The sequence below is a fragment of the Teleopsis dalmanni genome, chromosome X (genome assembly GCF_002237135.1).
Source record: "Teleopsis dalmanni isolate 2A chromosome X, ASM223713v2, whole genome shotgun sequence".
NCBI classification, from domain to species: domain Eukaryota; kingdom Metazoa; phylum Arthropoda; class Insecta; order Diptera; family Diopsidae; genus Teleopsis; species Teleopsis dalmanni.
The window spans coordinates 37,643,194-37,787,372 of NC_051848.1; the positions used below are offsets into that span (position 1 = coordinate 37,643,194).

Genomic DNA, 144,179 nt, shown 5'->3' on the forward strand with positions numbered 1-144,179 from the left:
CCAATGATATATGAAACCAAGGGGTAGAAAAATTTTTAAACTGTTATATCTCGAGGATCAAAAGATCAATTTCTAAAATTGTGTTTGAAATTTATTTTGTGGAAATTTATATTGGTCATCTTTATCTTTATCCAAAATGTTTAAAATCTTGTTTTTGTACAATGCACGAGATACCTTCTGCGCAAAAAGATTTTGTTGTTTGTTAACTACTCCTTAAGTAATAGACCTTTTCTTGACATATGGTACAAATTTGAGCGCCATCTGTCAATTAGTTTGTTTACAGCAGCTGCTAATGTGAGACTACCTCAAGTGCATTTAGCGATTCTTATTATGGAAAATTCTTGTTGTACGCGATTTTTTAACCAAACACGGCACTACTGTTATTGCTCAGGCACCATATTCACCAGATCTGGATCCGTACGACTTTTTCCTATTGCCGAAACTCAAATTGTCCCTTCGTGGTAAGCATTTTGAGTCGATTGAATCGGTAAAAGAGAATTCGTTGAAGGAACTAAAAGCCAGACCTTCACGGGCCTACCAAAAATGTGTGTGGAAGATTGGGTTAAGCGTTGGCATATGTGTATCGCTTCAGAAGGAGCATATTTTGAAGGAGATAAAATAAATTTGGAATAAAATTTAAATTTGTGTGTTTTATTTACAAAATCTGAGTACTTTTTGAGCAGAAGGTATAAGAATTTTTTTTGGATACATTTACTTTTGAATATGAAACTTAAAGAAGATAAATTCTGATATCCAGAAATAAGTTTTTGCAAAAATTTTAATTCACTCAATTGATTTATAGAGTTACTTCTATGAGTTTACTTTCTTCTACTCGTTCCTCTGCTGTAGTATCGCTAAAATTTTCTATTTTTGTTACGCAAGTAAATATTGAATATTGAAAGTGAAATAATTGTTGTCAATAATAATTTTCATACAGAAAATCTTATCTAAATTGAAATTTTCCAAAATTAATGACCGTCATTTCAAATTAAATAAAGTCGTTTCACAGCAGTTTTAATGCCTTTGACTGGAAGTCAAACACGTTGTCAAACAATTTATTGGACGTTTCAGAATCGTTGCCAGTCACTTTGATCTCAAGAATATCGGAACAAATATTTATTTTATTATTTATTTAACATTTTGTGAAAAAATTTTTATTAACTAAAATTGACTTTTCAGTTGTAGTTATAAATTAAAAAAAAAAAAAAAATAATAATTAAATTTGTGATTGTTTATTATAGCTGTCTTGCTACTATTCCGCCTTCCGGACTTGTTCCGGACTTACTACATATTCTCAATATTTCGTATTTTCATTTCGTAGGATTACTTGATGAATTTGAAAATATATTTTCTTTGTTATCTTTAATTTTTTGGGAAAAAAATTAACTGAAATTCATTTCCATCGAAATTTGTATTTATTTACTTTCCGCTTAGCTCTACACTTCCTCACTTCCTCACTTCTACACTTTCTCACAACCGAAATTAGCCGCTTTGATGTGCGGTAATTATTGATTAATTCATAAACGACAAATGCTGTATGAAATCGTCTCAATGTTGCTCAGAATTTGACTTTTATTTGAGTTACTGTGCGCTACGTGTAAAGTATTTCGATTTTGTCACACTTTTGTCACAGATACTTTTGTATCTGTGCCGATGTTGTTGTTGTCATATTAGATCATATAGCAGTATAGATATCAAAATTTTAATGTCGATGCTTAATGAGCTCTTATGTTTTTGCTTCGGTAGAAATTTTTTTGTGAAAACCTTTGTACATGTAAAAGATACAAAGTAAATAGCTTCAACGACATAATTTACAATAAAAATGTCATGTAAATGTTGTAAAAGCAATTTGTTATGTGCTGAGTATATGCGGTGGGAGCTGTGGAGGACAGCACTGAGTGTATTTAATTTAGCGCACCATAACTTAGGTGTGCTTACATATTTTTCACACATAAAATAGTTATGACAGTGCTGACATTAACAGATTCGTATGTAAGTGAAGTATTAGATATCAATTCAAATGATACCTTACTTTCTTTCTCTTACTCCCCTTTAGTAGGTGTAAGTTTCAATTACCGTAGCCTCTGAATGTTTCTTTTAGACTAAACATTTAACAAATATTCACCAAACTAATGGTTCGTTTTCACATGGAGACACTACACTCAGAAAAATATACTCTAACCAAATACTAGTTAAACTGACCTGATCATTTTGTGAGAAAAATTTTAGCTCATATGGTAAAGAAGATATAAAAAACCAACATATTGTATGATTGAACCAACATGATGTGTCGAGTAAGAATATTTTAACCTGAGATTTAGTTAAAATCAATTTAAATCAGCCAAATTATTTTTCTGAGTTGCTCATTATAATCATCTTCATAGCCTTACAGTCTATTTGGGTTGTAGCAACGATTCCAAGGGATCCATTTTGGTCATTTGTGTTACTGTATAAACGAAAAACTCAAACTCAAAACCATCTTAAATCTTTGACAAAACTTACAATGCTATTTAATGAGAGGTCTTACATTTGACTAAGCCACGCATGTGCTGGACAAGAACTAAGTAGATGAGATACATTTTTATCGTTCTTGCCACAACTGCAAGAACGAAAGCGAGATTCAAACTTCTACCATGGTTGTCTAATCCGCAATACCTTTGAGTAAAACTATCACAAAGCTAATATCTCTACGAGACATCTGAATGGCACTATTGGATTTCCTTTAAATTAAACGTGGCTAACTTACATGCTTATATCTAAATATCGTTGAGTCTTCCTAGATTTTATTAAAAAGATCAGCATAGAAACTACTCACTAACAGTTTGCATTTTCAAAGTCAAAAATCGTGGTTATCCTGTGGTGTAATAATAAATCCAAAATATATAACATAATGGATGAGAGAGTTTTTAGATCCCAGACATATGTGCAGTGGTTGCACAATTCACTGCGTCACCAAAGTTTGTTCACGTCATTCTGGTCTATGTTTGAATTCACGAACATACAATTCTTTGTCTTTACAATTATATACCTACATTAGAGGAGACTGCTTACGGCTTGATATAAAACATTGCAGTTATGTTATTAGTAAACAAAAATCGGGTAGGACTTTGCTGAATACCTGGTGATATTGAATTTGTAACAGTAATTCTGGAATTAGTAAATAATTTCGTCGTAATCAGATTAGCTATGCAATTATAAAGACTCGAACCATATCGCAATTGGAATGGTACTTTTGGTAAATGCTAGGTTAAATACCTGAATTATTTTTCAAAGAGATATTTCTATTTTTTTCCATTACGAGTACAGAAAGGAAAACTATCGTCTGTCAGTCGACATTAGAAACTAAAAGTCTACACATTCAAAACAAAAGTAATAATAGTTGATTAACTTAGTAATAACTAAATAATAACTACTTCAATTGCAAGCTACAATATACATTAGTTGAGAAATCAAATTGCTTAGGTTCCTTTATAAATAACACCAGTACTACTTACAGGACAGTGTAGACTCAACTGCCACATGAAGAATATAGGTGTGGTAGATAGTGATTGCTGTCATAACTCTGCCATGAAGAAAAAGAAACATCAGAACATGTTCTATGTTATACAACTGCCTAGCGGCGGTAAGACGCAGACTTGACTACCTTTGTAGCGGAATCTTGGTCCCAAATCAAATAAGTAAAACTAAGCCCACAGCAATATCAAGATTATAAATTTATAAACCTAGTCAGCATGACTTGATAGTGCTCGCCATTCACCGTAACGGCAGCTCCTAGCTCCTAGCTCCTTCCTCATTTCTAAAGACATAAGGATCGATCATGGCACCAGCATGTAAATCGCATAAAACAATCAATTTTAATGGTGATTCCTTAACGGCTTGAGGATTATCTTTGCTTTATATAATGCAAGTTTGCTTATTGCCGTAGCCATTTAACCAGAAATGCGCTGCCGTTAAATGGACGAAGTACTCAATGAACTTCGCTAACAGATTAATTTTTTTGAAAAGTAAAATTTTCCATTTGGAAGCGTTGTTCTAGCCTTAAACGATTTATGATGAATTAATGATAATTATCGATATCGATAGTTCTCATGGAGCTAAGAAAATACCCGATATAGAACGATATTTCGAGTTTTAATAATTATTTTGAGTTAGGTTCGACGTTTCAGAAGATAATAATTATTCTCAAGATGTATGTTATGGAAAATTTGCTGAAATTAGTTGACTCTACTATAATCCACATAATAATATAATAATAATAATGTTTTTTTCACCACATGAGAGATTAGTATGCATTTTTATATATAATGCTATAATATCTTACGACAAGTCGGGGATTTATGATGTATAATATATACTTTAGCTCATTTATAAAACAATTATAGATTCGTTAACAATAGTGTTGCTTATGTTTTTATATAGTATACTTTTAGGTTGTTAATTTTATTATTGGTTTCTGTGTTAAAAGCTTTTCTACACGTAATGGATTCTTCTCTCGAGTTAATTTAATAGGTGCAATTGTTGCTCCTTTGGGCAGCAATTACACCAGTTAAGTAATCTAAGCTTTTGACAATGTAATAATTTAAATTTCTAGAGTTATCATTAATTTTATTATAATTTTTTTTCAAATTTTCAAATAAACAAAAAAAGCTAAACGTGGAAACAATTTAATTCTGTGAAAATCTTTTGTTTGTTCGTTGAACTATTGAATTCGTAAGGACTCTATAGACTCAATACAAAGTCAAGTCACTACAGGAGTCAAAATGAGTCAAAATACAGCTACTAGCTTGTGCTATGTCAGTGTATCTGTTTATATAATTTGCATGGATGTTTGTGCGTATGTATGGTAAGCATGTTGATGAGCAATGGAACAAGTAGATTAGTTTGGAATGACCTCCCCACTAAAGTGGAGCACACATAGCGACAATAGGAACAAGTAAGTAAACAACAAAATTAATTCGCCTGATATTTAATCCAAAGCAAATTGGGATTTAATAGAGCCTCCAACTAATTATGGCGGAGTGCTTAAATTAATTGGCAACAAAAGTTTGAAACGTAATTTGCATAGGTTAAACTACTCAAATGCGGGAGTGCGGACAATTTAATATAATTTTTTTATACTATTTTGTTTTTTTTTGTTAACATTTTGTTTAACATTTTGGTAGATAAATGAGTTTTATGTCTACAAGTATATTTTGGTGACATTCAGATGCGGTACAATTAGCATTAAATATTATCTTTTCCGGTTTTCCGGATAGTAGTTGAAAAGTATTTATCAAAGAAATTTACTTTGATAAAAATAAAGAGTGGTGCATAAAATTTTTCGAACCAACAGAAAGACTAAATGCATAATCTTAAATTCTGCATTTTTTAAGATTAAAGAACATTTAGATAAACAAACAAACATACTTTAATAACAACAAGCCATACCTAATGCAAACATGGATATGAAAAGGATATTTAATACTTAGTTGCCCACTACAGACGTGATTCGTCGAGCGCCCCCAAATCGTTGGTCACCTGGTCCTTCCACCGAAGATGCGAATGTCCTCTACCGCGTTTTCCACCTGCTGGCACCGAATCAAATATCTTTCTAGCCGAAGTACTTTCTTCGATTCGCACGACATATCCAAAGCCAGCGTAGCCGCTGAATATTTATACGCTTAATTATCTCAATGTCATGGTATAGCTTATACATTTAATATAGGACATTTAATAGTTAGACAAATAATGTGTAGGACTCTGCTTAGTCACTATGACAGCACATAATTTAGATTGGATATCACTAATTATATTAAAAGCAAACATTGACGAGACACAAATTGGAGCAAATATTAGAACATTTTATTTGCGTATTGTTTTCGGAAAAGGTGTAATTCTGTTTGAAGGCAACGCAGGCATGAATGCAAATTTTAAAAATTTTAAAACTACAATGAATTGATGTAGTTTTCTTTTAAGTGTATCAGAATATAATATCTGCAAATTCTGTTGTAATATTATAAGTAACGAATAATTTATCAAAAGTTTGAAGCTTTAAAGCATGTAAGGTATTTCATTAGATTTAAATGATTTTTATGTTGAAGCTATTTAAGCCAATGCACTTGAGCACTTTTACTCTCTATTAACTGAGAGGTGTCTTCAAAATCCCTCTCTACGCCTTCATCAGACTTAGCAATAATTTACCTTTCTGACCATTCTGAGGAACCATTCTGAGTAACCATTCTGAGATTTGATTTCAGAATAATTTCAGGGCTCTATCCTTTATGTATTTTTTGATCGGATCAATCTTGAAGTCCCTGAGGATGTCATTTGTATACACAGCATGAGTTAGGCTGTGTATAACCCATATCCGCCCAACATTCGATTAATCAAACAGCAAATTTTACCATTTTTCATGGATTTTTTTATTTATATATGTCATTACTTTGAATGTATGAAGCTTTAGCTTTACAAAAACATTGGTGACTTCATTCAACACCCCCCACTCCCTTACTAATTAAGTTTTAAAAAAAACATTTCGACCAAAACCTCCAACAAAAAAAAAAACTTTGGGCTGTTATGGGTTAATAAAAATAAGTTATGCTAGCCACCGACTTGTGTTACGGCGCATTGTTTGGTTGAAAGAGGTACTTTTTTCTGCATCTGAACGTAATTCTACGTATATCCTAAAATACGGATGCCATATCCTTCACAGCTGTTTGTTGCGTTTTTGATCGCTTTGGACAATTTTCACCGGCTGATTTCCACCTGTTCACTATGCTGACTACCGATTCGTTTATGGAGTGAAATAGTAGATCAAGGTTTCGTCTATTTCGCTTTGGACGAGTTTCGCCGGCTGATATCCAGCTGTTCACGATGCTGACTACCGATTCGTTTATGGAGTGAAATAGTGGATCGAAGTTTTGTCTATTTTAATGTATCGAGCCAAAAAGTTCTTTTCATTTTCCAGCATCCTAACACTTGTAGCGCAGGGTTTTAATTCAGCAAATCATTTCGTTACTTTTGGTTTGGATGGAATAGAGTCCGGGTGGCACTAACTATACTATATATTTTGTTGTCACATTATTTTTTCTATCAAAAAGCAATGATAAATCAAAACACAATATCGCTTTGAACATACTGTTCTGAAAATATAGAAGATAGCAATATTAAAGCAGCTGTAACAGCTTTAAATGGATAATTGCTTGAATATCATAAAATTTTATTACTTAAAAGTTCCCACTTTTTTAAATTTATATCGATTCTTACATCCACCATTGAATTACACATTCTTCATTCCTTAGAAGAATCATCTAATTCAGTAATATCATGTAGTTTGGAAACATAGGATGTTAGCTAAATAAATAGAGTTTATTAGGAAAGTCTGAATTTCCTAGTATCACATTAGATATAGTATTTATGTAATTCTAATAAATGTTTACGTATACTTTACACTTACATTTGATTACTATATAACCTAATAACAAATATACGTACATAGCAGACATAAATTATTAGCAAAATTATAAGACTTTTTTATTTTTTATATTTCAGGCATGAAATTTTTTTTATTTGTTATAAAATATTCCAAAATGATCTATAAGATGGAACCCTACAAAAATGTTTAAAACAAAATTTTTTTGGATGTGCTTTGCAATTATGACGACATCGTGGCATGTGGCGGCCAAATCAACAACTGTGCAGGACGCCAAGAAAGTCCAAAACAATTTAAATGTAAGTTTCTTTAAATTTTTTGTAAGTTTAATTAAAATAATAATTATTTTATATATGAAAGAAAGTATACTATATCTAATCAATCCTTCTAATCCAAGAATAAAATTTCAACTCATATATTAGGTTAGGTTAGGTTAGGTTATACCGGTCATCCCCAGTGGATCCACTTAGGCCTATTGGCCCATTGTGATGTCGTATATAAATAGTAAAAAAAAACCTCAGGGTTTAAAACCACCTAGAACCTTTTGCGAAGCATAAAAAGCTATTTAGAGTCAGATCCTGTAACTGGTCCAGGTCTTCAAGGAAGGGAGCTCCTAAAGTACTAAGTCGCCGACGTGCATGAGCTGTGAACTCATATATTAAAATGAGATATTTTAGAACACCTTAACTTCTCCCTAAACTTTTAAGATTGTATATGTCATTTCTACAAATCATATATGTTGCACAGATGTCTGATATGTTATTCGAAGGTTTCTCATATATCCGAAGCTTAAATCCGAGATTTTATTGGTAGCTATAAGTAATCATTTGTATGATGAAAACTTTTGAACAAAATATAGTTCAGAAATATAGAAATATAGTTCCGAAATATTATAAAAGTGCTTAAGTACGGCATTTTTTTTACTACAAAATATCTATATAGCAGGTTTGTGGTAAACATGGAGTTATATACGCTTTGTATTGCATTAATATAAATATTAAATAAAACTATAGAATATAGGTTTAGTTTTAATAGTTATTGTATTGAACTTCATGATACCTATGTTATAAAATATGAATATTAATATATTCATAATAGATTTTTATCAAATTTTACAAATGAAAAAAGTGAAACAAGTACTCATATAAAATCATGAAGCGACTTTGAAGTAAATCATGCTATTTATTATAAAATCACATATTTAATTAACTCAAAAACCCAAATACCATTACAATATCATACTAGTTACGTTCCAGATGCTGTATCTCAAGATTTTATTTTAAAATCACTTTAGTACTGTGCAAACTGTTCCCGAAAAAAAGTTAAAGTACACAGAAACACTATTATCAGTTAGAGAGGAGTGTATACTTATACTTATTTGCATATTCATACTTATACTTATTTGCATTCAACATAGAATATATAACCCAGCCAATATCCACTTTTTAAGCAATTCCTAACGCGGAGAACTAAATAAAAAGAATTCTATATTTTAAACGCTTTAACAAAACATATCATAAACCTATCCAAGAGGTTTAAGAGGTTTTTAAGAGGCTTATAGGTTTATGGATCGGAACAAACTAAGCGAACTTGTTATTTTCGCTAGCGTTAAAGGTAATGAAAGCCCCTTTATGTTGCGCTATATAAACTGTAAATTTTTTTCAAATATTTATTATATCAGTTATTGCTTCTTTAAAGCACCTAAAATTGAAATTTTTTTCTTGACCAATCCTCTCCAGAACTAATTCACTTAAATAAAAAGTGTATTTACTAGAAGTATACAAGTATAAAAAATGCAATACACATTTATATTAAACAGTTATTATTTATATGAACATATGAAAATCGCGAGTAAATGAAAATTTATATATAGGTGTTAGCAATATATTTTTCTCTGCTACTTTCTGACCTACTTATACATTCTACTTATACATTGGATATAATATAAATACAAACTAGTCTTATATGGTAGTCTTATATAAGAGGACCTTACACTCAAAATATACGCTTTTAACCTAATCACTGCAGGTTACCTTGGTAAAGTTTTATTTTAATTTTGTTTAATTTCTTAATTATCAGGCAGATGCTCCTATTGACTTTGACAATGGGACTATCTGTTCTTGAACTATCAATTTTTTTAACAGAAGTAAGTGAGCTTTAAGTTGGTAACGTTGTTAAGTCAATGAAATACTGAAATCTTACAAAGCTCTCAGTCGAAAAAACTGAGCAAATACATGATCTGGAGACATCAATGATAAAGTCTGAATTGGAGAGGGAAAATGCGTTTGAAAGTCATATGCAAATATCAACCCCATAGTCTCATCATCTAATATGAGCAGGCTGAACAATCATAATTAGTGGCTATTCTAACTCCATTTGGAATATTATTTCATCACTTTTTCCTGAATTCTGAATTAGTCCTGGAAACTTTAAATCAGGTCCGTGATGTAAGAAGTACCTGTAACATTTGATTAGTAGTTATTTTAATGTTATATTATTTTTCTATATACAAATATTTAAGTAGTTTTAAGATTCAATAACTAATCATAAAAAAAGACTTTATAAACATGTTAAAAATCTTAAAAAATAAGGACTATTTTTTTAAAGCCAAAACCTTTATCTTTAAAAAAACTTAGACGTATTATTTTCATATTCCGGTTTTATTATTACCTTGATGATAGTCAAAAAATTTTGTATAGATTGGCACGATTGATAAATTGGAGATGCAATGATAGAATTATATCGGTGAATATTTAGGGTTTATCAAAGTTCTTCAGGTAAAGTAAAATATGTCTGGCCAATAAAAACACATCTCATCTTTTAATATTTTTTCGCTACTTATTTTTAGTTCTTCTTTTAACCTGAAATACTAAATGTTAGTAGAAATGCAAGTCCACCATTTGGCTTAACGCGGTAGTAGCTCTTAATAGATTATACTATTGCAATCCACATCTTTTCTCTATGCTAACAAGTCAAATTATGCTATGAAATATCAAAACCCAGACTTGATGTATTAATACTGACTATTTTTTCAATTTTCACGAATCTATTTTAAGTAATAGAGTAATATATGTGTAGCCATAAGATTAGTTTACTATGAATGAGTATATAAAATTAAAATAAGATATATATTAATAGTCAACATTTTTTATATTATAGCACGCCACTGAAGGAAGAATCTCTGGTAAGTGCTTTCAACATTTTTTAATAATAATAAAAAATAATTGTTTTTCCCATTTATAGAAATTAAGGTCAACGTATCTCTTTATGAACACAAACACCTGCAGTTCCACATAACTTGGACCGACACCTTACCGAAAGGTAATATGATTTCTGAACATCATCATTTATAGTTCATAAAAAAAAATTTATTAACTTTTTAATTCTATTACAAACATATCCCGTTTATCTTATTTTATACGTATTCGAGTTGGTGTTAGCATATTTATATTCTATTTCGTGGGCGGACCTGTTAGGGAATGTGATGGTAAGGCACATGTGAGTTTAGCTTCTAATTCGTATATTAGCCTACTTAGTATTTTTAAGGTTGTTGATGACGTTAGAAAGGTGAGATTGCATTACAAAAAAAAATTGACAGTTTGGTAATGGGTTGACTCAGTTTTGGATACTAGTAAAGAGAAAATTCGCTATTGTTATAATTTTTCTTCAATAATACCGAAAGAGCAAGCCAGGCACTTGAAAAAGAGAATTGTGTTTATGGTCCTGTAATAAATGTAGCAGCCAATCTTAAGCAATCATACGTCGGTTCCGTTTCGGTAATTTCGATGTCAAAGATGCATCTCGCTTTGGAAGGCCAATTGTCGAAAATATCGATAAAATCATGGAAATTTTTGAGTCCGACGTTACAGTCATGTAAGCACTGTTTAGATTGCTTAAGAGATTGCCTAAAAAGCCGTTTAAAACCATTTGAACAAAGCTGAATACAAAAAGAAGCTCGATGTGTGGGTGCCAAATGAGTTAGTAAGTTTCTATACATCTACCTTATAGTCCAGACCTTCCACCAAGTAATCTGTTTTACCAGTTGTTGCTATCCATGGCAAACGATGGACGAAGAAAATTCGCTTCAAGAGAAGCTTGTTAAAATTGACAATTCACAGAATATTGACACATTATCGTACAAAATGGTGTATACTTGTATTTGACCTAAATCGGATCATTCTTACTATAGTAAATAAGTCCAGAAAACGTGTCTTAAAATGCAATAAACTGACTTTATATGTCATATCAAGTAACCTTTGTGACATCAGAATTTGTCCTATTTTGTTTTTTCAGTTGTTATGAAATTTTTTTATCAGTGATCAAGCACACCTGGAGATATTTTAGATCTGTCAGTATATGAGTTTTTCAGACTGTCTTATACTCGTGTATTTTTGTATTCTTGCTTATAGACAACTTCAATGGCATTCTTAACTTTTTTCAATTTTCGGAAAATGGGAACGGACGATATTCAATTCTAATGAAACTTGTGGATATGAATTTACTTTGGTATCGAGACATTATATTAGACTTATGCCATATGGTATTTCTTGCTGACTTCTTATGTGCACAATAGTTATTTCTATTACAACTTTAAACAAAATCGCCAAGTCATCCGGGATATCCTTAACATATTTAAAAGCAATAAAACTTCTATTATTGTCGCCTTCTCTGACAAGCATAAAAACATATATCTTTGAAATATGAAAAAATATATTAAGTTATCTAAAGGGTATGGACTTTCCAATTAGTTCATAACATATCAGATTATAATATTATTTGTTTCAATAGGCATTAGTGTTCTAGCAAAAATATAGCGTTCGGCTAGAGACAATCTTCGCAATATTTACAATTTATTGTGTGAAACAATCATTAAATAAAAATTTACTACTGCACAAATAAAGTTTTGTAATATGTTTTAAATGATATTTTTTCAGATACATCATATAACATCATTGTTAATGCCGTTAATCCATCGGAATGTCCTGATCCGCCATGCAGTTATTACGGGATATCAAAGGTAACAGTCAGTATTTCAAGGCTTCATATTATTAAATAAATTATTAAACTAATATTTTTCTTAAAGCCGAAAGGGTCATTACTAATACCAGAAAATCCGGCAACTTATATTGAAGTGCAAGAGTGTAACTACATGTTTGGTTGCAATTATTCGTTAACAGTGGAAACATCGAGCACGTTTATAGCTAAATCAACCAATATTCAAGTTCCATGTGAGTGATAGTTTCATGAAAAATTTCTACTTCATAATTTTAAACAAAAAATCCGTCAATTCTTAATTAACATAAAAATTCTCCTACTTATACCTATCTTTGTGAACATATCCTTAATTAAGAATTAATGATTTACAAAGGCACAAAAAGTACTAGAAATTAATCTCATTAAAAAATGTTAGTATTAACTAACGTAAGGAAAAAACAGTAATAAAACCAATGAAAATTTCCGGTAGGAAATTTGAATAATTTAGTGAGATCAAAACTAAAAGGGGACACTGAATTTCCTAAAGAATTTAGCAAAATATATTGCTATTTCCGCTCAGAACAGCATTTTTAATACTTTTGCTACTAATATCAAATACATTATTAAGCAAGAGAGATCCCAGAGTTTAGGTTGAGTTAAATATTTTTTTTAATTCTTAGAATAGTAATATAATATTTAAGGGAGAAAAATTCTAGAGTAATCATATACGTCTTTTGACGAGTGCCAGGTAGTGACAGATCAGATACAGGAAGCAACACTTTTCTATACTTCTTCTGACCCACAGTAGTCTTCAACAGATATTTTTAAATAAACGCCGTACCGATAACAAAAGTTGTCAGTAACTTACTTCTTTTCCAACATTAATCGACCATGACATATATGTAGTTTATTAACCATGATCTTCACGCCATCTCCAGTTCACTATTTTAAAATATTTTGCACGTATAGACAATTTAACAGAGCATACATACCCCAAAGACAGCATTCGAACCAAAGGTTTAATAATCTAAATTTAAGATTTATAAAGAGTCAACATCAAAAAAAAGCAATTTAATTTCGGTCGCAGGAGGAAGTCTTTTAGATCGGTTTCTTTGATTAGAAAGATAGTCTCAAAATATTATTTATGAATAATTATATATGAAAAATAGTTGTAAGACCACTGTTGATAGGTTTCTGGCAATACTCGAAGCAATTGTACATTTCATTTAATTAGAAATTAGAAGGGAGAAAAGAAAAGAATAGAAAAGAAAAGACAACAACAAAAATTTAGTTAATTTTTTGATAATTGGCTGACTATACAACGCTGTTTTGAGTATTGTATTATAGTCAGAGTTAGAACAGTAAGAGTTAGAACAAGTTCAACGAACTGGAAGTTAATTTTTGAGGTTGCCCATTTTTATTTCAAAGCAATTTTTTTTTGCAGAGACATACGTTATGCATATTTTTTACATACTATATGTAAAGCGCCTATTTGGTGCTTATTAATTAAAAATAATTTGTTTTAAATAAATAAAAACTTTTGTTGTTGCAATTTACTACTGCTCGAAATCTCTCTATTGAAGACAATATTTTATATTAAGTAAAATAGTCACTGTTGACGCGTAACTAACGTTGAAATCAAATTTATGACTACTATAATGTATTATTGTTAAATCTTTATATAAAATTAAAATTATGTCATTTTAAAAATCTTAAAATGAATCTTTTCAATGAGTATATCCTCAATCGAGACCTAAGCTTGAAATGAATGCATATATCATAGTATAACCGTAGACTAAATCATATGTACTAAGATCATAAAGATGAAATGTAGCTATTCAACTTTAGTCTTTAACAAAAACTAATTATATATATTTATTTTGATTTAGATATGATCATATACTAAAATTGTTTAGATGATCAATTTATTTTTACTTTATTATTGCATTTTTAATTTTTCAGATTGTGTTGATGGACATTGCTCATGTCAACATTCACCTAAAATACCGAAAGTAATTACACGTACGATCATAACGGATTTGGAGTCTGTAGTTTTGGAATGGAGTATTTCATTAAACCCTTGGCACAGCGGAGACGAAAATGATAACATGGATGAATCTAAAATTTATTTAAAGTAAGATTTGATTATTATTATATCTTCATATTATTACAAAGTTCTGTTTTAAATTTTAAAAATGATTATAATACCATATACGTTGACATTATAATATACCTTGAAAATTATATAGAAGCATAGAGATAATGGCTTCTAGTGAAGTAGGGCACTGTGATCTTAAATAGTAATTCATTATACAGCAAATCCTTAACGGAACCAAAAAGCAAAAAAATTTTTTTTTTTGTTGAGAAGTGACTTCTGAGTTAACGTAAAATCAGGCAATCACACAGACTGTGGTTATCTTTTCAGATAAACTCATTTTATAGAAAAGGGGACTGTGAACTGGGTTGATCCGTTAACTGTTTTCGCTCATTTCTGTCAAGAAAACAAATTTCTTTAAATGGTCAAATACAAATTATTTAAGAGGTAACATATTGTGGGGACGTGACATATTAGTACTTTAATGACGTTTTAAACTGTTACGCAATCATCACATTTTTTGTTAGTTGTGTCTTTTTCAGATATGCTTACTTAGTTATTAAAATAATTTTAAAATTAAAATTAAAAAATTAAAATTAAAAAACAGTCAAAACTTTTAGTATATCAGGTTACATTATCAGATATTTCTCAGAGAAATAAAACAGAAGATTTCGATAACTTAGTATATTGTACAAAAACATATACCTACATTGCATATTGAAAATATTTCTGCAAAGATTTGCTGTGACAGTAACGATCAGTTTCATAGAATTCTGGTTTTCTACCTCTTGGACAAGTTATTTTGTGATAATAGTCTTAATTTACTTAGAATTATTCTAAATTTGAATGAGAATATTTAGTGAATAAGAACATATGGATTTACATGGATTGAATAGGTCGAATTATTTGAAGTATTCATCATATTCGAATAACTATTGCGGACATCGAATTGAATCAGTTAAGAACAAAGAAAATCAGTTTGTGACATTCACAATAAAGACAAACTAACATATATGGATCTACATGCATTTCAACTCTTGTATCATTATATTAGTTACGTGATATTAATTATTATCAGATATCAGTTTGGGAAACAATTGAGAATATGAGAGATTCTTTCTACACAATAAATATTTAAAATATATCCCTGTTAATAAAAGTAATATACGAAACCGGCGATGGTAGATATTACATATAATTATAATGTTTTCATAAATTAATCTCACTACTAATTTTTATAAAACTTTAATATTAGATGTATATCTCAATGAATGAAGAGGACTTGTTGTTTTATACTTGTTATTTGTACTTAGTATTTGTTGCTTTAAATAAATTGATTATTACTGTATTATTAGGCAGGTTTTTGGAATTTTGCATTGCTAATCTATAGAGCTTTCGAAACATCGTAATAGCGTATTTAAGAAATAGCCCATACAAAACTATTACAATCCCATAATATGTAAGTGATGCAAAAAAATTCACTAGTGAAATAGACACCAGAATTACGTCAGTTCGAATCATCGTCGATTATCAGTTTAAATTGCATTCTATTATAAAAATAAACAACGGTGTTGTGCCATTAAAAATTTGCATACCACTATTGTTCTGGAAGTCATAGTCAGCGCACCGAGTCGCCTAGAATTTAGTTTTACCTCAGTGCCTGCCTGTCAAGATATTTTACTTTTCGGTCTTCTGAGAATATGCCCTAAGCAGTTTATTTGAGTTTTTGAATTGCTTCTTCGTTCTTCTAAGATATTCTCTTCGGCCTTCAGGAACTCAAGATTCTTTGGCGATATAAGTTAATTAAAGTCTGAAATTTTAACTAAAATTTTAACTAATTTAACACTTCTTCTACACTTTTTAATGAATATATTATTAAGTATTATTACATTTATTGTTACATTATATATTTGTTAATATATATTAATATTTTATAAATAATATATTACAAAAAAAACAATTTCAATTAAATGCTATTTATGTATACAGATTTTAATTACACTGTAAAGAATAGTTGAAAGTCCGCTAAAGAAAATTTAACCATGAGACTTTCTTTAACAGTTTTTAATAAACGTTAGCTCTTTGACGTTCTAATAGATTTATGGGGTCATAAAAATTTGAAATATTTTTCTTTCAAAACTTTTAAGCAAAAAACTTAAAAATGAAAAAATATTTGAAAAAATTGGAAAGAACTGCATACAAGTAAAATATTACAAACTAAAACTCGGCCTAATAATGTTTTGCAGAGTTAGTGAACAAACCAATCCTTCACTATCATGGGGTGGGAAACTTTTACCAATAGCCGAGAGTATATATACCATAAAAAACATGTCGCAACTTTTGAGAACAAACGATACTCTTCAGGGCAAAATCTGCATTAAATTGCGAGAGGACAAGAAGAAATTGACACCTAAGGCCGAACTTATAATTCATACTTACGCCATCGATAAGTCAGAATGCAATGGACCACAATATATCGAAAAAATTTCAGGTAAACATAACATTTGATAACATCAATAATATATTGAGAGATTCAATTTAAATTGTATATAATTTAGTACCGTCATTTAATGACACCAAGTCAGCTGAAGAATTCAACACAAATCAGGAGCAGATGGTAAACTTTATTTAAAAGACGACAGTTCTCAATTACTATGCTTCTTCAATCACTTTTTTTTTAGAAAATAATCATGTTATTTATAATGCTTACTCTGGGTTGTGTTATTGTATCGAGTTTAGGATATTTTGTATGGTGCCGCCGTAAACCAGGAATACGTGAAGAGCTTTCACGCAACAAAGACTACGTGCCCCCATATTCTGATTTCATTGAGTAAATATCAAGAAAATTTATTAACTTTATCTTATTTTATCTTTTAAACTTATTTTCGTAGAATGCGTGATAATCTAAATTATGTGGATAAAGATGTGCAGGTAGATATTGATTGACTCTTACTTATAAACTGTTTTAATCATTTATTATGTTATATATCTTAAAAGGAAGCACTAGATGAAGGTAAATGTGACCAGTATGAAGTCCCACATCATTCACTAAGCTTCGGGCAAGCAATTGGAGAGGGCGCTTTTGGGCGTGTCTATAAAGCTACAGCTAACAATCTAAGATTCGTACGTGGATCTAGAATTGTAGCTGTTAAACAATTAAAAGGTAATTTTTGAAAAACTCGTCAAAAGCGTAAACGAATATAAACTACATGACCGTACGAAAATGAAAATGACTGTAAGTATTTGACTATCTTCGGTTAAAGCTTCATTATATTGGATGGATACCCATTGTCGTATATGCATTTGAATGTCATAATTGTAGTAGCAGTATAATACTTTAATTTATAATAAACATTTTTAATATTCTAATATTTTAGTATTTTATAACAAATTCTACATATTACACAAAACGTTAGATGTAACAACTTCAACAGGTTGAAATAGCTAACCATAGTTACTGAGAATTATAAATATAGTATAAAAAATGTTAACATTGCATTTTATATTAGTTGATTGCTTTGTTTGAGTAACTTTAGCATTAAAATAAATATATTTTATAGGGAAGAAAGTATGCGAAATTGTATATATAACCAAAATTGCAAAAGATACCTATTAATTTATTGAAGAAAACCTACCAATGTTTTTATTGTACTTCTTCAAACTTTATTTTAATCTCCATATATTTGTATATTTCTCTTCTTGTTCTTAATGGGGTCTAATTATTATTGTTATTGTGAAAAGGGGTAGTGTACTGAGACTTGAAAGATCTATTGTAGATCTATTAGTCGGATTAGGGTGTTAGAGTCTAACTTTTCTAGTTTTGAATCCTTATGATTCATGAAATACCCTCCTAGTTGTTTCTTCAGCTTGTGCGTCAGTGTCGGACACTCCCCAAGCATATGGAATGCAGTTTATTTCTCTTTTTTACGGTATCTACATTCTGAATTGGATTAAACTCCTAACTTCGTTATGTGATTATTCAATCTACAATAACTAGTCAATAATCCCGTAAAAATACTTAGGTTATTCTTTGATTGTTTTATAGAAGTTTTGAATCGTAAGTTCGTTAAAGCAGTTTAGATTGTGATATTCTTGGTAGGCTTTCCCAATAGAGTTGGCTTTCTTCTTCCTCTGCACTGTTCATAAGAATGGATAGAGTTCCATTGCTTAAACCACAGAAAGATTCTGTGCCTATCATTATTGAAGTTGCGCCTTTTCTTGCAAACTTGCCTGCCATTTTATTGCCTTGGATACTAGTATGCCCCGGAATTCATATTAAGTGCACCTTATTGTTCCAACTGAGTAACTTCAGCTTGTCAATGCACTTCTATATCAGTTTGGATATTACCTGTTAGGATGTGAGTGCCATTATAGCTGCCTGGTTGTTAGTCAGTATTGCAGTTTTACGACGCATCTATCCATCGTCTATCATCTAGAGCTTTCCAGTATCTTTCACGTGGTTCATATAAACCAGCCTCAGCGACAAAATAAATTTTGAATATTCGCTTAACACACTAATAAAACACATTAAATAATTCCGGATGCTTTTCATACGGAATGTGTAGATAGCTATATAGATATAGATATATATATATATAGATATATCTATATAGATATAAGTAATTTGTTTAAGAAAATATTAAACAAATGTAAATATTCAAATCTTTAAAAAAATTTTTTTTTGTTTGTGTTGATATTAACAGAGGATTCTACACAAGATGAAGTCAATGAATTTTTAGCTGAAATAAAGACATTGAAAGAAGTGGGCCATCATAGGAACATTGTTTCTTTTTTCGGCTGCTGCAGTATTAAACACCCATATTTGATGATTATGGAGTATGTAGGACGAGGGGACTTGGTATATATCTAAATATATAACTAATTTGAAATATAAAATAAAAATAAAATATTTTTGCTATTGCAGTTATCTTATTTGCGTATTGTAAGAATAGAAGCTTCTAAAGTTAAAGTACGTGATGCAAATCATACGGAACCCAGACCAGAAACATCGGGGCAAGCTATTAGATACATTGATGTAAGAAGTTCAAGTCCAAGTTTATTAAGTACAAGTGACAGTGACAGTGATAGCGATGGTGATGGTGATCGTAAAGAAGCACGTGCGAGACAGCCAAAGCAATCAGTTGCAGAAAGTAAGTACTTTAATCTTAATATCAGTTATTGAGCATGAGGTCATAGCTATACTAAATAGGTGTTATAATAGGGAAAGAGGAGCTATTCTTAGTTTTTTTATAAAAACTTAGTTAACTAAGCACAAAAGTTTGATTAAATAGTGATTCTTGAAGCTATAATCTATATATAAGAGACTACATTGTTCATAAAAAAATATAACATAAGATAATGATCAATAAGCATGTTACCGGTAGACGACTGTATTAGTCATTGCCGTAATTTCATAATTAATATTAATGTGAAATATAACTGATATATATATCACTTAATGAAAAGAACTTTTACTACAAAATAAGTAAACAACAATGTTCTTATGCCAAATACTCAACCTCCATATATATAATGTACTCATTTTGATGATCTTTTTGCGCGTGGGCAATGATGGCTCCTCTTGGATCCGTCTCCCTACATTATTGATATGAATAACTACTAACATTAAATATTTTCTTTTTCTGTTTTCAAAATATTATAGCTGAATATACCACAGTTGGCGATGAATGTGAAAAAAATGTTATCTTTGAATACAAGTGCGACCATGAAGAATTGCATAATTTTGCTTTACAAATTGCCAATGGAATGCGTTATTTAGCACAAAAGAGTGTGACACATAGGTAAATTACTATATAATTTCACCTAAACTTAAATTTAATATCTATATATATATATAACTCTCTATTAACAGGGATCTGGCAGCTCGTAATGTATTAATAGATGAACGTAAGGTGTTGAAAATTTCAGATTTTGGGTTATCGCGTCATGGGGTGTACTCAAACACCAAGCCTAGAAAGGTACATAAAGAATCTTCATTAAAAGAAATGTGTAATACATTGTGACCGAAAAGTTTCCTTTGCGTTTTAAATAAAACGCAAAATTCTTAATCTTCATCAATATTTATTTTATCTCCTTCAAAATATGCTCCATTAGAAGCGATACACAAATGCCAACGTTTCTTCCAATCATCAAAACATTTTTTATAGGCGCTTTCCGGTATGGCTTTGAGTTCCCTCTGCGAATTCTGTTTTACGTCTTCTTTGGATTCAAAACGCGTTCCTCTGAGTGGTAATTTGAGTTTGGGAAACAGGAAAAAGTCACACGGTGCAAGATCAGGTGAATACGGTGGCTGTTCGATGGTATTTATTGAATGTTTGGCCTTAAAATCGTTGATAATGTTGGAACAAATTGAGGTGAATCGGAACAAGCCGAGCGTTGACACGTCGCATACACAAATTTTCCACCAAAATCAAACGAGCCATCTCACGACCGATGCCTAGCTCTCGTGCTATCTCTCTAACACTCACATGAGGATTTTGGAACACGATTTCCTTTGCCTTTTCAATGTTTTCGTCGGGGGTAGAGGTCGAAGGTCGTCCAGAACGCGGCATGTCTTCGACGGTCGTACGACCGTCCTGAAAGGCTTTGTACCACTCATAAACTTGAGTTTTCGATAAAACTGATTCCCCATAAGCCTTTTGTAGCATTCGCAAAGATTCTGCACACGAAATTTCGTTCGAAACACAAAATTTGATGCAAACTCTTTGTTCAATATTTTTTTCCATTGTTTTTTTCGCAACGCACTACTGAGGTGAACTGGTTTAAACAGCTGCCGTAAACGAACTGTCTGACAGATCGCGCTCATTTTTGGCATAGTAATTGTCCTTAATTGCTGCCAAACTACATAAACTTAAAATATCGAAAAATATACAGCGCGCGAATTTTAAATGAGAATTTCCGAAAACTTTTCGGTCACAATGTATATGAAGATATGACAATTTCTGAAATTGCTGAATTTTATAATGTATTATATGTAATCTATATATATGTTATATATATATATATGTACAAAGTATAATATATGATATATATATGTTATATATATATATATGTATAAAGTATAATATATGAAAATATGACAATTTCTGAAATTTATTACGTCAATCAGTCTTTTAGCTAAAATAAATTCTGAGGTGTTATTAAAAAATTATCAAAATTATAATGCATAGAATCAGGAATGTAGTAAATTTTGAAATATGTTTTTATATATGTGTTCTTGCGAACATGTCTAAAGCAGTTGGGCTTCACAAGTTAGGAAGTTGGAATAGAACCTTAAGTACTTCACAAATGATGATATACTGATTGGTTTAGCTCAATGCAGCATCGCTAGGGATCTATAGGTATATGTATGGCTTATAACCAGTCATATTATCTCTCTAACAAATTCGAGTTTTAATTGTACGTTTTTTCTGTAACTACTTGTTTTATAAACTAAGTTATATACGCTAAAGTCACAGAAACTTGCAATGATTTTTTTTTTAAATTTCTTACATCTAACCATTAAGTTTACAAACTAAGGAACCATGCTAGAAGATAGAGTCTCTCTTTCAATCAAAACTGTCACAGCTGTGGGGAAGACAATTAGAGTGCCTCTCATCTATTATTTTTCTGCCCAGCTCACGCACCGCGGCAACCAATTACAATACCTGACACTCAATAACATTTAAAGCTTCACCAAAAGTTCTAGGCAGTTTTACACCCTAAGTTGTTCCTATATACGGTAACACAATGTTCCAATAGGCCAATGTGAATCCTCTAGGGATCATCGGTATAACCTTACCTAACCTAACCATTCAATTCATCCGATTCGGGCAGAATTCATTATTCGATTTGAAAATATTAATTTTCAACTTAAAAACAGGAGAATAAAATATATTGAAATAAATTTCACATGAATTTTATAAATATTGAAATAATAATATGTTAAAAATGTTATATACTAAATTCCAAATATTGAATATTAAAAATTTTCTTCTATTATATTTATTGATAGCTTCCAATACGCTGGCTCTCAATTGAAGCGATACGTCACAATATTTATTCAACAAAAAGTGATGTCTGGGCTTACGGGGTCGTACTTTGGGAAATTGGAACACTTGGCGCATCACCTTACTTCGATGTGGATAATTGTGATCTTGTACGATATTTAATGGCAGGAAATCGCTTGGAAAAGCCTGAGATTTGCACAGATCTGGTCTATAATTTAATGTTGCGATGTTGGCATGAAAATCCTGTTGAACGTCCATCCTTTCAAGAGATTTATACGACTCTATCACCAAAATCCGCTTATGTTGACATACAAAGCATAAGCGATGATTATGTTTTTCCACCCATTGCTGAGAAAATTGAATCCGACATTCATAACTTGAATGAGGAAGAAGCTGAGTTGTAATTAAACTTATAAAAAAAAAACAAAAGTTAATTTTTAAATGAAATTTAGAGAGAATAACTCAAAGAAAAAAAAAAAAATTCCAAATCAATGGTATTACTAGTAAATAATACTTCAATGTAGAAATTTAGCAGAATGAAAAAATATGCAAGCATTAAAAGGACTTTAATTATAGTTTTATATAAAATTCATTTACTGACAGATTTAGGTTAATTATTTTTATATTTTTATACAAATATTGGCTTTATTGCCGGGACTATGCTTTTATAAAGCGTAGTATAAACTTGGCCTTTATGCAAATATCGCCAAACAAATTCATGCACCCGCTTTATTGACTACTTCTATTTATTTATATTTTTATTAATAAAATATAATTATTTCATTGATTTTTATTTTAAATTTTGTTATATTACATTTATTTTTTTTTATATTTATTTTTTTTTTTTTTGATTTTTTATATCATAAGTTCATATTCAGTACTGAAAGCAAATATATATACCAAATTGTAATCCTCTGTGACAAAAACATACAAAAATTTTATATTTAAGTTTGTTGTAAGAATATTCTAATTATTAGTTATATATTTATATATAATTGTTAAGTTTTTTATTTTAGGTAATGAAAAGTAAATACGTAATTGTAAGTTTTATGAATGTTATAAATGTTTGTATAAAAATTAGCATTGAACTGCAGAGCACCAATGCATTAAAGAGTTTCTTTTTCAATTAAACAAAAAAAATATTATTAATAATATTTTAATGCATATATCATAAACACAAATTTAGAGAAATTCATTTTATTTTCGAATAGCACATATTTTGACAACGTATTACCATAGTCCTCTAATAAAAAAAAACGCTCTTCAAAGAGTCGCCAAGTTAAGAAAAGACATAATTCTTTTATTGACAATGCATTATTTATTACAAAGAATTGTCAATGATTTAACAACTACTACAAACAAAAAAAAATGAAAAGAAGTCTCTGGATGACACAGTAATTTTGGAATATACAAGGCTTCTATACAATAGACTACAAAGGCTAATACACATTATACGAAAATCATGACCTTACAAGATTAGCAAGAGTAAGCGTTTGAAAAATTTTAAATAATTAAATAATAAACAAAAGATATGAGAGTTTTAAAAAAAATAATTTTAAATAATAATAATTGTATTACTCTAAACTATATTTCATTATTTAACGTATACACTCAATTCAGAGAATGACCTTGCAAAATACCTTTCTTTTAAGTTGGATGACTACTGCTTAAGTTTTGAAAGTCCCAATGTTCATTTACGAAATATTTCCTTATAAAAATATTGCAAAAATAATAACAATTCAGAAAGTAAATACACATATATATATATATGTATCATGGCATTTTCGCATACTATGTAGCATAGTTGAGTACCGACCTAACGTACATGAACTCCATGTACGAAGCGAAAGAGCTTCATATAGGTTCGGTGCGATACCTTGCCTGTACTAGAGAATCATGCGATAATATTCAAACGCATAATTGCTGCCAAACGGGACATCAACTTGTTTTTCTGAAGAAGTCCCGTTTGGATTTGGTAGCTCTCAACTTTACAAAAGTGTGCTCGTTCACTTTTACTTTGGCTATCGTGGTAAGAACACGCAATTCTTAATTATTATTAAATTTTATTATTAACTTATAATATAATTATTTGAGTTTATGTCGAAGGTACCAATGTATACAGTATTTCGTACCGAAAATCTCTTTGCTCTGGTTTTCTTGTTAGTTCTTTAAAACTATAGATATCGGTTCAATTTCAGTAAATAAAATTTCACAACTGAAGAAGAATGTGTGTGAATAAACAGGTACGATGTAGTGCGATGCTGAACAGAGGCAAACGTCTCATTTTTGTAGTTCAGTTCCGGTATTCTATTCCATTCTAGTTTAAAGTTCTAATTTTATATGAAATCGTAATAAATAGATAGCCAAATGTGACAGCAGGTACACCTATGTATCATCCACCTATCTATCATTGTTGAAAACTAGCAAAAAATCGAATTCTTATAGTACAATTTAAAAATACGATTAAATGCTGAAGCATTATCTTTGTTTTTGTTTTCGCAGGGTTATTATATCCACAGTCCCGTGTAAGAATTAATAAGTGTCTGTCTGCATTATTAAGAGCGTACTATATCAACATTTTAAAAATAGAATTTAAATTAAATAAACTTAAACTAAAATTTATAAAATATATAAAAAATATAAAAAGAAATAAACTCTATTTCAAAGAATTGTATGTAATTGATGTGATGTGTTAATAGTTCCAATAAAAGTTTAAAAACTTAAGAAAATTTGTTTGAAATTATACTTATTATACTTCTTCATATTATTGTAGTGTACACTTTAAAGTCCAGATTAAGACTGGTTTTTAATTATTTGATTATAATTTAAAAACTTACAAGCTTACTCAACACACACTATTACTCAAATAATATTCTCTTATATTCTATATTCTCTTCTATTTATATAAAAACTTGAAGTCTAAAGCCCTTCTCCTAAGATGCTAACCATGCATCTATATAAATATACGCAGTAACCTCCTTGTCACTGTTTTCTCCAAGTTGACATACACCATTCACGTGGCCCTTCTGGATAGCTACAATCATCCGTGCGTATGGAACCAATGTGTGCACCGAAATCCTCCATTTAAAAACAATTTTCAGTGAAAACGAAGATAAGGCTCGGATAAGAAAACCGTTTACTGTTGACGACACATGCAGACATTATAAGTAGCACGATTTAAAAATATGCGCCTGGAATATCCGAACACTATACGGAGAAGGTGTGTCTTTACAGCTGGTTACTGTGCCCAAGAAATATAAGGCTGACATTATCGCCCTTCAGGAAATGCGATGGACGGGACGGCTCACGCATGTAATGTCCAACTAAGTAAGTAAGTGAGTTAAGTGAGTTTTTATCAACCCCGTCTTTGACTAAGGGTGATTTCAGTAAATCGAATTGCTATTTCATATTTTTACCTAACCTAAGTTTAGCTAAAGAGTCTCCTGTTGTACAATGTTTCATAGTATGATAATCAAAAAGAAATGTTTTAAGCACTATGTCTAAACTTACTCTTTCACCGGAACTCAAACTTTCTTTAAAGTTTGTTCATTCGTAGCTGGAAACCTTGGGTGTGTAAGAATGTGTTCAATGTCATTTTCTTTTAAAAACCATTGGAATTCCCTGCTGTGAATAGTGTTTTATTGTCGTTTACTATGGTATCCACTAAACCGTACCTACAAAATAGCTATTCTAATTCCTCAATCGTGAACGTTCTTATTATATGTATGATTTTAAAAATTTCTACTAATTTCGAGTATGCATCGACTGCAACTCAAAAGTAAACCTTCCTCACTGGTCCGGCAAAATCAATGTAAATGCCCTATCATATTGAACTAGGCATTTCCCACGGAATCAACAGACTTTTTTTTGGACTATAGGCTATACGTTTATGCACGTAACACAACCGTGTTTAAGCTCTACTATATATTAATCTATATTAAGCCACCAAACATAGGACCTAACCAACGTTCTTTTCTTTACAACGCCTAAATAAGACGAATGTAATTCTTTTAAAATTTGGTGGAAACAGTTTAGTCCAAGCTAAAAACTGTTCTTTGCATGAATTTATTAGATTAGAGGACGTAACTAAACGCCCATCAATTTTCAAATAATAATAAAATGAAGACTATTACAAATAGTCACTCAACGTAAACGTGAACGTGAAGATGAAAAGGTCATTTACAGCATATAATACATATTAAAATAAGCATCTAAAGGTATGCTTTCAAGAGACACTTACTAAAATATCTAACCATACTCGCTGAGAATTATATTCATAATTATTTTTTTTTATAATAATTAAATATAATTCCAAAACTATATTTTTAATTCTCAGCAAGTATGGTTAGCTATTTCAGTTAGTGTCTGTTGAAAACAACGAATTCGATGTCTACTTTAATATATGTATATTATTTCTTGTGAATGTCTATACAGTTTTTGAAGGTATAGAATGGCTTCGTTTAATACATAGTATTTATTTAAAATGTCATAATTTCATCTTTATCTCCATCCTCCGTTGAATGACCCAAAATGAAAAACAAAGTAATTAATATTTGTCATAAAATGTTTTTTGTCATATATAATAAATGTGTAAGGGCGGAAATTTACTCTGAAAGAAAAAGTTACCAAAATCTCAATCACATTTTACTTAAATTTAAGGTTGGGACTGCAGATTTCAAAACTTTTCCACAAAAATAGATTTTCTCAAAATAATATCCACAAATGAAGTCGTTGACATTAGTATGTCATATATTATTGTCTATATTATTGCACCAGTTTTGCGAAAAAAGTTCCGTTTTTGAAAACCGAAAATGTTTAAAGTCCTTTTCGTTCTCATATATGTAGTAAGTTTGGACAACATTTCACAAAAAAATTAACGATTTGATAAATTCATTAAAAACTAGATGACGCCGCGAACTTCGTGCCGCGTATCAGTCAATGAATGTTATATTAATTGTTAAGTAGTAAAAAAAAAAAGAGGTTAAATTAATCTGAACAATATATAGCACACAAATATCAAATACTTATATGATATTTCACCAATTAATTTTATGTTGGATATTAATTTATACGACTAATGATATTTAATTTTTATAGGCGTTGGTTCCAGTACCATTGGGCTAAACATGATTGCAGTCTATGTCGATTAGTGAATAACTTTATTTCGTCTTAACAGATGGATAGAGATGAGCACTTGTAGACAGACTAAACTTATGATTCTTAACTATTCACGGTGCGCCCTATGCTGCCTAATTTCATTGATTACTGGGCATGGAAACCTTAAGTATCACCACAAATATATAACTCTTGTTGAGGAAGACACTTGCAGACTATGCCTAGAAGAAAAGGAGACAGCGATGCATATATTGTGCCAATGTCCAGCACTTGCTGAGGTGCGGAGGATGACTGTCTTGGGTCAACATCGGGTTGGTGATGACTTGGCAGGCAACTTTAAGTCAAATGAGCTGCTTGCAATAACTAATGTAGTTATATGAACGGAAGCCACTCTGGCTTTAACTCAATAACGACATTCGATTCGTTTCGTGGTCTACTGCGGCTAATCATTTATTTCAGTAGGGCCACTTGTTGAGCGGTGCGCAGTCCCAACGACCCATAATATATGTTGTACTTATATTCAGGATAACCTTCACTAAGCATTTCAAAAATCGTGTTTAATACAAGTTTTTAAATAAAGCTTAAATAAAAACTCTTATTTTCGCTCGTTCAAGTGCCATTACTTCTTAAAAAGAACACATTATTTACAAATTAAAGTATCACAATGTTTGAAAATATGCATTCGTTTGATTTCCTTATTATAATAAACAAAATTTATCTTATTGGTTTTGTTATTTTTAACTTTATTTAATATAAAACCAATTCGGTCTGACACAATACAATTATTTTTAACTCAAATAACATATCTCTACATCATTATCTCTTAATACGGGGTTTACATTACGAACTTTAGTCAAAGAACTTTACTGAAGTTGATTTAGCGTTTACATTATCATTGCGGGTTTTCATTTTGACAACTGTTATAATTTTTAATATATTGATGAACAGTCAGCTGGAAACGTTATTATGGAAACCTGAGTTGTTATTTATAATTAAGTATTGAAAAAATTTATTATTTTTCAAAAAAAATTAAATAAACTGAACAAAAATTCACATTATTTACAGAATTTTGAAAAGTCTTTCGTTTGGTATATAAACATCAGATCTCCGATGGGTGTTTTTCAAATCGCTCGAAAAAAAAATGAACATATATTGATTTTTTTAAAAGTTTAGTTTTGAAAAAATTTAGAAACGATACCAATTTGCACGGAAATACTCCTAATACAGAATTAATTAAGGCAATAAAGAACACAAAACTGAAGTAAATTAAGTAAATTTAAATTTTTATACAGAATTTCAACTTCCATAGTATAAATAATATGCTCTAGAAATAGAATAAATAAATAACATTTCAATATTTTAACTCAAACATTAAATATCTCTGAAAAAGTTCAACAAATAAACCATTTTTTAAAATTTATTCGTAAGTGGCAACCCAGCTTCCATTGCAACGTTGCTAATTTGGCAGTAGCTATAGGTCTGTTCCACGAGCTACTTGTAGTAAAACTCAAGTAAAACACAAGTAAAGTACAAACTGAGAACGTAAAGTGGCCTTTAGACATCAACGCGCGTTGACAAACACACGAAGTCTTCTCTCTCCATTACACATTAAATTTACCAACAATTTTTTAAACACGCCTCCAGCAAAGAATGCAAAATTTGTTCACTCATCAGTATTAAAGCAATCGCTGAAGTGTCGACAGCGGCTGCTATGCGTAATTTCCTTGCGAAAAATGATGTTTTACATTTAATTTATAATTTTAATTTATATATTTATATTTATTTTTATGATTTCAATTTATATATTTATTTTTATTTATATTATATTTTATATAATTTAATTTTTTTTTTTGGTATTTTTTAGTATTTTTTGTATTTTTATTTTATTTTAAATTTTCCGTAGGTGTACAATGCAATTAATATTTAAAACAAAATTTTTATTGTAATTTAATGTTTGGTTATTTTTTTTAGCCCAAGGTTATTAATATTTTAATTCTTCTTAATAAAATGTTTTGGAAATTAAAAATTTTTACCTAGGTAGAAAATACAAATATTTAAAATTAAATTCATTCATATTTGCAAAGCATCGCATGCTAAAGACAAATCATGCGTGCATTTAAACGATGTTTACGCTTCCATTTCTCAAAATAAATAAAATTTTGCATGCCGACCAAATCCGACTGTATATGCAAAAACACGAGCATGTTTGAAGAAATATCAAAATTTTTTGATTTTCGTCAACACATTTCTTAAAATTTCAAATGTTACTATTACACAAACAAATTTCGCATTTCACAAAGTAGGAGAAAAGTAGGAGAAAAAAATTCTCATGTGAGAGCGATTTTTTAGTATATTTGTTGTTTTATCTGGGGCGTGTTTAAAAAATTTTTTAAAAATTGTTTGTGTAATGGCAAGCGCGCGTTGACAACGAACGTTGCTGTCTAATGGGCCCTTGCAATTTTTACAGTTCACACACAATAAACAATATTATTGAACGTCCCAAACACTAAAGCCTACAAAAGTACAATAAGTCTCTTAAAATTATATTTATTTAATATAATTTTTTGATTATACTTAATTATTTTATATAAAGCAAAGTAATCACAAAGTAACGTAAAGAAGAAGATTCCTTTCACATACATGTAATTTTTACAGACCCCACTAAGGTCTTATGATCGAGCAACACTCCAACGTGCGATTTTTGGCGAAATGTAATTGAATTCTAACAAAAAAAAAATATCTTAATAATTAAAAAAAAAAAAATTAAATTAACTAAAAACGACAAGTTTGATTTATAATAATTTTAGCAGTCTTTCGTAAAAAGTTAAAACTTAAAATAGATTAGATTAATAACAAAGGTTAAAAATAGTTCTTTCGAATGAATTCGCGCGTTTATTACTAACCACCAATCGCAGTAGTTAAAATGTTTATTAAAAAAATAAATAAATAAAAATTTGGCATAGGAATATTTTTAACCGGTATATTTACTTTTTGCTTAATAATGAGTTTCGACAAGAAATTGTCAAAGTAATAATGAGTTTGATTGTTGTTGTAGCTCATAACAGATGATCTGTGGGAAAGAGAATCGTGTTTGACTTACAGACAGCAAACGGGGTGGGATGGAACAGATTGTTTAATATGAGGTCATGTGGTAGGTAAGAAGAGTTATAGATCGGAGAGTTAGGTATATTGAAATTAACCTATTTGAAGCACGATCAGTTCTAGACTGATTAACCAAGTGTTATTTACTCTTTTCAATAGAGACCGTAGATCTTTCTTCTGGGGAAAATTCGACCAAAACCTTTTTTCAAAAACTACTGGTGATGAATATTTGACGATAACCGATAAAGCTACCAAGAATTCGCTTGATTAAAACTAAATTATGGATTTGAAAATTTGAAACAATTTTAAGTCGTCTATTTATGTAATAAACCCAATTAAAGGTTTTACAATCGCACAAAATCAGCCTTGAGGCAGAGTTATTTGGCCCCGTGAATCGATGGTAGTCCTAATATACAATTTGCTACTGTAATTCTTGGAGTATTGGGTCAAGAGGTAGCTTATATAAATTGTATTCTAATTTATGGAGCGTGTTTTCAAGAGGGCAAAATAAATTCTGATTGATTTGTAATAGTTTTCACGTGTATTATTTAGTAATTACATGTACTTTTAAACTAGAATACACTGACTTTTAATTGCTTAGCTTAAATCTATTATTCGTTTTTCCCCTGAATCTCCAGCATTAACGGATCGGGAACTCTGGTAATAACGAGTTAAAGTTTATGAATTAGGGTTTGAAAGTGTTAAAAAAATTATTCAGTGCATTTACTATGAATAAATAGATTAAAATTTTTTCTTTACTCACTATTCCCCAAATTTATCTCGTTTCTTGTCGAATATAGAGATATTTTAAGTATATCTTAAAACGATTTTCCTTCTCCGTAAATTGGTTTAAACAAAAACTCTTCCTAAAATCCTATTTACTCATTGGGATCAAGTTAGTGAACGCACGAAATTTGTATCTTTTTAAATACAAATGGTTTATTAATGCTTTAAAACCCCAATTTATGATGTTTCACCCATAATTGCCAATGACTAAGCTGTTTAGGAGAAAAATGGGTTGTAAGTTTATGCTCAGCTGATCCAAATTAAAGTAAATTAAAGTAAAAAATTGAATAAAATAAAAAATTTATTTTTATCGCACAGCAACAGTGGTCACTAGAATAAGCCTATAATCTTTCGGCAAGCTTCTGTACAGTGTCTTCTCAATACGGAATTTGTAGACGACACTGAGGTGTTAGTAGGACTAATCAGTTCTTTGCTCCTCTTTTTTGAATGCAGGAGGGTACATCAATGATATAGATGTGGTTTAATATGTATGCACTTCATAGCTGTTAAGATATATATAAATTTTTGATTAGCACATTGAAGCAAATCAGTCTAACCAATTTAATTTTTTTGATTAAATATGTAATCATACATATTCTAATGGAAATTTGAGAATTATTTTGAATATCCATTCTATATATTTAATAAAACAAGTTCATTCCGTCCCCTTTTGTAATGTTCAAAAACCAAAATTTTTATAAAGGAACTTATATCTACTTAGACAGTACCTGAATTGATGTTATTATTCTTTGGGTATTAAACTTAATCAATTTTTATAAAACAAATTTTTCTAAAATTTTCTACAGAAAGAATAATATAAAAGGTGCCAATAAATCTCATATATATGCTCTTTATTTCATTTTTTTCTAACTATAAACTATATAATAGTGACAACTTAAGTATAAGCAGTTGTAAAACTATTTTATTAATATACTTATTCGTGTAACTGGGCCAAATGATTGGACAGTTTGGGAAACACCATCTATATCCTATAATATATTTTATGGTCAATAATATGATTTTTGATTAAAGACTAATTGTAATTAAAATATATGTGAACATACATACATATGTATGGTCTATAATATTATTTTTAGTTAAAGTGCTAATTGTAATTAAAATATACATATATATATTTGTATCTATATGTGTGAAATTCCGGATACTTTTTATACATAACATATAATCATGTATTATACTATTAGTCGAAGTTGAATTTAAAAACAAAATTTTTATAATTTTTTGATATAAGAAAAACTGTACAAAGCCAATTTTATAATAAGATTAAATGTGATAGTTAAGTCCATATGTAAATCAAATATTGTTATAGATTATTCAAAAAGTACTGGAAATTTTTTAGAAATCATCATTACACGTTTTTTAGTACAAAATGTTGTAAAATTACTTTAAAATGTTTATAAAGACATTTCTGAGACAAAGGCTTTTCGGTTTTCTCTGAAAAAATTTTAAAAGAGATAATTTCTTTTTGATGTTATTTAAATTCTATAAAAGATGTTAAAATATGGAAAAAAGAATATGGAAAATGCTGTTTTTTCAACTTAGAAAAAATGGATCCAACATTTAAAAATCTGCTTTTTTTTAATTAAACAGTTATGCTGTCTTAATAATGACTACCTCTTTGAAGATAGTCTCTCAATTTGTATTTGGAGTGTTCAGCCCATCAAGCAATGCGCTTATATCGCAAGTCTGTTTATTAGAATTTGTTAGATATTTTGATTATAAAATACAACGCAATATGGATTGTTTCAAATATGTAATATGTTCTTTAAGAACAATATAATGTTTGTTTATTTTTTAACTCAATTAATTCTTCTAAGACCTTGATTTTTAAACTTAAATCTGTTATTGCCAGAGACCCACATGCCTAGAAGAATAATATTGTTATAAAATTAAAAAAAAAACAGAAACAAATACTTTATGTTTTGTCAGACAATAGTAACTGACAATACAATGTTAAGACTTAATGCCAAGATTCATGTCAACCATGAATACTTCAAAATTTTCCAACCCAGGTTTCTTAAATTATACTAATCCACCAAAATTTTGAATGGTTTTTTTCACTCATGATTAATTAATTACATCAAGTACATGACATCATCTTCAGTATGGATGAATATCTGTTTTGTCATTGTATGTAGTGGTCCTTGTTTTTCAACCATGATCGTGATCGTACAAGTTCAACAAAAGTTCTAAGTTCTGAGTGAACAGAATCTTTTATTATTGTCGGAAATACTTGTATTTGTCGCAGGGTTATGAACCACATAAATTAAAAATTCGACGAGACTTTTCAACATTGCCTGGGTTCGCCGTTTCTTAAAGCCGAATCGTTTTATGCTTCGACTCAACTGTACTCAAAAAATCGAAGATCTAGTTTAAAACAGATAAGGCGTAGAACGAGTTCATAGCTTTATCATATTAACATTTTAAAATAGACATGGAACAGCTTTGTGTAAAATCACTGTTGTGAGAACACCAGTGCGCGGCGCATATAAACAATGCAAAAATTTAAATTCAAACTAAAACAGCTGAATCAGCTCTTCAAAACAAATTGAAAGCATTCTCAGAAAATATCTTTTATTGTGGTGTCTTTCTTCATTTCCACTATATTTTTTACATTATACACATTGTCAGTTCCCTGAAGACGATTATTGAAGATAGTTGAAATATTTGATTATCACTTAATAGAGAAGTTTTGACGAGTAGTGAACTAAAACAACAAAAATTTGGGTTTAATATTCTGGTTTTAATATTACTTTACTTTGAATTTTTGGCTGACCATACAGCTGTATCGAGTATTGCCAAATACCCATCATCAGTGGTCTTCGGATTATTTGTTGTATTTAATTATATGTAAATAATTTTTTTGTTAAGACTGCAATTACTCAAGGTTGAACTCGTACCCTGCCAAATTTGAAGCGCAGAGTCAGCGTTCATTAGCCAACAGATCCAAAACCGTACTAGACTTGTGTGTACGCATTTTTTTCTGAGGTTTTTGTTAATTTACTGTGAAAGTTTTTATTAACAAATTCACTTGCTGTGTTTATTTTTTATTTTGAATTATTAAATTTCAATACTATTCTGTTTGAAATATAATATATAATTAAGAAAGAGCAATTTGTATTCTCTATGCACACATATCCTTCAAATAATTGGAGGATTAAATCTTTTAGCGCCAAAATTATTCACAAAAATCAAAACAAAACTTTGTAAACAAACACAGCTGATATGATTGATGCGTTGCCAATCACTTTTACATGTGTGATGCGCTGCGTATCGTTTCAGCAAAGAAGATCCAGATCAGAGAATATTTTCTATGATCCAGATCAACGTTTGCTGAAACGCAGTTATTTTTAATTTGTCTATGATGTATTCTATGGCCAAGTTTTAGAATTATCAAAGCAGTACTGACAACTTTTCATTCGAAAAATACAAATATTACCAATCGTTGTGGCGGCTTTTTCTTATTCGCACACCAAACTGAAAGTCGGGTGCTGCAGATTGTATAGTTTGAGTGTAGTTGGAATTTGTAAAATTTGCAAGATACAATAGTTATTTTATTCTATTATAGCAATAATATAAAAAATTTTATACAACATAACTGAAGTTGGTACATGGTGCGTTTAGAGATGCATCCACACCAAAGCGAAGGCTTACGAACGAACGAATATTCGCCGGTAATCGTACCTGCAAAAGTCTTTCCATTCGCAAGCGTTCGCTTTGGTGTGGATGCACTTATAACGCCGTCAGTCTACTTTATAACAATATTTCGATTATTTCTAGTGAAATGTACGATACATCAACAGAAAAAAGGCAGGATTTTGATGTCGATGAATATCTTTTAACTAAGCAGGTTGACGTTGGCGACCATTCAGCGTTACGTGAAAATAATAGGAGCTTCTTAAAGGATTTATCTAAATCGAATACAAATGCTAATATTACTTTCTCAGAAATGGAAGACAGCTTTAATGATTTAATATACGCTCGGGATGTAAGTAATGGAGATGCGTCGCCTTTAATTTTAAATTATACGCTTTCAGAGCGTCATCAAAACGGTTTTTCAGCCCATTATAATATAATTACGGACGATGATAAAATTTATATAAATAAAGCTAAGAAACGTAAGGCAGTTAAAAGAAATAAAAGCTTGACAGGTGTTGCGCAAAAGGTAAAATCCAACTTTTATTTTATTTTCTTAATAATTAAATATCCAAAAATATGTTAAACCATTCATTTTTTTTTAGAAAATATCGAAAGACAGTCCAAAATATAAAAGTAAGAGCAATATTTCAGGATTAATGTTAAGAGAGCGCATTGCACAAACTCTACAGACTGACGATGATTTATTTTCTAAAGAAGAAGACAAACGTAAAGTCCGGCAATTACCAGATCTTTTACCTTGTCGCGAAGGAAGCTGGAACAGCAGTGAAGCAAGTTCCTATAGCAACAGAAGTAATATGAATCGATATTTTCCGGCAGACAATCATGAGTATAAATACGGTAAAAATCATCAAATGGGTGTTGATATTGTTGATAAACTTAAGAAGCTTTTCGGTATCAGCTTGAGCAATAATAATGAGCCGGATACATCACGTAATCCTAGGTAAGTATTTTTAAGAAATATTGAATCATTGAAGTTATATAAAGTGTATATATAGTTATAAAATAGTATACGAATCATTACAGAACATAAATGTCAACTTTTTATAAATCTAATGGCATTTTCGATTGGTAAATCTGAATTCAATCAAGATTTACTTTCGATCTGTTAAATTTTGTTACCAAATCGAACATTTTTAGAGTAATCTAACATATCTGTAGTAGTATTCTTCTTCTTCTTAGTTGGCCATTACAGAAGTGTGTCGTCCTTAGCCGCGTCGACACTTTACCTTGTATGTTCAATCCCCTCCCCCCTCTGTAGTAGTATTAGTTGAGATTTATATTTTCATAAATACATATATCGAACCAAATCACACTTTCTGTTAAATCATATAAAACAGCTGTTAATTTCAGGCTAATCTTGTTACTTTAGCAAAATATCTAGAGTGTTATAAATGTATCTCAAATGTTATACATTTTGCTTTAGACAATTTAGTAATTGAAAATGAAAATACACTAAAAGTGCATTAAAAGACTATCCCGATTTAAAAAATAACCGCAGATTTAAAATATATTTGGCTATATTTAATTTCCGGTAGCAAAAAAATTTATTAAATGTAGAGATGAAATTGTTTATGAGATAATGTGGCTATTCAATTTATAATCACATAATGATCGGATACTGCTGTTAATTAATTAATTAACAAACAAAATAATGACCGTAAAAATTTTCACGATCACAGTTTCGATTTTTTTTTAGAAATATTTATTATTTAAACCTTAGATATTTTGATATAATAATATAGTTTAGTGATTCTCTTTTCAGAGCAGACATTCCAGTCACAGGTGGTAGTCTCAAAAGATATGGGAAGGTTTATAAACCCAAGTTTGTCAATCATACATTTGACGGTGAATAGCATTTATAAATTGTAACAATAATCTATTATTTAATTTCTCATGTTATCGCAGCTGATATTGAATTGCAATCTAATAGAAGCATGAAAGATTTTAAAACTTTTCAAAAGCCGTCCTGTAGTCGTCGCAATGAAATGGGCCAGCTATTGCAAACATTTGGTATGTTGATAAAAAAGATGTCTGTAACAAATGAAAATAAATATTTTACTTATAGAAAAACCTAGATTAGAAAAGTCATACTTTACTCCTCAGCCTCTGCCTCATAAAATTGTCAATAATTGTGGGAATGTTGATGATGAGTTCTCAGACGATGAACCTGAAATAGTTAATGGAATTGATATAGGTAATATAAGACAATCATTGCCAAGCTTAAGTGAAGAAGGACGAAAATGTTTGCCAAAACAGTCTTCGTCATTATTTGGAATGACTCCATTAAGATTACCGGAACTAAATACCATTCAAAGACCCATTTATTCTCAAACACCAATTTATAATGTTCTGAATACATGCAAACGTTTGGACCATGATAGTTCTTTGAATCAGGTTTTTGGAAAACATGGTAATTCTACATGTATTTAAAAAAAAAATGACTGTATTTAAAACACTGTACAATATTTCTCCTACTAGCAGGCATTAGGCAACGTTTATCAACAAAGGCTAAAACGGTGTCTTCCCTGCCCACATTGAATTACCATGACAAATACATCGAATTTCTGCAAACGTTAGCATTTAATTCCGATACTTCATGCTCCGATACTTCCGATGTGTCATCGACATCAAAGCAATTAAGTTCCTGTTCCGAGAGAGTCAACTCTACAGCAAATTGCAACGTTCCATTTTCACATTGTTCAATTGATCTTGATGAAGGCAGTGATGAAAATCCAACAAAAAGTCGTCAGATAAAACACTTTTCAACTACAACCGTCGCGGATGACGACTCAATAGAGGTGCTAGAATTAACAAAGTCTAAACAAGCGATTATATCACAATGCAGTAAAGTTAAGGACAATGATATAACTTCATGGTATGATAATAACTTTGCAGTTGAAATGGAATTGTAAGAAGATATTAACATATCATTTCACATAAATTTTCATAATTGTTCTATTGTAGGCCAGAGGTTACACCAGTCAATCCGCTGAAGGAGCGTTTTGAGCTTTCGCCGTACAACAAGAAAGACTGGTTAAAAGATTCCAAAATGAAAGATAGAAAACAACAAGAAGAACTGATTAAAGTAACAACCATGTATGTGTTTTTTGTCATTTTTTGGATTAGTTTGAAAATAGTTAAATTTTTTTTAATTTAGGACTGATAAACGATCTGCTGAGCGAGAGCTTTTGTCAAATGTGGCGGAGATTACAATAAGAATTATGATGATTGATGAATTTCCGAAGCCTGAAGTAGACAAAGACCAATTAGTGGAATTAACAGAACAGCACAGCGCAGTAATTCATCGAGTTTTGCATTCACCACTAGATCAGGTATATTCAATAAATTTATTTGGCTTTACATCATTTCAACACTGAAATTTTAGGTGCATATTAATAAATTCAATCTTAGCCTTACAACTAAAGACTTGCACACCTTGATTGGCGAACGGTGGCTGAATGATAACGTAATTAATTTCTATATGAGTTTATTGACGGCGCGAAGTGAAAAAAAGAACAAGACGCACGGTCTTCCAACAGTCTATGAAATGAATACGTTTTTCATTCCCAACTTACTTACTCACGGGTTTAATGCTGTAAAACGATGGACCCGTAAAGTGGACATTTTTAAAAAAGATATAATATTAATTCCCGTTTTTGTAAACGGAGTGCATTGGTCCCTTGCAATAATTCATCTTAAGAATAAGTCTATAAAGTACTATGATTCAAAAGGGTTACCTAATTCAAAAGTGTTAAATGCATTGGAGGAGTACCTTAAGGAAGAGTCGCTTGATAAACAAAAAAAAAAGATGGATACCTCCGGATTCGTTATTGAATCAGAAGAAGATGCACCGCTACAGATAAATGACAATGACTGCGGTGTTTTCACCTGCATGTTCGCCGAGTTTATTACGCGTGATAAGGCAATCACTTTCAGCCAAGAACATATAGAATATTTCCGTCATAAAATGATTGTTGAAATTGTACAAGGGGAACTCTTGCAGTAAATTTAATTTGATAATTTCAAAAATATAGATTTACATATTTTCCATATATATACAATTTCAACCTAAGAATATAAGAAACTGCTAGAAATAATTAAGTATATTTATTTATTTAATTATTTTTTTTTAATTACTTTATTATTATTTAATTTTTACTTCAACATCTATATATGTCAGATGTATTTGGTATTTTTTATATAATTAAATAAAATTCAACATATGTATTTACATTGTATGAAATGCAATACAATGTACACTGTACTTCTGACATGTTTAGTTATAAAGTGTATAAAGTTAAAGAACACACTAAATAGTTCATTATTGAGTTGAGTGTTTAAATTTTTAATTACTAATTTTAAATACTTACAAATAAATTTTATAAATTTTATATGATTAATTTATTTTAAATTTCGTTAACAATATAATTTTATATAATTAATAATAATAAGAACTTGAACAGGTATTTAATAATTTTTATATTAAAATATAAAACAGAATTAGATATTAAACAATATGGTGTTTATTAATATACTTCATGATATCATTGCTAATATAGCTCATAGTACTGTCTTCACTACCGAATATATTAATACCGTATGCACTAACAACAACTATGGTTGGGCTACTGTTGGTGTTTACTCACCTCATATATTTGTTTGAGATCAGTATAAAATTTAATTCGAAATCAAATTTATAATAATTTGGAAGAACTTGTATATTGCATGTACACAAAGTCAATCATATATTTTACGAAAAATGTATACAAACGACTCTTCTTCGTGTCTGACTACCATTGAACACCCTTACCTCTCTATTTCCTCATTATCTAAAAAGAAACTAAATTTTGTACATATAAAAACGAAAAAATGCACTTCACTGATTGCTCTTTCGTCTCGATGCGGCAAAACGCATGAAGTAAATCAAAGACAATTCAGAAAATCGTCGCAATATAACTATCTCACTGTTTGAGATAGTACAAACACCATCTCATACGCACATTCAATAGCACTTTTGTATGTTTCGAGCACTTAAGATCATTGCGTTATACGCAGCTTTTGTGTGCATTAATTGTTCTACAATCGAAAGCTCATTGTGCTTTTAGTTGGCTACTCGAGCTGGCTACTATAAAATCAAAAGAAGTCATTTTTTGTTCTGCATTCGTAATCTGTTTATAATTTGTCTATGCCCATAGGTAGATCATTTTTCATTGGCTTTAAAGATAAAATGTTAAAGGGCACGAAATTAAAGCAAGGTCTTCTCCAGGGCAGCGCTCTCTAACCGATTCACCAGACCCTTCGAGGGAGTCAGAGTCATAATGTATGCAGATAGATGCACAATTCTAACTACGGGCCAGGACTCTTTTATATTGTGCAACAAGTTATATAACTGCGTATAAATATCGGTAAATTCAGGATCCCCACCACCTAAGTTCGTCTATACCTAATGTGTGCCTAAACTGCAGCTCTACTTAAACTCACCCAATCAGAACCTTATCCTCATTCTCTCTACATCACCCCCTACCACTACCCATCCACTTCCCCACCCATCTAATCGTCTTGTATATCCTTTCATGTTATCTGCTAAGAGGTCCCAGCGAGTTACAACAACAACAACTGAAAGTACATGTACGTGTGGCATGTTAGGAACTTATCGAAGCGAAACACTTCCATTGATTAAGAAAGTTGAATAGCATTTGTTTATTTAATCAGCAGGAACCAAGGAAACTTAAGGGAACTCTAAATTCATATTGAAAAAATTCATTTCGTACGCAATTGGACACAATATTATATTTTTTTTATTGATCTTTCATTGATTGTAATTAAAACTGTAAAAACACAAATTTAATTATAATGCAATATGAATTATAAGATTTGCACACTGAAAATAATGCTTTATGATCATCATCCGTTCAAGATGAGGAAGTATTATACGATATCAATTTGGAAGATGTATTTACATAGAAATTCTTCTTTTTAAATTTTTGATAATGTAATGTACTGTAAATAAATTAAATATTCTTAATTATGTTCTTATTTGGTATTTAAAACATCATAAAGTTTTATTTATTTTTAGCATTTATTTAGCGTTTTTTAGCATTTTTTTTAAAGCCGAAATAGTATTATATTTCTCAAGGATGTGGTCACACTGGGCTCAAGCTTAAATTTAAGTAAAATGTATTTAGGTATCTTTTTCTTCATATATTCAAATATAGATCACCGAATTGTTTATTTTACAACTTTTAAATTGTCTTTGAAACTACGTTACACTAAGTGTTGTGTTGGAAGCAGTTTAGTCCAAATTAGGAACTGTTTCTTGTATTAATGTATAAGATTAGAGGGCGTGATCAAACACCCAACAACTTCCAAATAATAAAAATGAAGACTATTAAAAGTAGCACTTCAACACAAATAACGATAGCAAAAATGTAAAAGTCATTAACAGCAAATACTACATATTAAAGTAAGCAATCAAAGGTATGCTTTCCAGAGACACTTAGTGAAATATCTAACCATACTCGTTGAGAATTATAAACTCGTTGAGAATTTAAACTCTGTTTTAAAAAATTTCATGTAGCTCTAAATGTATATTTATAATTCTCAGCAAGTGTAAATATATAAAATAAAAATCAATTAAAAAATTATTGCAGTTTCAACTGCAGTGTTTACATCAATTTTATATTTTCTTCTGACTCCATCTTAACTGAAAAACTGAATTTTACTGCCTGATTGGGTTACTTGCACTTGGTTGAAATGTATTTGAAACACTATTTCTCAAAAGATTTCTCAAAAGAAAAAAACTTCTTCATATATTGAAATTTATATATGAATTGAAGTATGCTTTAAATAATTTATAATTTAATGAAATAATTTATTCTAGAAAGGTATGAGATTTTATTTTTTTATTAAATTGTCAGCATTTTATTAAATGAATGAAGAAGCATGTAAATCGGAACTATCAATACACTCAAGTACACTCAATTTTAAAGCCAAAACAAAAAAAAAAAACAAACGATTGAGACGTACTTCACATATGTATCTGTATCTCATATGCACTCAAAAGACGGCTTAATCCATTTAGATTTGCAATGGGTGGTATAACATAGCAAAACAAATGGGTCAATGGGTCTTGTGGTAAATGAGAACAAAACAAAGTACTTTCTGTCGAAAAACAAATCTCCTGAGCGTCTTGGGAACCACGTCACTGATGACAATTATAAGTTCGATGTTGTGAAAGATTTTGTTTATTTAGGAACCAGCTTAAACAGCAAAAATGACGTCACGCTGGAGAATTACTTTTGTCAAAGAATCACTTTTGTCAACATTTGTTACTTCGGGCTAAGTAAGCTTTTGAGAAATAAAGCCCTCTCTTGACAAACAAAAATCACGCTCTACAAATCTCTTATCATGCCTATCCTGCTGTATGGTGTAGAAGCTTGGACAACTACCAACAGTAATGAGAAAACGTTAGAAGCATACGAGAGAAAAATTCTTCTGAAGATCTAGAGTTTAGCGACGAGCATCGAATTAGACATATAGTTAAGCGTATAAAAATTCAGCGGCTTCGCTTGTTTGGTCATGTTGTGTGAATGGAAGAAAATGCTCCGGCAAAAAAGATATTTATTTCGGTACTTGCAGTTGGAAAACGCGATAGAGGATATCCGCATCTTCGGTGAAAGAATCAGGTGATCAACGATATGTGGGCTGACTAGCGGAGGCTACCCGACGCGGGCATGGACGGGTCACGTCTGTAATGGTCAACTAACTAATTAAGGTATAACATATAGAATTTCTTCGTTTCTTGATTCTTGCAGCTTGATTTTAGTCACCCATTAAGCTTAACTTTCTTCTGTTTTTATAAGCAAATAGATTCAAACATCTTTTTTGTTTAATATGTTGTGTTAAGATGCACTTATCAGTAACGTTTCCGTGCTATAAATTGAATATAGAGAAGAGAAATGTGTTTTATAGTCAATAAAATATTACTGAACACATGAAGGTTGTATTCTCTTGCCGTCCACATAAAATATTTTATTAAAAAAAATTTTGTTAAAAAAAAAATATCGTTAGAAAAATAATAAATTTTAATTGGGTTGTGTGCAATATTTATTTTTGCTTCAATTAAGTCGCAGATATATACTGGGTCGGTCATACGTTTTCGAATGTATAAAATTTATTTGAGAGTTTCAAATTGATTTCAGGAAATTGCTGTTGCTGCCTGTATTAAATAAATGTGCTACATATTTTTTTTTATTAAATTACATACAACGTTAAGAATTCAGTTTTCAGTCAAAATTTTAGATACAACACGACGTTAGATAAGCGGGATTCAAGTATTTTTTTTGGTCTCTTGTCGTTGATGCTGCGAAATCTACGTACAATCCACAAATGCTGCTGACAATTGAGATAAGTAAAGGTGGTTGAATCATAGCTTTGAAGCAATTTTAGTGTATCTTATCAGTGCAGAGCTGAAACCAGTACAGAATCACGATCAGCTTAAGTAAATATCAATACTAAAATTGAGCAACGCAGCACAGTGACACCGCATTGAGATTTCATAAAGGTTTTCAAAATGTTACTAATTTAAGATTAAAATATTTATTTCTGTTCAAAAAAAATTCGCTTAAACAAACTGAATCTTTATCTTATCGTAGTAAAAAAAACAGAACAAAGATAAAACTACTTTAATTTTACTGCAGAAAAACAAGCAGCATCTCTATTGGTGTTTTCAGTCACAAACGAATTTTATAGTGCATAATGTAATTATTGAGAATCCGGTATCCGGTAACAAAATAGTTCATAAAAATCAGTTAATAATTAAAATATACGAAGGTGCGGAAAGGTTTTGCAAAGCTTGAATAAAACCATTTAAAGCAAAATGTGTATACCGAAAGTCGTAGAAGGAGTTTTTATACAACGTCTGGCGACAGTTTTCGGTAATTTATTTACGATTTCAATACGAATTTGTTGACCCAACACAATTATATATCTCTCATAGTTCTTTTTTTTTGTAAATCTTTTTGATATTTAGGTAGTTTGCTGTGCTTGAATTTTGGTGTCACATTTGGCATAACGCCAACACACACCCAACTCTACAGAAGCATTGAGACGCCACTTAATAGACCAATAAGTTACTCACAAGGTGCCTGGATTACCGGACATCTCTTCTTAACTGCTGCTTGTGGAGCGCTTATATCTGGATTTGCTGCACGTAAAATTGGCGCAAAAGCAGTGTTGCTCATTGCTGGTCTTCTACAGATTGTAAGTTTTTTGATTTAGCTATGACTCGTTCGCTATCCAGGTCATTTATCCATACAAAATTTTTTCGCAGACCGGCTGGTTTTGCATACATTTTGGCTATGATATCTTGCACATATATTCATCGCGCATGTTTGCCGGAGTGGCAGCTGGTGCGTCTTTTACTGTATTGCCCATATACATAAATGAAATATCGGAACCTGTAAATCGCGGACAATTAATGGTTACAATGGATGTTTTACGTGCGGTGGGCATTATTTTAGGCTTCCTATTCGGCATGTATATACCTTATGACTTCGTGAATATTGTGGGTTTAGGCATTTCATTTGCATTTGCTCTTGCATTCCCCTTTATGCAGGAGAGTCCATACTATTATCAACGTAATAATAATGTGTCTAATATGGAAAAATCGTTACGTTGGTTCCGTGGTATTAGGGATTTTGATATGCGTGAGAAGCCAGAATATTTACAAGAATTGGCCATTTTTAAAGGAGTAATACAGAACAAGAGAATCGCCGAGATGACTATGCCACGTGCTTACGTCCTTAAACTTTTCTTGTACGCTATTGTTCTTGCGATCGGTACGAATTTGAATGGTGCACTTCTCTTTCTCACTTACGCACCGGATATACTAGAAAAGACCGAAATACCACTCGATCACAATATATTAATATTAATTTTGGCTGCTATGCAAATTGTTGGTGCACTTCTAACGTATTTGATTGGCGAGAAAATTAATCGTAAGGTAAGTTAATGAAACTATGTTTGTTAAAGAAAAAGTATGATGATATATATCTTTGCTGGGCTATACAACATTTATGTAACTAAAAGCCTATAAATAGTCTGAAAAACTCAATATATAGAAATACTTGAACAATAACTTTATTATGCTAAATAAAAAAGCATTGTTTAAAAACTTAATAGTTTCATGAAGGACATTCCTTACAGTCCAGATCTCCTACTCTGACTTTCTTTATATACTGCATATGTCTTTTAAGATATTTTTGTAAAAGAAATTAATCATCCTTGTATTAAAGAATTATTTGAATTTATAACTCCATCTACAATTTTATAGTGTTGCTCGAAAAGTGATTTCTTCTCTTATTATCTTGGTGAAGTACTATATTATATATACTTATAAATTCTTACTTTTTTTATTTATGTAAATAATTTGATTTGTTTGGTCCGTGACAGCAAACTTTCAAATTTACCATTGAATTATTATATAGTAACATAAGAAACAACAACTCTCTCGACTTTCTCAACAAAAAGACATCCTATTTTTCTGACAAATATCGACCGATTATCGAAATATATAGATTCGGTTCATGTTTTTGTGCAATAATCTGCTGCTTTATACTTAGTTGTAGTGACAATTCGCCTCAAAAAAGCTAAAAACCAGAAGTCTGGAAAAACATTTTAAACAAGGCAGTGATAGAAAAAAAATTAACTTTAACGCAGTTAAATAAATCTATAAGATAATACACGAACCCAGACTTCATCTCCAATCTGGAGATTTTTTGAGTTTGCAGATAGCGCAGATGATTTTTAATTCCCCTCAGTTACATTAATTTTCTAGACCTATTTAAGGTGATGATTGTAGATATATAACCTACTGAGATAGTTTAAGTTGGACATTATCTGATTTTGGCAGGGCTTATTTAGATTAATCGCTTGTCTTTACTTCATTTAAGAATAATGTCAATGAATGATTCATTTTTTCCATAAAAGGAGTAAAGTAGAAACTAGAGATAATATTTACGACTTCAATGTACTGTGTTACTACGTTGCTGCTTGAAACTTTTAATCCAGTAACAAACCAGTGTCTATGAAGTTTCATAGTAAGGGGAACAAAATCGCTTTTTAGGAGATACTGGTTTCTTAAGATTGTGTTATTTTTTTTAATGAAACGTTACCAATTATTGTAATCCTCATCCGTAGAGTTAAGGATTAGGATGATCTGGATAAAATAATTTAAATTAAATTCACATTTTTTAAAGATGGTTCAATGTTATTCTAACCCTCAAATGTGAATAGTCTATCGATATTAAGAAGATACATGCTCTTCTTGGGTTTAAATATCGATATAACGAAATAATAATAATAATAATAAATAATTATTTAGCATTAATTACCGGAAGTGTGTTTAATTTTAATTATTAAAATGTTTATTTCTTTTAGATTTTACTTTGCATTACAGCATTTTTAAGTGGTTGTTGCTTGGTATCGGTGGCTGTGTTCCTCATATATGGCGATAATTGGCAAATAAACCCAATATATGCTCCTTGGCTACCATTTGGCTTGTTGGCTGCATTTATGGTATTCACAAATATGGGACTTTATCCGGTGACAACTACAATGACAATTGAACTTCTACCAGAGAGGGTAAGTTAGCAAAAGCAGATTAATAATTCCATACTAATTTCATTATTTCTATAGTTAAATTCAAAAATTTTAAGCATATCATCATCGATTTCCTGGTTTTTACTCTTTGGTGCGATTGAGGTACGTAATTTAAAAAAATCTAATGAATTTTATCTGCCTGAGATGTCACTGTCTTTTTTTTTTATTTAAATAATCTGCAGGCTTTTTATCCTATTACCAAACTATTTGGTTTCACAACTTGGATTTGGTTTTTCGTCGGGATCAGTTCTCTACTTGTACTGTTTTCGTTGTTTATACTACCGGAGACCCGTGGCAGGACAGCAGAAGAAATTCAACAGCAAATGGGTTATGTGAATAGTGGAAATGTAGCCAGAATCACAACGATTACGCATGGTCATGTCAGTCATGGTTATATTTAATTATGTTCATCCTATTGCATTTGTCATAAAATACTAGCGTCATTTTAAAGAGTTTGTTTGTAGAAGATATTTGTAAATTGACAATAAAACTTTAAAAAAAATAAGTTAACTTTGGCTTTGCCAAAGCCCAAAAAACCCTTCGCATAGAAATTGGAAGTGTTCAAAGTAAATTTTTTACTATTAATTTTATCTAATATATATATATATATATATTTTTTTTTAGAATATACTTTATAGAATATGTGTATTTTATAAATGACTTAAAATGCTTCATATGTAGTAATAGGTGGCATTATTTTAATCCATCTATCTCTGTTTACCTCTGTTTATTAGATAAGTTTTATCAAGCAGTAGTTTAATAATGGATTTTTTTAACAACTGACACTCTTTCCTAAAACCTGCTTACATCTAAAATTAGATTCCAAATGTAATTAGCACTCGATATTCTCAAAACAATGGTTCAAAGTAAGAAATTGATTAAATAAATAAAAAAAAATACAATTTTAAAGCAAAAAAATGGGTAAAAGATTTCACATAGGAATCTGTCCCAAGACATTCAATCATCCTTTTTTAGTACCCTGGACTTAAATGTGATCGCACATACTGTTACTCCGAAAAACATTAGGATTACATAAAATTCCTTCGAATCCCCATTGTTAAAAAGTATCATGTTTAAATATTTACAAAAATCTATATATAATCTATATAATATTATACATAAATATTTGATCATAAATCATAATGCCAAATACAGATTAGGTGCCCTGTTTATCCATACGCGGACTTTCATCATGAAATATGTATATATAATCGTAACACGGCTCCATGACAAACGGTAATATCCAAAGCACTCGACGTCAAATTAGGAAAATAATAGTACTATATCTTCTACAAAATTCACTGAATCTGCGGACGACAGAAACTGTTACCAAATTATATGCATTACACTCCGAATTGCTCCACACCTTCCGTACTCAGCAGTTATGAATCGGAGCGAAAACTAACTATAGATTTGAAAAACCTTTATGAAATGTAAAAAAATGTTTAGTGTTAAAAAAGTTACATAGCAGTTGCAAAAGTTTATATAGATAAATAAAACCAAATATTCTTCAAAAAACTTGAATTATACAAGTCCTGAATAATACACACTCCGATGTGAACAATTACAATGTTCTCTTAGAGCCCAGCTACTATCTTCAGCAGTTAACGGGTGCTGGGCTTTTCTCAATGGTTGGCTTAGGTTGCCACCGAGCAACTGGGAAGCATACGAGAATAAATGCTGCACTGGGAAATTCACTTATCAGGGCCTGGTGCAACCTGGGTAAATAAAGATTCTTGGCAGCTCACAAGATTTACTTATACCAAACTAGTAAATCAATCAGCTGCTTGGATGAAATACAATGATAATTGTGCTAAAAGTTGATTGCATATTAGGAAAATATACAATCATATTTGGCCTCAGCAAAGAAGAAGGCCACTGTACATCGTCTTAAGAATTAATATTCTTAGGGACACTTCTAAGTGACTAATCAGTTTGATTAGCTCTCACAATTTCCAGTTGTGATTTTTCAAACAGATTTCTCTCGTACGGTAGTTTCGTTAGTCTTCTACTTTTGATGGTAGTCGTTCAGATCATTCCGTAATAATGCAACGGAAAATTATATAAACTTTAGTTTCCTTTCTTATTGCATATATAGAAGTTGACCTATTGCGTCTAATCACAATAGTCGAATTACTAATAGTAATAAAATTTGAGAATAAATTATCTCACTCATTTGAATCTGGACTGTTCCAAATCATCTAATAAGAATTTGCGGCACTGTACATTTACAGTTTGAAATTTCATTTGCGATTATAACCACTCTCCGCATCCACTTGTCTGTGCTACGGACGTTATCACTACGATTATTTCTAGTTGTCGCTTTTTTCTCAATAGCTATTATAAGGATGCCATGACTTCTAGTAAATAATCAATTTTTATTATTTTATAGTTTTAATAGAAAATTATTAATTTAAATTCAGTGGAAACTATCTTCTGGTGACTTCTTGTAATATTCAGCCTTTAATGACTTTACTATATATTTTGAATGATATAATAGTACCATTATTTTTAAATCATTCTATGAGTATCAAATCAGAAAAGTTTTATCTCAAAGTTTGCTCTGCAAACTTACTATTCTGACATAAATTGCAAAGTATTATGTCGACCTGGTAGTAGGTGTTAATATGGAGTCATGCTAATAACAACGTCTTAGAGCCAATTCCTCTCCAATTCCTGATATCCTTTAAAAAATGATATCCATTAAAATATGCTCACATTTAGCACATTATAGTTTATGCTTTGGTCTGTACTTTATTTAGTAATTTAACTACTCATTGAAATGAACAAAGGGGTTATCATCAGAATCAACATTGAAAGATTTCAAAATTCATCTTAAAATGAAAAAAAAAAAACTTTTAAAAATTTATCAAGCCCAATCATATAATTTTGAATCAAGTAAAGTTTTGTCGACCATACAGTTATTTCTAATATCGTCAATTATTGATCATCGATGGTGCTTGGGGACATATGTATATTCAATTAGTTGTCTATACATAATTTCTGGAGTGCAAATGTCAGGAAGGTAGGCATTGGTGTTAACATACAAAACTAATATGTAGGTAAACTTATTACCATCACTATTTTTATTTTTTAAATTATTTAATTTAAAATCAAGGAAATAAATTATATCTAATATACTCGTACATATAAGGGGGAATTTTTTAATCCAAAAATAATTACTGCTGATCGGAAAATTATTCCATGTGACTTGAAAGAGGAAGCTCTTTCATTGTTAAATAAACACAATGTTATCATTAAAGACAGATAATATATATATACCATATATACATATATACATTTGATATATATTGTACATTATTATATAGTAAACTCCACAGAAAACAACAAACCAATAGTAAGGATTTTTAAATGTTTAATAATGTATTATAATATATATAATATATTATATATTATAATATATATGATATATTATATTTTATAATATATATAATATATTGTATAATATAATATATATTTCATGAATTTTATGATATTTTATAAAGTTGTGATGTCAATTGACAAAATCTAACTGTAACTGTAAATTATTTTAAGGAGTTCCATACATTATCTTCTGTTTCGAAACATAGCAAATTAGATTTCTATTGGAACCTATTACTTTCTCTGACAATCACAATAGTTTTAGGCAGAATTTGTAAAGTCATATAGTTTGGTTAGTCTTAGAAGTGAGTCACTTACACTTAGAAGTTGAAAAGGTTGGTTTAACATTGATTTGGTTTAGAACCGGTTCACATAAAAATAACATACAGACTAATATTAGTGTCTTATATTATTAAAAATGGTGCCTAGTTTTCTTTCATTTTAAAGCGTATTTTATTTTTAGTTCTTATTAATTTTTGATTCGATATGGCAAAGTTATTAGAAAATTTTATAATATATTGACTAGTCACAAGATCATTTAGCGGAATTCACAAGCTTATTTAAATATGTCTTTAGCAAAGGAGAGATTTTAGTATGAATCTATACTTCTTCATATTTCCTTGTTTATAAATTGTACTTGTGAGTATCTCTGTAAATATACCTCAGATTATAATTAACATAGCACAATTTAAATTTAACATTTAGATAATAATGAATTACTTAACTTTTATCTAATCCACTTATCTAAATCTGATGGCACTAAAGTTTTGGGAGAGGTACATTTTCAGAAGCATGAAAAATAATTTTGAGAAAGTTAGTTGAGTTTACAGTGTTACTTAAACGTGATTAAATTGATTTACAATAGGTAAAGATAAATTCTTTCTGATTACATATATAAACAATGCACAATATAGTTAATTGCTGACTTAATTATATACATTATATACAATCTAAGTCCCGAAGTAACAGGTGAAGAGATAAAGAGGCGTGAAGGCATAACAACGGCTATGCGCAGAATGCTTTGCATGGAGATTCAAACAAGATAACTATATCAAAAATTAAATACTATAACATCATATATATTGTTTTAATACTATTTTTTTAATGTTAAAGTAAATTATTTTAAAAACATTAAATATTTTTTAATCTTGTACGCATTTCAAAGTCAGTCGAGAATTCAATGCAAATAGTTCGTTCGAGAAGGAGAAAATATTGCAATAAATTTCAGATAGTTTTAATAATTGATATGAGAAAAATAAAGTGCAGAAAAATATAAAATTTAAATTTTAAAAATTGCAACGGAAATTTAAAGATACAAACGATTTTTTTTTAAAAGCCGCGCGAAGATATCAGTGAAAAAATGGGCGTTGATGGAGATACAAAATATCAATACTTAGCGGGCCTGTGTGGTTAGTGCGACATGAGTGATTTAAATTTTATCTGATTTTTTTTTAATTTTTTATAATTACATAATTTCTAACTTGAAGACATAAGCTAATTACACCTGCGATACACTTTGAGGTTAGATCTATTTACGATAATACATATATATGCGGATTTTTGAATGATTTGTAGATTTATCAAGAAAGCTTTCCCATATATATTGTTTCAAAAGTATATTTAAAAATATTTAACTCGAGGGTTAATACTTAATATAATATTTAAAAAAATTTATTAATTTTTTTTTTTTTTGCTTACAACAAATAGTATAAAGATATATCCTTTGATACATACAACGAAAGTTCAAAGAAGAAACTTTCTAAAAAGAAAGAATATAAGAAAAGTTTAGTCGACCCCAACAGACTTAATCAAAAAAATTAATTTAAGAAACCTATTTTTATTATCTGTATAAATAGTGTTTTGTTATATACAAGGCAACCGGCTTCAAAAAATTACAGCATATAAATGTCGGTGCTTAATAAATATACATACATACACTAAATCAAACAAATATTTGAAAAAGTTGCCTTATTTAATTTATCTCATTTTTTTTGATCATATCCATAGAAGTAAATATTATCGATACTAACGAGACACTGGTCTATATGACGATATAAAGTCAGTTGTCAGTCAGTATCTTCTTTTATATTTGTCTACCGGCGCGGAGAAGGAGAAAGTGGAACTTATGCAGAACTAGGCTTAAATTTCTGGGCATATGTATTGGTTTATTACTTACATTTAGCAATAATCAAAGAGGAATATGGAATCAAAGTGGCTTTCTTTGAAAATTGAGAAAAATTTGATCCCGTCTTTACTTAACCTACCAACCTACCGTGTTATATATATTCAACCGTATTATAATAAAACAATGTGAATATTTTGTATCCGGACCTTAACTTGTTTTAAAACCTGATTCACTTAAATACCTAAAAATTAATTGGCTTTAGACTTAAAAAATTTGTTTACAATCAATTAATTAAGCAAGCAGATGATCATAGAGAGGCAAGTACACATCATTTTTTTCCTTAATTAATTGGAATATTAAAAATAATAAAAATAATAATAATAACATAATAAAAGCCAATAATGATAGAATACAGAATTATATGAACCATATTATTTATAGTATATATAGTATATATTGCCTTTAACGGTATTATATTTTGTCAAAATGAATTTTTCCATTAGTAGGATTTTTTTCGATTAGAAAATGCTTTTTTATATATTATTATTAATTTCTTTGACTTTAAATTAAATAATTGATAAAAATGCTTTACGTACTTATTAGTTTTTTGTGTTAACAGCGCTTCCCGGTTCAGATTTGGCAGGGTTTAATTCCTGACATGTACAGTCCAAAACCTATGTATAGACAATAAATTGAATGAATGTTTCCAAATTCCACTGATGAATAATTGACGGTATTTGAAATAGATGTATGGTAAACAAGTTTACCTGATTAAAAATCAAATTCTTGGATCTATTAAATTTTTAAAAGATTCTATTTTAAGACGAATTTTAAAATCTTTCACTGTTGATTCTGATGACAGACCCGCTGATTATTTTAAAGAGTAATTCACTTACTGTGTTTAGGTACATACCACTGAGTAAACTATAGTGTGCTTAATGATTATCAATTTTAATGAATATCATGTTTTTGATGTAATCATTCTGTATTAGCTTTATTTTCCTGTTTTCCATAACACGACTTAGTCATTATATAATTACTTTATACATTAGCATAATAATCTATAAATAGTGTGTAATGTATTATCCTAGGCTTTCTTAAAGTCTATATGCCCCACGCTCAAATTTTTCCTTTTACGTTTTGTCTGTTCTATTATAGATGCCATATATATAACATCGGCATTTGTTGGTTTATCTTCACATACCAATATCCACAGTAATAATAAGAAGCTGTTTTTAGAAATAAATCTCGTTATACATCTATTTAAATTAGAAAAACCACACCATTCTATTGTGTGGTTCTATAGAACCACTATTGTTCTATTAACCACACCATATTGTGTTTTTTTTGGTTGACAAAAAAACTTTTCCTTGCCATATCCCTGATCTAGTAAATAAAAAAGAAATCGTTGAAGCTTAATGAGTGTTCATTATAAATTATGACTTTAGCGTGTAGGTTGTACCGGCGATCCCTAGGGATCCACTTAGACTTATAGGCCCACTGTGCTACGGTATTATTAAAAAACCCAAAGGTTATACAGGTATTTAAATAAATTCATATGCAGTGCAATTTTATACACACAATTATTTCTATATATATATATATATATATATATATATATATATATATATATATTATATTATATATATATATTATATAAATTATTTACTTATTAATGCTATAACTATTTGTTTTTTACAGTCAATATTATAGCAATAGCGAATGGTGCTTTTTGTGGTTGGCCATCAGCATCATTTCTGGAATTGCAAGCAGCGGACAGTCCCTTAGAAACAGGTCCCATGACAAATAATGAAGCTGGTTGGGTAGGTGCCATGTTTTGTGTGGGTGGGCTGTTAGGTACAGTCATATTTGCTTGGGCTGCGGATAAAGTAGGACGTAAACGTTCTTTGTTGTTAACAGCGGTACCCTCTTTGGTAAATTTAAGATATTGTTAACTTGTAATTACAACTACAACTACTTCTTTCCAACTTTTTCACAGATTGGTTGGGTTATAATACCCTTCGCAGTAAATCCTACACATTTAGCTATATCCAGGCTTTTTGGTGGTTTAACAAGTGGTGGAATATTTGCTGTCATTCCCATTTACATCACAGAACTGGCGGAGGATAAGTAAGTCTATTATAAGTCACATATATTTTAGAAAAAATTTGACTTTTCCAATCAAAAATGATGTGTTTTTAGAATTCGCGGTATTTTGGGTACTTTCCTAGTCTTTAGTTGCAATGCTGGAGTCTTGATTGCTTTTGTAGTTGGATATTATTTGAACTACATACAAACTGCTTGGTCAATGTCAATCTTAACTGTATTATTTCTTATATCTTTTGTCTTTTTCCCAGAGACACCAGCGTATCTTATGAATCTAAGTAAAGTAGAGGTAAGCACCAAGTATGTAAAATGAAACCCATAATAAAAGTAATTATTCTCTATTTCAATAAAAAAAATTTAGAAAGCAGAACAGTCATTACGATATTTTCGAAATCTTCGTAGTGCCAATGCAGACACAAAGGAGGAACTGAAATTTGAATTGGAAAAACTGCATAAAATCGAAAAACCAGAGAAGGAAGAAAGTGAGGCTATCACATGGCATGATTTTAGTAGGTCTTTTTTCAATAGAAAAAAAAAAAATTTAATTGAAATTTATTTATATTGTATATATATAATTTAGCTAATCATACCGCGCGCAAAGCATTTTTGATAGGTTTTGCTTTAATGGCTCTTAATCAGTTATGTGGTTGCTTTGCTATGATCAACTATACGGCCAGCATATTCAAACAGGCTGGTTCCAATTTAACACCAAAATTCTCTGCAATCGTTGTTGGAGTCATACAACTTTTTGGTTCTTATATGTCAACGGTGCTAGTAGAACGAGCAGGGCGTAAGGTAAAGTTTACTTAACTTAGCTATCCTAAACACATTCATTTAATATACTTTATATTTTTCTAGTTATTATTGATCATATCAGCTGTGGGCACAGGCTTGGGCCACGTTTGTTTAGGTAGTTACAGTTATCTAAATATGTTGGGTTATGATACACAGGCCTACAATTGGATACCAGTAGCTAGTTTTTCTTTCATTATCTTTATTGCATGTTGGGGTGTACTAACATTGCCATTTTTGGTGGTCTCTGAAATATTGCCTCCTAAAATACGTAACATGGGCAATATGATATGTATGGTGGTATTGTGGATTATATGTTTCTTCATTTTAAAGGTAAGTTTTATTATGAGAATATAATCAATTGTATTTGAAATATTTTTAATTATATATATAGTACTTACCAACAATGAGCGAAGTAATGGGAATGCATGGTATGATGCTGTTCTTTGGTAGTAGCTGTTTTATCGGTGCTGCTTTCATAATAATATATGTACCAGAAACCAAAGGAAAAAGCATCGAAACAATTCTATCAATGTTGTAATACCATGATTTAATCAAATGGTGGTATTTTATTCTCAGACTTTTATAAAGATTTTCATATGATTTTTAATAATATAAGGATATTCAAATTAAAAATAATAATTAATAAAAATTAACTTTGGCTTTGCCGAAGTTGAAGTACACATAAAATCCACGTTCAGAATGTTTTTATAATGTGTAAAATTAAAAATTTAAAATTTATTCCTAATCTTTAGAAACCGTTCAATCTAATTTCTTTCTTCTTCCAGTAGTGTAAGGCAGTTATCAAAAGAATTAGACGATAACACTGTAACGACACGGATTTTTCGGTTCGTTATAATTTTTGCTGAGGTAAAGACTGAGGTCTTTGTTAAGAGTCATTGCAATAAATTTGTATTCGCACAAACCAGACTTCTCAAATAAAAAAAAATAAGTTATGTTCAATTTTACAGAATTATTTAAAATTTCATTAAAATATTATATATATAAGAAAAAAAAAATTAATTAGAGAAAATCGAAATGAACGGGAAATTGTTTCTTTGGTTCTGATGACATGCTGGCAGTGAAGGTTGATTCTTTAAAATTCTCGATTGTCTTTAATCTGGTCTTATAGTTTGGACGTGGTCTTATATTAAGTGAACAAATAACACTCGGTAAAATAAATTCGACTCCACTATTTATTAAAAAAAATTGATAATATTTGAGTACACCTCTAACATACTAAATTTATTAAGGGAATACAATACTTATCTTACAAGTCACAAATTGAAACATTTTAACAATAAATTGCTTTAGAGTGCAATATAAAGATATAATTGTTATATTATAATTATTATTAAATTTAATTATCGATTTTGTTGTGTTTTATTATGAGAATACCAAGCCCTACGTACAACTTTGTTGAGTCGAAGCTTTGTTGTGCAGTTTTAATGCAGTCAGCGTAAAGCTCAGACCTTGCACTATCTGACTACCATTTATTTTTCGACCCGTGAGCCGCTTGACCAATCACTTGACCAAGTTTTTTTGTCGATAAACTACAGAAGTTCTACACTGATTGAATCATGAAGGTCATTAATACTACAAACCCTTATAAATTATATCACAATTAAATCTGAATAAAGAAAACGGTGAATACTTTTTATACCGCCTAATATATAATTCGTGAGTATGTGAGATAAATCAGTACTCTTATGGCTTTTTGGTTAAAAAAATAAAACAAATATTCGATTGTTAATTATATATAATGTATTTCTTTTTTGACAAAGCTATAAATAGACCACTTAAGGGACTGAAAGACTATGGAGTGCACAGTTTGTCACAAAGAGTAATTAAAAATTTTCCCAATATAAAAAAATATTAATATATAAAACGAATAAATATATAACATACATAAAATTTTGAGATATATAAGATTTCAAAAAAAAATATATATTTTTTTTAAAAGATCCTTTGATATTATTATCATTTCCTAGTTCATTTAGGCTGATACGATCTTTAAGTCATTTAGACGAGGTATTTTTGAGATTTTTAATTGAATTTTGTTTAGCTGGTCATTTTTTTTTATATCTCGTATCTTGGTGAATATTGAAAATAATTTTACAAAACCTCTGGGTGTTGAATTTCGTTTAGAAAACATGTTTTGCATAGGGCTAGCATATATATTATAGCCAGAAAAACTCACAGTCATTGTTATGTTAACTGTTATACTCGTATCCAGTTGGATGAAGATTTCAGTTTATAGGGTTTTATATATATTACTATCGCACTATTTGTGGAAAGAATATAAGAAATCGTTAACAATTGAATTATTTTGATTCTCGGCGCGATACTTATTACTTCAATAATATAATAAAAATATTAAAAAATTAAATAATTATTATATCTACATTTATACATATATTTGTTTTAATATAAATTCAAACACTATAAACAATACACAATAAATAAAGGATAGAGCCCTGAAATTATTTGCGAAATCTGACAGACTTACCAACACTGCGTTATCAAATCTCAGAATGGTTACAGGATCCTCGGGGAGGTGTGCAGATCTGAGATCAATTATTGCTTAGTCTGATGAAGTGATAAACAATAATCTAGTCAAGGGGCAAAGAGGGGTTTTGAAGAATCTCGCAGTTAATAAAGAGAAAAAGTGCTCAGGTGCACTGACTCAACTAGCCTCAACATAATAATACTTTCTTTCAAAATATAATAAAAATACTAAATAAATATTAAAAACATTAATTAATTAAATGATTATACATACATTTATACATATATTTGTTTTTATATACGTTTAACAAAGTGGAGTCCACTTGAAAAATTACACGTAATTCTTCCAAGCTCTCATTCGGTTAATGTCAATCTAATCTGCTTTGCTGACGACTATATAATTTTTATGAGTTCTTTCAATTACAATAATTTATCTCCTATCAGAGGGCCCTTTTTTGGTTTTACTTCACGTGGAAAATTAAGCACAATTCCTCTAAGATCTCTGCCATTGCTCTTACTATTCGATTGGTTACCTTTTGCTCAAAAAGTATTTGTTGTTTGTTAACTACTCCTTAAGTAATAGATCTTTTTCAAAAATTTTTTTTCTTATGTTGGTACAGCCTTTCTTGACATATGGTACAAATTTGAGCGTCATCTGTCAATTAGTTTGTTTACAGCAGCTGGTAATGTGAAACTACCTCAATTGCATTTAGCGATTTTTACTATTGAAAATTCTTGTTGTACGCGATTTTTTGATTAAACACGGAACCAATGTCATCGCTCAGGCTCCATTTTCGCCAGATCTGGATTCGTGCGACTTTTTCCTGTTCTCGAAACTCAAATTGCCCCTTCGTGGTAAGCGTTTTGAGTCAATTGAATCGGTAAAAGAGAATTCGTTGAAGGAACTAAAAGCCATACCTGCACGGGCCTACGAAAAGTGTATGGAAGATTGGGTTAAGCCTTGGCATATGTGTATCGCTTCAGAAGGAGCATATTTTAAAGGAGATAAAATAAATTTGGAATAAAATTTAAATTTGTGTGTTTTATTTACAAAATCTGAGTACTTTTTGAGCAGAAACTACATTAGGAGTTGCATTTTTATAAAAGATATAAACAACATTTGGTATATAAAAATTTTTGTCATAGAAGACAGATTTTTGTATCTTTGGTTAATAGTTGAAATAGATTTGTAGTATAGTGTACTTGCTTGACACTCTATCATCAACAAGAATATATGTTAAGATCTATTGAAATGCTAAACTCAATAGGTTGGATTTAGTTAACCTATATGCTCACTAATTGTAAGAAACGGAAATATATCTGCTGATCAGTCACTACAACCAATCAACCAACTAAAATATTTAAACAAAATCATATGAATTTATGTAACTTTGTCTTTTGAAAACTATTTAATTATGAGAATTTTAATACAATTTATCGGGAGTTGTCTGTATTTCTATATTTTATTTACACACTAAATTAAAAGAAAAATTCTAGAAAATATTTATGTAAAAATGTTAAGTTAAATGAAACAAAATGATTTGAAAAAAAACAACGTACTCGTAACTTATATATCCATAAATGTAAATATGTAAATATATATATATATGTATATAGCATGAAATTTGATTTATATAGAATTGCAAGTTGTGTTATCGTGAAAATGTTTGGTGTGAACAAAAATTTCGAAACAATATCGGAATTAAAACAAAAAAAATTAATTTTGTATAGAAATTACAAATTATATTAAACTGAGAATGCAAGCCGAGCTCTTTTTGTTGCTCTTTTATATAAAATTATTTAACAAATAATTTATATTTCTGTTATATTTTCATTTCATTTTCAGTTTTTGTTTTATATATAATTTTTTAAATTTTGCATTAAATCATTACTGCAATAATTTTCTTCGCTTTAGTTTCCCGCATGCCGCCAGAGGCATGAGAAGTTATTTAGCCACTAAAATTAATTTAAACATTTTGATGAAGTAATTATAGTAAATGAAGTGAAAAAATATAAATATTTAATTTTACATACAATAGTTAATTTAACAGACATTATAATGGTTCAAAAATTCAACTTATGGACAGCTATCGGCAACAGCAACACAATTTTAAACAGAAAATTCCAAATTCAACTCCTTGTAACAATAGCAGGTGACTCTATTGAAACTGCCAATAAGAAAAATCATATATATATCACAGGGTCCTTGATTATTTCTAATGGAACTTTATCATTTTTATAGTGAACATTATAACTTTCTCGCATGGCGTGGGTGTAGGTTGGCTTTCGCCGACACTGGTAAAGCTGCAGTCCAATGATTCGCCACTGGATTTTGATATCAACATTGAAGAAGCATCATGGATGGGTTCACTTATTGGACCAGGCGGCCTATTGGGCAATTTAATATTTGGTGCAATAATAGATAAAGTTGGACGCAAAATTTGTATTTATATGATTGCAGTACCACACATAGTAAGTATGTTGTAAAAAAATATCAATTTTGTGGATTCGATTTTCATGGACCATTTAATAGACGTATATCAAGCTTAACTATCGTCTAAGACATTGTATATTTAGTTCATGGTGTTTCATTAAATAAATAAAATCTCATAAATAAAATTATGAGAATTAATATTTAAAATGGTGATCATATAGTAGATACACTTCGTAACGAATTTTCTTTATAGTTGAGACTAATTTTTTAATTACTGGAAATGCTAACTTACAAAATTATCACCTCGGGCAGTGAAGTAGTGAAAATTTACAAGCAATTGTCGAAAGAGCAATGCATTCATAAAAAGCCACAATATATTGTGATATTTGTTTTGGAGTTGTGATGGACCCATATTTCATCGAAAATGATTGAACTATGACACAAACCATTGATTCTCATTGCTATAAACACATGATTATCTATAGATAGACTACATCTAGACTACAAAACATACACCATTTTGGTACTGTTTTACGAGAAATCCGCGGATATAAACTTTCATGATTTTCTTAATATGAATTGGACCCTCATCCCATTTTTCATAACTGGAATTATTTTGTAGAGTTTTACAAAAGAACGTGTTAATGCGGATAATCCTCAAATTCTCGATATAAACTGATATCTAAGCTATTGCCAGCTATGTACTGCTGAGTCGACAAATAATCTAAAATTATGTACAAAGATAAAGTGTTAAGTTCTGTGAAAAATATTTGAATATTTAATAATTTACTAAAACAAAATTTCATGGACATCTCAAGTATTAATTTGTCTTACCTTTCGCTACTGGCGCAACACTTTAGCTTATCGTTAGGTCAAAAAAACTGATACATCCGTTTAACTACGTTAGGGTGCCTCTCTTCAATACAATGATATTGGCGTTGTTGACACGTTATTGTGTGTATATGAAGAATAAAATGACGTCACTGCGGATAAGACCTTTTGTCAAAGGTCTTATTCTCTAAAGTTCTCTGAAGTTCCTACCCTCATCTGAAATTAAAATGCGCTCAATAGCATAAATGTTGACATTCATTGCAAAATCGGATTGTGTTTTCTTCATGTAGTATCGATAAGTAATACAAACGATCAATCATGGTCGTTCTGTTCCGCTTCCTGAGAGCCTGTATCCCATTTATATTCGTCCCTTCTATTTTCTACCTTCCATTTACTTTTGAGATATATATTTTCATAAATTTTTTTTTTAATTAAACTAAATAGTTTTAAAATTAATTATTTTTTTTTTATGCAAATTGCAGTTTCTTTGGATTTTTATTTACTTTGCTAAGAGTGTGGAATATCTTTACGTGGCACGTTTTCTGGGTGGATTTACAGGTGGCTCAGCTTATGTCGTCCTACCAATATTTATAAGTGAAATTGCTGACCCCAGGTAAACAATAATGAAAGTCAATTAAAATATCTATATATTGATACAGAGTATGAGTGAGATTAAAAGAATTCACCAAAAGTAAAAGAATTTATTTTAGATTCTATGGACAATAGATCCATATAAGCTATACATCTGAGAAAATTTATTAACTGGTATGTATTTCAAAATAATAGGTCAATTATTCGACTAGCTATTAAGAAGTGTCATTTTAACTAAAGAAGTTAGTTACTGTCTTTTCGAAGTCTAAATAGTCATATTCGATATCTAAAATTTTTCGGCTTTGAATTATACATTATAAAATCACTAAATTTTAATTTAATCTAATTGGTAAAATTTTGACAGTACTTCATAAACTCAGTTAAACAGATCTTTGTATGTATATATATAAAGAAATTAATATATTTAGTTTTGTTAGAGCATGTATCTCAAGTACAGTCTATCTGGCAACTATGTTACGTTAATCCAATGCAACAGTGCTTAGTGTGATAATAAGTATTTAAGTACTTCATTTATAAATCAACACTAAATGCCTATAACTAATGTAGAAATTCTAAATAATTCATGCAATACAAAATATGTATAAAAACGCGGTGGAGGGCGTTTTTTTGGAGAAAGCGTCTATTAGACAGACTTGTATCGAAATTTGGAAAGATTTTTACTTCAGATGGAATAATTTCAAATCTATTAGTTCAAACCCATAAAATATAAACAACACGTGAAAAGTTTATAGCAACATACAAGTCAAGCCTCTATATAGATGAATTCTTTTACAATACTTAGGGTTGCATCCTGTTAAAAGCAGTTTCAATAACATTCTAACAATATAATTACATTTTATTATATATTATTAATTTATACCACATTTCTTCACTCTCGAAAAAATCAAAATGCAAAGATGGAAATTTAACTTGTTCAGGTTAGCTTGGAAGATCTTCGGTACTATTGTCTCTTCTTATAATTATAATATATAGTTGGCCTCACGTTTCTCTTTAGTACAAGTTTTTAACCGAGCTGGTTATTTAAGTGATGACGTTATTTAATAGCTCCGATAAATCCATATTACGTACTTCACTCATAACTTCCTTTTCCCCGGTGAATTATGCCATGAATTTTTATATTCAATTGCCTTCAAATTTTCGCTACTCAAAATATATATTAATAGCACAGAAATATATATACTCGTATATCAAAGATGTGCCTACAAAACTAATGCAAAAAAATCTCCAACCATATGAAGAAATACGTGAAAATATGTGACTTTTGTGTGATTATCGTAGATGCAGTTTACTAATCATATAATATGTGTCATTTAGTAATATAATTCATCATTTATGTATAGTTGTGCACAATATTTTTTATTCATAATATTTATATATAACACATGGTATATACGTATTATATTATATACTCGTGTTTTGTACGTAAGCATGCATGACAAAATTGAAATGTTATTTTAAATAATAATGGAACAGCTGCAGTACTAATTAAAAATATTTAAGAGATATAGAAAGAAAGCAAAACTTTCTACTAATTTTTAAATAATATGTGTTTGTACTATATATCATATCAAATCGTAAACATATTTATGTAAAAAAATCCACAAATGACGTCCGTTTGTTGCAATAATCTGGTTAAAGTCAGGAATTATCAACATAATTAATTAATTATCACTAATTATTATTTATTAAAATAATATATATCGATAAACTACTTCTTAATAATTTAAATTGATTATTATATTTAATATATACTTATATATATATAAGTACATATTTACCCAGCACCCGGTTTAAACCATTCTACCTGTATCTACCTGGATATTTACGTTCCAACCACAGCCAGCATGATACTCCCATTAAATGGGTCAACCTCAATTGATCAGATCAACCTAAGCTGTTAGCTCTGACTCCGTAGTACTAGATTTATACCTCTGAACGAGTGCAACACACTTCCATTTCTATTCCAAATAATATCGAATGGTACGTACTCGATTTAAGTCACCTCTTACGACAGGCATGCCTTACAGACAGAAGAAAATGAAACATTATTTAATTTTGTGGAATTAAAATCAACCAACTTCTGAGGTTCCCATAGTTCGTATCAAATCGTTCTGGCCACACACAAACAACAGACAATCAGTTGGTCATCAGGACATGGCAATAAAACATTATTCTCCATTAACTATAATACAATAATTTCAATGCTATTTCAATGCCTTTTTGCGAAAGTTCAGAAATAGATCTTTGTTCCTGGATCACTCTTTGAGGTTTCTTTGAGGTTTGCAATAATTTCAGACAGTTTTGAGGTCATTCAAAATTTGTATAATTTATAGTACGGAATCTTTTCATTGTAGAAGATCACATTTATTTTTCATCATTTACAGTCATTTTATATATTGTTTAGGAGCTTGTCTTTTATTCAAGTAATACATAACATGATACTTATGAGTTTTAATAATATGAGTTTCTGATCACATAACATATTACTTAAAGGTGGTAAACTCCAGTGAAAAAAAAATAAGTACCCATTAATAAACGTATTAATTATTTATTAATGGAGGCAATAACTAGAAAATTTCTTACAAATTTTAAAAACCAATGTGAACTTCACTAACAATATATATGTATATGATATTAAATCTACATGGTTTATAATATTTATTATAATTTCAAATATTTTACCATACTTCTCCAGCTTCAAAAACAATTTAATTCAAGCAGTTTTTTAACCATATATTCAGTTTAGTTGCTTTTCTCGACCATCTTAGGCCTTTTTTCGGCTAGAATCATTATATCTTTATTGTAAGATTTTTTGGGATCAGTCCATTTTTGGGATCAGTTTTATACCAACAAGACTTCTTGCATGAATCGGAACAAAAGTTATTCTGGGGGCGTACTTAAACATTTACCAACTGATCCGTTAATTTTGGCCGAGTCGCTACAGATATATATGTGGTCTCTTATTGCTCTGATGAATTAAACTATCCAGCTTCTCTTTTTCAATTCGTTGCTTTAGCTAAATTGACTACTGCCAGTGGATGTCACTGTATTACTTCAATGATATATAAGTTAATAATAAAATTTGATGTGTTAAAAATTGTGTGTTCTTAGCACGATAGCGAAAGTAAAAGTAATCGAGCACATTTTTGTGAATTTGAGAGCTACCAAATCCAAACGGAACTTTTCCAGAAAAACAAGTTGATGTCCCGTTTGGCAACAATCATGCGTTCCAATAATATCGCATGATTCTGCCCTTAATGAAGCGCAGGGGCCAGATGCAAGAGGCTGCGGGTCTTAATTTATATGCTTCAATACAATTCTGTCTACGCCCCTGATTTGTGTTTGTATCGATCATATTTTAACTGCTCGAACATCGTTGTGATCGGACATTTTGACTCATTTGTTATTGATATGAAAATTTGGTTTTTCTTAAGCATATAGCAATTTACAGAAATAAACAATAAAAGAATGTAATAATAATATAATTAAAAATGTCACTTTAAAAATTATTTTTTACTTCTAGCATTCGAGGTACATTAGCTTCTATGTTAATGTTATCGCTTAATTTCGGTGTATTACTTGGATTTATCTTATCAACCCATCTAGCATATCATCTAATTCCGTTCATAGTAATTTTTTTACCATTGGTTTATCTAGTGACAGCAATATTTTTTCCTGAAACTCCACAGCATTTACTAAGAAAATCTAATTATATAGCGGCAGAGAAATCGTTTAATTTCTATAAACATTATGGTAAGAGGGATGAGACCAATGTAGAATGCCAAAAGCAGTTAAATGAATTCAATGATTTGAAAACCATAGTGATTAACAAAAAATCAGATACAAAATTAACTTTTAAGGATTTCAGTAAGTACTTCATAATAATATAAATTTCCCTCATTTTATTCCTTAACTTCCTATACTTAGTTACAAAATCTGCTCTAAAATCTTTTTGCACCGCGGCGGTCTTATTGATTGCAACTCAAGGAAGTGGTTCCTTTGCATTTATAAATTATATGACACACATTTTCGCTGCATCTGGTACAAATTTGTCCCCGAATACATCAACTATAATTATGGGTGTAGTGCAAATATTTGGTGTTTATGCGGCAATACTCTTTGTGGATCGTTGCGGTCGTAAGGTACTTCTGCTGATATCAACAGGCGGCATGTCTATTGGCTTAACTATATTTGGACTATTCACATATTTTAAACCGATAGATAATGATTGGATACCAGTTGCAGTAATGGGTTTCGTTATATTTATAGCGAATATTGGAGTTGTGACAATGACTTTTGTCATGTTAGTAGAGTTAATGCCTCTTAAGGTAATAGCTTAAGAAATTCTAATTTACTATAATATAATTTTAAAAACTTTTTACAGATACGTTCGATTGCTACTTCCTTTTGCATGGCTGTACTTAGTGTGTTAGTATTTATTGCACTCAAAGCATTTCCGGTTTTAATGAATATTTGGGGCATTTCCATTGTTATGTGGTCCTGTGCTGCAGTCAGTTTTGTTTGTCTTATCTATTTAAGTATACTCTTGCCTGAAACCAAAGGTAAACCCATGGATGCTGAGTAAACACATATTAAATTTAAGTGATATATAATTAATTTTATTTAATTTATTTAATTGTTAAAGTGTTCTTGTGATATTTTATCAAAGATTTCAAATAAAAATATATTCGTGTAATGGGAATACCAAAAAATTTTGGTAAAAGTAGTAAACTGTTTAAAATATATTATAATATATCTTATAATAGATTACTATTTATATATATAATAAAATACATATGTTTATCTGTATAAATAAACAGTAAATAAGGTGTGTAAAGAATCCTCTATTACTCGAAGCCACAATCATTAGCCCTTGTCTCATGCCATTCTGTAAAACAAAATTATGCATTATTCTAATAATTAATTAACAATTAATAATTAATTAATAATTATTAATTTCTACTAAAATACTTCATATCACTTCACTTACTTCCATTTGATAAACAATTCTCCATTTCGAAAACGCAACTGTTACCGAAAATTTGATTTATCCTACCATCAGTGGCACATATCGGTTCATATATGAAAAGACAGGCACGTAAACATTTCTGAGTTATGAAAGGCTCAACATCAGGCAGACAAAAAGACATTTGCGTCGGGCTCCAAACTGAAATTTTATTTTACATATTATAAAAATTGGATTAAGTACATTAAACCACTTATACCTGTACCCGACTGGCAGACTTCATAATTCATCAGGCATTCGTTGTGAAAATATTTATAGCTCTGTTCAGTTCCATTCATGGCACATATTGGATCAAAAATCTTAGGACATGCACTTTGACATGGTTGCTCTGTTACTGTTGCTCCATTAGTGTATGTCAGCAATACGAAGACTCCAACCACGACTTTTATTATTAAACCCATATCGTTTAATGTTTCTCTTCAGGTACTATAAATATGACTGCATTGCATTTCTTTCCGCATATAATTTATACCTTCCAATTATCTCTTGATTTTTATCTTAAGTCGAAAACTTTTTTACTTCCGTTTTTTCATTTACAACTCTCTCTTTAGCTTCTATTAAAAAATTTCTTTATGTTTATAATCTTTTATTTGCGTAGATCTCATCTGATAAGTGGTTTCGATATTTTAGAGATATCGAAAAATCGATAGGTATTGTATATATTATAGCGTCGTATGTTTTTCGTTGCTCATATTTTACGTTGTTTAAACTAATTTAATAAATATCATTACTTTAATTATAAGATTACGCAATTGTTGATAAATCAATATTTACCAACTTTTAAATATTTAACCATCTCTTGACCTTAACTTTAATATATTTCTTATAGCCTCTCAAAACATAAATAAAGATAAATATGAAATAGAGATAAATATACCATATAAATCTTCTTTAACTGATAGGTTTTTTTTTTATTTTGAAAGGCATAAAATTAATATGAACATATAAAATATAGAGGTTTTTCGAACAGTAGTGAAATACAACAGCAAAAATTTTTATTTTTTATATTATTTTAATTAATTGAGTTTTTGGCTGACCATACAGCTGTTTCGAGTATTGCCAAATACCAATCATCAGTGGTCTTGGAAATAATTCTTGTATTTAATTATTCGTAAATAATTATTTTTGAGACTGCAAATACCAGGAATCGAACTCGGGTCCTGCCAAATGTGAAGCTCAGAATCAGCGCACCTTAACCAACTGATACAAAGCCGTACACAAGCGCAAGTTATAGCTTCTAATTTAGTAGACAGATAATTCTAATCCTATTACTTGTAGCCCCACATTTATATGCACAGCGAACACTGATGGATAATAATATGTAATTTTCTAGTAATTCTATCGATTGCTTTTTAGCTGCTTCATCTGTAAAGTACTTCTGATTAAAAGTTTAAGCTATTTGTAATTATCCACTAAGTTTTAAACTTCAGATTTATTGCATTATTATTTTTTTTTTGTTTGTAATATTGTACTATTTTGGATTAATTGTATCTTAATCTTATATTAAATTCATTGTTTTGTTGCCATATTAAAAAAGAACAGTGGAGCATTCCCCGCCTTTATGGGTTCTCCGGATAATTCTAAATAAACTTTCCTCATTATCTCTAGAACGTGTATAACACATGTTTTTGGCATGGATTGCTTTTATCAATTTGATCTTAATATTTCTACGCGATTAACCGACCACGAATTAATCACAAATTTTTACAAGCAGTTTTCTTCAGGAATCAGCCTCTCGTTTGATAGATATGTCAACAATCAAAATTGTTGAGCCAGAAGCTTGACAGGTGAAAGTCTACTAGCAACTGTATCTATTGTATCTACAGAAATTCACCACATGGTGTAATATTGGGACAGGAAGTGTAATAGAACTATACTTTGCGGAAAATGGCAAAGTTCTAGCAGAAATCGAAAAAAATATAATAGCTATAACCGCATGACTATCAATTTTAATTATTTCCATAGCTATGTAAAATAAGCTGTGGATGTTTAGAATATTTGGTTAGATTATGACTGTGCCACAAACCACACAACATGACCTATTTTTCATGTTGTATAAAAAATGAAAATTCTTGGGATACATTTGGAAAAAATTTTTTTTTTGGAATTTAACGGTTAATATTAATACTTAAATATAAACTATCGTGATTATTTAAACCATTGCCAAAAAGTTAATCAATTATCTTTAAAACGCAATATATTTCAAATTTCTATCATTTATATAGCCTGAGATGTGGCCATTTGAAAATGTGTCTACGCTGCCAATTCTCAAAATCCCATGGGTCCATATCTTCTAGAAAAAAAATTACAAAATATTTTCCCGAGACACAGGTTTTCTTATATTATGAAAGATGTTCATGATGAGGTCTAAAAAGGTTCCGATTTGTAAAGAATGACCCATAACGTCAAAATGAGACAAAATAAACTGATTTGACTGATTATCAAGAGTACATAATTCCTTTATGATTTCTTACAACCATTATAAATGAATGTAAATAATAATCAAAATAAGTCTGGAACAAGCCTTAAAGAAAATGATGTTAATGTTCGGTTATTGTATCAGGATAGTTTTAAAAATATATATTTATATGATCAAAGACATGTGACTAAAGGGGTTTAGAGTGAGCGAAAGTCCGGCACACTGAATCTAAGAACTTTGTGTATGTATACACAAGTTAATATATTCATTATAAATGCATCATGACATGACTGTAAGGTAAATAAAATTATAGTCGATTTAGTATTGGCTTTGAGCCTGTATATGACACCTATGTTTTCTCTCTCAATAATAATAACTATATAATAATAACTATAATAATAATGTAATAATATTTACGTCAACACAACTAAAAAATTCTACTTAATTCTACCTTATGCATGTTCAATTAAATGGGAACTCGTTTAATAAACATATATTAAATTAGTCAATCACACATTAGAACGTGTAGTCTTTATATAGTAAAATAACTAGATTTCGCAAAAGGTGCTGTAATGGAACACTTTCGATTAACTGAGTTTTGACATTAAAATCAAGCAATTTGATATACTTAAAAGAATGAATAATGAACCATTTAGTATAAAGTTTTGTCTTGTATTTAAAAAATTATAATTCTAATTATTTATGTTAAGAATAAATTTAATTTTTATAATTATACTTATAATTAGCCATAATTAATGTATTATTTAATTAAATATCATTTAATTTCTTAGACTATAAGTAACACGATACGAACTTATATTCTGTCAAAATTGGAATCAGGAAGCATTTCTATCGTTTATGCAGAATATATGCCTTTCAAAATATATTTCATCTTAAAACTAATTTCTTTTGAATTAAAAATCTTTTATATATTGACTTTTTTTATTAAATACAATAAAGCGACCTTTATGCCTTTTTCTGGACTTATTTCTATTGTATATAAATTCAAATCGCGCATGAGTAGCTGAAGTGGATTCCATAGTATCTTAAACAAATAGCAAGTCATATTTTCTACCGTTTCAAGGAACCCATATAAGTTTGGCATTGATATACCTAGCTCTTTAAAGGATGTCCTGCCTTCTCGAATAATGACAGATATGGCTGTAATGCCCATCAGGGATTTAATGGCAGCTTAACTGTCGACGGAGATTGCGAAAGGGCATTAGTTTAGGTTTGTTAGATACATTAGATATCTTAACTTTACCAAGAGTTCATAACATATTAAAGCAAACATCGTTGACCCCATAAAATATACATATTCTTGAAACTAACTTCTTTACTTTTTATTAGATATTTTTATGGAGTTATGGCAGTTGTACAAATCTGCTACTATAAACTCATATCTGAGTAAGATTAACAGAGGCAAAACTTGCTCTGAAGCTTTACATTTAATTTTTTAATTAAAAACGACTATATATTAACATATTTACAAATATTTTATTTACAAAAATGATCACAACCATACAGAACGTATTGATTTATTAATTTATAATTAATTAATTTAATTTATTAATTTATAATATTAAATTTCAAAATTTATTTTATTTAAAAATTAAAAAATACAACGTTAATAGTACTTATGGAAATGACAAAAAAGGGATGTTCTCTTTGAAGACTTTCATATTTGCAGTATTAGCGGCAGTTGTTCTTACCCCACCAAAATCCCTATCATCGTCAAACACAGCAAGAAATGCTTTGTGTACTTCACATGCGAAGATTTTTTTCTGTCTATCATTAAATTCAGCTACATATTGCTTAAACGGTTGGAAAAATGTTTCTTCAATAGAAGTATCTGTAGCTTGGACAGAAGCATTCACTAGGCTAGGTGCAGAGTTCTTACTATTTGTAGTAACGTTTTCCTGCATTTCGCTATTTATGCCATCTTCATTTTCAGAACTTCTAATCTTCTCTTCTTCTGATGATGCTAATTTTATGTTTCTTGGTCGATCTCTTTCGATTAGTTTACTTTTTACTCCTTCTGATGGGACTATTTTTATTTTCCTTGGTCGACCTCTTTTACGTTTAATATGATCTGTTACAAGTTGGACAGAAGCATTCACTAGGCTAGGCGCAGAATTCTTACTATTTGTAGTATAATTTTTCTGCATTTCGCCAACTGGGCCATCTTCACTTTTAGAACTTCTAATCTTCTCTTCTTCTGATGGTACTAATTTTATGTTTCTTGGTCGACCTCTTTTTCGTTTAATAGGTTCTGCTTTCAAAATTAAGTTGTCCTTATTCACATCCATGTCAACTGTATGTATTATATCTAACAAGAAAAACCATTAATTCAGTAATAAACATTAAATAAAATATATTTAATTTTAATCCTTAAAGTAAATTACGACAAGAGAAGCTATTATCATAATAAAAAAAGCTTTGAAAAGCAGTGAACGGTAAAATGCAATTTGAATTTATACATCTTTAAATGTTTGCCATCTCGGAAAAATGAATTGGTGAAAGAAGACCTATGCCTAGAATAACTGTTATGGTGCGATGCAATGTCTCTGGAACAGAGAAATTGAAACTGCTCATTATTTTGCTTTAAAGAACTGACAACACTTCCAGTAAACTATAAAAGTAATAAAAAAGCTTGGATAAAAATGACAACTTCATTACAGCACTTTCAAGGAAGAATTTTGAAGAAAATTTTAAATTTCATTACTGGATCCAGTAAAAGCTGAAATAATTATAAACTGTTTCAAAACACCAGTTTTTGTAAAAGGTATTCTACCGAGCTGCAGTCTCCTAATGATGAAATCAATATACCTTAAGCCAAGTTTGCGAAGGATGATGTTTTCACAGGAGATTACGTATGTCTAAAAGAACTATGGTCGAAATGCACCATTGATATAATCGGTGTATCTTTGGATGATTTTACAAATGTCAACAAAGATACAATCACCATACTACATACCCATATTACAAATGAAAATATCTTGCAAATCGTTCGTAAAAATTATTACGGAGTCGAAGATAAATAAAACTTAAAAATTCAATAGAATAATTTTATAATTAAAAGGTAGATTCAAATTAAGGAGACCGAGATCATGAACAAAATTATGATATTGGTTAATTCCCATTGTGTATAGGCACGCGTAATGCGCTACAAATAGTAAGTATATATGCGGGATCACGTAGCGATGTCTCCGAAAAAATTGTTGAGTCTATGAATTTATTTAATAAGTGTGGTTTGACAAGGAAAAAGTTGACTTTTCAAGTTAAATAAAGTAATAACAATTTAAATTATAAATAATAATAAATTATATAATAATTAATAAAAATAATTTTTCTAAACACAAACCAATATATAATATAATAAATGTTTTTAATGTTATGTATGTTTATATGAATAAACATAAATTAAAAATATTTTCAAAAAAAAAATGCTTAATATTATATATAATCTCCATATATACACATAATACATATATAATTTACAGTAAAATGTAAAAAGGTCAAGCAAAAAAAATTTGTTTAACCTCTCTATAACAAAATTTTTACAGGCACCAACGACTTCGTAATGGAGAGATTTGACTCTATTTTATTTGTGACTATAATTCGAGACATTTCGGCTCGCTGTGATCTATTGTACATAAGAAGTACATTAAATGTTTGTGGTGTTACAAATTCGAATTTACAATAAGCAAAACCGTTTACTATAAAGCTAAATTCTTTCAAATTGATTGATAATAAAAACATATTGGTGTTTTTTACAAAATATAACTGTTGTTTTACAAAAAAATGGTCCAATCGCAAAATTTTATTTTCTGCAAAGTTAACTTTTCTGGCATCACCGAAATTATTTTTGCGCGCATCTACGAATAAGAAGCCGAGAGGCAGAGAAGGAAAATTGCGCCTTTTTGGGGAAATTCTTGTTTTTTTCTTGTGCCCTTGCGTTCTGTTTGTTTCAATAAAATTTAAACAAATGGAATTTTTATGGAATTTTTACAGATTTAAAATAAAGTTGCAGAAAATCACTAATTGCACCTTTAAACTCTGTGAAAACACATTAAAAAATCACAAATAAAATATTTTCATATGAAATTTAATTGCCCATTTATTTTGCGATGCATTTAGGATTCAGCAAAACGTTCTGTTTTCCCAGCAGATATTTCAATTCAAATTATTATTAAAAACTAACTAATTATATATCCAATACACACATCAATTTTTCATAATTACAAGATAAGATATATTAACACAAATACCTGCAACCGAAAAAATCACTGATAACAAATTGCACTGAATCCTTGCCCGACTGTATCAATCACAAGTGTATATGTACATCAAACAAATAACAAAACACCGCAAATCGTACCTGCGCAATACACAATAATGACAATATACCTATTGTGCCCTGTGCCCAACAGAGGGAAGTGCAGTTTAATGACGTCACAAATGACAGAACCTGATTGCCAAATACTTTTGAATAGATATTGCAAATTTTATAAATTATTTCACACAATTTTATGGGCCCATACCATATTAGAGAGAAATTGAAAATCAGATCTAATTTTTATAACAGTTTTCGCACAGTAACATTTAGCGGATTGAAATTTTATTCATTCTTTGACTCCTTTGAAAAGACACTGAAACCAATAAACCCATAATATTTTTCTGCTGTGATTTTTGATATATTCTCATATACACTTCAATATTGTTCAATGTTGAATAATGTTAAATATTATAATAATGAAAACTTAAAATATAAGACATAATTAATGATTAAAATATGAATAAATGGTGCTTATTAAGATACTTCATAATGTCGTTGCTACTATAATGCACAACAATGTCTCTACCACCAAACATTGTAGTAACATTTACTCTAACAACAACTACGGTTGCACCACTGCTAGTGCTTTACGACCATATTATAGGCGAACCTCATAGATATACAAATGTATGTACATATGTATTTGTATGAGACCGATATTATATTCCATAAAATATCAAAATTAAAATAATTCAGAAGAACTTGTACACAAAACTATTCTTACTATATATATAATTATAACTTTTTTAAAAAATATGAAGATGTATTTGTATATGCATATATACATCTAACATCATATATACATCTATTTTTTCAAGAATATTCAAACAGTGAGTATAATTTTTCTGAAGACATTTATATATAGCTCTTTATTAATTCAAAGTAATAATATTTTAAATTTTCTTCTATGGTTTACTTTGTTTACATTTTCTACGCAAGAATGCAATCAGCTGTTTGCAATATTTTATACATACATATGTAAGTACTTACGAATGTACTTAGCGATGGGGCAGGCTAAATTTAGTTTATTTTTAAATTAACTTTATTTAATTTATTAATCGAATTCTCTAATTTATTATTAATCGAGCTTCTTGTATTTTTTTCTATGCGTATGCAGTCATCACGCATGTCATTATATATAGCAATTCAATTTTCAAATAGAATTAATAAAATGAAGAAAATATTCTCATATATATATGTACATAATTGCACAGTGTAATCTGTTTCAAATATAATTTAATAATATGTGACGGGAAGTAGTATATGAATATAAATTGTTTATATTAATTACCTATGTCATATAAACATTTTATATATATCATTATATATTTGTGATTTTTAATTTAAAATTATTATAATAATAATAATTTTAAATGATAATATACAAAATTAATATAAAATCTAAAAATATATTCTAAGTTGCATTGTACATATATATGTATGTATTTATATAAGCGATAAAATATATTTCTATATATGCCATCCTTAAAAATGTTTTTCATATATTGGCATATCACAGCTCTGTCTACCTTTGCACATGATCGGACTTTCTTTTTACCTGTTAGTTGTAAGAATTTGCGAAAGGGATTAACAAAAGACATTAACACAAAAACAAAAATGTGTGTACTAAAGAGTTGTGTGCCGTGAACAGCTGCTTAAGGGTGGGTTTGTGTGCTTATATCTGGCTGTGCAGTGCAAGTGACTTAAGTTTGATATACTATTTTGGAACAAATGAAGTAATAAAATAATAATAATATTTAATATTAATGAAAATTATAAATTTCAATACTATAAAATTTTTTTATATTATAAAAACATCCATCTATATGACATACATATGTAGATATCAGTATCTTTTCAAAAGAGTCAAAGAATGAATAAAATTTCAATTCGCTGAATGTTACTGTGCGAAAACTGTTATAAAAATTAGATCTGATTTTCAATTTGTATCAAATATGGTATGGGCCCATAAAATTGTGTGAAATAATTTATAAAATTTGCAATATCTATTCAAAAGTATTTGGCAATCAGGTTCTGTCATTTGTGACGTCATTAAACTGCACTTCCCTCTGTTGGGCACAGGGCACAATAGGTATATTGTCATTATTGTGTATTGCGCAGGTACGATTTGCGGTGTTTTGTTATTTGTTTGATGTACATATACACTTGTGATTGATACAGTCGGGCAAGGATTCAGTGCAATTTGTTATCAGTGATTTTTTCGGTTGCAGGTATTTGTGTTAATATATCTTATCTTGTAATTAAGAAAAATTGATGTGTGTATTGGATATATAATTAGTTAGTTTTTAATAATAATTTGAATTGAAATATCTGCTGGGAAAACAGAACGTTTTGCTGAATCCTAAATGCATCGCAAAATAAATGGGCAATTAAATTTCATATGAAAATATTTTATTTGTGATTTTTTAATGTGTTTTCACAAAGTTTAAAGGTGCAATTAGTGATTCCATTTGTTTAAATTTTATTGAAACAAACAGAACGCAAGGGCACAAGAAAAAAACAAGAATTTCCCCAAAAAGGCGCAATTTTCCTTCTCTGCCTCTCGGCTTCTTATTCGTAGATGCGCGCAAAAATAATTTCGGTGATGCCAGAAAAGTTAACTTTGCAGAAAATAAAATTTTGCGATTGGACCATTTTTTTGTAAAACAACAGTTATATTTTGTAAAAAACACCAATATGTTTTTATTATCAATCAATTTGAAAGAATTTAGCTTTATAGTAAACGGTTTTGCTTATTGTAAATTCGAATTTGTAACACCACAAACATTTAATGTACTTCTTATGTACAATAGATCACAGCGAGCCGAAATGTCTCGAATTATAGTCACAAATAAAATAGAGTCAAATCTCTCCATTACGAAGTCGTTGGTGCCTGTAAAAATTTTGTTATAGAGAGGTTAAACAAATTTTTTTTGCTTGACCTTTTTACATTTTACTGTAAATTATATATGTATTATGTGTATATATGGAAATTATATATAATATTAAGCATTTATTTTTTGAAAATATTTTTAATTTATGTTTATTCATATAAACATACATAACATTAAAAACATTTATCATATTATATATTGGTTTGTGTTTAGAAAAATTATTTTTATTAATTATTATATAATTTATTATTATTTATAATTAAAATTGTTACTTTATTTAACTCGAAAAGTCAACTTTTTCCTTGTCAAACCACACTTCCAATAAATTCATAGACTCAACAATTTTTTCGAAGACATCGCTACGTGATCCCGCATATATACTTACTATTTGTAGCGCACTACGCGTGCCTATAAACAATGGGAATTAACCAATATCATAATTTTGTTCATGATCTCGGTCTCTTCATTTGAATCTACCTTTTAATTATAAAATTATTCTATTGAAATTTTAAGTTTTATTTATCTTCGACTCCGTAATAATTTTTAAGAACAATTTGCAAGATATTTTCATTTGTAATATGGGTATGTAGTATGGTGATTGTATCTTTGTTGACATTTGTAAAATCATCCAAAGATACACCGATTATATCAATGGTGCATTTCGACCATAGTTCTTTTAGACATACGTAATCTCCTGTGAAAACATCATCCTTCGCAAACTTGGCTTAAGGTATATTGATTTCATCATTAGGAGACTGCAGCTCGTTAGAATACCTTTTACAAAAACTGCTTTTTTGAAAGAGTTTATAATTATTTCAGCTTTTACTGGATCCAGTAATGAAATTTAAAATTTTCTTCAAAATTCTTCCTCGAAAGTGCTGTAATGTTGTCATTTTTATCCAAGCTTTTTTATTACTTTAATAGTTTACTGGAAGTGTTGTCAGTTCTTTAAAGCAAAATAATTAGCACTTTCAATTTCTCTGTTCCAGAGACATTGCATCGCACCATAACAGTTATTCTGGGCTTAGGTCTTCTTTTCACCGATTCATTTTTCCGAGATGGCAAACATTTAAAGAAGAAAGAAGTTTTATCGGTATTAAATATGTCTTTACGATTATAGTGTGTAATTAAGTCTGGAAAAATATTTTTGACCCAATTGTCTGATGTCTCTAAGTTCACGTTGCCTCCTTCACCGTTTCTCATAAGTTAAATCGTGTAAATTGAGTGTTTAACCTGCATTTGAATAAATTCGTTATATTGGTTTTTTTTTGTATAACTTGCATACAAAAAAATCTGCGAATCTGAGAAAGCTTCGTTGTAGAGAAGAATTCAAATTGTATTTTACCGTTCACTGCTTTTCAAAACTTTTTTTATTATGACAATATCTACTCTTGTCATAATTTACTTTAAAGATTAAAATTAAATATATTTTATTTAATGTTTATTACTGAATTAATGGTTTTTCTTGTTAGATATAATACATACAGTTGACATGGATGTGAATAAGGACAACTTAATTTTGAAAGCAGAACCTATTAAACGAAAAAGAGGTCGACCAAGAAACATAAAATTAGTACCATCAGAAGAAGAGAAGATTAGAAGTTCTAAAAGTGAAGATGGCCCAGTTGGCGAAATGCAGAAAAATTATACTACAAATAGTAAGAATTCTGCGCCTAGCCTAGTGAATGCTTCTGTCCAACTTGTAACAGATCATATTAAACGTAAAAGAGGTCGACCAAGGAAAATAAAAATAGTCCCATTAGAAGAAGTAAAAAGTAAACTAATCGAAAGAGATCGACCAAGAAACATAAAATTAGCATCATCAGAAGAAGAGAAGATTAGAAGTTTTGAAAGTGAAGATGGCATAAATAGCGAAATGCAGGAAAACGTTACTACAAATAGTAAGAACTCTGCACCTAGCCTAGTGAATGCTTCTGTCCAAGTTACAGATACTTCGATTGAAGAAACATTTTTCCAACCGTTTAAGCAATATGTAGCTGAATTTAATGATAGACAGAAAAAAATCTTCGCATGTGAAGTACACAAAGCATTTCTTGCTGTGTTTGACGATGATAGGGATTTTGGTGGGGTAAGAACAACTGCCGCTAATACTGCAAATATGAAAGTCTTCAAAGAGAACATCCCTTTTTTGTCATTTCCATAAGTACTATTAACGTTGTATTTTTTAATTTTTAAATAAAATAAATTTTGAAATTTAATATTATAAATTAATAAATTAAATTAATTAATTATAAATTAATAAATCAATACGTTCTGTATGGTTGTGATCATTTTTGTAAATAAAATATTTGTAAATATGTTAATATATAGTCGTTTTTAATTAAAAAATTAAATGTAAAGCTTCAGAGCAAGTTTTGCCTCTGTTAATCTTACTCAGATATGAGTTTATAGTAGCAGATTTGTACAACTGCCATAACTCCATAAAAATATCTAATAAAAAGTAAAGAAGTTAGTTTCAAGAATATGTATATTTTATGGGGTCAACGATGTTTGCTTTAATATGTTATGAACTCTTGGTAAAGTTAAGATATCTAATGTATCTAACAAACCTAAACTAATGCCCTTTCGCAATCTCCGTCGACAGTTAAGCTGCCATTAAATCCCTGATGGGCATTACAGCCATATCTGTCATTATTCGAGAAGGCAGGACATCCTTTAAAGAGCTCGCTAGGTATATCAATGCCAAACTTATATGGGTTCCTTGAACCAGTGACATATCGAGCAACTGTAGTGCGGAAGAGCTTGCCAAAGCAGGCGTTCTGCTCCCTAACATTCACTTCTTAGATATTGATGTCCCACCTGCAACAGTAAAACTGGCAACAAAACAAAAATATTTGAGCATTGTCAAGAAAATTGAGCAGACGTATTCTGGTGTGAGATCTCTAGAATAACCTGTTCCAAATTGGACATAAAATGACCTGTGGTACTACAACGCGCCATTACTTCAGTTAAAGTGGGGTTTGGGTACAAGGCGGCCGCTCCAATCCAATGTGGCCTAATATACGCTTGTGTGTGAAAAATGAGAATACTTTTGTAATATAAATCCAATCCAGTCGATTTACAACATTTATCGTAAATAATGTGAAAATAAGAAATTTATAATATTAATATCAAAATGTCTTAAATCGGAATATTATAACAAAAATTTTTTGTTAAGTCTACTTGAAGCAATTATCACTTTCTTTTCCAGAATAGTTACGATCTTTGTAAAAAAGTCTTATCGGTTTTTTCTTAAAGAATCCTCCGTTTTAGTGTGTAAAGCGAAGACAATGTTTATCTTCAAGTGCTCAGCAAACTGCATTTCATAAAACAATATTTACATACGCTGTAAGTAGAATTACGGTCTCTTATTAGTCCACCTAATTCTCACGATCTGATTCGCACATCGAGATCAGACCATTCGCGTAGTTAAAATTAACTGTGTCATACAAGTTTGAGTGCAGAAGGTACAATTAAAGAATTGATTATTTATAGTATTCTCATTCTAAGGACGGTTTTACAAAAGTGTGTAACTGGGATAAATCAGGGTATGAAACTGGCGCATCGATGCTTTCAGATGTTAGCTAACATCTGCAACTGCAATTTATGGTAGTCTCTGATATATTTCTTGATATCATATTATCTTATATTTATTATTCCACACCATAGATGTTTACACGATCGATTTTATATTAAGTTACCATTAAATGTAGGCTGATTTTTTTGACACAAAAGCTATTACTAAAAATAATCAAGTTAGTACGTCAATTCTTTCAATTCTTTGCTCTTTGCTAGTTAATGACATTTCGACGGAATGACTAAGAAAAAGAAGATTATAAATGTCAAAGGTCAGCGGAAGTAGTTCCTCAAAATAGTTGACTGCATTAAAACTCGTTGTCAAATGTCCCTAATTAGAAAAGCTAGGAATATATAGCAATTGTAATGGAGATCATGCCATCGTTTCTTGAATTTTCTTCTTTCATTTACTAAAAGGTAACTTAGAATAGAAAATATGATTTAATGAATTTTGAAAAATAATTTTTTTCTAGATAGCTGTTTGGCTTTAACCGTTTATTACATTATAATTTACAGAAATTTAAGGGTAACATTTTCATAGTATAATTTCGTGATGGTTCAATACTGGTAACCAATGAGTCGCAACGTAAGACATGTAAACGTGAACAACGTTTTCAGTCCGTGTAATCATTGGTTTTCTAAAACTACCCTGGGAAACTAGCCAGATTATGTGGTCCATCTCCCGCAGCACCACTTTCAGTCCACATGGCAAGATCGAACAGTTCCTCCATTTGATTATAGTAATGAACATCTTCCAAATAGGGATTATTGATGTAATTTAAAATATTGTTCTGCATGTTCAATAGTTCATCCTCATCCATATTCTGAGAAGCGGCTTCAGGGAAAATAACTAGAAGAGGAAGTGGCCATCCTAGTACATATTTTGTTACAATTGTAGTTACAAAAGTAAATAGACAGACAATCACATATATATGCATGTTTTTTTTTTTTATAGAATGAAAGCGATGAAACGAAGAAACACAATTTTGAATTTAAGTTTTACTATAGATTAAATAGATTTTATCTAATTTTTTTCACAAGTGACCCTCCAGTTATGGCGTTAAAATACAATAAAACCACAAATAAGAAAGGAAACTAAATTTCGTTTATATTACTGTCAACTATAATTTTTATATTTTACTAATTTAAATTAATGTTGACAATTTGACAGATTGACAGAAAATTCTATGAGTTATTTTATCATTGATTATTATCATACAGAGCTCTAAAATTATTCACTAAAGTTGATACGCTACTTAACCCCGCCCTAACAATCCTCAAGTCCACTTCTGGAGTCTCAGGAAGATATGCTGATTTAAGGTCCGTCATCAACTAAAAGACAAATAAATGATATGATTTTTTTAGCCTAGTTAAAGCCAAGTGTGGGGTAGAGATAAGCCCCTCAGCCATTATAGAGTAAAAGTGCGTAATAGCACTAACTCAAGAAGAAGAATCAAGAAACAAGAATCATTGATTATTCATAAATGTATGAAGTTTTATTAATTTTCTATCTTTTAGCTGTCAGCTAATTCAACTACTAAAAACAAAAGATATCTAATGTTTTTAACCCATAAATCTGCTTTGTCATATTTTATATTCTTCAATTTAAGAAATCAATAAGAAACTTAAAGTTTTTTTATTCAAATGTTTTTAATATATTGCCGATACAGGATGTTTGCTCTATGTTTTGCTCCTTACACACCACCACGTGATAATTAGTCAAGCCATAAACTTGACTCACCAATTGAATCATTTCGGTGAAACTCTCCCCAAGTTTTAAACCAAACTTTCTATATTTAATAGATACAGATTCTATATTTGATGTATGGATAACATATACTGTCGTTTCAAATGTATACTCTCCTATTTGTGCTATTGAGGTATGCAATTCCTAATAAACGCTCACAAGAGATCTAAGAATCGACTCAGTGAAAAAATATATTAAGGACAGAGCCCTAAAATTATTCACAAAAGTCGATAAGTTGCTCAACCCTATCCTAACAAACCTTAAGTCCACCTCAGGATGCACAGGAAGATGTGATGATCTACGGTCCGTCATAAGTTAAATGATAAATAAATGCTAATAATTTTAGTATAGTTAAAACTTAGTGTGAGTCAGGGATAAGCACCCCAACCATAAAAATGTAAAAGTGCACCATAGCTCTAACTCAAATCACAACAACAACAAGACAGATGCCAATTTTTAAAAGGACTTTTTTGTACTTGAAAGCTCCTGATTAATAATAGTATATTTTATAAAATAATTTTGATTAATACGAGTATAATTATTTCTTTAACTACAAGACTGCAACTTTCTCGAGTTCATCCAATAAAAAGAATAATCAATATAATTTTTTAAGATATATTGAATGATATATAAACTCATTTTGTTTGTCATTAGTTCAAGCAATTACTTACTGCTTCTAATAATGAGCTGGCGTGTAGCCAGGGAGTTTTCAGAGGCTGGAGCCCTCCACTAAAATGAATCGGAGGATTGTATTCTGGCATATATAAATGCATCATTAGTTTAATTTCATATTGATAGGAATTAGTTTTAAATTACTGAAATTATCTGAAAGCATCAGAACTACTGAAGTAAATTTCTGGTTATGAACTTGGACATAGGTTCTGGCTACGAATCAGAATCTGTGGTTGTATAACAAAAATTTCCTACTTGACTAAATAAATTGTTGTTTCCCAATGAACGGATGCCTACGTTTATAACTATGCTCCTGTGGTTTCACAAAATTATTGAGGAGTTGATCTCTCACCAAATATTTTTTATTTTTCAAATTCTAGAATATAGTTTGATGAAAACAGATTTGGCAGTGAATCATATCAGACTCTTATTTAAGAAATAACGAAGAACCTATTGATTAAAAAAGGATTAAAATAATTCTGGTTTATATTTGTTGAAATTTAAATAAAATCCAGTAAAGGTAATATCTTTATAAATAATTCAAAAAACCGGCTCCTATTGTTCAGTTCACATAATAGGTATTGACTTGATTGTGACCATTGCAATAATTCGTAAATATTATTCTAGAGTATGTTTTAAAAATTCCATTAATATGTCTTTAAAAATATGAGATTAGTCTACAATAAAATCAGAGCACACTCTAAAGATAGGGTGAAAAGATTAAATGAGTACTTGTTGTATTTGAAGTATCTAACTCGCAGCCACAATCTTTTTCCTGATGTTGTGCATACTCAGGCACTCCCCACTGAGCGTCTTTAAACCCTTACATATAGATGAAACATTGTTTTTCTATTTAAAAGAAATGGATTATTCCCTCCTCACAATAGGTATTGTTATTTTATCGCGGATATATGTTAACAATACTTTCCGTAGAGTCTTCTCTTAAAGATTTAGTTATAGAGTGAAAAAATTAAGCTCTACACATTTGTATATTTCCATTAAAATTTACAACGTGTTTCGAGCGATTTGAAAATGTCATGCTAACAAACGCTTCGTCTGCATACGAGAAAAATGCTTGAGTGTAGCATTTTAATTGCATGTGAATGACATATTATCTATAAAATGATATATCTTTTGAAATATGTCGTTTGAAATGAATTATAATATTAATATATTTGAGAAGTTAAAAAGAAAAATTACTTGTCCACTTCTTTCCCAAATTTTACTGAAATAATTATTTGCAGTATATGTGGACGTTAAGTTATCTCGAAATAGTTTTTGTTAATAAATTATAGCACTATTTTTTTTACATTAATCAATGAACGGACATGAATACAATATGGTACATTCCTTTATATGAATATAAGAACATTTTGTACAAAATTTTATTTGTACGTCTTTATGAAAAACGGGGAAAGCTCATATCCAATTTTTCAGTTTATATGTTGCTATAGGATATAGCAGTTTGATTTAGGCTATTGCGAGATATATTCAAAATCCGCTTCCGAAAAGCATATTTGCATAGCTTTATTCGAATAGCTCTATCTCTGAGGGGCTACTTTAGAATGAAACAGACACAGACTGTGCTAAATTCGTCGAACGGATTAATATATAACCATGAAGAGTTATCTAAATTGTAGGTAATAGTACTGACATAGATTTGGGGCTTCTGCAAAAAGAGTTTGCGAATATGAGGTTTCTAATTTTTAAAAAGTGAAGTGAAACTTGATATTGCCTCTAATTATTTTAGAGGCGGGACTTTTTGTGGAACTGTTAGATAAAAATATTTTTTAAAACGTAACAAATAAAATTAAGAAGGGTGAGAGAGATTGACTTAAAAAAGAGATTTATAATGTCTGGATTTATTTTAGATAAGTGGAGATTGTATGGAGTGGAGCGATTTGTATTAAATTCTGTTGAAATTTCCAAAATACAAGAAATATAGTAAAAGGAGAGTTGATATTATCTGGAAATATTTTAGAGTTGTGGCGATGTGTTGGAAAAGGAAGGTCAGTAGTGCGATTTTTTAAACTGAAGAAATAAGGTGAAAAATGATTTAAATATTATTTAAATGTTTAAAGAGAAATATTAATATTAGAATTTTTTAAAACGCATGAAATAAGATAAAAAAGGAGCGGATTTATTTATAACAGTGATCTGGTTGATTTATAGAAGAATCGGTGATATTAGAATTCTTTAAAACGGAATAAACAAAATGAAAAAGAGTTTGATATTATCATAACGGAAATTTATTAAAGAGTAGCGGGAATTATTTGAAGAATAGAGTTTATTGAGAGAATTTTTAAAACGGAAGAAATAAGGTGAATGGGTTTTGACATTATCTGAATTTGTTTCATAGTAATGTGGATGATTTAAATAAGGAAGGAGCTTGATATTTTGGTTTTCTGGTCTGGTTTTATTTTACAGTAGCGTGAAAAGGTTTTTTTGAGCAGCGAATTTGTTGATAGAAATAAATTAAAGCAGGACATTTCTGTTTTTCATGAGTTAATAATTAAAGTAACATTGTCTTAAAGGCATCTTTGGTGATTTTGTCACTCTTCTTGTTACCTGCGATAATATTTATATGGTTACTGTTAATATAGTAGTATTAGTAACCAGGGATTCATATGAGGAAGTTAAAAAATAACTTTAACCTAAAGGTCTATAAAGAGATTATTCAATCATGTTGCCGCCTTAATCTTTAATAAAAGATTAAAGATCAATAATTAATCTTTATGCATAGTCTCAAGTGTTAAATAAAAAGATTTTCGTTTTACATTTTAAATTTTTATTTGTTCACAGTATTCAATATATATAAGCAAAATTTTGTATTATATTTATATTTTTATTTATGTATTTGATTTGCATCTGTTTTTATTTTACACATATATAATGAAAGATTTTATTTATTTTCTGTATGTTCGATTCTTTATAATTTTCACTGGATATGTACTTCCTTTATGTAAAACTATGCATCTGACCAAAAAATTTGATTTAAGCATTTAGCTCGGTACTTTTGTTTATATATATATTACTATTAATATATTATGTTTATAACAACTTTCATAACAAAAAGTAAACAAAAACTTATTTCATAAAACAAATTATTTTTTTTATGAATATTTTTTTATCATTTTAATTTAACAGACATAAAGTTTGTAAACATATTTAGTTTAGATTTGCTACTTTGATTTTAATTATAACATATTTAGATGTTTCATATTTAAAAATAACACTTCAATTTACATAAAATATATAATTTTATTGTATCAAATTGTTGCGCTTTTTTTTTGTTTTTGTTAAATTAATTTATAGATAAAATAATAAAATAAAAATTTAGTAATTTTTAAATTTCTTTAAAGGTATGTCATTTTTTTTTTGTGCTTTGTTATTTAAATAAAATCCATAATATTTATGGATCACATTTTAACATTACGTATTAATTAAGTATACATATTTAAAAATGAAAATAAAGCAATACTTTATCGGATGTCAAGAAATAAGATATTGAAATTTGTAAATATATATAGATGATAAATTTAAAAAGATATACATACATACACACAAACATTTTCATATATGTATAAGTAAACAGTTTTACATATATTATATATACTAGTAAACAGCTATAAATATTTGGAACATAATATATATGCTTATACATATATATGTATTTATATTTATCTACATTTATATATATATATACACATATAAATACGTATATATATCTATATCTACTCATAAGAGTGCATATAAATATATTTTACATATATAAAATATATCTATATATATATATATATTATATATATATATAATATAATATATAATATATATAAATATATTATATTTATATAAATTATATAAATATAATTATAATATATATATATATATATATATATATATATATATATTACATATTTTAATAAAATAAACATATATATGTATATGTATAGGCATATATTATTTAACTATGATTTTATAATTTCTTACAATTTTTTTTTATGTTATGATTGTGTTTGTGTGTTTCTTTATATGTAAGTGTATATATTCTTTTGTTGTTTATATCAAATTTAAGTTTCTTTTTATTTTAATTTAAGATAGCAAAACATATTTAGTCGCTATCAGATTCAATCCACTTAGCGCTAGCCCAATTTGGTAATTCAGTTTCATACTCCCAACCAGGACCCTGTTAAATGCATATAAAATAGTAATAAAATATGAAAACCATATAGAAGAAATTTAATGATTATTCACCTTATATTTCCATGCATGCAAATACATAACCAAATCCTTTGGTTTTGGATCACGATAACGTACTTTACACTCATAACAATGTTTGTCTGATGTCATTTTATCGGTATTGAATGCCATGTCAGGTGACTCATGACCAGTTTGAGTAGCAACAGTGACCTATTTTCAATAATATTTAATGTAGCAATAATAGGAACAACATCGGTGAGTGAAATATGAAAAACGAAAAAAAAATTATAATTAGTCAACAAATTTCAAAATAAAATATTGCATGCTACACCCACTTCTACCTTGACATGAGGCTTCATATTAGCACGAATGCCCGTTGCTGCTAAACCAGTGCCATTGATGATAAGTGTTTCTGCACCAACAGTCATATTGCCACCAACACCAATGCTACTATTGCCAGTAGTACATGTGCCTGTACTGGCATCGACCATTGTTGTACCACACTCAGCAGAGTTGGTTTCAATGGGGCTTTCATTGCTCATTGATGGTGTGACATTTGGTCTTGGACTTTCTGAACATGGTGATGCCTCACGCGAAATAGACTCTTCATCACTAAGTAGATTGCCTAGAAATGCATTAAAAAATGTTTATTAAAATTTTTTAATTTATTTATAAAATTTTTCATTTACCACTCTTTGGTCCACTGCTAACGCTCATGCTCTCTGCATCGCAGTCTGATTTAATTGATTTGAAAAGTGACATCTCTGAGTCACCGTCAATTCCCAACCAATTTTCTGCATTATGTATGTTTATCAAATCACGTACCAATTCCTCATCGGTTTTACCACCAATGTCGCCACCGCGTCCTTTCAACGGTCCGAACACCTCATGATTGTAAAGGGGATCATTTACCACAGGATAACCTAGTTTGAGAGAAAATTAGATGTGTTATTTAAATTACATTCGTATTCATAAGCTTATGTAGTTAAATCACGAACTTACCCAAATATTGCAAGTGAACGCGAATCTGATGCATACGTCCAGTGCGTGGCTTGCAGAGAACCACACTGGTCTTACCATTATGTGCAATTTTTTGAAATGTTGTTGTGCAATCTTTGCCCTTGGCTGATACTTTACAAACACCGATTTTATAACTGACAACTTCAATCGGTTCCTTGCATTCAATAATTCCTCTGAAAAAAAAAATTGTAAAAACATTATATAAAATAGAAAACTAAAAAATTATTGATGGTTTTGATATCGAAAACCTGACGAGAATAAGATTCTTTATAAAGGAATAGGAACTTTCATAAAAGAATAGAATTCTTCATAAAAGAATAAAAACTTTCATAAAAGCATAAGATTTTTCAAAAAAGAATAAGATTCTTCATAAAAGAGCAAGATTTTTCATAAAAGAATAGGACTCTACATAAAAGTATAGAATTCTTCATAAAATAATAAGATTCTTTATAAAGGAATAGGAACTTTCATAAAAGAATAAGATTTTTCATAAAAGAATAGGATTCATCAGAAAAGAATACGTTTCCTCATAAAAGAATAGAATTCTTCATAAAATTCTTTTATCAATTTAATAGATGATATTATATTATAAATTGATAAAATAATAGAACTCTTTAACAAATTTAATAATCAATAAAGATTATGAAATTCATAAAAGTGTGGAATTATAGGATTGGTTTCGAACTAATAAAGCGAATTATAGTCTTTGCGTTATGGAAATAATATGTTATATCATTTTAAAGATCAAAATGTAATTATAGTGAATACTAACTCTGGGAAATCGCCTTCAACACGGCATATGTACTCTTTTTGCACTTGTCTGTTGCGTATTTGATGTTCCATTTGTCTGGCTTTCTTTGGACTACGTCCGAATAACAACAAACCAGACGTTAATCTATCCAAGCGATGTATGGTGCGCAAATTCTTTAAATTATATTCCTTGGCAAGTATAAAGACGACAGTGTTGTGACGATATCTTCCACATGGATGAACCTTAAGAATAGAGTTTATAAAAAAAAAAACAATGATTTATTAATTGATATATTAAAAAAAATCAAAATTATAGTTAAATTTTATAAAAATGAAAACTTAGAATACACAAAAAAAAACAATTAAAATAAAGTATATAAAAATAATTAAAAATTAGTTACAACAAAGTAATGTCAAAAATATAAAACAACAACAATTGTAGTTTTAGTCATGTAAGAAAGAAGAGAACTATTTCATTTGATAGTAAAGAAAAATTATTTAAGTAGAAAGATATAGTAAAAAATAATTGTTAAAGTTAGATATAGAATAGAAACATAAGACACAAAATAATTTGTAGAGATATAAGCTGTAAGCTAAGGAAAGATTAATATAATAATATAAAATTTATTGGCACAATTATTGTGAACGGATATTAATCATATAATGTATGATTTATAATATCTTAATAAAAACAAAAATTAATTTCGAAAAATTAGTAACAACCCTAGTTTGGTCGATGTAACCAATTTGACCCTGAGGTATAGCCTGAACAATGCTGGGCTAGACCTAGCCTAAGACTTGCAGTCGATATGTTTTATACGGACAATTAAAACCATAACAGTTTACAAAGACCGCTGAAAGACGACTGATTATGAATAATGAATATATGGCAATATTCTGTTTCGGATATTGTATAATCGGACAAAAAATTAATTTACTTAAAAACTTAATTAAGATTTAATTTTTGCAATTAATTATCACAGAGAAGTGTGTTCTGTGAATTTTAAGTTAAAAAAGAACCTCAGTATCTTAAAACTACTTTTATCCAAAAAGCTACGTTCATATTAAATTACTATATATTAAAAATTTAAATTAATTAAAAATTCTTTAATTTAATAATTAATATAAACATTAACATGAATGGGTTCATAAACGGTGGTGGTTCCAAACGAATTTTCTTTTTTAATGTTTACTTATTATTTATTGTTTATTTTTCATTACCCTATATTAAAAATTTATTAATTTTTTAAAGTAATTTTTGTCTATCACGTATTATTTGTTTGTAATCGACCTCTGAGGCGCTCTACCTACCCACTATTTCTAAGAATAAAAACACCTTATTTGTGATTATATATATTAAAATTAATGAAAAAAATAAACAATGAACTTCATATGGTTGTCCTTCAATCAAATAAGTGCTGAAGATTTTAACACAGATATTTTATTATATTTAACTGTTACCTTAATATGTACAGGGTCGTTTAAAAGATGTTCTGGTATGTTCTTATGTTTTTATCTATAGTATATAATAAGCACAAAATGATCACAATTCAATAAAAATTTTCTATTTAGTAGACAAAAACCCAGGATTGAGCTTATATTTTGTTGAGGTAATGAAGCAATAGAACGCTATAGAGTTATAATGGTTTCAACCATGTATTTCTCTCTGATATCGTCAACGATCTTGAGATCTATACCTGGCATTTTGATACACTCTAGTTTATCCCATCTGTTATTGATTTTTTTCAAGCTATTTCTATGGATTTTTTTTGTCTTATATTGCACGCTTTTTTTGTTCTGTCTTATTTTTAGATCCGGATTTTTTTTTTACATTCAAATGGGGTGATATATCCTGTTTTTAAATAATCAATAAATTTTAAATAGTTATTGGAATGGAGTATAGTTGTTTGTTCGCTCATTTACATACAAGCTAATCTAAGAAATGATAAAACAAAATATCAAAGCCCTGCTCTATCAGAATATGCCGATTTAAAAATTGCAGCTTGATGCTACCAATTAAATATACGCCCTGAATAAAGTAATATTAGCATGACTTTCTCCGTAGCCATACATTAAAATTTGATCAATATCGTACGGGCAGATCTATAGGTAGACTTTAATGGGTTAAATAAGTGAAAATAAATTATAAAGTAAATATGATTAGAATGGACTATTAAACGGTACTAAAAATAAGTCAAAAATTCGTTTCTAAAAAAAATTTAATAATGGAAGCTGATCCATTATTAGACTATCTACATAGTCTAACATTTATTCTTCAGGTATAAGACAACAAAATTTTTAGGTTCTGTTATATGATTGTTCATTTTAATAGTAATAGTAATATATTGAGTTAAATTATGCTTACAACACCACAGCGGAGAGAAGGCATTGCGTGTGAAAATGGGTTTTTGTAATTATTCTCAATACTTATTGTCATTGTATAAATAATATTAAATTTTTGGTCTCTCAACAATCAAGGAATCACTTAAAGGCACTTATAAAATTCTTGAACTCTACCTAAACTTTAATAACGTAAAAGAAGGTTAACTTGAGTTTTAATTACTCTGCTTTTTCAACGAAAAACTTTTCCACTCCACCATAAAAACTTAAGCACTCAAAAATCACAGCTGATTCAGTTGTTGTATATTTTTTGGGGAACAATCCAGTACGAGTATCTTAAGACCTTAAAGTGAGGTGTGTACTGGGTGAGGATAACATCAGTAATATTAAAAATATAAAACCAGTTGAGCCATTTTGTTCTCACATCGTGTGCTAAAGGACGAAGGTGTCATGCCAAGCAGCTAAAAGACTTAAGCACATAAATAATGAAGATACTTGGCTGGGGCTTATTAAGTAAAATGTAATTATAGCGATAAGATGGAAGTTATGTGGTACTTATACGGCTGTGGCTGTTGTTGGTATTTTTATATTAAAATTCCTGTTGCCCTCGTCGTATATGTCGTATACGTCGTAACCAACGGAAGTGTGAATTGTCAATTTGGCTACGCCTACTTAAATACAAGGAGTAACGTATGTGGTTTGGCTATTTGCTATCAAAGTGAAACACACGCAAGAGGTCCTGCAGCCTTTGAGGAGTATGGACGCTGTAGTACTCTCTCTCTACAATGTCATAAATTTAATATTATCCCAGCGGATACAAAATAATGGAGACACCTTTAAAAAAACAGAAAAGAAATAAATAAAAAAATAAATAAAAAATACTTCAGTTTTAAAGAGAATGAGTGCATCTATTTAAAAGTAAAAAGTTTATGCCTGCTTGAAGATTTGTTGGTCGTTGTTTGGTCGGTTGATTGGTTTAGTTGTGGCAAGTGTTGTCATAATGTCGACGACATATTGTTGACTGGTGCACTACAAAGCAGCAGGAGTTCATGGAAAGATAACAATGATAACAACAAGTGGAAAGGCTACGAATGTCAACAGCTTAAAACAGTGGCAGTGGTAGCGAGTTTGAAATTGCTTGAACGTTGTTGACATTTATAGTGATAACAAACAGCATTTTTTTTTCTACTGCAAAGAAAAATAATTTATTTTCCCAACTATGTACTTTATAAATGGTATACATACTATCGTATCTCGTATAATTGTATACCTATATAGAAATTATTAAAAAAAGAAAAAATTTTAATACCAAAGTAAAACTTTAGCTAATTTGCATATTTTTAAATAAATTTTTAATGAAGCTTAACGCTACTTGCTTTTGGCTTTTGAGTAGCAGATGCTTTTTATTGTATGAGTACAAGGGTAGCGAGAATTCTTAGAAAGGACAAAATCACAAAATCACTTCTACATTATTCCCTTTTAGCTTCTCTTCCCTTTATTCCCTTTGAAAATTGAAAATCTTTCCATGATAATTTTTTTTTTTTTGTTTTTTGTTGTGTGGTGAGTTGGTGAGTATAGCAACATTCGATTTTAATCTGCTCACTTTCGACTTTTCTTTCCAATTTAGCACGTCGTCATTCAACAATACAAATACACATAAATATATTTCGCAAACATTTATGTACTAATTAACAATCCAAAGAACCCCACACATATAGCCTTTTTTGGTGGTGCTCTAATATCACTTCACTTTACTTTAAGCAACTATTTCAAAAGAAAGTTTTATTTCATTTCATTTCACTTTACTTTACTTTACTTTCTTTACTTTGTTCCACCAAAAGTACACTTAATTACAAGCTCTTTTAGGGTCAATTAAGCCTGTTCTTGCTACAAGGTTGCGAGGGAGCAACAAGAGTCTTTACAACAATGTGGACAAAAAAAAAAAAAAGAACAGAAAAGAACAACAATCTAACTATGTCAGCAAGAGTTTAGTTGATTTTTATGGCTTTCACAAAACAAACATGAAACTTCGGCATAAAAATGTCCTTTCCACTGTAAAAACATTAGACAGCAAACAGTGGAACAAATGAACTATTTAAAGCATAAAAATGTAAATTAAAATTGAAGAGTAGTTGCTTGGTGTATGCAATAGAGCGTGGTATACAATTATAAGATAGTATCGTAAAAAATTAGTAAATGAGTTTATACTGTGCTATCCTTATGTTACTGATAAAGATGATAAATATTAACTGGATAAAAGTCTATGAATTTCAAGAGTTTATAGAGTTCAGACCTTTATATATGAAGGTAGTTAGTCAGCACTAACAAAATTAATTCGTTCAATGTGCAGTAATAGGTGTCATTATTCATTTAAAACTCATATAAAAATTTGATAATAAAGTTCAATAGTACTAGTAAATTTCGATGGTACTATAAAAACTATTGGTGCAGCGTCATCTATGAGTAAACGAAGATAGGTGAATGGCGCATAAAATGCCTACTTAGTGTCAATGTATGACCGATTCTACTTGAGACTTCGTTTTAATTTAACATTTTATGTAATGTCACTTTGTGTTCATTGGTCAAAAGAACAACATAAAACAAAGAGCGAATATTTATTTAAAATATTAATATTAAAACATATTATTATATTATATATATTATTATATTAATATAATAATAGTAAGTGTTAACTCATATAAAAAAAAATAATTTGTTTTTAACTTAGAACACAAATGGACAATTAAGCCATTACATATTTTCAAAGACCACTGATAATGAATATTAGTTAAAATTTTTCTTCACTTTAAAACCATTTTTTTGTTTCCAAGAATATATATAAGAATTAAAAATAACTATAACTAATTAATTTAAGCATTCTACAGCTAGTTTATGATTTCGTTCCAATATAATTTAGCAAGTGAGTTTCTTAATGAACTTTTACAGCAAATTAACAAAAAAAAAAAATACCAAGTTAGAACATATAAGTCAATTACAACTTTAGGTTCATTGGCTAACGAACACTGACTCTGAGCTTTAAATTTGGCAGGGTTCGAACTCTACTCTTCGACTCAAAAAATTATTTACGAATAATTAAATTGAAGGAATATTTCTTAAAAAGACTATTGATAAGGAGTATTTAATAATACTAGAAAGACTTTAGCCAAAAATTCAAATAATTAATAGAATAATAAAATTTTGTTGTTGTAATTCGCTACTGTTTAGAATATTATTCTATAAAAAAGTTTCTATTAAAAAACATGGTTTTTTTTTTTGTCAAAATAGACTTTAAAAATCAAATTTAAATATGCAATCCTTATCACTAAAAAAAAGTTTTTCGGTAATTTAGGTTTTCTGAAAAAAAATAAAGGAACGGTTTGAAAAAAAATAACATTGTATCAAAATATTTTCCAAACATATTTAAACCCAAAAAAAAAAAAAATTATAGTCATAAAATTATTTCATTATTATATAAAATTATTATCACATTATATATTAGTCCTTTGTTCCTCATAGGATCTACGGGAACTTATATATACTACATAAAATTATAATGTATTTTTAATTAGCTAAAAAATTGGTATATAATTTATATTATATGTAAACTGTGGAATTTAAAATTAATTTAAGCAGTTATCGAGATTAAGGTTTAAATCTAGTTCTTACCATACAAAAGTTTAATCTCTTTATAAACAAGTTTAAAGTGATATTTAGTTCCAATGAAGAGGATACCAATGGATAATTTGAGTGAAAAGTTTCCATAATTTGTGTAATAAATTTGTTATTAATAAAAGATATTTTTTTATGAGAAGAACTTATTAAATATTTTTGTAAAGCAAAGTAATGATATTTATAAGAATCAAAAATTCATATAATTTATTTTATATATCAAAAATAATGCCACAAAACAAAAAAACATTCCTTGGAGTGAGTTTCAAAAAAGCTGAAGAGTATAAGATAATATATAATGGCAAAATAAATTGGAGAACAACTTAATGAACATTTTGAAATTTAAATAATTCGAATAGCAATAAGACTAAATATTGACAAGACAGTGTATTTGAATCGGATAATTTGAAAGAGGAGAACACTTTTATAGGGAATTCCAGAATAATGATGATGAGTTTATAATAAAGGATATCTTTATTATGGATATTCTGTTATTTTAAGAAAAAATAATACAACTGAAAACGTACAGCTCATTTAGAGTATATATATATGAAACAACGTACAGCTCGTTTAGAGTATATGTGAATTAAGCGATGGAGAATAATATAAAAATTGAAGTTCTGAAGAAATTATATATTGAGCGAAAATTTATTATTTCAGTGGAATTATTTTTTATGTTTCTACTGTTATTTTGGTCAGTATGAAATATACTAATAATTACATTTCCAATATATGCAAAATTCTATATATTCCAAATATGTATATATTGTAATATATACATTTTTTGAATAATATTTGTAAGAGGTTTATCCTGAAATAATATTTAATACCTCAGATACATATACTTATATCTTATGCCACTCGTTGATTATTTCAAAACAATTTTGATTAGTTATTACGGAACGTAGTCCACTGTAAGTATTGAAAAAAACAAAATGTTAAATAGCGAACCAGAACAAACCACAGCACATGTAGAAGCAATAACAGGCTTCATGGCATACATGGTACTTTTATGATGTTTTTAAGACCGACCTTATCACAGCTAATAAACGTTAACTGATATTCATGCCCGGTTTATGGTCCTTGCTGTTTGGCATGCCTATTTAATTATCGAGCAATGCATTTTTATATAACTTAAATATACATAAAAAATCAAATAGAGATAAATAATCTATATATTATATATTTGTTTTCTCTTACATATTAAAGCTATGTAAGTTATAGTTTTAAATTTATGCTAAAATGCGAATATACTACAAATTAATAAATATTATTTTGACACATTATTATATACTTGTGATATATGTTCTAATATATATCATTAATATTATGAGTTATACATTACAATTAATCATAATGGTTTGATAATATGTTCTAAAGGTTCGATTTTTTCTGTTACAATCGTGTATATAATAGGTAAACGAATCTAACACTGTTTTGGATCTAACACTGTTTTGATATTCATTTAAAAGTATGTGCCAATTTTTATAAGATATATATATAAGATATGAGATATTATATGTATATAAGGTATTATAAGGTATATATCAAAATTTAATGCCAATTGGTTTTGAACACCAAGTCGACTGATTTCGTTGCTCATAGAAAACTGTTACTCTGGAAAACATCAACAAAATCTATGAAATTGCTTTGCATGAAAAACAAGCCTAGATTATGTTAGAATAGATTAGATTTTGAAATCTAAGATTAAGATCTAAGATAAATCCTTTTAAGATTATTGTGGCATATCCCATTATGTTCTTTGAAGATATGTTGTAATCTTTGAAAGCGAAAATTATTGTAAATTTGAAAGCAGAGCCTACTACTAAAATAATGTGCATTGTCATAAGTCGAAGATATATACTATGAATTGAATTTTTTATATACAATTTTGCAATCAAATTAATGCCTCAGAAATCTTGTTATTGGGATGGATCGGGAAACTGACAATGTTGTAAAGTCAAACCGTTCAGCGCAAGTTTGTCAGAATTCTGACTCCGGTGGTATGGTCATGTGATGAAAACATCAAAGGTCCAACGCTGTGAGGAAAAATTTTGCAGATGAAGATAGACATGTAGGTAACTATCCGAGAAAATATCATGAAAATCGACAATCGAAGACCATAGACGAAGAGACACTTAAGACAGCGCTTAAGACGGTGGAGTTACGTCACAATGCGGAGAATCGATGCGAAATAGGATGTATAGGCTACTCGAGAAAATATCTTAAAAATCGACATTCGAAAGAAGACCATAGACGAAGAGACACTTAAGACTGTGGGACTTGGAGATACGTCATCATGTGGAGAATCGATGCGAAATAGGATGTAAGAAAAATAAGGTACGCAAAGTTTTAATAGAATGAACATAATTGATATTTATATTTCTCAAGCAAAAGTGATTGCTTTATTGAAATATCTAATAACAAAATGAAACACCCTGTTTGTTTGTTTTATAAACTAAAAAACAAAAAGTGATGAATAAAAGAAAAAGTGCATTCATTATTCGTGTTCGAGTCTGTAAAACTTTTCAGACAAAATAATTGATTTCAAATATCAAAACAAAGAAAGAACGTTTAATTTTGATATGAATTTTTGTTATTAGATAAAAATCATTTGGCATTGTTTGCAGTGAAAGCAAAAATTTTAAACAAAAGAAAATATGGAAAATTTATACGTTTTTTTTTATGAGAATTTCATTTTGAGATGGTTTTTTTTTGGGAATATTGAATGGTGAGTGAAGTTCAAAGAAAAGAATTATTTGAAATTATTTAAAGTAAATAAAAAAACTAGTCAATCAAATAAATAGTCGAATAAAGTGAATTTAATTTAAATAAAAAAATTATTTTTCAAATAAGTAAAGGTCAGAATAGAAAAATTAAACACTGTTGTGACGACTATAAATAAATATAATCACAATCGTCACTTAAGTCCGAATATTCACTTTACTTATGCTTAAGTCATAAACTTCGATAACTTAAGTCATAAACTTCGATAACTTAAGTCATAAATTTCGATAACTTAAGTAATAAACTTCAATAACTTAAGTCATAAACTTCGATAACTTAAGTCATATTTAAGCAAGTACTGGGACTTAAGTTATGACTGCGTTATGTCTCAGTATTAACAAGAAATTCTTACATAGTTAAGAGACAAGCATATAGTAAGAAAATATATTTAGATACTTGTATATAAATAAAATAAATATAAATAGTCGAACAAAGTTACGTATGAATGAGAAATTAAGATAATGGTAAAATCCTAACCTCATACAAACAAATAAAAGAAGAAAATACAGAAAACGTTTTAATTAATCTGATTTATAACACAAACCTGAGTATACTGCCATTAACAACTGTCAGTAAATTATTTATGATCGATCACTAATAATAATTATCTTTATTATCTTTCAAGAAGACAGTGCCGTAGCTTCTGTGGAGGTTAGGGCTCTATGAAGTCCTGGGTACCATTCACAGAAAAGATCACTGCAAAATTTCGTTTATAATATTTTTGAGGACTACCTGGGGTGTATTTGTCATACAAAAATGTGTACGATTCAGGAGTTATTTCAGAGTATCCACTATATGGACTAAAGGAATAAATTTGATAATGAAAGGTTTGTTTTTGCATATTGTTGTTGTGAACTTTTGTTCACGTTTCAAAGATTAGCACTTTTGAAATTCGGAAAGGTGAATTTGTTACATTATTACATTTTAAGTACATTTTCATAATTAGATATCCATAATATTCGAAGCTTCACGGTTCCATAATATCATAGGCCAAAAACAAACCCCTTAATTTAAAGATAACCGAACTTTTATAATTGTGTTTAATGATCTCTTTTAAGACAGATAGAAGGATTGTAGTATTTCGGATCATGCTTCGTAATTTTCTTTAGAGGTGATTTCGTCGAGAGCGTTTTTGATAGTATAGCCTTCTGTTCTGAAACTAGCGCACATAGTGCTAGTGTTTCAATTAGAACCTTCTGTGTATGGCATAATTGATTTATTTAATTTGTAATACTCGATCTACTGGTTGAAGGGACTATAAAATATTATGCTATTCATGGATATTATGTTGTAGGAGAAACATTTAGGGTAACTGATATTTGGTACTATTTTTAAGACTAGACCATTTTGATGATTAGTTGGTACCTACATTCTTTTTTAATGATAATTGTTTGCTACTTTTGTGGTTTAAACTAATAGATTCAATAGTAATAGATTCAAAATTCTTATAAAACTTATATTTTATATAAAGATATTAAAATATATAATATTGAGAAAATTAGAGTTTGAAATAGAATCGCAATGAAGCAATGAAAAATTTATCTAAAATATATATAGCAGACATTTTAGTCTTATAGATATAATATACATAATAATTAAAACATAAAAAAAATGATCAGAAGAAATATATATTTGCTTGATTTTTTTTTTAATATTGCAAATTTAATTAATTTAATTTATATATTTATGATTAATTATTTATATAAATTTAAAATGGCTGTTAGTTATTTCCACATTCAATCAAAAGAAATATAGAATACAAGTTTTATTTAATGTTTAATTTAAGTCAATCCATTCTCAGTTGTATGATTTTAATAAAATTATATATTATATATAATATATTATTATAGAGAAAAATTTAAATTTTAAATAATGGTTTGCTTATAAGATTAATTCAGTTGTTATATATACATAAAATGGAAAAGAAAGAGACAAACATGTTAATAAAAATGTATATATTAAATTGTTATATATGAAACGCAATGTTGAACGAGATAGATAAATACACAAATAAAGATAATAAAAGATATATATATAAAACAAAAACAAACAAAGAAAAATAAAATGGCGGTCATTAAAGCCACTTACTGGTATTGATGCCGGTTTATTTACAACCACAATGTCATCGTCCATGTGCACTATTGTGATTGGTTGACTTGTGACTGGAACTTCATGTCTGCAAATACATGTGATACTCATGTAGGTAGTCCATTCTCAATTTTAATTATAGTTATATTATTATTTTTTTTTTTTTTTGTTTAAATTTATATGTATATTCAAAAAGGCAATAAACAAACATAATACATAATATAGTAATTTTTTTTTTATTTATTACTTGCACTGGGTTTGCACATAAAATTGTTTGAAGGAGACAATACATAGCAAACAAAATTTATGGGTGTAAGGATATGTGTGTAGCATAAAAATGGTTCAAAAAACAATTCAAATAAATTTACAAAAATTATGACGTCAGTCACAATTTCTTATTCTACTCTAAATTTAATTATTTTGAAACTGTAATTAGCATTACACAATTGCGATCGTACAAGAGTTTGGAATGAGTGACGTTTTTTATTTTTTTTTGTTAGGCGAGTTAAAAGTATCGAACTCGTATAAAATAATTTTTATTATAAACAACTATTTATATAAATTTATTTTATAATACACGGCTTGTTAAATTGTTGTTATATGCACTACAGTTAAAAATTGAAACTGCAATTGTTTCAAATCTATACTATATTATCATAACAGACGCATGCATAAGGTTTTTCCGGTTTAACTAAGATATGGCGCCAGAACACAGTGCTGTTTAGCGTGAGTTCCTTTCAGTTATAGCTTAAAACCACGTTGCTTTGAAAAACACAAGTTCAAGATAATGTGCCGATAGATGCCCCATTAAAAATTCCAAGGAATTTCCGCAGGCATCAATTGAAGTTATGTGTTTGGCGTAACTTACCCTCTTGGTAATGAGCGGAGCCTACTAACACCGCTGCTGATCTTTAGGTTATAGCATCTGGTATAAATACGCAGTTCCACGCCGAATAAAAGTAGAATGTAATCATTCTTTTCACGTAAGTTTGGGTATTAACCACAGACACCACGACACTGCCAACTTTAGTGCGAGTACCACACTGAGTGCATCCGACACCCGTGGTACTATATATATACCTGCAGTCGGGTGTCTCAATTGAATCTCACTAACAACCGCTCACACTTCAAACAGTGTCGGAATAGCGTCGGGATTTTAGTTGCCTCTCACGAAAGGCATGCTCTACCTCGGGAATATTCTAACCCATTACTCACAAGGAGAAAGAAATGGTGCCAGTGAAAAGTATACAGCTTATTATTTTCACACTTATAACATTTTTGTTATCTGACATTAAAATATTATTTAAAAATAGGCTATTTGTGCACCCCGACCTAAAAGATCTATTGTGCGCCTATCTGACATTAAACCACAAACATATATATGTTAACTTGAGTTCGCTAAAAACTAGCGACGTTGTCTTATCGTTAAGTGATCATGTCAAATTTTGTGTTTAAAAGTGAACATTTGCAGCACATATTGCTTATTGTATTTACTGAAAAGATAAAAGCAGTTGAAAGTCATCGATTGCTGATAGAAACATATAGTAAATATGTTCTATTGAGCATAGAATATATGAGACATAGTTTCGACGATATAAGAGTGATGATTTTAATGTAAAAGAGAGTGAGGGGTTCTGGTAAATCATACATGATGACCCAATTCAAACTCAGCATTAATTGGCAAAATCATTAAATGCTACAAAAAGCAAACAGCGGGTGTTTTCGAGCACCAGGGTAGACAAAATAAACTGAGTAAATGCGGTTTGAATGAACATCAAATGGAATACAACGCAAATACATCATTGAATTGTGATATTTGATGAAAAATGAATTGATTTTTAAAACCCGAAGCTAAAAAAATGGTGTCGTTTATCGGACGCAACCTTCAACACCAAACCCTAAACGCTTTCGCTAAAACAACCATGCTTTGTGTCTGTAGAACCAGAGTGGTATAATGTGTCATGAACTCTTGAAGTGGGGCGAAAACGTTAATGCACAACGATATCGCCAACAAATAAGTAATTTAAATCACGCATTGATTAAAATACGAACGGAATGGACCAGAAGACATGGTAAACTGATTTTGTTACACGACAAAGACCCGTCGTCTCACATATTAAAATTAGTGAACGACACCTTGAAACTACTTAGAACATTATTCAACATTCGCCATAATCCCCAGACTTGGCACGATCCGACTATTACTTTTTTATATAAATTTTAGGGAAGTTTGAAATGGATCGAGATGAATGGTTTGTAACAAAACCAGTTTTTTTGGCATGGAATTCATGTATTACCAAAGTTGTAAGCTGGTGTAGCAGTGTGTAGAAGTTAATGGTCAATATTTTGAGTGAAAAGAAATACATTTCCCTCGAAAATTATATGTTTTCTTTACAAAAAACAGGAACCGGAAGAAACTTAGGCTTAATAATAATAATAAATAGTTTCATATTTAAGAACAGTATCCATTTTAGATTATAAATTATTTCAAGATTTTTTGCCATTATAAATTTGACTTTTAAGTATTACTTAACGTAGACTTAAACATAAACCGATTTAATTATTTTTCATTTAATATAATATAGTGCACATAACAACAAAAGTATTTATAGTAATTATAATTATTTATTTATTCATTTCTACATTATTGTGATGTATTATAATATAATTGTTTGGACGATGTCTCTGATGAATGTTAAATCGGAGATGATATAAGGAAGTATGTTCAAAGTATATAAAGTAATATACACGATATACATAAATTTGATTTTTTTATAATTCATGGTGTTACTTTTGTTTGCTAAATTATTATAAATTAAATTAAAATTGTTTAGTGTTTTAATTTTAATTAATCACGTTTCTTATACTAATTATTTTTGTTATTATCAATTATTTACGTGAACCTAATATTTAAAAATAAAACTGTACTTTTGTGTTTAGAATTTAAATAAAGAATAAATCATGAAAACAATTTTATGAAGTACTCATATATATAAATTGTTATAATATATACATATGTATATAGCATAATCACGTATTAAATATTACTCTATACTTTATGTTTGCATGTAGTTTTTTTTTATTATTTATTGAAATTTTTCTACTAATTTATTTAATGTAGTTTGAAATCAAAATTAGAAAAAAAAACCTAAAAAACTAAATAAGTTTTCAAAGATTTTAGGAGATTGTCTTTGAAGTATTTTAATACTTAATACTTTCTTATATTTAAAATAGATACCATATTTATATAATTTCTTTTTTAGTTTTACATATTTGTTTTAATAAAATTTACTTTATTTTGTAGATACCGACGAAGTATAAAATTTTACAAATTACATAAATAATTTAGGCACTTCATGTAGGACGTCATAATTACACTACATCACACCAGACCATATATATTATATTAAAACAATATATCCCATAGAATTGCGCCTTACAAACCTGTATGTACAAAAAACAAAAGGCACTTACCTGTGCACAATATTGGCTAACAAGTCGTTGTGCTTCAACCTATAATCGATTGGCACCTTCTCATAATTAACGGTTAGCGTCCCGGCCCTAATGCAGCGTTCATACTCCTCAGCCGGATGTGCACGAAACTCACGTGCAAAAACGTCGAGAATTTTTTCGCCAACCCAACGTCCTTTGGTGAACGTAGTAAAAGTGAAATAATATGGGTATACTTTTCGTAGCCCTATAAAATAGAGCGGCGTTCGTTTATAAAGTAGAAGAGAAAAAAAAAGAATAGAAGAAAAAAATATTAATACATTTTGTTATTTATTATAAATTTTTATTTGTATGACATTTTTGTCGTTGTAAAAATTTTCGTGCTAAATCTGCTAATGGAAACAAGGAAAAAATAAATATTAAAATGTAAAAAAGGACGAACAAACAATCATAGTAGCCAGTAAAATATAAATAAATAATGAAACGGTTATTAATGACTATGACTTTGTACTACATTTATCAAATTTTTACTCTTTGAAGTTCTACGAATGGTCAAATATAGAAGAAAATGGAAAAGTGCTCAAAAAATGTTTCACATAATTCTTTTTTTTTGTTTTTGTAAAGAAAAACTTACTGCTTTTATTTTTTCTTTTTAAAATTAATAAAATTTTTAAAAATACGAAAGAAAAAAATTGTGGCATTAACTTTGCCGGAAATGTAACTCCCCAATTTCGTAAGAATAATAACTCACTTTATTTCATTTTTTTTTTTTGCACTGTTCAATTAATTTTTAGTTAAAATTTTTTACATCTTCAGAACACTTTTCTCCTTTTGCTGGTTCATTATTTGTCTGAGCAACAATATTTCCGAAGTATATATCGCAATCTTTCCGGTCAGCCAAATTGCTATTTAATCTTTAGTAAATAAATATCTGGCTATAATTATAACCTCAATAATTCAAGAATGTTTTTTTTGAGCGAGTTGACTACGCTTGTCACTATCCAACTTATATCTCTCCTGCGGGTAAGGGGTTAGAATATGTCCGAGGTAAAGCATGCCTGTAGTGAGAGGTGACTTAAATTTCGGCACCATTCCGACACTAGTTGGAGTGTAAATAGTACCACCCGACCGAAGGTGATCCTCCAGTACTATGAGGGTCACGGCCCCGCAGTTTCGGCTGTCCTAACCAATTGAGGTTGGCAATGGCTGTCGTGGTTTTGGTTAAACCCAAACTAACGCGGAAAGAATGATTGTATTTAACTTTCATTCAACGTGGAGTTGCGTATTCATACCTGGTGCTGTGACCCAAAGATCAGCAGAGTTAGGTTAGGCCTCGCTCCTTACCAAGAGCTAAGTTATGTCAAACACATAACTTTAATTGGTATGGGCGGAAATTTTTTGAAATTGTCAATGTTTATTGTCGCATTATCTTTACACGTGAACTTCTTGATCTGGATTCTAGATTTTGTTTAACTCATTATGGGAATCTGGACACAAAGTCAGCCCAGGTAACTGAAGGGTTAGTCGCCTTGGCTCTTTAACTTTCACATTTCGGTAATTGTGTTAAATGGGCTACTTAATGTAAATACTTAGCGTTAGCATGGCTAGATGAAGATTCTTGTTAAACTGCAAGATTAATTTGACCCAAAGACCCAAATTATATATTAGTTACTTTAAATAAAGCTGAACTTAGTCAGTTTATTGTGTTTTAGACAGAAATATAATCCTATAACGGTCCATTCTATAATCACTTCTGTCGTTTTTTTGTTTCTGCAGATAACCATCTTTGACCAGTGAGATTGATTCATTGTACTTTAATGTAAAAACGTGTCAGAATTTAATATTATCTTGGCATATAAGCAACGTTTATTTCTGGTATCACAATCAACCAATATTTATGTTCAAAGTTGGTGCATTTGGTCAAGGCCTTCATTCTAACTTGATCTAGCATAATGTTTAATCGTCAAATTAATTCAATCTATAAATCAGTGTCCATTGTGCAAAATAAAATATTCTTAATGTGTAGACAGTAATGTGTAATCCCTTATGTGTAGACAGTTTCTTTAAAACAACGTATCCATTCCAGAAAGTTTTTACCATATATCTAAACCCTCTAACCCTCTTATTTTTCTGAAATATCTTGGCACATTAAAAATGAAAACATACCTGAAAGTCTTCAAATATTAATTATAAAATAATAATTCGTTTGCTAAGCAATAAGTGTTTAAGACTAGGTTATCCAATCTTATAGTAATAGACAATTTGCCCTGAAGTGAGTAGGGGAAGTATATAATTATAAGCGATTTGTTTATAATCATATTTATACTTATAGTTATCTAACTGAATATTATTTAAGCAATTCAGATCTGCTATTATTAGATTTGAACGTGTTTCTAAATCTGTTGAAATCATGTGAACAAATATCCGAAAGGACATCTTTGTTACATATGTAGTACGCAGATTTATATAAAACAATTAATAGTGTTTTTCTAAATAACTATTATACAACTTAAAAATATTTCTTCTTTATACCTTCTAACACTTAAGCCACAACTTAGTTTATTTCCAAGAGTTTGGGTAATAGAATAAATATCTGTTATATTAATCTGTTATATTGTTATAGGTGTAGCGTGCTAGGCCTAGAGCTTTGCAACCGATATGGTTAATGGTTAATTGGGATTGCCATTTATGCAACCAGTGCTAAAGAGAACCTTTATTGATTTAAATGGATTCGAATTAAGGACAGTTGAGGTATGACAGTAGCGTCAATAGGTGTTATACGGTACACATTTTTCTAGCTTTATTAAAATTAACAGTGTGCTTTAAGTGATTTGTAAATGTCATTCTAATTCACGTTTCGTCTTCACACCAGAAAAAACGTGCTTGAATGTAGCATTTTTTTTGCTATTTACTAATAAATTTTTTTATAATGAATGAAATATTAACTTTTACAGGTAACACGTTTCGAAATACGTAGATGAGTACAGATTATAATGTTAATATATTTGTGAGAATTCAGAAGCATTTTTTCTTGTATCTTTGTAGAGCCTTCATTGTTTTCTTTTGAAGAAATTTATTTTAAATAATATGATATAAGCATTAAATAGGCTTATAACTATAAAAATTAATTGTAATATATGAGAACAATTAGGAGTAATGTAGGCAGTTTTAGCTTCGATAACAAAATAAAAAAAAACTGGGTTGATGATTAATTTTATCATCGAATATGGTTTTTAATATTTTAGCCAAAAACTCTGAAACAGAAATGAATTTTTATTATAATGTATGCCATCGCATAACACACAAGAGTATAATTGGAAAAACACTTCACGCAAAGAGACTAGACAACAGATTTCTCTCGAATTTCGCGTGCTTATAGGTATAGTACAGTGATATCCATTGACAGAGAAAAAAATTCTAGCGATATTTGTATGGACATTTTTTAAATTATAAATTTTGGATATAGAAAATTTTTTTATATAGAATATTTGTACGCACAAAAATATATATTTTTAAGTATATACATTGTTTAGTTTTTTTGTATATGAACGTACATATTAATATATATTTATTTTGTCAACATACATGTAATAGTTATATCTATATCATAATATTTTGGAAAGTTGATAATTCCTTTAAAGTTTATTATTTTGATTATATATATGTAAACATTTATCTACATGGGAACATAAAAGCATAATACATGTGAAAGTTTATATTAAACAGTATATATGCTCCTCTATGTTGTTTTTTTTTTATAATTTATAAGGGCTTTCAACTTCAAAGATCACTTACTACTGTTATGGGGAAATTTTGGTGCCGACCATTTCAAAAAATAAATATTCTCACTATTGGACAATTATTGTTCTGATTTATTTTTTTTGACTACCCTTCTGATTTTTTTAACTACCCAATTATATTCAAACTAAAAATTATGCTGATAAATAAGGAAAAAAAACTGATAATAGATATAAATAAAAGAAAGACTTTAAATAAAAAAAATGTTATACAAAAAAAAGAATTTTACCATTTTCAATATAATAAGATGTCTCGTGATAACGTTCATCCGTGAAGCCTGGTCGTTTGGCTTTTAACGCCTTCGTCTCTAGTTTTGCCTGCAAAGAGAAGACGCAGACATTGAAAGTTCTTTGTTTTAAATCAAACGGAAAGCATATTATACTAAAATTGATTTAAAAAATTTCCTTTCCTCATAAAGGTCCAACTACTTTTATGTATATTGAATTCTCTTTGTTTATTGATAGAACTGAAAATGTATCGAAATATGTAAGTCGATATATTAGAAGACTAATTTTAACTCGGATGGACAAAAGTAAACAAAATATATATACAATATATATATATACATATATATATACATATAAAACTTATGCGGATCGGCTGTTTCACCCTTGTAGTTAATGACCTTTAATTCTTTTCTATTTGTATTTCTTTCACTTCCTATTTATACAGTAAAAATAAAAGTTAAAAATAAATTATTTATTTCCAATAATATGAGTACATATTTAATTATCGTGATTTTTAAAATTTTTAATTTTTCATAACCAATTAATTAATTAAAAAATTGATAAGAAACTCATATTTTGAGAAGAGTTTAAAACGAATTGATATTCTATACATAAATTGAATTTTTAACAAATATTGATGTATAGTAAGTGCATCCACCAATGAAACATTTTATTTCTAAGCTAGAGATTTGTGTCTTGCTCTTCTTACAAAGCGTGAAGTACGCAGTCAAAAAAGAGACACATTGAGAAATTATTGTCTCAAGCTACAATATATGTTCATTTGGTAAATAATAGATTCGGTATATATCAATTCGTTGTTATATATATGAATTATTAATATTTCTTAAGGAATTGCCTACCTTTTTCAAATCCTTAATTTGATCGGAATCCTCGGCTTTTCGCTTTTCAGGATTTGCTCTTAACTTGTCTTTTTCAGATGGTGACATCAACTGTAAATAAACATTCATAATATTTTCAATACTGTCTACAACTTACATAAAATATGATTAATTAATATATACAATTTAATTAAGCGTATTACAGAATTAATACCAATAACACAAGATAATACTTATATCGTTAGTAATTAACTAAATATATAGAAATATATATATATTAGGTGTAGTAAAAAGAAATCCATTATTTTTCAAATAGTTGCCTTTAGTTATCTGTATCCCGCATTGTATTCCGCCCAATCGGGTTACGTTAAATCGCGTTATACTCCCTATAGTCCAGACCTGGATCTTTTGTACCATCTGTTCGTATTCATAGTGAACGATGGACGATTTTTCTGATGAAAAATTAGCTTTAAAAGAGGCTTGTGAAAATCGACTGTCTCCATTTTTTGCCAATAGGGACGAGGACTTCTATGAACGAAGATATAATGAAATCATCTTCAAAATAGCAACAAATTATTAAAAAAATGGCGCAAATTTGACCTAAATGAGATCATTCTAACTATGGTAAATGTATAGCTCAGCCTTGATTTAGGCTAGGAGGGGGTCACTGGGTCAAGAACTACTCACTCCTTCTGAAATTAGGATGTTCTCAACGGCTAATATTGTGGCTTTAATTCGAAAGGCGGAATGTCTTCTGTTCGGTTAGGGTCTGTTGTAACACAAAAGATCAACTATGGTCACAGTGTTCCGCTTAGTTGGGAGCTTGTACCCTGTTTATTTCTATTCTATTCAAACTTTGGTAAATAAGCTTTCAATTTCATGCAAAAATATTTGATTTCATTTTACTATACCTATTTTTATATAAAGACACATTTAAGGTCCACCTAATACTATTCAGTCAAAAATAAAATAAAACAGATTAAACAAAACAGATATTTTTTATATATTTGTTTTGTTTTATTATTTGAAGGGATAATGGTATATGAAAATCTATTGTGTTCTTTCTGATAAGTGTATTCTAAACTAATCCGAAGAAAGTAAGGTTTTTGACAACCTTAAAAGTATTTATACGTCATTCCATTTCCTCTAATTGCCATTTTTACTCTTCACATTTTACTACTTTTCTCTGCCAAGTATTTAACGCTTCATTTAAAAAGAAATCTTCAGGTGTCAGAGTAATTATATAGTGATGTGCAAAAACATTGTTAATTAAACTCTCCAGGCAAGCTAATTTAATGTAGAAATTTAGACACTTCAGTGAGGTTTTTTTAATTCCCTTTGGGTTGTTTTCTTATACTTTACTTGACTTTCGAAAGAATTGTTTTTCTTGGCATTAAAACATTGTGTGTTGCCTCTTCGTTCTTTAATATGCATTTGACTTAGAACCAGTGGAACATTAAGAGGGTCGTTTAGTATACGAATCAATGAATCCTTTCCTTTCAACACATTCGTTTACTTAGGCGCACTTAACCCTCATCCAAACTATTCTGCACTTCGTTTTTCATGCATTTATGATTATTTGTCATTTTGAAAAATATTTGAAAAATTCCTTTAAAGGAAAACCAAAGGAAAACCAAAGGAAAAACTGTGCTGCTGTTTGCTTTTCATTTGGTTCATTTCGTAAAAAGGCATAGAATTATCGTCACTTGCCTAAAAGCAAGAAGCAAAAAGCAAAAAAAAAAAAAAAAAAAAAAAAAAAACAAATACCGACGAAAAAAAAAGTAATAGCGGCATTGGGGCAATCAGGCAACTATGGGTAATTTTTTTTAACCCGTTGGGTATATTCCTCTAAATGCTTCCACATTTCGCTCGACTGCTTGCTGCTGTTGGCCTTTTTTTTTTTTCTTTTTTTTTTTGCATTCATCTATGTATTTCATTGTTGTGGGTTTTTTGGTTTCTCACAGAGGTGGGTGTATGGTACAAAAAAAAAAAAAAAATTAAGAAAAAAAAAACTGAAAGTATAAGAAAAGTACAGTACAAAAAAAGTGCACAATAAAAGCGCCGGGTAATCAAAAAATAAAAAATGAAAAAACCAATAATTGTGGCAACTTAAACGGCTATAGGAAAAATATGGAGGCACTTTTATGTGAAGTTAATTTCGTAACTTTTTAATAGCAGTTTTATTTTATTATATTTTATTTGTTATTTCTTGTTTTCAGTTGCCAGTTGCGAGTTGCGAGTTGCGAGTTGAGAGTTGGGAGCTTCGAGTTATATTTTATATTTATTAGAAAAACTGCACATGGGGTGGTTTAACTCTTATGCTCGAAGTGGCTTAATTTTCAAAACAAATAAAAATCTGCTAAAAAGCATTTGCTTACTTTAGCAAAAATATATATTTTGAACAAATGCAAATTTTGCAAAAAAAAAAAAAAAAAAAAAAAAAAAAAAAAAAAAAAAAAAAAAAAACTAAAACAATAAAAACAGCAAAAAAGGGAATATAAGAGAAAATTATTATTAATAAAAAAAAAAAAATTGTTGAAATGAATTGAATTTAAAATATTTCTTAGATGTAGAATAAACATAATTGCTGGGTATTTTGTTGGCATTGCGGTTTCGAAATACTTTGTCTGCGTACTTTTCAAACCTCTTAACTGGATAGGCTATTACTTCCCCCAGTTGAAAATAACTTTCCAAGTGTGCCTATGATTGCCTACGCTTATGATGTACAACGTTTTCATTAGAACGTTAAAACCAGCACATGTTTTCCACCAAACAAAGTGTAAAAACAAAAATAAAATAAAGAAAAACAAAAAAAAAAAAAGAGAAAATTATATAAAATAAAATTTTATATAAAATCTACAATGCGAAAATTGTAGTAAAAAAAAACTAGGCACAAACTTTTATGCTGTATACGCAAAAGTTTCCTTTATACTCACTCATAAGTATTTATTTATATGCAGTAACGTTTCATTAAATGACAGCCTGGTAGCAGATAAACGAGCTCATAGCTCATGGCTCACGGCTCACAGCTCACAGCTCATGGCTCATGGCTTATGGCTTACATTACTTATAAAGGCATTCCATATTTATGTGGTGTTTGTGGCTATGACGTCAGACGTTTTATATAGCCCAATTTCTCATATATGTAACATATATAATGAATTTTATTTATATATGAAAAATGCATTACAAACCTCTTACTCAAAATTCGTAGAGAATTTAAAATTTTATTATTCTAACAAAGGATAAAAACAAAAAAAAAAAAAAAAAAAAAAAAAAAAAAAAAAAAAAAAAAAAAAAAAAAAAAAATAATAGTAATAAAAAATAAACAACAACAAAAAAAACAATAAAGGAAAGCACTTTGTGGTTGCAACATGCAAATTTGTCATTTGTAATTTTTTTTCATTGCAGAATCAAAGGCATAAAAAGTTTATGGCTAATAATCTATACCGCATGGTAAACAAACTTAATGATGTTATTATGAAAAGCAACTTTTAAAAGCATATCAAATAAGTTTTTGCTATATTTTGATAAATAACATAATAAAATTATTACTCATACGCTGTGTGTCCCTACAATATTAGTTCATAAATGAAAACCTCAAGAACAATGTGGATGTGCACTTAATTCGATATGTCTTCATATACAGAAATATTAATTTCTAATTATGTTTACAAGTATATGAGCAAAATAGAGCTCGAGACTGTACTTTAAAATACACAAACTTAATAATAATGCTATACATACTATGTAAGTATGTTTTTTTCGGCTTTTTTTTCTTGTTAGAGAACACAAGTAATTTTCCAGAGAAATTCTTTTTTATTATTCAATTATTTTATTTAATATATTGACCATCGACTTCCACATATCTCACATACATTTCCGATAATTACTAAATTCCTCGAAATTACTAAAGTGCTACTCTAAAAGAGTGTGCCCTATTGATGTGAAGAGTGGATAGTTAGTTGACGCTAAGTTAATGTCCAATATAAGCGATCTTAACACGTCTTTCACTTGCCTTTTAGTTTGCGATATAATCGATCTTAAGGTGTCTTTCACTTGATGATGTCGCCAGGTCGGAGTTCAATATAAGCGATGTTAAAGTGTCTTTCGCTTGTCTTTCAGTTTGCGATATAAGGTGGATCTTAAGGTGGGTTTCACTTGTCTTTCACTCTTTCAGATCGTATTTTAAACAATACATAAGTTCATATTTTATATATATATATATTTAATCCTATATCTGGTTCCACATGGGTCAGGTGCTCGCAGCTTCGGCTCTCCTGACCAACTAAGATTGGTAGTGTAGTGGTGACCATGGTGATTATGAGAAAAATGACTTGCGTACAACATAGGTATTGGTAGCGGAAGTTACGTCAAATACATAACATTAATTGATACTGGTGGAAATTTCTGAGAATTTTTTAAAAATAACACATATCGGTACATTATCTTGCACGTGTGTTTTTCTTTGAGCACTGTGGTCTTAAGCCATAACTGACAAGTACCCATGTTAAACAACTCAGTGTTCTCGCGCCATCTCTTATTTAAATCGGCAAAAAACTTATGCGTATACCTAGTATTTAAAAAATCGCTTATTTCCAACCGTACTTATGACGATAAAAGAAAATCAAACAAAATTATGGATGAGATGAAAACTAAACGTCAAGGTGTAGAATGAAAGCCATCAGAAGGTACTACGTTCTAGAAAGAGTGAAAGTAAGATATTTTGCTGACCGTTTTTGGCGGTTCACAGTGTATGTTTCATAGTGGAATAGAATTCTTACAATAGGTGTATTTTATTATTAATTCAGGAGTTCAAAATTAGTCTCTATGAAGACTATTAAAAATATAATAATAATAATAATAATAATAATATTAAAAATATTTATTATTTTTACTTATTTCAGGCTAATCAGTGCAGTAAAAATTTGCTGACCAGAGAGAGTTCTTTCATTCCTATTGGCATGTAATCCAATTATACCGTATGAATACTCATAATTGTGGGAATGGAATACAAAATGTAGAATTTATTGTGAAAATCCTTTAGAAAAAAAGGAAATTCATTTTAATTTAAATCAAAACTGTGTAAATCTATATAAAGGACTCAAAAGGTTACATTCTATATTTCATTGCAAATTTGCGCAATATTTTTTTGGTTGTGTTTAATCAACACAATATCACATGCAAGTTTAATAAAAGCCTTTAAGCATTTATATTATTATTATTATAACTATTTTTTTTTTTTAAATTTTTTTTTTTATGCAGAAAAGTCAAATTGTATTCACATTGTCATTTATTTTATGAGTTCGTTTATATTTTTATTTTTATTTATTTAGTATTTCATATAAATGTTTTTATGAATTTTAAATGTGGTAAAAATATTCGTTTGTGGTCGCTTTAGTACTGCTTTTAAAATCGCTTTTCCCAACCCCCCCTCGTCCCCTCTTGTTGTTGTTGTTGTTGTTGTTGTTGTACTTTTAAAAGTATTAAATCCCCTTAGTGGGATTTGGATTTACTTGTTGTGTTACATGAAAATGAATAAAACCGAATTGGTATTGGAGTTGGAGTTGATGTCGGCGTTGGCGTTGGCGGTGTCGGCGGCGTTGGCGTTGGCTCTTGGAGGAGTTGAGTTGAATTAAGTGGTAGGTAGTTGCAGGTAGGATATAGGAGAAACTTTGGATAAAGCATTAATTTAATTAAAATTACTAAAAAGACCAAAATGCCTAACAAAGATTTAACCAACACGAAAAGAGTTTTACTTTTGATTTTCGAAATGTGTTCATATAATTTTTTGGTGTGAGTTTGTATGTATGTAAGTATATCCACAGCAGTAGCCATTATATTTACATAAGAAATAATAGAGACTTAACTTTTTGCCTTAACCACTAAACAAATACTTTATGGTTAAATGTGCCCCCGAATAGATTTTGATATTAAAAAGCCTGTTAATGGCAAATTTATTTGTATAAAATGCACGAAAGAAAAATCCTTTGTGCTTAATAGAGCCTTTTAATGAATTCGACGAGGGCGAATGGAAATTTTATATTGCAAGTTTAATGAGTATTGCGCGCAAAGGATTGAGGCGTTTATGCCTACACAAAGTAAGGTAAGAAAATTCATTTCATTTTCCTTTTTCTTGCCAATTTATGATTGCATATTAAAAAAATATGATGTACCTTAAAGGAACTAAGTAAATTGAAATTGAATTTATTTTTATTATTTATTTTTAAAAATTAATTGCTGTATTTACTCAAAGTGAGTTATGGTTTTAATCTAAATGTTCACTTCTTTCTCAAAGGCAGTTGTATGTTCATTAGTCGTATTTTTATTTTTTTATTTAATGTAAATTTCTATATTATTTACTTCATTACACTTTACAGTTCAATTACAAAGTAAATTTAACTTAAGATCAAAGCTTATTTCTATTCAGAAAAATTAAACTTATCCCTAAGCTAATTTTTAAATAATTTGTAAAGGCTTTAAAGAGTATATGAATTTGACTCAGCAAGACGGAGTTCTTATCTTATTCTTAACTCGTATCTTTGATCTAACTCGTATCTAATCTACATAATTAAACTTACTACGAACAACATACTTTTTTTATTTTGTATTTTACAGCGTAATATACATAAACTCTAACACTGCTTTGAGTCCTGTTCTATTAAAAGCTGTATAACTGACACCACTCTATTTATAGTCGTATATTATTAGCCGTATACCATTAGGAACATAGACTTATAACATAGAATCTCCAACTATTTCTATCTTTAGCAATACAACCTAATTCATTTAAAGATTTGTCGCTTTCATTTGTTATCGTACTTCCCCAAATGTCATATGGTTTTTCTCTTTGGCTATTGTCACGGGAGTTCCATTGAAATGTTGCGTGGCATATTTCGTCTCCAACATTTCTATCTGCATTTCTATCTAACGTAATTCATTTAAAGATTTGTCACATGAATATCCATTTCTATCTGCATGGTGTTGCGTGACATATTGTATCATATGGCTCTTTGATAGAGTGTGGCCAAGTCAATTATATCTCCGACGCTTCACTAGTTTGTTGATATCTTCTTGATTTGTTTGTTGAAGTAGTTTCATATCCTACGTGGCAAATAAAGTCTCAAAACATCACGTAAGTAACTGTTGGTAAAGCTTTGAAATTTTCATTGTATTTCATCGTGCACCAATCAAGTTTTTGATCTATACAATAGGATAGATATTACATAGGCGTTGTAAAGATGGATTTTTGTTTGAGGAGATATTTCATTTGAATTCCATACACTACGAAGATTACTGAATGCTATTATGGCTTTTGATATTCTGCTATCTACATCTCGTGCTAACACATGCCTATAGTTGTGTGCTATATGAGTATAAAATATTTAGATCAAATATAAAATTTGCTTATATGACAGAACCAAAATTATAGTGCTGACAGGATAATTTATCTGCTGATAAAAAAATACATATTCTTTAGCAATTAAACTAATTTATTTCCGATACTGTTTCATATAAGCCTATAAACGAATTGTTACATTTAATGCATTATTTAGATTATTTCTTTACAGGACACTATAAACTAGGGAACCATGCTAGAAGACTAGGTCTTCCTTTCAACCAAATCTGTCGTGGCTGTGGGGAGGACGATGAGAGCGCATCTCATCTTTTGTGTTTTTGTCCAGCTCATGCACGTCGGCGATTTAGTACTCTAGGAGCCCCCTTCCTTGAGGACCTGGACCAGTTACAGGACCGGGCTTTAAATAGCATTTTATGCTTCGCAAAAGGTTCTAGGTGGTTTTAAACCCTGAGGTTTTTATTATTTATATACGGCATCACAATGGGCCAATAGGCCTAAGTGGATCCACTAGGGATCACCAGTATAACCTAACCTAACCTAACCTAGACCTTTTCTTGATTTACATATCGAATATTTGTCCAATTGATATAGATGGGCTTGCAGCCTATATTTTGGTTTGAAAACTTAGTTGGTCTTATTGTATTGAAACTGCTATATGATATTACTAAATCAACTGGGGATTAAGCAGGTTTTCGATGGTACATTTACCTATTCTTACACAAACAACTGTGCAAATAATGTAAATATTGCATATACCAAATGACACTAGATGGCGTATGTAGTTTTGGTTAGTGTAATCAATGTTAAGACTTAACAATTTTTATAGCGTGGGAATATAGCGGAATGGAAAAAGTTGCTGAAAATAACGAAATTTACTTAAATTCGTTATCAAATTGGCGTTATTTTTCAGTTCAGTTATTTTTAACACTGTCAGGAGAGTAGTGTTATTTTTAAGCCATAATACGAGTATATCATATAATAAATATAGTTGGCGTCAAAAATACTACTTTGGACCATATCAGCGTCAATGGTCACATTTGCGTCACGTGGGGATTATATAGAAATAGAATATTTTTTTTTTGGCAGTATTATTACAGTGTATTAATCGAAGATTATTTTTTGGTAAAAGAAGGCGAAGCGTATACGTAAATGGTAAAAAAAGAACAAAGTGTCTCGGTACGATTATCGTTGAAAGATGGATATGGACATAGATTGGTAGTGTTTTAATTCTGATATTATGAAGGAAAAAAATGTATTATGAATAATACAGTTCAAAAATCAGAGGTGAGATTATTTTTGTCGTACTGAAATCTCTGTTAATCGCCTTATTACCTTTTTATTAATTATCCTTCGACAACTAAAAGCAACCTATTAATTCTCTTGACTATTGTTCAATGCACTGTAACAAATTTATGATTATACATTAATGTAATTAATTAAGCTTTTAATTTAATATCAAAGTATGTATAAAAATTTTAGCTATTTTATTGCTTATTAGCGATTAAATGAAAGTTCTTTGAGGGGATGTACCATAATTTCCAGAAAGGAAACACAATGTCACACATACATTATTTATAATGAAATTCATTTATCAAATGAACAAAAATGTATTGGAGGCGTGAAAGCCTAAACACATAAAACGATAAAAAAATATTAAAAAAAAATATAAAAAATAATATATACAAACACATATACTTATAAATGACAATAAATAGTAACATAAACGTAATGTTTTTAAAATTGCCTTTAAATAAAAATAATAATCAAATAAAAAAAAAATGCTAAACGATAGTTTGCGAGTCAAATAAAATTTATTGATTTATTTTTAAATGAATTTACAAAAGCACAAAGATATTTGCCTAAGCCTGGTAGTTAGTTCAGCTATTAAGGGAGGGAGACCTGGGTATGGCAGCACGCAACTACAGATATGCGGACATAAACCTAAATTGTTATTGAAAGTATGCCAATAATGTACGAAAAATGTTTTTTTTTTCACTCTGACGTCATATGCTAGTGAAACATTAATAACGAAGGAACGAGGCTAAAATGTACTACTTTAGCAAAGAAAAACACAGCAGTTTAGTTATCACTTTGCTGACTTCATATGCACGATAACACTCATATAGATACATTTAAATATTAGAAATATATTGAAAGTTGATATACAGTTATCACATTCTTTGATGAACAAAGGATAATGAAATATCTTTTGTTTTTATTATGAAATAATATAGAAAAACACACTAATAATAACTTAGTGTGCCACAAAAGCCATTTTAAAAGAAAAGCCATGAATATTAATGGAATACTATAACCAAGAGAAGAGCAGCAAGTCAACTGGATGAGTTTAGTTTTGATAGACGTGAAATAGTAACACTTAAAAAAAGTAACAACACAGAGCCGTGTATGGATTTTGGTCTTATAGACTAAGAAGGGACGATACCGCATGTATATATAGCGAAAATCTGAAAGGAATGGCTTCTTATATTCTATCATCCTGAAGCAAACAACATTTATTAAATATGAAATCCAAGGCATGTTAATATTTTAATTAGTTGTAAAGTTAATAAGTTTCCACTATACTTGTGGAAAACACAAAATTGCCAGAAAGATATATATATCTATATCATATTTTAGACATATCCAGACAAATTTAATAAAAGAACAATCGTCTTTTAAGTCGGCAAAAAATCTTGCACAAAAGAATAGTAATTCTTCTTAGTTTCAGACAGATAAGTGTGACAGAAGATAGTCACTGCGTTCAGGACATCCATTACAAATCACTGCTATATACATATGCACTACGCTGATTCTTATTTTTCAAAAATTGAGTTTCTTTATTAAAGTTCTCTTAAAATTCATCCCGTAAGTAAGTACGGCACACTTTTTATTTTTCATTTAATGTATTGAAAAATCAAATAAAAAGTAATAGTTCAGAAAGTACTAGAACTAGTGAACTAGAAAAGTAATAGTTCAGGGTGATTAAAAGTTTCTTTGATTCACATTATTTATTAAAAATATAACTTTCTTTCATATATCACAAATGCCTATGTCGGTATATGAGCATAGTCCACCTGAAAAAGCTCATTTTTTTTTTTTTTGATAAAATCACTTGTCGGTCATTCTGACAGTGTTACGTAAGCTCGGAGAGAGTTAACATCTATGATTAATGCATATTATTTTTTTATAACACAACTTTTTCTAATACATTGCTAAACACTCTCTTGAATAATAAGTGATCATATATCTAAACTTCTTGTTAATTGAATTCTTGAAAACGTGCTACAAATGATTGGAATAATAACTACTTCTAGGTACGGGTAGATAGGTTGGAGTGGCGGTCTTATATCCAAATAATGGCTCATTTTGGTACCACAGAAAAAGCGTTGGTATGTACATAGACTAAAAGGTCAGTATACGACCAACACCGAAAACCATAATAACTCCTTCATAAGATAAAAGTAAACCAAGCTGAGAGTTTTATGAATTTGGATAAGTCCCTAATATTACAGGATGACAGCTCGGTCAGATCGGTAAGAATAGGGACCGGAAGATTTTTGATGTTTTCCTAGCTAAAGAAGGCCACTGACACATAAGATGGCGCACGGTCTCCTCGTCACTCAAGTCTGAAACATATATATAGTACTTATAAGAGATAACTAAATAATAGCGAGATCATTTTTACCAATATGGATTGTAGCGCCAGTGCTCTAAATCAAAATAAATTATAATATAATTATAAATTTGTTGTAATTATAATTATTATATTTATAATATACCTATAGTTACCTCAATTAAGATTACATTAGCGATACAATGACATCGAACTAGACAACATGAAATAAATTCTAATAAGAAATTCTACTTTGTAGTATGTTAACTGTTTCGACTGAACCCATAATATACACATCACAAGTCTAGCATTTATTTATTATAATTTTTGAATAATTCTTCCTTCGAAATAAATTGTAAATATCATGTCACCTCCTCATTTTTTCCTTGACAAAACTGAAATAATTACATACCAACTGCATTAATATCTCAGAAAGATGCGTAGCTGTGTTAATAGTCTTCCTGCTTCTTGGATAATGCGTGTGCGTAACGAACTGTAGTGATATGACAATAAGCCATCACAGGAATATAGCCAACTTTTCTAATAACTTAACTGGGCGTATTCAAATAAAAATAAAAATTAACAACAAAAAAATTGCTTATATATATTAATGCATTTGGTTCTCAACTGAAGAAAAATTATTTAAATATAGCGAAGAGCTAACAGCCAACATGCAGCGCACACTTCCTACGTTGCAATCGAAAATGCCAGTCACATCGGTGACGTTATGACAGGCAAGTCTGAAAAATTATTTAGTTACTTTAGAGTTTTTTTTTTATTTTTTTAACCTCATCAAATTTACATAAAAAAAATGTGAATATAATATTTTTTAATATTAAAAAATGAGGTAAAGTAGAAGTAAAAGATGTGTTAAGGATCTAGTCAATGCATTCTCAGTTATACTACTGAGCCGTGTTAAAAATTTAAAGAACAGTACATTTTTACTAAATTTCTTTAAAAATATAAACGTTTCAGTTATTTAACAGTTATTTAGGATTATTAAAATTAAATCAATTATAAGAAACACATAAAATAGTGTGGTCACATTATAGCACTTACTCTATTATATGCATACTCTTGTCTATCAAAACATTTATAATACCATGCATGATAGTGGAAGTTAGTCTAAACTGTAGATATTATTTGATATAGCCAGACAACTAAATATACGTCAACAATCTACTTGCTCACATTCTGCGCTTTATTTGGCTTTCGAAATGGTCTAATAATTAAGTAAGATTTTCTGATATATATATATCTCTTCAACTGTCGAATAAATCTTTCGCCTCTTACTATATGTATATACCTAGATAAATATGTATGGATCAATATATATGCAGTGCTTACTATAATACTGAGACATTAGACAATCTCTTGATGAGTGTTAACGCTTTTTAGAATTTCAAAATGGTTCTATAATTGAGTAGCACATAAGGTTCTCTCTTGAGTAGTTGTTTTAAAATAGACCAAAGGGTCTTAGTGAATTGGGCAAGTATTTTGAGTTCCATAGTAAGCTTACCTAATTGTTTACTTACGAAGTTAAACAAGAAAACTCTGGCGTAGAGATATTTTGTGAATGAAGTCATGTAACCTGGCAGTATTCTTACACATAGTTCCATCGACTTTTTTGATTACATTTAGAAAAATAATTTGGTTGATTTAAACAAATTTTAACTAAATCTTAGTAAGAAAATATTCTTACTTGACCCATTATATTGGTTCAACCATACCACATGTTGGTTTTCATATTTTCTTTATAAATAAATTTTAATAATTTTATAAATTTAATAATAATTTTATATATTTGAATGAGTGTTATTTGTACAATTATTAAAAAAAAAAAACAACTTACTATAATCAATAAAAAAAAATCTATTAGACGTTCTACTTTTCACTATGAGTAGACAATATTTAGCTGTGGATATACGAAGATTATCTATACTTCAGCGCAGTTCTTGTCAATCAAACTGACAATCTACTAAGTTAAGGATTAAATGCCAAGTAAAAACCTTTAGAAAATTTTGAATAAAAACTATTTTAATGCAATTTCATTGATTGCAAAGCAGTAATCATCAGCATTCTATACCTTCTACAGAACTTTTTCAATTTTTCCTAATTTTTGCTACCATTTCCATTTTTCCTTAATAAAATAATTTATTGATCTAATGTAGTAGAAAAACTTTTTATACAAATTTAAAAATCATTCGTGCAAAAAAAAAAAAAAAAATTAATAAAATAAAAATCCAAATACTTTTTCAATTGAATTATAACAAAAAAACAAAAAAAAAATTTTAATAAAAATTGTACGTTTGATTTCAATTTTTGTACGTTGAAATTTTTAGTTCAAGCTATAGTACGAGGCACGTGCTGTAAGTAAGTTAAGTGATTGTGTTCATTCATTTATTAAAACACAAGTAATTCCTGCACAAAAAATAAAAAAACGTAATGTAATAAAATTGAGTAAAAAAAACTTTAGTATAAAAAAACAAATAAGTAAATAAAATGATAGTAGTAAAATGGCATAAGATATAAAAAAAAAATAAATAAATAAAAATTTGAAATATAATTGCAATTTTGTTATTCCCACTTACTTGGTTTCATTTCATAAGGAAACTTCTATTTAAAGGTTTTGGTAAACTTTAGGTAAAACTCAGTAAAAAAACAAAAAAATGAAAAACATGGCCTTAAACAAATTAATTTTTTATACCCTCCGCAATTGTCAACTCTACCAAAAACTAACTTAAATTGCCTTTACTTTTCCGCATTTCTGCCAACTATTTTTTATGGGCTTCAGGTTGAGTATGAATCAACCTCACAGGCCTTCCATGAGCCAAGGAACAGCAGACCGAAGTACTCGAATGAAGTTGCATGATGAATTTGCATGAAGTCGAAATTTGTGGTCGAAAGCAGTTGTAAAAGTTAATAGTCCCTCCATTACGATCTCGAAATTTTCGGTTGTTGAATGCTGGCGTGTCATTTTTAAGGCGTGCGAAATTTGTTATTAATAACTACGGAATTTTATTCATGTTTTATTTATTGTTGTAACCACAAACAAACAAACAAAAACAAAAAAAAAATTTAATCTATTTTCACTATAATTTAATTTCTGGAATTTTTTAATCTTATTCACAATATTTCAATTAATATTTCAGTTTAAAGTTAGATGAATATTATGCGAATGAGATAACCTTCAAGGTTTTATAATTAAATAATTTTATTAAGAGTGAAATATATATCAGAAATAATTTAATATTTCACGTCAAAGACTTCTCTAGGTCCTCTGTCATAACTAAAATCTGGTTAAATCTGTATTAAACACAATCTATATGGCATAGTCTATGGCAAAACGTGGTAAATATGTCCTTAAAAACCATTTCGACCATATCAAATTATAATATGGTAAAGTTGTTTATCTCTATCTCATAGCTTTTTAGTAACTAAAACAGATAAGTTTCAAAAGGTTTATTTATTAAAACTATTATCATGAAATCACCCATAGATTTTTAGTACCTAAAGAAGATAAGTACCCAAAGGTTTATTTATTAAAACTATTGTCGCGAAATGGCAAAATAGCCGGTAAGTTGACACAGTAATTTTATTATTTAAATAATCGAACTATCTTTTGCTGACCATAGATAGTGTATATCTTTTTTATCAAATAGTTCATTGTATAAAATAATATTATTTGAGGTCTTGAAATCAATTCTGATCATAAAACTATTGTCGCGAAATGGCACAATAGCCGGTGCTGTGGCCAGAAGTGATGCTTCTACCAAAAATCCAAAGTTTACTATATAAAACAATTAAAAAAGCTATATATACTATATATATATATATTACTCGGGTTTGTATTAATTTGTCGAATAAGTCTTTCACTTTTTACTATATAAACTTAGATTAATATGTCTGGATAAATATATGTGCAGTGCTTGTTATATTACCCAGACTGCTATTAGACAGTCCCTTCATGAATGTTAATATCACTTGTTAGTCATTCTTTTTAAATTTTTTATTCTTATCAAAATTATTTCATGCGCTTTACGAAAAGCACCTACTACTACTATGTTACCTACTAGCCACCTTTTAACGCTTGGTTTTTCTGGTAACTAAAAACACCAAACACTACGTCCTAGCTAAACATTGTGTGCTGCTTTTAATGATCTTTAAATGATCACTTCTGGTGTACACACTTTCTGCGTAGTGCAATGAAAGTGGAGTAATGACAAAGCGCTTCAAATGATCACTAAAAAATCCCATTTTTTGTGCAATGAAAATAACGATTTAAAGCAAAATTAAAGAACACAGCGAATAACGAGAAAGCACATTTAATGCACCTCAAAATGTGATCACTATCACATTCCTAGTTTTGTGCAATGAAAATAATGATTTGAAGTGTAATTAAAGAGTTTCGCGAATAACGAGAATGAGCTTTAAATGCGCTTCAAATGATCACTAATAGATCTCCTGTTTTGTGCACTGAAAGTGATGATGATCTGAAGTGTATTTCAAACGTTCTAAACATAGTATGCTCGAAACAGTTGTTTCCAATGACAAGACAATGTAAAAAAATGCGTTATCTTCAAGGAGAATAATGTGCTTAACTGATTTTTCAATCTTTAAGTAATAATCGTGGTCTTAAAGTGTTCTGTGGATTATTGGGTTGCGCCACGTTGATAACAATTTATGCTGACAATAGTCTATTTTGAATAATTAATTTCAATGAATGTACTATACAATAGGAAGTTTACAAAAGCTATAGTAAAGGAAAAGGTAAAGAAGTGTCCTAAAGACGTTTCCTTAAAAAACTCCAGCAGCAATTTCATACTCACTGGCAATAAATGAGTTAAGCTTAACCTTAAAGCTACACTCAAAAAAATAATTTGGTTGATTTAACTAGATTTTAACTAAATCTAAATGTGGTATGCTTGATTATGGTTAAAGCATATTATTCTGAGTGTACAGTTAGTCAAGTAAGTTCTTAGAAGTTTACGTACGTTTATCGAGAAGTATTTTTGGATCTTGTGTAAAAGGTCTTCATGAGACTTTGCAAAGGCTATGGCAAGAAAACACCTTCACATTATTTCTTGTCTTGAAAAGCGTTCATAATTTCTTTTGCTCTGTTGTGCCAATATCCTTTTCTCATACCGAATTGATGTTTCAATATGATGTGTACCGGCTTTCTATGAAGTTGATAGATAATCTTTACGATAACTATCAATGGTTTTATATATAACTATAATTAAAACCGAAATAGTAACTTCATCTAATATACTCAAAGAATATATAATTAAACATAGAAGAAGAAATAATTTAAATTAATTGGTACAAAAACTAAAAAATCTAAATTAAATGAATACATCGATTAAGTGTTAATTGATTTAATTGTATCTTTTACGTTTTTGATTACCAGAATCACGGCTGCTGACGTATGCTATAAAAGCTCAAGCCAACATAAAAAACCACTGTTGTCAAACACAAAATCCACAGAAGAAGGAAAAATGTCAATAGATGTGTACATTGCGCTTTTTGTGGCTAGTTTTGGATGAGCGTTAGAGGGCTTGGCGGTCGGACCTGAAGCTGACTTTTGTGTAATTTTATCGTGACAGTTGCAATTATCAGAAATTAAATTAAATTCAACATAGCAACCACAAAATGCGGTTGAGTATTCCACCGGCACTTATATTCCAAGTGGTGTGTGTACACACTTTGAGGTGAAATTTAAAAATTAAATATTTATGCACGTTAATTAAACGAAACTTAATTAAATCGCGCTTTGCTCTCATGCTTCACTTTTTGTCCTCTGTTATTCTAGAATTTTTTGAATAGGTTTCTGTAATTTGTATTTTGACACGTAAGTACACAAATTGTGTGCAATCATCTTAAATTATTAACAAAATTGCTCAAAAGCAATTCAAGTATTTACTTTAGTGCGGAAAATGCCTTAATCAATTAAAACCGTACATACTTTAAAGGTGAAATGTTAATGTAAAAAGTTCAAGTAGACAAAAGTTTCTGAAAATTATTAGAAAATAATTATTCAAAATAAAACAATACAAATTTATACGTTCATATATCACTTTAAGAATAATTATGTCCTTCAATTATGTAGTGGAGAAAGAAGTCAGCTATTGAAACTAAGCAATCAAATCTATCAAAGAGCGAGAATGTTGACAAGTTAATGTCAAACAGAAGACTATACCATTATACCAGACTATACCTATAACATGATTTCAACATTGCAATCGAAGCAATGATCTATAAGTACTGCCGCAATATAAACTGCAGGATATATCATATCAAGAGATATAACAATATGCACAGACAGAACATAAGCAACGGGACAATAATGTAGATATAGTTATGTAGACCCCATATAGTCGAATGATAAGTAGACAATTTATTTGTGGTTTGGATTTGATAGCATAGCTAAGGTATGTGAACTATAAAATCGATATGCTAAAAAGCACTTTTAAGGAGCAATCAACACTATGTTTAATACATACTATAAAATCTATATATATGACGTTTTCAATATAACATTGTGTGAAATTCACTACTATAGTTTAATATAAGAATTAGATATTTTGTACTCTCAAAAACACGTATGAGTCAGCAGAGCCTTATCAGACACAGATTGTATTTAGATTACTTAATATAAATACAGTAAAAATCAATTTTGTATAATAAACTGAAGTAATTTTCTAAATAATGAAATAGATACGTGTTACTGTTCAACAAAAAATGTATCTCATTTTATAGAATAGGTGGCAATGCTAACAAGTGAATGTATGATTTTATGCTTATAGAAATAATAGAAAAATTCCTACGTTATATAGGGTAATAGGTATAGTATCCATACTAGAGTTTATTATCCTTTTGTTTATGTGCTTGGGTGAAGTTAGCGCATAGAGCTATGTTCACAAATCTTAATAATTCTAATATGTACAATGTCTAACGTATATATGTTATATAAATATATATGTTCTATATATATATGTATTCATAAGTAAAGAACTCGGTTATTACTTCAAATGTTAATTATATATATACATAACTATTATCGAAGGTATTACATACAACCCAATACCATCATCGTGTATGGTGTATGTTTTAAATATGCTCTAATCACATACTAGTTAAGTTGAACTGATCATTTTGTTAGAGATATTTTAGCTCCTATGATAAAGAAAATATGAAAACTAACATGTGGTATGGTTGAACCAACATGAAGCGTCGAGTAAGAATATTTTGACCTAATACTCGTATTTAGTTAAAATCTAGTTAAATCAAGTAAATTATTTGTCTTAGTGCAGGTTTAAAGCATATGTCAATTGTATATTTCTTCTTGAGATGTTTGTGGTATATACTGTAAAAGTTTGTATACTGATTGGTTGTGTTGTTGTTAAAATATATATTATAACAATAAAATATTTACACATTAAAAACTATCTTTCATTTTAAATAAAATATAACGAAAAACTTAAAATAAGCACATACGTAGTCTAAATTGTCAATGGTCTATAATAAAATGATTATAATTTATAACAATGCAAAGTAACCTTGTATACGAGTAAGAAATATTCGACTAGAATATTATTATTTTATTGTAAAGTCTATTGGTGAGGTTATTAGACCTCTAAAACAGATACATAAACTCTTGGACGAGCATATAATAAAAAGAGAAAAGGAAATCACATGTAAAATAGTGTACACATATATAAGGAAAACTACAACAAAGACGTTATATCGTTTAGCCCAAGGAACTGTAGAACATTAATTGGTGTATTGACAGGTCATTGTCTGATCACATCACATGCACACAAAGTAAAAGTAACTCGTAGCGATACTTGTAAGAAATGCAATAAGCCGGATGCAAAAGAAAATCTGAAGCATTTGTTGTGTAACTACCCGACTCTCTCTCACTTGGGCTGCCAGTTTTATAGGACTGGAGCACATGCCTAAGATTGCTGTTGAACTCTTAATATAATACGCTAATAACACGCATATCTTGAGTGATGCATACTATCGCTAGAAATAAGACTCTGATTCGGTATCGCAATGGATCTTTATTGTCAATGCGTGACCTTTTTGGCCTGCCAGCATAACCTAATATATCGGTTTTTCATAGTTTTATATCAATGTCAATATAACACGATATGTCCAAAGTATTCTATGATTTCTTTTTAACATTATTTATTTCATAGAACATGGCAACTTTAAGTATCACCTCAAAAAGATAACTCTTGCTGAGGAAGACACTTGCAGACTATGCCTACAAGAAAAGGAGACAGCGGTGCATATATTGTGCCAATGTCCAGCACTGGCAAGTAGGAGGAAGACTGTCTTGGGATACCATTGGATTGGTGACGACTTGGCAGGAAACCTCAAGCTAAATGAACTGCTTGCATTAACAAGAGATGTAGTTATGCGAACGGAAGCCACTCCAGCTTTAACTCAATAACAACATCCGACAATCGAAGGACGAAAAAGGACCCAAGTCGTTTCGTGGTCTACTTCGACTAATCCTTCACTTCAGTGTGGCCACTTGTTGGACAGTGCGCTGTCCCAACGTCCCACCATATATATATTCATAGAAAGGTTTAAAATAGTAGTGAATTGCTTCTACTTCCTATGCTTCACTTAGAAGAGAAGGACACCAGTAAATAAGTACGTCAGTCAATTGCAACAACAAAATTTTTATTATTATTAATAACTTGCATTTTTAGTTGTCTTAACAGCTATTTCGAGTATTACAAAATGTCACTGTCGTTATAACTGACGTTAAAATCAAATTTAATATTAATTATTTCATTCATTAAAATATATATCAAATATATATAGCACGAAGTAATGTGTTTTGATGTAAAAATAAATATTACTATAAGATAAGAATATCACTTTTTTATTTATTTTATTTTAAATTCACTTTCAAGATTTACCGGAAATATTTTTATTAGTGATCAAAGTACAATACCTAATCGATATATTCCATTAGTTTAATTGTTTTATAATCAACCATTCATTCTTAGAAAAATACATGAATAATTTCAAAAATATATATTTAAATTGAATTATGATGATATGTATTTATGTATATCAGCTAAAAAGCTTGCTTATTAATTTAACTCATATTTTTTTGTAGAATTAAAAATTTTTAATTACATTTCTAATGACCCATATCATTTAATAACTCACACCCACAAGTTTAATATCTCTGCAGATGTCGGTATTTATAGTCTCGTTTCGTACATTCGGTAAAATATTGAAATTCAAATAAAATTATTAAAATTGCTCTGCAGATAAAAATACTCGCAGACTGCATAACCAATTTACCAGTACAAATTATTTCATTATAAATTAATTCAATCGCATTAATATTTCGCTTGAATTTCGGCATGAATTAGTTAGCTTTTAATGAGATACGGAAAATGTCATTTTCAGTGTTGAAAAATTTGTTCATTCATTATTGTTGCATTTAGTTTTTCTTTTTTTTTTCGATTTAATGTGGTCTTTGAGGCCTTAGAGGTCAGGCCGTTAATGCAATTAATTCATTCTCACCGCCTTCATCCATTGGACAGATTGTGTTGTCAATGAGCAAAAAAAAAAAAAATAAATAAATTTCATTTAAATAACGAAAATCGATGAAATGAAAAATATTTAAACAGAAAAACTATCGAAAGATTGGGGAGAATAATTTCCCGATAAATAAATATGAACAATTTCCGATGAACGTGTTAAGCTTAAGGCTTTAATTCTAAGCAAATTATTTTATTTCGTGGTCCCTACACGCAATTAAGTGTACAAATGGAAAATTGTGAAAATTGTGAAAACCAACTGGAGACAGCTACTGGCAATGAGCCAACAACATGAAAATCCTTTTATTCATTTTTCTAATTGCACAAAATATACACCAATTATTAATGAACTTTTAAAAACATGTTCTGAATAAGTAAATTTTTTTTTGCAATTTCAAAAATTTATTTAATGAGAATTATTGAATTAATATAATATTTCATCTAATCTCACTTAAACGGCATGTATGGATCATATAATATATATCTGAAACTCTAATAGAAACATTGATAGAAGAAAGTGCAGAAGATTCGATTTCATCAACCATCAAGAGCTCAATAGAAAGTTTTAAAAAAACTACAGCAACAAACATAGGTTATATAAAATTTATATATAATATAACATATGCGAATTATTTTTAAATCCTATCCACAAAACTTTTAGAAGTTCCAGTTAAAAGTACTTAGCAATGATTTGCTTAACTATTATTCAATAATTTCAATAATATGTGAAGAAATCAGTTCTATCAAATACAGTTATCACAATCGACTGTACTATCCACAAAAGCTTGCTTACTGAACTTACCATATCTTCAAGTTTACTGTACAAATAAAATCATTCCGGCATACAAAAGAAATGCTTTTTGTGTTTTTGTATGAGTGGGAATTGAAAAGTGCAATTAAAAATTTACCTTCTCAATCTTTCCTAAAAGAAAGCATTGTGCAAACAAAAAAATCAGGAAAAAATTATACAGCACAAAAATACTACATTCAAGCACTTTTCTTGTATGTAGTCGGGGCATCTGCTAGAATGATCACTTCAAGTTATTGTAAATTTTGATAGAAATAGAAAAATGTGTAAAGTTCTACTTTTTTTTTATTAATTGACATAAACAGATCAGATTATATATTGCATAAATCAATATACAATGTAATTAAACATAATTAAATATGATTACAAACTACCATATTTTACTACGTAAATATTAATCCACATTAATATGAAAAAATTTTTCAAGACCTTTATTAACCTATAAGGTACTAGAAACATATATATCGCTTTAAATACCCATCAATACGATTTCAAAAATTCGGAATTTTTTGAAAGATTTAAGAACTATAACAAATATAGAAATACTTCTATTAAATAAAAAAAAGACGTAGGCTAAGAATTTATTTGTAGTTGGCTGTTTAGAGAAATAATTCTTTTAGAGATAGGTATTGAACGTAGAAAAGCAGGTATTAAGCATAGAAATGTAGAAATACTTCTATTAAATAAAAAAAAAGACGTAGTCTAAGAATTATTTTGTAGTTGTCCTTTTAGAGATAGGTATTAAGCAAAGGTATACTGACTTTAAGTCTGTTATAGTCAAACAAGTTGGATTTGAATATCAGTTAAGTTAGATAGTACCCTTTGAAATGGTTACAGATCAATAGGTTTAAGTGTGCCTTATTGCCAGCTAAAGCATTTTAGCCGTTGCTGAAAAAAAGGCTTACCACAGATTAGATATTAATTACTCTGTGATATTATAACATGTATATAATATCGTTTCGCTGAAACCACAATATGAGACTTTTTTAAAAAGTTTATGTTTATCGGAATAACAATATTTTGAGATAGGCTTCCAGGTAACATAAAAGAAGAAGAAATTCGGTAAGTATTTAATAGAACAACTTATTTGTTCAAGAGGTATACATTATTGTTCTAAAGATATGTAAAAAAAAGAGAGTGGGAGATAGAAAGTGGGGGAGGAGGAAAGACAGATAGAACTTTACAATGAGTTGAACCTATTAGAAACTTAAAAGATATGTAAAGATTTGATGAAAATGATATAACATTGAACAGTCAGCACAGAAAAAAATTTAAACATCGTTTAGATAAATAATATATTAATAAATATGTCATACAATGTGTAATTAAAATTAATTTTCTGAGTTATCTTATATTAAAATATATTTCTGAGTTTTTTTCATATAACCCAATATTGTAGTTGCAACTCACTATGGATGAGTGAGCAGAACAGCCTTGGTACTTGCAATCTCAAAAAATTATTTACGACTAATTAAATATAAGAATTAATTTTAAGAGCACTGATAATGGGTATTTAGCAATATTCGAAACCGCAGTGTGCTCAATCAAAATTTCGATTAATTAAAAATAATAAAAAATGTTTGTTGTTACAATTCACTAATATTCGATAAAAAACCTCTCCACTGGAACAAATCATTTTAATAATGAATTGAAACCAATAAATATTTCCAAAGACCATTGATAATAGATATTTGACAATATTTGAAAGAAATAATTTTTTCAAATCCTCAGTTCAAAAAATTCATTTAACCAAAATTTAATTTTAATAATTAATAATAAATTATGACGGATTTTGGGAAATGTCTAAAATAGTTGTATAGTCAAAATAGTTGTATAGTCAGTCTATTATGCTTATGGCATTAGTAATTGATATTCGTGAGTTTATTTCTTCATCATAAAATCCTTTCTAATCGCAATATATATTGTGTCTTGGGCATTAAATTTATGATCATAATTAATTTATGAAGCGGACATTATGTGTACATTTGAACAATGTACAGTAGCAATAGTAAATTAAATTAAATATAATTATGTCAGATATTCATATCAATAAATAAATATATATTTACATATGAATAGTCCAAAATTTCGCTTTGCTAAAAAGCAAATATGAACCGAATTCAATGAAAAATAGATCTCTTTAGTGATAATCTCATGACAAGTCCAGTCACTTCAATGAGTGCTGCAGTTTACATTTACTTTCATTTGGCATATTTATCTCATTTTAAATCATTTAATGAACTCTGCCTGTCCATAAGTTCTCTCAATAGCTGCCGATGCTTTTTATGTCAAGGTACGCACGTGCTTAAAATTTTTTAATAAAAAAAATTTATTTTTACTACATTTTGTCGCCAACGCGATTGTTACGAGAAGTTGTCTAATGTAAATTTAGATTAAAATTTTTATGGGAAAAACATTTGGAAATGTGTGAAATTCTTTATAAACGAAATATTTTTATGGTTAATGGAAAATGCGTTGAAAAAGATATTTAAAAGAAAATTAATATTTACTTGTCGTTTTTTACATCAGTTAGAATTCTTCATAGAAATAATTTCCGAAAAGAAAATTTTTAAATCAATAGACTTAAATCGATTTGGAATAGATAGATTTCTGTAGTTTCCTGACGCATTAACGAAGAAAATTACTTTTAGCATAGAAACATAAAAGGCTTTAAAAATAACTAAAATTATATTATACTTTATATAGTACTTTAATGAAAAATTCTCAAAACATATTGCTTCTCTCTATATTAATATATACACAATTTTTTTCAATGAGTAATTTTTAGTAGCTACTGTAGAATTACTGATTATTGACTCTTCAAATAGGAAAAATATGTATGTCTTATATTGAGATTTTTCCGAGTTAGTGCAACTGGGCACTTTTACTCTTCTCTTTGACTAATGTATTTCTCACAAGCTTCGCTGATTATTTGATGTCTGATCTAAGGTCAGCATACCGCCCCGTACGGCTAGTGACTGCTCTGAGATTAGATAGTGTTATGCAGGGCAACCCATCAGTTTTCGTTTATAGCTCCATGGCTCTGTCACTTATGTATTATTTGACCGGATCTATTCTGAAGTCTCTTAGCTTGTCATTCGTGCAGATGTACCATGACGCTTTGAAGAGTCTTCGAAAAACCGGACTTTGCGCAACTTATAGCTTCTGGTTAGTAAAGTAGGCAGCTTCACCGGTCTGATTATTTGGCTGTAGAACAAGATTCTGTTCTTAGCGCTAAGTTTATTGTGTGATTGTAAGCACTGCATTTTTTTCGCATAACTACTTGTTTTTTCTTAAGTATGCTTATGCCAAGTGAACCGCTTATCAAACGTGATTCCCATGTATTTGATGCTGTTACATATATTAAGCGGCTTCGTTGGGTTGGTAATGTCGTGCAAATGAAAAAAAGTATTTCGTCAAGGATTAATTCGGTATTGCTTTGTTGAGAAATACGGTAGAAAGCGTTCGTATCGTTGATGGAAAGATCAGGTAACCAACTATATCAAGCCATTCGGTGCTACCAACTGACGACAGCAAGTCAGTTGGATCGACCGTCGTCGATTGGGTTGACCGACGGTGCTTACTGCATACGCCCAAGTATGACTCACGTCTGCAATGATCAGACCAACTAAGTAAGTAAGTAATCTATATATATATATATATATATCTAACTCCAAACTAATGATTATTAATTGTAGACTTGACGAAGATATTGCACACAGGTGTGCTTGTAAGCATAGTTAAAGCAAAGAATGGTGCTGGCCATCCAAAAGGTGTCCTCGGAAGGTGGCCATCCGAAGTCATATTACATAGTGTAAGGACGGTCTATAATATAACTGTTCCTTTCTAAGTGTAATGGCTGATTACTGAAGATTTGAATATATGTTGTTTTTCTGCTTTTAAAGCAGAACAGTCTTGAGTGTATTATTATTATTGTTATGTATTACACATATATATATATATATATATATATATATGCACATATAGTTGTAAGTGTTATTTATTGCTAAATAACCGAACTTAACCTGAGTTAAAATAAAATTTACATGGGAGTAATATTATTTCATTTTTATAAATATTATAAACATAAGAAAGTTAATTTAAATGTTATATTTGTTATAATTACATACATACATAAATTGTCTATAAATAATTATTATTTATATTATTATACAAACTTGTCAGCAATCAGAATTAACCAGATCATACCTGAAAAAAGCAAAAAAAAAAATTATTTTATTAATACAATAAATATATTTTTTTTTGTAATAAAAAAAAAAATTTTTTTTGTTATAAAAATTTTTTTTGTTATAAAAATTTTTTTTTATATTAATTTATTATCTCTTCATGTTGTTATTTTTTTAGCTAAATAAAAAATATACTAAAATAATATGAAAAAAAAGTTTTTCGAAAATTTTATTTATTTACAATAATTAAGAATTTACTGCAATAATTATATGTAAACATATTTAAACAATAATTCGGCTAGTCAAAACATGAAAAAAAAATGCTTTATAAAATATGTTATGATAATAAAAATGATTAAATAAATATTTAAAATTTATGTCTCCACAAATATTTTAGAAATTTTTCGAACAGATTACTATGTATATAATATAAAAATGATGGGATAGGTGAACGTACAATTATTTAAAAAATCGTAAAATATTTTATCATCAGAATCACATAAAAAGTAAAAAAATCAAAAAATTAAAAAATCAAAAAATATTGTATATTTTATATACGTATATGAATTTTCATATTTTTATACATATTAGCATTAAGGTTGTTTCATACATAGATATTATATTTATTAATAATAATTTTATGCATGTTTTTGTCTTCGTTTACTAATTTTTAATAAGGCAACATGTAAGAAATTTGTTTGAAGTTCAACAGAAATCATAAATTAATTAAATCTTTCAGCAGTTGGAACCTGTTGCTTCTGCGGCGACTGCATGCACATCCAACCGCAGATGCTCATAGTATGTTTGGTGGTGATATATACGCTACTCGACCGAAAGGCCGGCGATGGCACAAAAGCGTCGAGGCAGAGGATAGACTGAGTATGTGAAACCTCAGAAAGTATCAATTTAGAAAAGTATTTGCACCTCAACAAAATTTCTGGTGCAAAGCTAATTGTTGCTAATAAAACCAAGAAGCTGACGAGAAAGCAAAAAAATTGATGACATATGAGTTGCTGTGGTGGATGCTGTGGCCCAGTTGGTCCACATTAACGTATGACACAAAGTGTTTGAATCTCTTTTTTTCGCTCTAATAGATAAGCAATTTGGTAGCTAGATAGACAGATAAATAGACGGCTGTACGGTTGGTTAGTTAGTTACTCTACAAAATGTGTGTAGAGAAGCGTACAAATAAACTTCGCATAAAGGGGTAAGGTGACCGGCAGCCGGTTAGGAAATGTAGCAGGTTGTCAGCGAGGCAGTCACGCAGGCAACATGCTCAGAAGTATCTATAGAATACAATGTGTTCTGCCAAAAATACACCTACGCTTTTGGCGCTTTCGTATGCGATTATGAAAGCGTTCTAAAGACGTTGCTCTTGAGTGTGATGTTGTCGTTGTCAGCGTTAGCGTCAGCGTTGTCGGTGTTGTATTTGTTTTTGTGTTGTTTTTTTTTTCTTTTTTGTTGAAATATTTTAATATATATTTAGTAGAGTGTGTATCTTTTGTATATTTGATGTTTTTTTTTGTTTTTTTTGTGTTGCCTACGGATTGTGTAATAAAAAAAAATCACACTATTTCTTACGGCATCACTCTTTTCCAGATATTTTCATACGACTTTTTTTTTAGATTTTAGTTCAATATTTTCGTGGCTGTTAGTTCATTGAACGTCACTTGAAAGAAAAAATTAGTAAGTCACGTGAAAAAATTGGAGAGCATATAATAAAAATGAAGATATTAGAAGTTCTTTTAATTTTAATCCATTTAAATATTTTGTCTTAATTTTTTTTAAATATATATTTAATTCTTTAATTAAGATTGTTTTCAGAAAAAATATTTATTAACCGATATTTCAAACAATATAGCCAATGTATACGATACATAACACTCTTTAAAAAGTAGTGTAAGTACATCTTGAAATGGATTAGTATTAAGTCCAACCAGTTTTAAACTAAACGATTTTACGAATTGATTCAGTTTTGAATCCAAATCTTCGAGTTTTCAGTATAACTCAACTAACCTCGAACGAAACCATGCAAAGCCCGTCTCGTTTAAATAAACCGGTTTTCTAACCGTTGTATGATTCAGAGAAACTCAACACTAAACGCTGTCATGCTTTTAATATAGATTAATAATTATATTAAAAACATAAAACCCAGTATAGTAGGTTGATTAGTTGGTTCCAGTGGGAGGTCAGCTGAAATCTTTTGACTTTTAACAATAAGCGATTTTCAAACCGTCCTATGATTTAGAAAAACCCAACACTAAACGATATCATGATATTTTAATATAGATTAATAATTATATTTAAAACATAAAACCCAGTATAGTAGGTTGATTAGTTGGTTCCAGTGGGAGGTCAGCTGAAATCTTTTGACTTTTAACAATAAGCGATTTTCAAACCGTCCTATGATTTAGAAAAACCCAACACTAAACGATATCATGATATTTTAATATAGATTAATAATTATATTTAAAACATAAAACCCAGTATAGTAGGTTGATTAGTTGGTTCCAGTGGGAGGTCAGCTGAAATCTTTTGACTTTTAACAATAAGCGATTTTCAAACCGTCCTATGATTTAGAAAATTCCAACACTAAACGCTGTCATGCTTTTAATATAGATTAATAATTATATTTAAAACATAAAATCCAGTATAGTAGGTTGATTAGTTGGTTCCAGTGGGAGGTCAGCTGAAATCTTTTGGCTTTTCACAATTAGTAATTATTCGTCGCTTCTTATAAGAAACGTAAACATTTTAAAATGGAATCGATTTCGTTGAATTTAGGTAATATAATAGATTTTTCATCTTTTTTCCGAAGTACAGTCCAACAAACTGTTAGAAGAGCACTTGCCCAAAAACTTATTTCTTATGGAAGCTAAATTTGGAGGTAAGCACTGAGAAAATGCATGAATTTGTTTTTTCTTCTCGCAAGTTTCTTCTGAAAGCCAAATTTTGACAATTACAGTGGAAATGCTTAATACTTTTCTTGCCTTGTGAGTGTTTTCTAGAAGTGAAATTTTGATAGTCACTCAAAAAATTTTTGATAGGCAATGGGGATTTACCTGATTGTTTTAATGTCTAATAAGTTTTTACAATTCTTGATGTAATATGTCTTAAAAGAAATCCGTTCTTTCTTTAGATGCGTTTCTATACACAAGTGGCTAGGTAAACCTATAGGAAGCTGTTAAATATTAAGGTGTTTCTTTTTAAGGTGTTCTGTATATGTAATCAAGATAAGAAAGTCACTTATTCCTTTGCTTATAAGCTGGCGACAAATAAAAAAGGTGTTTCTTTTGCCAAATTTCAGTGGGAGATCGACCGGCACCCATAGCGACAACCGGTGTTAAATTGTGGTATTGAAGTACCATTTTAGGAATCGTTTCAAAAATCCTTATTGATTCTATTTGCTTTTAAAGAAATAGATTTTATCTGTATATGGCATGAACTGACTAATCAAGTGGACATTGTTCACATTTCGGTATTTCATCGAAAATGTTTTGCTCAAAGTCCAAAGGTTGCTTCATTGCTTAAAGAACTAACAATAAATATTCATTTATTAAATTTGAAAGGAAAAATAAGAATTTATTATTTCATATGAATTGTTAAAAATAGCTAATAGGCTTTTTTAATTATTTATTTTTCTGTCTAAAGGAAACGTTGTATTTAGTTCACAGACAGAATGATTAACTGCAAAAAGATATGCATTAGCACCACTTTTCGGTGACAATCATATGTGGTTTTTATTTAGATTTCAGTCGAATCAGTTAGATGAAGTTTCGTTTTAGTCTGTCTAAAAACATGTCACTGTCTCTAAATACAAATTATTTTCTAGTATATACAAATCATAAGAGCAATGTTAATATTTATTTAAAATTCTTTAATTTCTAAAATTTATTAAGGAAACTGCAACTAAAAACACTTTAAATAGATTAAATTTTATTGGAGCACATCACAAATGCTTGTTTACATTTCAGTTTTTTATTTGTTACTTAAAGCAAAATAAATTTAAATTGAAAAATTCAACGCATCCACTCGTCAAGTACAAATGCACAAAAGTATCTCAACTATGCAAGTGATGTATATTACAAAATCCATAAAGTTCACAACAATTTTCCCTGTCTCATGCAACATTTTCTTCGTTGTTGTTTTCTTAAAGAAAAATTCTAAATACAAAATTCAAAATGCAAAATGCAAAATGCAAGGAGACTTCTACTATAGCATAAATGTGAAATAGTACCCCCTCGACCCTTACCAAATAGACAAGTGTCGCCTTCGAAAACTGTACTGCATTTTTGACTTTCTTTCAGATTTGTAGATATTTGTTATAAATCATTTGTTTAACGGCGCACGATAAACATTAAAATAATGTAATTCAAAAAAAAAATTATGTTTGAGATTTTAATTTATTTTTGTGGCGTTGACATTACATCAAATATTTGAAAAAAAATTTTTTTAAATAAATTCGTATGTCAATAAAATTCAACAATTCGGTTGCGAAAATACTGTGAAAATAATTTTTTTTTTTTTGTACACTCTAATAAAAGTACCACGCTTAATTAATTAACGAAATTAACTTAATTTAGCATGTCTTTTTCTGCAGACACCGGGAAATGTGGTGGTCGAAGTGGTAACTATTATAAAAATACTCATTCTTAGATAGAAACATAAGATGGCAATCCCTTTATTTTAAAGGTTAAATAGAAGATTATCAAATAATTTATATTCAACACTATATTTAAAACTGTAACATGAAATCCATAATTGATATATTTATATTATGTCAAAATTCTTTATCACCTCCAACCGCTATTCAAAAATGGGATATCTCAATGCTAAAAACAAGAAGCTGATATATAACCAAATAATTTGTCCGTCACTTCTAAATCCAACATTCAAATACTGCAAAGACTACAATCAAAAATACTTAGCACTATCATCATCTCAAACTGGTACATCTCAAACTGGTACATCTCAAACTATGACATTCATCGCGATTTAAAGATACCCTTCGTTGCAGACGTTATCCGAAAAAATAGTAAAAAGCACACAGACAGATTATTTTCCCATCCTAACCCAACAACGAGGCAGCGACCTAATGACGAAACCACACATAATAGACGATTGAAACGCTTATATCCATCAGAACTATCAATATTATAATAATCCATAATTATCTATTCAATATATTCATAGTAATTTCTATTTAATTGACTCATTTATTCTATCATCTATCTACTAATTCAATTATCTTATACTATTTAATTTAAAGAAATTTTCTTTTTTATTTTTTTTATCCATTATTAATAGTTCACTCATGTAATTCTTAATCTTGTTTATTGAATTATTATTTGAATTTCCATTATGTGAAAATGTATACTAAATGCTAAATTGGCTAAACTTCTATATAGACGTGCAGCGTTTAGCAAAGTCTCAAACACTACTATTCGCCACCTAGAAATTGTACAAAACCATGCTCTGAGAAGACTTTTTAAGGTACCATGGTATATTAGGACGAATGACATCTTCAGAGACCACAAGATTAATCCGATCAAAAAATACATAAAAGATAGAGCACTGAAATCTCAGTATAGTTACAGGCTCTTCGGGGAGGTATACAGATCTGAGGTCAATTATTGCTTAGTGTGATGAAGTGATAAACAATAATCCAGTCAAGGTGTAGATAGGGGTTTTGAAGATACCTCGCAGTTAATAGAGAGTAAAAGTGCTCAAGTGCACTGGCTTAAATAGCTACAACATAATAATATTAATGGAATACATACGTATTTGAAAATAAAATCAAAAAGTTATATTAAAATAAAAGAATATAATAAAAAATAAGATCAAATAATAATATTAAATAAGTATTATTTATAAATAATTGTAAAGGAAAGATTGTTATTTTCAATTTTTCTTTTTTTTTTTGTTTTATATAATAAAACAAAAAAAAATATACATTTATTTGAATAAAAACCTACTAAAACATAAAATTTAAATATAAAATATATTTACTTAAGGACCATATAAAAGTTAATGGCTGCATCTGCCGACAAATATGATGGAGATTTGGGTCGAAATCTCAATTAAGTTTGGAGTTTAAGGTTTTATTATACAAACTAATGCTTTGCTCGGTCTAGTAAAACGTCATACAGCTTTAGCTCTAATAACTCTAATATAGATATATTATAAAAGTATCATTCTATAACACGTCCAAATATATGCAAAACTTGTTGATACGCAATTTAAGCAACTAAATTATATAGAATATGCTGGCGATGTTTGTCTACTCTACCTCAGAAATACTCATTGTATATAAGTTCCTTACAGATTAGTCTGGAAATAAATCAGAACTCATTGTACATAAGTTCCTTACAGATTAGTTTGAAAATAAGTAAGAGAAGAAGTAAAATCGTTAGCGGATCTGGGCTTATATTTATATATTTTATTCAAACTATATCTTAGGAGCTAATATGCGCGTACTCGATAACATATCACGGAAGATTTATAACAAATAGGTAAAAGCGGGACAGAAGTAGATGTTTTTATAGGATTTAATAAAGGTAGAGATGCTTTTATTCAAAAATATGGAAATATACTTTCAGAAAATCACGCATATTTAATATCGACATGAAGACTATACCTACAATTCAATCAAAAATTGAGATCTTTATAGACCAATATCTACGAAGAATCATTTAGTGGTTACAGAGAATATTCAAATTTGTTCTTAGGCTTAGATATAAATTAAAGAAACAGCACACAAATTTGACTATATAGAACAAACTTTAAGAACACCAAATAACAATATAACTCGAAAGGTGTTCAAATGGAATTCAGCATGGTTCTGGATGACTTGAAGAACTGTAGAACATGAATTAAAAATTGCAAATTATTAATGAAACGACGTCGTTACATATTTCAGTGACAAAGTTTGATTTTAGCTGACAACAGAGACTAAGAGAAAAGAATCACATTTATACATTCATATATATTTATAACAAAACACATATAAATACTTTTCGTTTTCAGTTCTATTTAGTTTATCACAAACGTATGCGCAAAAAACTAAAAAAAAATAGACCTTTCTGAAATTAGAACTACAAGAGCATTCAATATATGACAGAATAAGTTTCTAATTTTTGTAAGTTTTATTTTTTAATAGTCTCTTCTTATTGAGAGTGTCCATTGTATTCTTAATAAACTTTAACTCTATGACTTTTTTAAATTGATTTATGACCATTCTAAACCCTATGATGACACGTGTCACTGTAGATTCAGAGACAAACATAATGCCTCGAAAGTTATTAAATTTAAAGATTTTGAAATTTTAATATTAGCCATTAACTGTATATCAAAATACCCATGAGAGTTTTTAAGATAGTCTATTTAAATAATAATTAAAATTAATTTGTTATAAGTGTATAATTTATAAAGAATTTAATTTATAAAATATTTAAATTATAATATGACACATCAAGTTTTTTGTGTATATTATAAAAAAAACACAATAAATATTTATTTTATTTCTACTAAGTGTGTTTGACGTCATATTTAAAAGAATTTAGAATAGAAAAATTTTTAAGTATTGTCATATATGCAGCATCATTCTTTATAACCTACTGATCGTACACATATATTTTCTTAATTATCCTTTATGTTTTGCTTTGATATATCTACGAAATAATATCGCAATTTCATTATAATATTTTTAATATATATATTTTTTCTTTTATATTTTTGTTTTAAGCTTGAATGTATCTTATTCGAGAGTAGCGTGTCGGATAGGAATTCGTAATACAATCGCAATAATGTGTTGGCACTAAATAAACGCAGATACATTTTCAAATATGGTTTTTTTAATTATTAAATTTATTTTAAATTAAAAATTAGTGATATTCTGCATATGCGATATGTGTGAGCTAAATACATAAATTTTAAATAAAAGCAGTTTAAACAAAATGAGATTAGTACGTTGCGTTGCCGATCATATTTCTTAATTTTTCTAAGAAATAATTCACAAAATTTTATTCTTAGAAAATGAAAATGAAAATTTCGCGCATGTTTGTAAAATGGAAAATCTTTCAAAAAGAACTAAATTAAAGCTATATTATACTTTTTTAAATAAAATTATAAACTCTAAATTAAATTTAAATATTTACAAACAAAAAATTAAACAAATAGCAAGCTAATAAAATAATTAATATGTAATCGTTGGGAAAAGGAAAAGAACGTACAAGGTAAACTGTCTAATTGCATTTAACTTAGTAAATGCCAGCGCGATCCTTGTCACTCTTCCTTCCAATTTGACACATAGCTTCCATGTGGACCCCTCTGGATAGCTACAATTATTCGTGCGTACTGAACTAATGTATGCAGTAAAATTCTTCTCATAGATATATGAGGTTATACGTCAGGCTTGGAATCCATCATGTAAAAATATGATTTCTCGGATAATTATAAATTATAAGTCATCCTTGGAAAGGATCACGTCTGTAATAGTCAGCTAAGTACGTAATATGTAATTGTCGTATCCAAAAAAAAAAAAAAAAAATGATGAGAAATTAGTTAAACTATAAATTTAACTAATTAAATAAAAGAAATTTTCAATATAATTTAGAAAATTAATTAAATCATTTACTACTTATTGATCTTACTTTCTCATTGATGTAACCATCACACAAATAGTTAAGGTCTAAGTCCATAAATAAAGATTTTAATTTTAAATAATTTGTTTCAAAAACATATTCTTATAGTCTTAAAAATCAATTGTAATAAATAAGTATTAATAAATTACTACTGTAGAAAATATATTTCACAATCATATAATATAAAATATAATCATATTAAATATGATTTTAAAGTCAATATGACAACAGTCAAAGTAGAGGTCAGCTAAAAATTCAATTAATTAAAATAGTATAAAAATAAATTTTGTTGTTGTAGTTCACTACTGTTCAAAACCACTCTACAAATAATAATCACAATTTTCATAATAAGTTTTGTAGTAATTTTTGTAAATTTTTTGTGAAATATGTTGTGTGAAATGACAGTTTTAATAAATATATTCAAAAATTGCTATCAAATAAGGATTACGCAATGGGTAACTAAGATACTCACCCATATCTTAATCTGCATAGATTCAAATGCAATTCAATAAACTCAATATATTATAATGAAATTTAGGTTTGTAGGCTTTTGGACACAGAAACTTAATTTGCGGTGTTTTGAAAAGTATTCAAGATACCGGAAAGTCTATGAGCAAACAAAATATTACTAGAGAATTAAATTGTGGTAAAGTATAAAGAGAGATAGATAGATAAATATATAGACTAATATACAGATAAACGTATATTGTTATATCGAGACCAAGGTTCATTTAAAAAATTATATATACAAAAAAAAATACAGATAGATATAGACTGATATACAGACAAACGTATATTGTAATATCGAGTCCAAGGTTTAATGGAAAAATTATATATATAACAAAAAACACAAAAAAATAAAAACGCGGAGGGATTAAAAAACAAATTATGTTAACAATGTAATAAAAAAATGTCTGATTTGCATTTTTAAAACTATAAAATAATTATAGCAAAAGTGTGCAAATATTAAAGTGTTTTAATTCAAATAATTAAATAAATTATTAGTAACATATGTAACAATTTACTCACATTTATAGTCGTTTATAATCGTATATAGTCGTATAGCATGAATATGAGTTTATTATACATAAATTTCCTTTCTTATATAAACTTTCGAAAATTAAATAATTTTAATAGGATTATAATGGATTTGCAACACGAATTTGTATGTTTTGCAAATACAATACTTAAAATACCTTATAATTAATGACGAATGTAAAATTAAAAGACATTTTATGGAATGGAATAAAACTATTTAACAACGAGTCTGTCTGCAAATCCATGATGAGTAGCGATGAACCTATTTTCAAAATATATATGTATATATTCACCAAAATTTTCGATTCTTTTTTTTCTTTCTCTTTGATATCGAACTCGCGTGCTACAAATGAAAAACTATAATATTTTGAACAGTTTTTCATTCATTTTTAATAGCCCATTTTTTTTTTGATTATCTAACAACAACGTATATATTTTCTAATAAAAAAAAATAATAAGATAGAATAAAATAAAATCACAAAAAAAAAAAAAAAAAAAAAATATAAAAAAAAAAAAAATAAAATAAAATTTAAAATAAAACTATAATAAATAAACAAAACCACAAGAACAAATAATATGAGTTAGTTAATAAATTATTGTTTTAAACAAATTAATAACAAAAAAAATAATAATTTTCGTTGTTTTAGAAAAAATGAGATAAAATTAAATGAAACGTAAATTATCCGCTCACAGAATGAAAATTATATGAGACAATTTAAACGTTAAAAAACTTGGCATCTTGTCAAAATTCATATGCATTCCCGGTCATTCAAAAATACAAAAAAAAAATATTTAAATGAAAAATATATATATATTTATATTAATATATATATATATATATATTTTAATACATATATATATAGATATATATACATATGTAAAATATATAAAATGGATGCAACAATAAAAAGTGACAACAAACACATCATTTGCAGTCAAAAAAGTAAGTATTAAAAAGATTTTAGACAAAAATATCTTAAAAGATTGTTAGATGAATGTATGTCTGTTTGTCAGATACAATTATATGAAATAAATACTGCTAGTTTATACAAGTAGAGTAGTTATTTGGTTTGCCTAAAAAGTTAATGATTTTTACATTAAATGATTCAGATTTTATTGGGGTTGCAAGGGGCAAAAGTGTTTGCCTCAATGAGGGAGTGATGCGAAAACACAGCCTATCCTCCTCAACAGCCAATGTCACTTATACGTGGTACATCCTTTTCTCGCATACGTCTACATTAAGGTATCACATGGCATTCTTCATTTTTCCATAAGGATTCATGATTTTTCATAAGAATTTATATTTTCAAAATATATATAGCTATCTTGACAGATCTTTAGATATTTATTATTATTTATTATTATGGTTATTATTATGGTGAGATATGTTAACATTTGCAAAAATTAATAATAGTCCGTCGTTTATGATCTTCGGATGTATGAGCATATTATCAGCCTAGAATGCTAAAGACACATGATAATGGTTTTTACA

General features: G+C 29.1%; 10 protein-coding genes across 11 annotated transcripts; 6 read left to right on the forward strand and 4 right to left on the reverse strand.

The window, feature by feature from the left end:
* Nucleotides 1–7,539: 7,539 nt before the first annotated feature.
* LOC119687035 (vascular endothelial growth factor receptor 1) lies at nucleotides 7,540–23,217 on the forward strand. The gene is made up of 16 exons (XM_038101179.1): nucleotides 7,540–7,710; nucleotides 10,571–10,595; nucleotides 10,655–10,732; nucleotides 12,346–12,428; nucleotides 12,495–12,639; nucleotides 14,348–14,519; nucleotides 16,727–16,971; nucleotides 17,039–17,097; nucleotides 17,162–17,310; nucleotides 17,372–17,411; nucleotides 17,478–17,643; nucleotides 19,184–19,338; nucleotides 19,405–19,630; nucleotides 20,143–20,281; nucleotides 20,353–20,458; nucleotides 22,495–23,217. The coding sequence occupies exons 1-16, from the start codon at nucleotides 7,597–7,599 to the stop codon at nucleotides 22,891–22,893; spliced, it is 2,301 nt and encodes a 766-aa protein (XP_037957107.1). The 5' UTR covers nucleotides 7,540–7,596; the 3' UTR covers nucleotides 22,894–23,217.
* A 12,080-nt stretch (nucleotides 23,218–35,297) lies between these two features.
* LOC119688313 lies at nucleotides 35,298–39,179 on the forward strand. Its single transcript, XM_038102992.1, has 9 exons — nucleotides 35,298–35,501; nucleotides 35,755–36,113; nucleotides 36,936–37,018; nucleotides 37,079–37,183; nucleotides 37,239–37,583; nucleotides 37,652–38,081; nucleotides 38,138–38,269; nucleotides 38,331–38,505; nucleotides 38,559–39,179. Exons 1-9 carry the CDS (start codon nucleotides 35,298–35,300, stop codon nucleotides 39,177–39,179), a joined length of 2,454 nt encoding a protein of 817 aa, XP_037958920.1.
* Nucleotides 39,180–43,430: 4,251 nt separating this feature from the next.
* LOC119687036 (facilitated trehalose transporter Tret1) lies at nucleotides 43,431–47,355 on the forward strand. Its single transcript, XM_038101180.1, has 7 exons — nucleotides 43,431–43,736; nucleotides 43,873–44,109; nucleotides 44,205–44,434; nucleotides 44,505–45,176; nucleotides 46,613–46,816; nucleotides 46,871–46,936; nucleotides 47,017–47,355. The coding sequence occupies exons 2-7, from the start codon at nucleotides 44,052–44,054 to the stop codon at nucleotides 47,233–47,235; spliced, it is 1,449 nt and encodes a 482-aa protein (XP_037957108.1). The 5' UTR covers nucleotides 43,431–43,736; nucleotides 43,873–44,051; the 3' UTR covers nucleotides 47,236–47,355.
* A 4,036-nt stretch (nucleotides 47,356–51,391) lies between these two features.
* LOC119687039 (facilitated trehalose transporter Tret1) lies at nucleotides 51,392–55,847 on the forward strand. The gene is made up of 8 exons (XM_038101182.1): nucleotides 51,392–51,624; nucleotides 54,042–54,274; nucleotides 54,340–54,470; nucleotides 54,543–54,735; nucleotides 54,808–54,955; nucleotides 55,027–55,241; nucleotides 55,305–55,571; nucleotides 55,633–55,847. Exons 1-8 carry the CDS (start codon nucleotides 51,576–51,578, stop codon nucleotides 55,777–55,779), a joined length of 1,383 nt encoding a protein of 460 aa, XP_037957110.1. The 5' UTR covers nucleotides 51,392–51,575; the 3' UTR covers nucleotides 55,780–55,847.
* Nucleotides 55,848–59,638: 3,791 nt separating this feature from the next.
* LOC119662045 (facilitated trehalose transporter Tret1) lies at nucleotides 59,639–66,310 on the forward strand. Of its 2 annotated transcripts, XM_038071587.1 has the most exons (7): nucleotides 59,639–59,730; nucleotides 59,786–59,899; nucleotides 59,989–60,218; nucleotides 61,494–61,624; nucleotides 65,147–65,490; nucleotides 65,551–65,951; nucleotides 66,008–66,310. In XM_038071587.1, exons 2-7 carry the CDS (start codon nucleotides 59,806–59,808, stop codon nucleotides 66,206–66,208), a joined length of 1,401 nt encoding a protein of 466 aa, XP_037927515.1. In that variant the 5' UTR covers nucleotides 59,639–59,730; nucleotides 59,786–59,805; the 3' UTR covers nucleotides 66,209–66,310. The 2 variants fall into 2 exon arrangements, with proteins under 2 accessions (XP_037927515.1, XP_037927514.1); XM_038071586.1 differs by having other exon boundaries at nucleotides 59,642–59,899.
* An 86-nt stretch (nucleotides 66,311–66,396) lies between these two features.
* On the reverse strand, nucleotides 66,397–67,230 carry LOC119662388 (four-domain proteases inhibitor-like). Its single transcript, XM_038071993.1, has 3 exons — nucleotides 66,849–67,230; nucleotides 66,614–66,790; nucleotides 66,397–66,511 (listed from the first exon to the last, which is right to left on the reverse strand). Exons 1-3 carry the CDS (start codon nucleotides 67,048–67,050, stop codon nucleotides 66,471–66,473), a joined length of 420 nt encoding a protein of 139 aa, XP_037927921.1. The 5' UTR covers nucleotides 67,051–67,230; the 3' UTR covers nucleotides 66,397–66,470.
* Nucleotides 67,231–70,688: 3,458 nt separating this feature from the next.
* Nucleotides 70,689–73,443, reverse strand: LOC119689611. Its single transcript, XM_038104476.1, has 2 exons — nucleotides 73,340–73,443; nucleotides 70,689–71,397 (listed from the first exon to the last, which is right to left on the reverse strand). Exon 2 carries the CDS (start codon nucleotides 71,375–71,377, stop codon nucleotides 70,706–70,708), a length of 672 nt encoding a protein of 223 aa, XP_037960404.1. The 5' UTR covers nucleotides 71,378–71,397; nucleotides 73,340–73,443; the 3' UTR covers nucleotides 70,689–70,705.
* A 2,091-nt stretch (nucleotides 73,444–75,534) lies between these two features.
* On the forward strand, nucleotides 75,535–78,482 carry LOC119689557. The gene is made up of 2 exons (XM_038104413.1): nucleotides 75,535–75,638; nucleotides 77,774–78,482. The coding sequence occupies exon 2, from the start codon at nucleotides 77,794–77,796 to the stop codon at nucleotides 78,463–78,465; it is 672 nt and encodes a 223-aa protein (XP_037960341.1). The 5' UTR covers nucleotides 75,535–75,638; nucleotides 77,774–77,793; the 3' UTR covers nucleotides 78,466–78,482.
* A 7,840-nt stretch (nucleotides 78,483–86,322) lies between these two features.
* Nucleotides 86,323–102,707, reverse strand: LOC119688739 (RNA pseudouridylate synthase domain-containing protein 2-like). Its single transcript, XM_038103408.1, has 8 exons — nucleotides 102,625–102,707; nucleotides 99,151–99,238; nucleotides 88,289–88,509; nucleotides 87,499–87,689; nucleotides 87,186–87,419; nucleotides 86,838–87,121; nucleotides 86,551–86,706; nucleotides 86,323–86,482 (listed from the first exon to the last, which is right to left on the reverse strand). The coding sequence occupies exons 2-8, from the start codon at nucleotides 99,193–99,195 to the stop codon at nucleotides 86,408–86,410; spliced, it is 1,206 nt and encodes a 401-aa protein (XP_037959336.1). The 5' UTR covers nucleotides 99,196–99,238; nucleotides 102,625–102,707; the 3' UTR covers nucleotides 86,323–86,407.
* Nucleotides 102,621–107,593, reverse strand: LOC119688315 (RNA pseudouridylate synthase domain-containing protein 2-like). The gene is made up of 3 exons (XM_038102993.1): nucleotides 107,486–107,593; nucleotides 106,628–106,715; nucleotides 102,621–102,847 (listed from the first exon to the last, which is right to left on the reverse strand). Exons 1-3 carry the CDS (start codon nucleotides 107,591–107,593, stop codon nucleotides 102,621–102,623), a joined length of 423 nt encoding a protein of 140 aa, XP_037958921.1.
* Between the last annotated feature and the right edge of the window lie 36,586 nt (nucleotides 107,594–144,179).

Bases quoted from the DNA above. Each gene is read 5' to 3' on its own strand.
- LOC119688313 (XM_038102992.1), top strand. From the start codon at position 35,298: ATGTACGATACATCAACAGAAAAAAGGCAGGATTTTGATGTCGATGAA. The intron at 36,114-36,935 runs GTAAGTATTTTT...TTCTCTTTTCAG, and splicing joins GATACATCACGTAATCCTAG to AGCAGACATTCCAGTCACAG. The intron at 37,019-37,078 runs GTGAATAGCATT...ATGTTATCGCAG, and splicing joins TGTCAATCATACATTTGACG to CTGATATTGAATTGCAATCT.
- LOC119688739 (XM_038103408.1), bottom strand. From the start codon at position 99,195: ATGGACGATGACATTGTGGTTGTAAATAAACCGGCATCAATACCA. The intron at 88,510-99,150 runs GTAAGTGGCTTT...TCTATTCTTAAG, and splicing joins ATAAACCGGCATCAATACCA to GTTCATCCATGTGGAAGATA. The intron at 86,483-86,550 runs GTGAATAATCAT...TGCATTTAACAG, and splicing joins TGCATGCATGGAAATATAAG to GGTCCTGGTTGGGAGTATGA.
- LOC119687039 (XM_038101182.1), top strand. From the start codon at position 51,576: ATGGGCGTTGATGGAGATACAAAATATCAATACTTAGCGGGCCTGTGT. The intron at 54,956-55,026 runs GTAGGTCTTTTT...TATATAATTTAG, and splicing joins TATCACATGGCATGATTTTA to CTAATCATACCGCGCGCAAA. The intron at 55,242-55,304 runs GTAAAGTTTACT...ATATTTTTCTAG, and splicing joins TAGAACGAGCAGGGCGTAAG to TTATTATTGATCATATCAGC.
- LOC119662388 (XM_038071993.1), bottom strand. From the start codon at position 67,050: ATGGGTTTAATAATAAAAGTCGTGGTTGGAGTCTTCGTATTGCTGACA. The intron at 66,791-66,848 runs GTATAAGTGGTT...ATAAAATTTCAG, and splicing joins AGTCTGCCAGTCGGGTACAG to TTTGGAGCCCGACGCAAATG. The intron at 66,512-66,613 runs GTAAGTGAAGTG...TTTGTTTTACAG, and splicing joins GAATTGTTTATCAAATGGAA to AATGGCATGAGACAAGGGCT.
- LOC119687035 (XM_038101179.1), top strand. From the start codon at position 7,597: ATGTTTAAAACAAAATTTTTTTGGATGTGCTTTGCAATTATGACGACA. The intron at 20,282-20,352 runs GTAAATTACTAT...CTCTATTAACAG, and splicing joins CAAAAGAGTGTGACACATAG to GGATCTGGCAGCTCGTAATG. The intron at 20,459-22,494 runs GTACATAAAGAA...ATTTATTGATAG, and splicing joins CAAACACCAAGCCTAGAAAG to CTTCCAATACGCTGGCTCTC.
- LOC119689611 (XM_038104476.1), bottom strand. From the start codon at position 71,377: ATGGATGTGAATAAGGACAACTTAATTTTGAAAGCAGAACCTATTAAA.
- LOC119662045 (XM_038071587.1), top strand. From the start codon at position 59,806: ATGGTTCAAAAATTCAACTTATGGACAGCTATCGGCAACAGCAACACA. The intron at 65,491-65,550 runs GTAAGTACTTCA...TCCTATACTTAG, and splicing joins ATTAACTTTTAAGGATTTCA to TTACAAAATCTGCTCTAAAA. The intron at 65,952-66,007 runs GTAATAGCTTAA...AACTTTTTACAG, and splicing joins TAGAGTTAATGCCTCTTAAG to ATACGTTCGATTGCTACTTC.
- LOC119688315 (XM_038102993.1), bottom strand. From the start codon at position 107,593: ATGAATGTTTATTTACAGTTGATGTCACCATCTGAAAAAGACAAGTTA. The intron at 106,716-107,485 runs GTAGGCAATTCC...TTCTCTTTGCAG, and splicing joins AAATTAAGGATTTGAAAAAG to GCAAAACTAGAGACGAAGGC. The intron at 102,848-106,627 runs GTAAAATTCTTT...TCTATTTTATAG, and splicing joins ATCTTATTATATTGAAAATG to GGCTACGAAAAGTATACCCA.
- LOC119687036 (XM_038101180.1), top strand. From the start codon at position 44,052: ATGTGTATACCGAAAGTCGTAGAAGGAGTTTTTATACAACGTCTGGCG. The intron at 44,435-44,504 runs GTAAGTTTTTTG...ATTTTTTCGCAG, and splicing joins TTGCTGGTCTTCTACAGATT to ACCGGCTGGTTTTGCATACA. The intron at 46,817-46,870 runs GTAAGTTAGCAA...TTATTTCTATAG, and splicing joins TTGAACTTCTACCAGAGAGG to TTAAATTCAAAAATTTTAAG.
- LOC119689557 (XM_038104413.1), top strand. From the start codon at position 77,794: ATGGATGTGAATAAGGACAACTTAATTTTGAAAGCAGAACCTATTAAA.